General features: G+C 41.3%; 1 protein-coding gene, 1 long non-coding RNA gene and 1 other non-coding gene across 6 annotated transcripts; all 3 read left to right on the forward strand.

The window, feature by feature from the left end:
- Window positions 1-7,817: 7,817 nt before the first annotated feature.
- LOC132352784 (U6 spliceosomal RNA) lies at window positions 7,818-7,924 on the forward strand. The gene has a single exon (XR_009498867.1). It is a non-coding gene; the product is annotated as a U6 spliceosomal RNA (small nuclear RNA).
- A 16,191-nt stretch (window positions 7,925-24,115) lies between these two features.
- Window positions 24,116-112,692, forward strand: LOC132352204 (zinc finger MYM-type protein 2). Of its 3 annotated transcripts, none has more exons than XM_059902482.1 (26): window positions 24,116-24,222; window positions 25,159-25,227; window positions 50,189-50,690; window positions 50,952-51,045; window positions 55,743-56,028; window positions 57,365-57,530; window positions 58,623-58,835; window positions 71,422-71,493; window positions 76,184-76,334; window positions 76,800-76,915; window positions 80,261-80,377; window positions 82,168-82,318; window positions 84,594-84,766; window positions 91,633-91,798; window positions 92,450-92,484; window positions 97,632-97,761; window positions 98,711-98,826; window positions 99,435-99,603; window positions 100,834-100,959; window positions 101,771-101,865; window positions 103,121-103,289; window positions 104,177-104,328; window positions 109,353-109,467; window positions 110,086-110,337; window positions 110,629-110,749; window positions 112,029-112,692. In XM_059902482.1, exons 3-26 carry the CDS (start codon window positions 50,199-50,201, stop codon window positions 112,219-112,221), a joined length of 3,870 nt encoding a protein of 1,289 aa, XP_059758465.1. In that variant the 5' UTR covers window positions 24,116-24,222; window positions 25,159-25,227; window positions 50,189-50,198; the 3' UTR covers window positions 112,222-112,692. The 3 variants fall into 3 exon arrangements, with proteins under 3 accessions (XP_059758465.1, XP_059758463.1, XP_059758464.1); XM_059902481.1 differs by lacking the exon at window positions 24,116-24,222 and adding an exon at window positions 24,255-24,395; XM_059902480.1 differs by lacking the exon at window positions 24,116-24,222 and adding an exon at window positions 24,254-24,395 and having other exon boundaries at window positions 50,189-51,045.
- Window positions 112,693-125,976: 13,284 nt separating this feature from the next.
- LOC132352343 (uncharacterized) lies at window positions 125,977-135,767 on the forward strand. Of its 2 annotated transcripts, none has more exons than XR_009498682.1 (5): window positions 125,977-126,510; window positions 126,607-126,758; window positions 126,851-127,027; window positions 133,381-133,522; window positions 133,920-135,767. It is a non-coding gene; the product is annotated as an uncharacterized LOC132352343 (long non-coding RNA). The 2 variants fall into 2 exon arrangements; XR_009498681.1 differs by lacking the exon at window positions 133,920-135,767 and adding an exon at window positions 133,690-133,759.
- The last annotated feature ends 4,539 nt before the right edge of the window (window positions 135,768-140,306 follow it).

The raw sequence follows: 140,306 nt of genomic DNA on the forward strand, positions 1-140,306 counted from the left end.
CCCACATGCCGTGGAGCAACTAAACCTGTGTACCACAACTACTGAGTCTGTGCTCTAGAGCCCGAGAGCCACAACTACTGAGCCTGAAAGCCACAACTACTGAGCCCACGTGCCACAACTACTGAAGCCCGCATGCCTAGAGCCCATGCTCCGCAACAAGAGATGCCACTGCAATGAGAAGCCCACACACTGCAATGAAGAGTAGTCCCCGGTCACCGCAACTAGAGAGAGCCCGTGTGCAGCAACGAAGACCCAACACAGCCAAAAAAAAAAAAGAAAAAGAAAAAAAAGAAAACATAGCAGCATTATTCACAATAGCCAAGAGATGGAGGCAACACAAAGGTCCACCAGTGGATGACTGGATAAACAAAATGTTGTACTGTATATACATACAATGAAATATCATTCAGCCTTAAAAAAAGGAAATCTTGTCACATGTTACAATATGGATGACTTGAGGACATTATGCTCAGTGAAATAAGCAAGTCACAAAAGACAAATACTATATGATTCCACTTATATGAGGTACCTAGAATAGTCACAATGTTAGGAACAGAAAGTAGAATCATGGTTGTCAGTGAGTTTGGAGAGAGGGAAAAAGAAAATTGTTCAATAGATACAGTTTCAGTTTTGCAAGATGAAAAAGTTCTAGAGATTTGTTGCAGAAAATGTGCATATAGTTAACACTATTGTAGCATACATTTTTTAAATGGTTATGATGGTGTTTCTTAACCACATAAAATAAAAAATAATAATAAAAGAAAAAAAGAATCCAACTTCATTCTTTTTCATGTTGACATCCAGTTTTGACATCATCATTTATTGATAAGGTGGTCCTTTTCCCATTGAATAGTCTTGGCGCCCTTCTTGAAAGTCATTCGAAACTGAATCCAGCAGTATATTAAAAGGATTATAGGGAATTCCCTGGCAGCCCAGTGGTTAGGACTCTGCACTTTCACTGCTTAGGGCATGAGTTCAGGGAACAAAGATCCCGTATGTTGCGCTGTGTAGCCAAAAAAAAAAAAAAAGGATTATACAGGATGAGCAAGTGGGATTTATTCCTGGAATGCAAGGAAGTTCCAATATACAAAAACTGATCAATGTAATATACTCTATTAACAGAATGAAGGGAAAAAAGAAAAAAACACATGATAATCTCAAATGATGCCAAAAAAGCATGTGGCAAAATTAGCAGCTTTTCATGACAAAAACACAAAATACACTAAGAATAGAAGGAAACTATCTCAAAATAATAAAGTCCATATATGAAAAATCAACAACTCAATGGTGAAAAATTTAAAGCTTTTCCCCTAAGAACAAAAATAAGATGAGGATTCAGTTTCCTCCACTTTTATTCAGCATAGCGTTGGAGGCAAGAATAAGAAAAAAAAGGCATCCAGACTGGAAAAGAAGTAAAACAATCTTTGTTCATAGATAACACAATTTTATATGAAATAAGCCCTAAAGATTCCATGGGGGGAAAAAAACAACTGTTAAGGCTAATTCAGTAAAATTTCAAGATACAAAATCAACACACAAAAATCAATTGCATTTCTAAACATTAAAAATGAGCAGGGAATTCCCCGGCAGTCCAGTGGCTAGGACTCCATGCTTCCATTGCAACTGGTTTGATCCCTGGTTGGGAACTAAGATCCTCACACCAGCATGACCAAAAAAAAGAAAAAAAGGAACAATCTGAAAAAGAAATTAAGAAATCAATTTCATTTATAAGATCATAAAAAATAATAAAATACTTAGGAATAAATTTAACCAAGGAGGTAAAAGACATTTTCACTGAAAACTACACAACATTGCTGAAAAAATTTAAAAAGACACAAACAAATGGAAAGATGTTTTCATCTTCCAGTCTTCAGCAAATGGTGGTGGCAAAACCAGATATTCACATGCAAAAGAATGAAGTTGGATCCTTACCTAATACCATATACGAAGTTTGACTCAAAGAGGATCAAAGACTTAAATGTAAGAGATAAAATTATAAATCTGTTAGAAAAAAAACATAGGGCTAAATATTTATGACCTTGAATTTGGCAATGATTTCTTGTACATGATACCAAAGGCACAGGCAACAAAAGAAAACATAGACAAATCAAACTTCATAAAAAAGTAAGCTTTTGCACATCAAAGGACTCTATCAACAGAGTAAAAAGGCAACCCACAGAGTGGGAGAAAATATTTGCAAATCACATATTTGATAAGGGATTATAATCTGCAATATATAGAGAACTCCTAAAATTCAACAACAGGGAAACAGTCGAATTAAAAAATGGGCAAAGGACTTGAATAGACATTTCTACAAAGAAGATGTACAAATGGCCAACAAGCACATGAAAAATGCTCAACAACACTAACTATGAGGGAAATGCACATGAAAACCACATGAGATACCACCTTTCACATCTATTAAGAAAACTAGAGGAAATTCCCTGGCGATCCAGTGGTTAGGACTCTGCGCTTCCACTGAAGGGGGCAGGGGTTCAATCCCTGGGGGTTGGGGGGGTGGGAAATAAGATCCCACAAGCCACGCGATGCAGCAAAAAAGAAAAAGAAAAAAAAATTACAAATATGTGGAAATTAAACACCACACTCTTGGGACTTCCCTGGTGGTGCAGTGGTTGAGAGTCCGCCTGCCAATTCAGGGGACATGGGTTCGAGCCCTGGTCCGGGAAGATCCCACATGCAGCGGAGCAACTAAGCCCGTGCGTCACAACTACTGAGCCTGCGCTCTAGAGCCTGCGAGCCACAACTACTGAAGCCCACGTGCCACAACTACTGAAGCCCGTGTGCCTAGAGCCTGTGCTCCGCAACAAGAGAAGCCACCACAGTGAGAAGTTCATGCACCACAACGAAGAGTAGCCCCTGCTTGCTGCAACTAGAGAAAGCCCGCACGCAGCAACGAAGAACCAATGCAGCCAAAAATAAATAAATAAATTTATAAAAAACAAACAAACAAAAAACACCACACTCTTAAAGGGTCAAAGGGTCACAGAAGGACTCACAAGGGAAATTAGAATATACACTGAGACAAATAAAAATAAAGACACAACACACCAAAACTTATAGAATACAGCAAAAGCAGTGATAAGAGGAAACCTTATAGCCCTAAATGCCTATAGTAAAAACGAACAGAGGTCTGAAATCACTAACCTAATTATATGCCATAAGTAACTAGAAAAAGAAGACCAAACGAACCCCAAACTTAGCAGAAGGAAGGACATAGCAAAGATTAGAGAAGAGATCAATGAAATAGAGAATAGAAAAACAACAGGGAAATCAAAAAACCCAAAAGTTGGTTCCTTGAAAAGATCAACAAACTTGACAAATGGTTAGATAATTTACTAAACAAAAAAGAGAGAAGACATGGGACTTCCCTGGTGGTCTAGTGGTTAAGACACCATACTTCTAATGCAGGGCATGTGGTGGGTTCGATCCCTGGTCGGGGAACTAAGTTTGGGGAACTAAGATCCCATGTGCGTCAAGGTGCAGCCAAATAAATAAATAAACAAATAAATCTCCTTCAATAAGATTTTTTTTTAAATGGAGAAGATAAACTACTAAAATCAGAGATGGAAATGGGGACATTACTATTGATTTTAAGAAATTAAAAAGAATTTGGGCTTCCCTGGTGGTACAGTGGTTGAGAATCTGCCTGCTAATGCAGGGGACACGGGTTCGAGCCCTGGTCTGGGAAAATCCCACGTGCCACGGAGCAGCTGGGCCCGTGAGCCACAATTACTGAGCCTGCGCATCTGGAGCCTGTGCCCCGCAACGAGAGAGGCCACGATGGTGAGAGGCCCGCGCACCACGATGAAGAGTGGCCCCCACTTGCCACAACTAGAGAAAGCCCTCGCACAGAAACGAAGACCCAACACAACCAAAAATAAAATTAATTAATTAATTAATTAAAAAAAAAAAGAATTATAAGAGTATCATACAAACAATTGTACACCAACAAGGTGGATAACCTAGATGAAATGAATAAATTCCTAGAAATACACAATCTATGACAACTGAATCATGAAGAAATAGAAAATCTGATTAGATCTCCTAATAGAGTGATTGACTCAGTAATCAAAAACCTTGCAATAAAAAAAAGCCCAGGACCAGATGTCTTTACTGGTGATTTCCACCAAACATTTTTTTTAATATATTTATTTTATTAATTTATTTGTTTGCTTGTTTATTTATTTATTTTTTGGCTGCGTTGGGTCTTCGTTGCTGTGCGCGGGTTTTCTCTAGTTGCGGCGAGTGGGGGCTACTCTTCATTGAGGTGCACGGGCTTCTCCTTGCGGTGGCTTCTCTTGTTGTGGAGCACAGGCTCTAGGCGCGTGAGCTTCAGTAGTTGTGTCACGTGGGCTTCAGTAGTTGTGGCTCGCGGGCTCTAGAGCACAGGCTCAGTAGTTGTGGTACATGGACTTAGTTGTTCCGCTGCATGTGGGATCTTCCCGGACCAGGGCTCGAACCCATGTCCCCTGCACTGGCAGGCAGATTCTTAACCACTGAGCCACCAGGTAAGCCCCTCCACCAAACATTTAAAGAAGAAATAACATCGATCCTTATCAAACCCTTCCAAAAAATTGAAGAGAAGGAAACACTTCTTAATTCATTCTATGAGGCTACCATAATCTGATATCAAAGCCAGACAAGGACACTACAAGAAAAGAAAACTAAAGTTCAATATTCTTTATGAACATTGATGCAAAAATACTCAATACTAGCAAACTGAATTCGGATTTAAAGTTTTTAAAATTTTAAAATCAAAAGAATGAAGAGAAAAAAGCACTCCATCATCTCAATTGATGCAGAAAAAGCACTTGACAAAATTCAAGATCTCTTTATGATAAAAATAGTTGACAAGGACACTTCCCTGTTGGTCCAGTGGTTAAGACTCTGCGCTCCCAATGCAGGGGGCCCGGGTTCAATCCGTGGTCAGGGAACTAGATCCTGCATGCCGCAACTAAAAGAGGCCACATTCCTCAACAAAGATCACACATGCAGCAACTAAGACCTGGTGCAGCCAAAAAAGAAAAAATGTTGATAAACTAGGAGTAGAAGGAAACTACCTCAACATAATAAAAGTCATTCATGAAAACCCCACAGCTAAATGGGGTTTTAACCCATCATACTCAAAACTTTTCCTCTCAAATCAGGAACAAGGCTTACAGACCGATTCAGGAAAGTAGTAGGACACAAAATCACACAAAAAAATCAGTTACTTTTCTATACACTAATAATAAGCAAACAAAAAAGGAAATTAAGAAACATAATTCCATTCACAAGAGCATCAAAGACAAATACAATGCTAAGGAAATAGGAATTAACTTAACCAAGGAGATGAAAGACATACAATGAAAACTACATAATATTGCTGTGAGAAATTAAAGCAGACCCAAATAAATGGAAACATATCCTGTGTTCATTGGAAGACAATATTGTTAATGACAATATCACCCAAAGTGGTCTACAGGCTCGATGCAATCTCCATCAAAATCCCAACAATGATTTTGCAGAAATAGAAAATCCATCCTGGGACCTCCCTGGCAGTCCAGTGGTTAAGATGCTACACTTCCATTGCAGCGGGTACAGGTTCGACCCCTGGTGGGGGAACTAAGATCCTGCATGCCACGTGGCCAAAAAAAAAAAAAAAAAAAGGAAAAGAAAAAGAAAATCCATCCTAAAATTCATATGGAATCTCCAGGGATCCCAAAGCCAAAGTCATCTTGAAAAAGAAGAAAGCTGGAGGACTCACAGCTCCTAATTTCAAAACTTACTGTAAACTATAGTAATTAAAGCAGTGTGGTACTGGCTTAAAGACAGACCTATAAACAGTGGAATAAATAGCCCAGAAATAAGCCCTCCCCAGTGCTGTCAAGTGATTTACAGGGGTGCCAAGACCACCCCAGTAATATTTTAACAAAATTTTTATGACAAAATTCTTCCAAAATTGATTTTAGTGGTGAGGGAAGCCAGCATCCGATGCTAGTTCCCCATCTTAACAGAAACACAGGTATGATTTATTGTCTTTTTCTAGCTCCTTTGCATCAAGAAAGCAGCAAGTTCAACTGCAGGCAATTTCTGATCACCCAAATGCTGATCTCTGCAACGCAAATTATTTTTGTCCATTTTGAGACACTCCTGGTTAACAAGATGCTAGCTTACTTCATTTCCTCAGGGGTTGTAGTATCTCCCCACAGTAGTTAGAGAGGATATCAGAGGAGGGAATGACATCTCAGCTGTCAAGTGAAATCCCTTCTACATCAAGTTTCTTACCCCTGGGACCAAAGTCATGCTGCTTCCAGCCTAGCCATAAATAATGGCTGCTAGCGTGAGGTTTTCCTCATCAACTCTCTGGGCCAGAGTCGCTGATCAGTAAACTGCTGCAATTTTCCTAATGTAGGATACAGAGGAACGACCTAGGAAGGGTTATCAAGTAGTATACAAGTCTAGATGGTTTGTTCTAGAGTTCCTTTTCATTGAAATAAAAAATGACTATTAGCAACACCAATTAGCTATGTGAACGGCAAGGGTTTTAACCTCTCTGTAACCCTTTTCAGCTTCTATGTCACTAATCAAAATACATTATGAGGAGGGTTTCAAAAGAGTCTTTAAAATTCTAAGCATGATTTGTACTTGTTAGATGGAATGAGGGCCTCTCTAGCCAGCAAGAATAAAGTTTTTGAAAATCTGTGTCTCTTCTACGCCTTTTAATTAATTCTCAAAGTCCAACGTGTAAAGGATATAACATAGAAGAACTTCTCTGTAATGCTATTTTCTAAAGAGTAAACTTTATCACGAAGACGGTGTGTTTCAGATTTTTCCAGAATTAATGGATTGTGTCATATGTAATTTTTCCCATAAAATAACCTCATTGCACCGATCTTAGAACATTTAGTGGTTTTGGTACATATAATATTTTATTCTTGTCTGCTCATTTAATCATGGATTGTCCTATTTAGAGCCTTATTTTTGCAGATAAGGGATTTTCTAAGTCAAGAAAAGGCATGCAATTTTTTCAAAAGAAGAGAAAGAACTTAAAAGCATTGATGAGTAGTCAGTCAAGTAAGAGAGGTTTACAGTTTCTTACCTAGTATCTACTAATTGCTATAATTCTCAGATTTACTAGGAAAGGTTTTTTTTTTGGCTGAGCAGCATATAGGATCTTAGTTCCCCAGCCAGGGATCGAACCCTCGCCCCCAGCAGTAGAAGCCTGGAGTCCTAACCACCTGGGAAGTCTCGGAAACCATTCTTTTAATGGTTTTAATTCTTTTAATTCTCTGAAACCACTCTTTTAATTAATAAATTTATTTATTTATTTTGGCCGCACCGGGTCTTGGTTGCGGCATGCGTACTCTTAGTTGTGGCGTGCGGGATCTAGTTCCCCAACCAGGGATGAAACCTGGCTCCTTGCATTGGGAGCTCGAGGTTTTACCCACCGGATCACCAGGGAAGTCGCCCCTGAAACCATTCTTTTGACATGCATCTTAACTATCCAGGGCCAGTATCCTGTTTTCTCCCTCCTGAATCCCCTCAGGGCACACCTTGGGATGGGCGTGGGGATGCCATCCCTGAGGGCTTTATGACCCCAACATCCTTTGTTTACTGATAGGACATATTTTGTCCACATGACCCAAGTTAATATTCCGCTTTGACAAAAGAAAAAATGCATTTGGATTAGCTTTAAAAAGTTTTCTCATAAATATTTGATTTAGTACATAAAACCTAATACATATCTGAATTTTTGAAAATTAGTCTATATCTGTTTCTGTAGATTAGAGTCCTAAAGTTAGAATGAGCGATCATTGCTCATTTCAGCAGCACATGTACTAAAATTGGAACGGTACAGAGACGATTAGCATGGCCCCCGTGCAAGGATGACATGCAAATTTGTGAAGCGTTCCATATTTTTTTTAATTTTCAAAAAAAATTTTAGAAAAGAATGAGATCATAGTATATGCAAATTTTAACTCTAACAGATATTTGTATTCATCTACCAGTTTGTATTCCAACTATTAGTACATGAGTGTAACTCTTTTTCTCATACTTCATCAGCACTGGTTGTTAACAGTTTTTATTGTTATTTAAGAAGCAAAAAATTGTTAAGAAGTTAACAATTGTAAGATTTTTGTTTCAGGATGCCTACTGCAGCTAAATTTGTGATTGTAAAAAAACTGAAAATACCCTAAGCAGTAATTAATATACAAATAATTACAAATTAGGGAATATACTTTTTGCAGAATATCTACTATTAGCCATGAAGGAGGTGGAACTACAGGGTATTTCTCCCTAACTTCCGCAGTTCACATCCCGTGTGCCAGGACAATACTAAGTTCTTCACGTATATCAAAGCTTCCAACTCTCATTACAACCCCATGTGGTCAGTACTATCATCACACCTAACTTGTGTTTAAAACAAAATTCAGGGCTTCCCTGGTGGCGCAGTGGTTGAGAATCTGCCTGCTAATGCAGGGGACACGGGTTCGAGCCCTGGTCTGGGAAGATCCCACATGCCACGGAGTGGCTGGGCCCGTGAGCCACAACTGCTGAGCCTGCGCGTCTGGAGCCTGTGCCCCGCAACGGGAGGGGCCGCGATAGTGAAAGGCCCGCGCACCGCGATGAAGAGCGGTCCCCGCACCGCGATGAAGAGTGGCCCCCGCTTGCCGCAACTGGAGAAAGCCCTCGCACGAACCGAAGACCCAACACAGCCAAAAATAAATAAATAAATAAATAAATTAATTAAAAAAAAAAAAAAAAAAAAACAAAAAACAAAATTCAACTAAGTTTGGAGAGCTAATTGGCTTTACTCAAAGATTCATGAAGCGGGCAGCATCCCTTCTAGCAGATAGAAGGGCCCTCCAAGGAGCTGTACAGAATGGAAGGTTTTTATAAGCTGGAGGGTGGGGCAAGGAAGTCATTAGCAAAAGAAAAGAAAGGGTTATTTGGGGCCAGGACATCATTTTTTGGGATAAAGGACTGGGCAAGGGTTTTGTCATGCAGACTGCCTCTCCTTCCTCTTGGTTGGGGGCAGGGGGAGGGGTGGGGGTGAGGATGGGATTACTTCATTGGTGCCAACCAGAAAATTCCAAACTGTCTGGTTAAGATTACATTTCTGGGGAAGGTTGAAACTGTAATTAGATTAGGCGTTAAATCTAGGCTTTAGCACAAGTGATGCCATTTTGGGCCTATGGATTTTTCCTTTAACATTACAAATGAGGGAACCAAGGCAGTACCACATAGCAATACTGTAGACTACTAAGCAGCAATCAAAAAGGATTAGGTGGGGGGCTTCCCTGGTGGCGCAGTGGTTAAGAACCCGCCTGCCAATGCAGGATGACACGGGTTCGAGCCCTGGTCCGGGAAGATCTCACATGCCGCGGAGCAACTAAGCCCGTGCGCCGCAACCACTGAGCCTGCGCTCTAGAGCCCGCGAGCCACAATTACTGAGCCCACGTGCCACAGCTACTGAAGCCAGCCTGCCTAGAGCCCTTGCTCCCAACAAAAGAATCCACCACAATGAGAAGCCCGAGCACTGCAAGGAAGAGTAGACCCCGCCGCAACTAGAGAGAAAAGCACGTACAAGGACCCAATGCAGCCAAAAATAAATAGATAAATAAATTTATATATTAAAAAAAGGATTAGGTGGACCTACTTGTACTGATCTGGAACATGTCTGTACCATATCATTAACTGAAAAAGCCAATGTGAGAGTGATAAATAATACGATTCCATTTTATATTTTAAGAGTATAAATGTTTATGTAAACATACCTGTGTAAGCATAGAATCAAATACAGAATATTATTATATTAATAATTTGGACTTGAAAGATTTGTGAAGAGGGTTCCGATTGATGTCTTAATGTCTAATTTACCTAATTTTAAAGGAAAGAAAGAAAAAACAGGAGGAAGGAAAAGAAAGAAGTAAAATAAAGAAGTGAAATAGGGTTCATCCTAGGGACCTCCCTGGCGGTCGAGTGGTTAAGACTCCACACTTCCAATGCAGGGGGCGCGGGTTCGATCCCTGGTGGATCCCACATGCTTCGTGCTCAAAAAAAAAAAAAAAAAAAAAGTGTTCATCCTTAATGGTAAGCCAAAATTGGGTGCCACCATGATTAAGCAGCTTTTTTCTTCCACGCAGTGATGGAGAGAAGAAAATTATTAACCTACTCAGAATTTGGAAGCGATTCAAAGCAAACATGTCCCCTTAGTTTATTTAAACAAAGTCATTAAGTTTTCTCCAACTGTCTGATTATTACACGATCTGATATTTGCTACATTACACACTGGTCACTACCACACCAGCTTCCTCCCCATTCCCCACTTGCAATACTAACTGGCCTCCAGATTTTTTTCTGAAAACAACAAAAGATTTTGTTTCTTAAGCCAATTAGTTCCAAATAACTCTTACATCTTCACTTAGCTTTCCTGATGTTTCTGTAAGAGAGGCCCACTGGACTATATTGCAGATGGCTTGGGGCCATTTACTTGGTTTCAATTCAGTTTCTCTAGGTAGAACCAGACATTTTGTCAGTGCATTTGGGGATTAAAATGCATATTTCCCCAGAGACATGCTATAACCTATTCCCACTTTAAACTCTAGGACATGCCCTATATTAGGAAAATTTTTATGAACTATATAATAGAATTAAATTAGTAAGTATATGTTCTGCATCTATAGCTACAACGCGCATGGGAATACAAAGATAAATAACCTATCATTCCTGCCCCCCAAGAGAACAGGGGGAAGACCTGTAGACAACAAATATTTCCACCTACATTACAGTATTTTCTTCGCTGTAGCAAAGTTCTGCGGAAGAGGAGGGGAAAAGGGTAGGGGAAACTCGACCAAGGGAGTAATGTTTCAGCTGGACCTTCAAACAACAGTCTTTAAACTTTTGCTCACATACTTTCTAGAAAGATTTTGATGAACTATAAACCCTTTTACACATATAAAGTGACATCTAACATAATTTCTGTGTAGTGCAAATATGTCCATTAAAAATACAAATCTTAAGTCAGTTTTATTAATGTGTTCAATGGCATCTAAATACTGTATTGTCAGGCTTCCCTGGTGGCGCAGCGGTTAAGAATCCGCCTGCCAATGCAGGGGACATGTGTTAAAGCCCTGGTCCAGGAAGATCCCACATGCCGCGGAGCAACTAAGCCCGTGCGCCACAACTACTGAAGCCTGTGCTCCCTAGAGTCCGCGAGCCACAACTACTGAAGTCTGCGTGTTCTAGAGCCCATGCTCCGCAACAAGAGAAGCCACCGCAATGAGAAGCCCACGCACCGCAATGAAGAGTAGCCCCTGCTCGCCTCAACTAGAGAAAGCCCGCGCACAGCAACGGAGACCCAACGCAGCCAAAATAAATAAATAAATAAATAAATAAATAAATAAAAATTTAAAAAGTACATGAACAAGAAATTCTTCAGTAGTAGGAAATTTTACATGATTCATTTTTCTCACTTGAACTTCATTTCCTTTCTACTTCCCCCATAGAATTTTATCCTAGTGTAATATATATTTGTTCTTGAAAGTCTGCTGGCGACCATCCTATGATATTACTCTGCAACAAAAATATGTAAATAAGTTTTAATTGAAAAACTTCTAGGCCCATAAAGCTAAGTGTTAGACACTTTTTAACCAATGAAATATGAATTACATTGCTAACTTTGATTAAACCGACACAATGTACTATGCACTTCAACTAATAATGTATAAAAAGTAGAATTTTATAGAAACTCTTACTTAAGGTACTTTTTAATTCCCTTTTTGATTTCCTCGTTGACCCACTGGCTTTTTTTAGTCGCACGTTGTTTAGTCTCCATGTAATGATTTTCTCCTCATTTCTTTTTCTGTGGCTGACTTCCCGCTTCATGTCGTTGTGGTCAGGGAAGATGCTCGGCCACAGGGAAGATGGCGCCAAGGACCAGGCAGCGCACGACCCAGCAGCCAGGGGCGGGGGCCCGCGGCTCTGTAGGTGCCTGGAGCTCTCACAGACGGGGTGCTGTTCAGGCCCCTAAGACCAGGACGATGCAGAGCAAGAAAGCTGACCCCGGGAGCCTGCTTCTGGTCCCTCCCGTCCTCTGCTTCCCCCGCCAGCATTAAACTCACAGCATCCAGGGCAGAGGGGATCCACCGTGGCCACCAAGCCGGGAAGAAGGGACAGGTGTCAGCAGGGGACAGAGGGTCCTGTGGTCCACGATAGGTGGTGTGGGAGGCCTGCGAGACACCCAGGAGGAGGATCATTCCTCCCAGCGATCCCTGTGAAAAGGGGCGGCAAGAAGCATCGCTCGGGCCTGCAGTCTGATCCCGAACGAAGTCTTTCGGTACGAGACGAAGTTTCTAGCGCTTCGTTAAGTCCCTGGGCTGACCTACAGCAGAACTCTGCCCACACCTCCGCACCGGCTCCAGAGGACGGCCAGCCCCCGGACCGCCTGGCAGGATCCTGGAGCCGCGGAAAGGCCTTCTACTCTCTACCCTCCTGCGGGGAAGGCGGACCCAGAAGACCGTCCTGAGGGCGCTCCCAGCGCAGCAGGCCCAGGGGCCGCAGCTCCGGGGGCAGGACTGGGTGGGCAGTGACCTAGCGCCGGGCAGGGGGCGTGAGGGAGAGGGTCGAGGGCTCAACATGCAGGCCGAGGTCGGGGGCTGGCACCGTCCATCCCCCTCACCTGAGATCCAGCCGCTCACCGTGGGTCGGCCCCCGGCCCGGGCCCCCGGAGGCTCTGCAGCCACCGCCCACCGGCCGGCCCCCCCACCGGCCCCCGCGGAGCTCGTGCCCCCAACCCCGGCCCCGGCCGGCCCCCGCCTCCCTCCCCGGCCGCGGCCCGGACCCCGGGCCTCCCAGACGGGCTCCCGCCCCGCGGCGCGCGCCGGCCGGGGGTCTCTAGAGCCCGAGCCCCCTCTCCCGAGCCCGGCCTCCCGCCCTCCACCGGCACGTTTCCGAAACGGCCCGAGGCTGCACACTCACCTCGGGCCCCGCTGCTGCAGCCGGTCCGCGCCCGGGACGCAGGCTGCGGGACGCGAGCTCCCCGGGGCCGGCCTCGTCCGCGGCTTCGCGCTCCCGCACCTGCACGGCGGCCGCCGCTCTGCCCTCGGGCTGCGCAGCCTGCCTCCCGCTTCTCACATCGCGTCTGCTGGCTGCCCCTCGGCCCCCTCCTCCGCCGGCGGGGGGACGTCCGGCGGGGCCTGCGGCGGGGGCTGCGCCTTGCAGGCGGGGGCCCGTGTGTCCTAGGGGGGGACTGGGAGCCCTGCCCCACTGGCCACCCAAAGAGCCGCGCCACGCCCGTCAGGTCCCGCCGCCCCAGGTCTTTTTCCGGGACACCTGGGCAGCTGGGCGACGATAGATACACAGATAGATAGTTAGATAGATACCTGGGCAGCTGGGTGATCCTGTATATACACCTGGGCAGCTGGGCGACTCCAGGGCAGCTCGGTTAACTGAAAAACACATAAAACAAGAACAAAATGAAAGAAAAAAACGCTTCAAGTTTATTTCTAGTATTATAAAGAACTATTATGGTATTATATGAAAATAATTAAATTAGAAAAACAGAACTTGGACAGCTTTGAAATTAGTTACAAATAACAGTCATTTATTTGTATTCAGAAGCATTAATGTATTCCTAACAGCTGTTTTTCCAAGTTTGTGGAAAAAGAAAGTAAAAAGCACTCTAAGTAGAACGCTCAATAACGTTTTACTTACAAAAGTTTGGACTATATTTCTTTCAAAAATCCAGTCAATTCAAATTAGGATTACTTTCTTGTTCTCCTATCAGCTGCTCTTCTTGATAGATAGCTTTTTGTGTGTGTGAATCTTCTCATCTTTTCTTGAACAAAATTGATCAGATTTGCTAACACTTTAATATCAGAAAGTCTTTGCGTCTAAACTTTAAACTAGCGTCTAAGTCTTTTTTTTTTTTTTTTTGTTGGCCACGCAGCGCGGCTTGTAGGATCAGCAGTGGCAGCCTGGAGTCCTAACCACTGGACTGCCAGGGAAGTCCCTCCTACGTCTTAGAAGTAACTTTCAGTGTGCATTTGCACCCCGCACCTTTCTATCTCAGTGTAACCTACTGACCGCTCTACCTCCCTGCTGAGGCCAGCAGCACCAATTCTTGCCCAGACCACAAATCAGCTTCCCAAATTCTGCTCTTGCTGCCCTCGAGCCATCCTCCACAAAGTGGCCAGGGTTATCTGCTTAACATTCACATCATACTGTATAACTTTTTCACTTAAAAACCCTCTTTATGGCTTCTCCAGGCACGAAAAGAAAATTCAGACTCCTCAGCACAGCCTACAAAACCCTCCTTGAACTGCTCTTGCTGGGCACTGCCTGCTCAGGAGGTGTCACTGTTTCCCTTGGTCCACTACGCTCCACCCTGCTCATCTCCACTTCTTAGGATGGGTTTAATTCTTGCTTTTCCGGCAGTCTAGAACAATATTCCCCTTGCTATTCTAATGGCTGCTCCTAGGGCAGATATCAATTTAAATGTTACTTGCTCAGAAAGGTTTCCCACGATCAGTAGCACGGGTCTCCACTGATATTCCCTGTTAAGAAGCTCTGTTTAATTCCTTCCGAGCACTCAACTGTAATTATTTTATTCATGTTCATTTTCGTTCATTTTAGTGTTTGTCAGATCTTTCTAATCGAGTGTAGACTATACTCTCTATGAGGCTAGGGATTATATCTGTCTTATTCATTGTTCTATCCCTTGCACTTATCATAGTATCTGGCATCACTCAGTTAACATTTGTGGAAGGAATGAACATCAAAGATCTGAGGGACTTCCCTCGTGGCTCAGTGGATAATAAGAGTCCACACTCCCAATGCAGGGGGACGAGGTTCAATCCCTGGTCAGGGAACTAGATCCCACACACATGCTACAACTAAGAGTTCTCATGCCACAACTAAGGAGCCTGCGTGCCACAACTAAGACCCGGTGCAACCAAATAATAAATTAATTAATTTTTAAAAATCTTAAAAGTTCCACACAATGCTATAACAATGACTAATTTTTGTTACTACCACTAAGCGTTAGGGTTTTTTTTTTTCATTTTATTGAAGTATAGTTGATTTACAATGTTGTGTTAATTTCTGCTGTATAGCAAAGTGACTCAGTTACACATATATTCTTTTTCATATTCTTTTCCATTATGGTTTATCACAAGATATTGAATATAGTTCCTGTGCTATACAGTACCAGTAAGCATTAGCTGATAAAACTTTTGTCTTATCATGCTTGATGACTCTAACCCTGATTACAATTCTTATTTATTACATTTAAAAAATGACAATTGAATTCAAAATTACTTTCTTATCGACATAGATATGGTGTCTCAAAAGCATTTCCCACAACCGTTTTATATCACATCACACATAAAAAATAAGCATGTCTTTTTTTTTTCTTTTTTTTTTTAATTTCTCTACCTGTCATGAGTATGCAGTCATTCCGGGTCCCACTTTTCCATGGATAGATCCTTGGACATGATTTCTGTTTTAGGGTAGAAGGAAGCCAAAGCGCAAGTCTTCTGTAGCTACATATTAGTCTCCACCGTATGCATCTCATCTTAAAATCTTTTTACCTATCTGACAACAACAAAACAGAGATGATGATCCTATTCTCAATGACGATTTTTTTTTAAACAGGTTTTTTTTCTCAATTTATTTATTTTTATTTTTGGCTGCCTTGGGTCTTCGTTGCTGCTTGCGGGCTTTCTGTAGTTGTGGTGCAGGGGCTTCTCATTGTGGTGCCTTCTCTTGTTGCGGAGCATGGGCTCTAGGCATGCAGGCTTCAGTAGTTGTGGCACATGGGTTCAGTAGTTGTGGCTCATGGGCTCTAGAGAGCAGGCTCATTAGTTGTGGCATGCCGGCTTAGTAGTTGTGGCTCGCGGGCTCTAGAGCACAGGCTCAGTAGTTGTGGCGCATGGGCTTAGTTACTCCATGGCATGTGGGATCTTCCCCGACCAGGGCTCGAACCCGTGTCGCCTGCATTGGCAGGCAGATTCTTAACACTGTGCCACTAGGGAAGTCCTCAATGATGATTTTATTCTTCTAGATATCACCAGTTCTTTACTGAATCTCTTCTTCACTTCTAACAAGACATTTTTTATTGGTGATATAAATATTTGAAGACATTCTGTGGAAAAATATTGATACATCAAAATGTTAACAATGTAAAATAGCAAGGAGAGACCACTACACACCTATTAAGTGGTGAGACTGCAAAACACTGACAGCACCAAATGCTGATGAAGATGTGGACACCAGGAACTCTCATCATTACCAGTGGAAATGCAAAAGTTCACTTTGATCCATGGTATTTATCCAAATGAGTTGAAAATATGTCCACACAAAAACCTGAACATGGATGTTTACAGGAGCTTTATTCATAACTGCCAAAAACTTGGACGCAACCAAGATGCCCTTCTGTGGGTGAATGGATAAATAAACTGTGGCGCATCCAGACAATGGAATATTACTCAGCGCTAAAAAGAAATGAGCTGTCAAGCCAGAAAAGCCATGGAGGAATGTTAAATGCTTACTGGTTAGTGGAGAAAGTCAATCTGAAAAGGCTGTTTACCCAGCCTTTGGAATCATAGTATGATTCCAACTATATGACATTTTGGAAAATATAAAACTATAGACCTTCTCACTAAAGGTCAGGGATTGGCACAAGTTACAGGGATGGAGTTCCATAGGTGGAACACAGAGGATTTTTAGGGCAGGAAACCATTCTTACGATGGTATAATGTTGGGTACATGCTATCATGCGTTTGTTAAAACTCACAGAATGTACAACACCAAGAGTGAACCCTAGTGTAACCTATGGACTTGGAGTGAGTATGTTGTGTCAATGTGGGTTCATCCACATTGACACAACAAATGCACCACTTTGGTGGACATTGTTGACAGTGGGGTGGGCTGTGCATGTGTAGGGGCAGTGGGTACATGGGAACTCTGTACTTTCTGCTCAATTTTGCCATGAACCTAAAACTGCTAAAAAAAAAAAAAAAGGTCTGTTGAAAAAAAATGTTACCAATAGCCATCCTTGGGTTAAGAATTACAGGTAATTTTCTTTTTCTTTTGCACTTTTTGCACAGGTTTTCCAAGTTTTGTTGTTGTTACTGTTTGTTTTTTGCTTTTGTCACTGACTGAATTTATTAACTATGGAAGTAGGAAAAATATTTTAAAAAGTAAGTATGCTAAATTCAAAACTGTTAGACTTGCTTAATTTTAGGTTTTAATCTCTTAGAGAATAATAGCTACCTAGTACAGAAACTCAAAAAAAAAAAAGAAAGTTGATAATATAAGGAACCCTTAAATGGGCAAAAATTAAGCTTTAAATCATTATTTTCAGCTTATGATTTTATAAAAATCATAGAATTTAATTACTGGAGAGGACCTCCATAATCACTGAATATAATTTTCTTTTTAAAAATTTGCTTCTGGTTGCAGTCAGGACCGCTAAAGCTTAGAAGGCACTTGGGTGGGCAATGCTGCCTGGGAGATAAAATGAGAAACATGGTGGGTCCTTGTACTCAAGTGTGAAACAGGTAAGGTGGAGCGAAGAGCATTCTTTCTTAAGAATATAGTGGTATGGGACTTCCTTGGCAGTCCAGTGGTTAAGACTTCGTGCATCCGATGCAGAGGGTGCAGGTTCGATCTCTGGTTGGGAAACAAAGATCCTGCAAGCAGCGTGGTGTGGCCAAAAAAAAAAAAAAAAAAAAGAATATATATATATATATATATATATATATATATATATATATATATATATACACACATATATATGTATATATACACACATATATAGTGGTAAACATTGGATTATTTAATAATAAAAAAGCCACAGGAACTGAGAGGAAGGCAACCTTCATAATAAGTTAGGAAAGTGAGAGGGGCTGGAGGACACACTGGGATCCTGAGGGATGAGAAGACTGTGAAGATAAAAGTGGACTTTACTTCAAGAGCATATTATGCACAATTCCCTTATTTTATTGAAGGAGAAACTGAGGCTCCGGAAGGTCCAGGGTCACAGAGCTGATGAATGTCAGTTCTGTGTTCTCTTCCAGATCATTACAATGCTTGTCCAGAGACTTGCTCATCAGCTGCATTTCAGTCTCATCAAATGTAAAGCATTTGTTTTAGGAAGGAATAAGTATTTCATATATTAGGAAGAATGGCAATTTAAATCTCTATTTTTTAAAAAATGAGTTTTTCAACCTATAGTTCATTCCAGACTACTCTCAGTATTCAGTATCATCTTGTGTTTTCACTTCTGTTTTAGAATCTTAATTTATCCATGATTTGCTTTCTCTAGAATAATGTTTTTCAAACCATGGTTTGTAAGCCATGTAGTCAATTTGGTGGGCTGGAACCACTGTTCATTAAAAAACAAACAAATAAACAAAAAACAAAACAAAAAACAGTATAGACTAGATTTAAATAGATTAGAATAGAAAATATTAAAATCCATCTAAGGTAGTAAATGAAACAATTATATGAAACTTTTGATTCAGATATGTAATTATGTATGAAGGTGGGTTTGTACTATGTCTCCATGTATAATATATATCCTAGTGATTGTCATGATCAAAAAATTTCATAACCCCTAGCCACAGCAATCAGACAAGAAAAAGAGATAAAAGGAATACAAATTGCAAAGGAATAAGTAAAACTGTCACTGTTTGCAGATGACATGATACTGTACATAGAAAATCCTAAAGATGCCACCAGAAAACTGAGAGAGCTCATCAAATGAATTTGGTAAAGTTGCAGGATACAAAATTAATATATAGAAATCTGTTGCATTTCTATACACTAACAATGAACTATCAGGAAGAGAAGTTAAGAAAACAATCAAAACAATCTTGAGAAAGAAGAACAGAGCTGGAGGAATTATGCTTCCTTACTTCAGACTATACTACAAAGCTACAGTAATCAAAACAGTATGGTGCTGGCACAAAAACAGATGCATAGATCAATGGAACAGAATAGAGAGCTCAGAAATAAACCTACACACTTATGAACAATTAATCTATGACAAAGAGACAGGAATAAACAATAGAGAAAAGACAGTCTGTTCAATAAGTGTTGCTGGGAAAACTGGACAGTTACATGTAAAGAATGAAATTAAAACACTTTCTCATACTATGCACAAAAATAAACTCAAAATGGATTAAAGACCTAACTGTAAGACTAGAAACCATAAAACTCCTGGAAAAAACATGGTCAGAAAAGTCTTTGACATAAATGATAGCAATAGTCTTTTGAATCTGTCTCCTAAGGCAAAGGAAACAAAAGCAAATACAAACAAATGGGACCTAATTAAACTTAAAAGCTTTTGCACAGCAAAGGAAACCATCAATAAAATGAAAAACCTACTGAATGGGAGAAAATATTTGCAAATGATATGACTGATAAGGGGTTATTATCCAAAATATATAGACAGCTCATACAGCTCAATATTAAAAAAACAAACAACCTGACAAAAAAAAAGTGGGTAGAAAAGTGGGGGAGGCATAAATTGGAAGATTGGGATTGACATATACACACTACTATATAGAAAATAGGTAACAAATAAGGACCTACTGTATAGCACAGGGAACTCTACTCAACACTCTGTAATGACCTAAATGGGAAAAGAATCTAAAAAAGAATGTATATATGCATATGTATAACTGATTCACTTTGTTGTACAGCAGAAACTGATGCAACATTGTGAATGAACTGTACTCCAATAAAAATTAATTTAAAAAAAGTGGGCAGAAGATCTGAATAGACATTTTTCCAAAGAAGACTTACAGGTGGCCAACAGGCACACAAAAAGATGCTTAACGTTGCTAATCATTAGACAAATGCAAATCAAAACCACAATGTGATATCACTTCACACCTGCCAGAATGGCTACCAATCACATGGAGAAAAGGGAACACTTGTACACTGTTGGTGGGAATGTAAACTGGTGCAGCCACTGTGGAAAACAGCATGGAGGTTCTTCAAAAAATTAACATATGCCTAAAATCACCCAGCTCGTTGTGGGTAAAGCAAGTTCAAACTTGGGCAGCCTGCCTCCTAAGCTGTTATATTGCATCTCAATTACTGGTGAGCTCTTGGTTTCCAAAAATACAATTGTACCTAACACTTATTTGTATTGAGGTATAATTGACATATATTATATTAATTTCAAGTATACAACATAATGACTTGATATATGTATATATTGTGACATGATCACCAAAGTAACTCTAGCTAACATCTATGACCACACAGTTACAATTTTTTTTCTTCTGATGAGGAATTTTTTTATTTTAAAAAAATATTTAGGGCTTCCCTGGTGGCGCAGTGGTTGAGAATCTGCCTGCCAATGCAGGGGACACGGGTTCGAGCCCTGGTCTGGGAAGATCCCACATGCCACAGAGCAACTGGGCCCGTGAGCCACAATGGCTGAGCCTGCGCGTCTGGAGCCTGTGCTCCGCAACAAGAGAGGCCGCGATGGTGAGAGGCCCGCGCACCGCAATGAAGAGTGGTCCCCACTTGCCGCAACTAGAGAAAGCCCTCGCGCAGAAACGAAGACTCAACACAGTCATAAATAAATAAATAAATAAATAAAAGAAAGTGAATTTCTAAAAAAAAAAAAAAAAAAAAAAGAACCAGTACATTCCATTTATTAAAAAAAAAAAAAAAAAATTATTTATTAATTTGGCTGCTCCAGGTCTTCGTTGTGGCATGCGGGATCTTTCGTTATGGCATGCGAGTTCTTAGTTGTGGCATGTGGGACCTAGTTCCCTGAACAGGGATCGAACCTGGGCCCCCTGCCTTGGGATAATGGAGTCTTAGCCACTGGACCACCAGGGAAGTCCTGTGATGAGAACTTTTAAGATCTACTCTCTTAGCAACTTCTAATATTTGTATATTGCTTTCATAGGAGTTATTTGGTCCTTACAACACTGCAATACTATATATTATAAATGGCCAAACTGAGCCTTAGAAGATAACTTGCTCAAGGGTTTGAGTGGCCAAACAAGTATTTGAAATGCAAGTCCTCTGCTCAAGTCTTCATGTTGCCTTCCTGCAAAGCTTAGTATGCTTTTGTGGTTAGTACAGAATAACTCCACACACACACATACACACACACACAATTTTAGTAACAGCCTTATCAAGTTATAATTCCATACCATACAATTCATCCACTTAAAGTGAACAATTCCATGGTTTTTAATATACTCAGAGCTGTCCAATCATCATTCCAATCAATTTGCTCCAAAAAGACACTCCATACACTTTTTTGGAATGTGTCTGGCTTACTTCCTTTAGCATCATGTCATCAAGGTTCACCCATGTGGTGGCCTGTGTCAGAACTTCATTCCTTGTTACTGCTGAATAATATTCCATTGTATGGATCTACCACATTTTGTTTATGCATTCATCAGTTAATGGACATTTGGGTTGTTTCTACCTTTTGGAAATTATGAATAGTTCTGTTGTGAACATTCAAATAATTATTGTTATAAGTACTTTTCTATAAAATTAAGTGTAGTTTTTCTTTAAATTATGACACAAAACCTTTTCTTCCCCCAGCTTTCAACTCTCAGCTAAAATTCTCCCTGATATCATGTAGGTAACCCAGTGAACATTTTCATGCACAAATGGATTTGAATGAATACAAAATGTGACTAATATATACTACAGTAATTATTAGTCTTGTTAATTAATTATAAAACATCAATAATTTCATAATTAGTAGCAGTATAGAGCTTCCTTAAATTGAACAGCACGCAGCAATCCAATTTATCACTGAAGTCTATGACAGAGCTTATTTGGAAGTACCTCTACTTAAGCCTTCTAACTAACTATAAATTCAATGAAGAGAAGTTAACTGCAACGGTACATGGCGACAGAAAGGGGATGGTACTGTAAGTTTTCACGGAGTGATTAGCGTTGCCCTGCATTTGGTAATAGGGGACATTTCTGTTGTGAAGATACTGACATCAAGAATGTCAATGTAGGACAGTACTGTGTAATACACAGAGTCTTACAAGGTTATTTTGTTTTATCAAAAATTGAAAAATTTTATAATTAAGAAATAAAATGCAGAAAAATAAATGATGCCATTTTGAGAAAGTGGGTTTAAATACATATTGGACATCCTCCAATTATTTAAATAAAGAGCAGTATATTTATTGCATTTAGCCATAGGTGTGAGGACTACTTGATTGTTTTATTCGTAATGAATCTCACTTTCTACTAGACTATGCTAAGTGGCGTCTCTATAAAGTCGGTCTTTACTGAGACCTTCATGGATGATTATAACTTCATTAAAAAGTTCATGTTGACTTACTTCACTCTGTATGACAGACTCTAGGTCCATTCACCTCGCTACAAATAGCTCAATTTCGTTTCTTTTTATGGCTGAGTAATAGTCCATTGTATATACGTGCCACATCTTCTTTAACCATTCATCTGTCGATGGACACTTAGGTTGCTTCTATGTCCTGGCTATTGTAGAGTGCTGCGATGGAACACTGTGGTGGGAGGCTGCTGCATAGCACAGGGAGATCAGCTCGGTGCTTTGAGACCACCTAGAGGGGTGGGATAAGGAGGGTGGGAGGGAGACGCAAGAGGGAGGGGTTATGGGGATATATGTATGCATATAGCTGATTCACTTTGTTGTACAGCAGAAACTAACACACCATTGTAAAGCATTATACTCCAATAAAGATGTTAAAAAAAAAAGTTCATGTTGTTTACCATCGTGTTGAACTTTAAAGTGTAACAACACCCGTCTATTTACTAGTAGGCAATCCTGAAATTTGGGTCCACTTTATGCATCCATTTACTCCCCAACAGCGTCGGCTGCAGTCCCACCGACGGCCGCCAGGGCGGCCTCCCCGCTCGCCTCCTACGTGGAACCTCGGGACCCGCACAGCCCGTGACGTGCGCCCGGGACATAGGTGTAGACGGCGAACAAAAGCCGAGTCCCGCCGCCCAGGTGGCACTTTGGTCGGAACTCGCCCGGCCCGACCGGGCCCAGCCCGGCCAGCACCTGCGTTCCCTCCCGCCACGGGGTCGACCCGTCCGCCTCGGGGCCGACGAGGGCAGAGGCCCAGGGGCCGGGACGCGGCGGCCCCGCCGGGGGCGGCCCAGCCCTTCCGACAGGCAGGCGCCCGGCTCGTGGACCCGCAGCCGCCTCCATCTTGGCCAGCGGAGGCGGGAGCGGCGTCTGGCCCGGGCCCCGTCGCGCCGGCCGGGGCCAGGTGCGGAGCCGGCAGCGGGCGCCGTCCCGGCGGCCGGGCGGCGGGGCCCAGCCCGGGCTTCCCGGGACGAGTCGGAGTTGCCCCCAGTTCCCCCCGCGGCCCCGACAAGATGGAGGACGTAGTCTCCTCCCGCAGCCATGACGGGAGCGAGGGACGCCTCCCCACGGGGCTGAGGCGAGGGGAAGCGCTTCCAGCCTTCGGAGCGCGCGGGCCCCCCTGCTGCCGGCCTCCCGGCCCCCGGCTCCCGCCCGCGTCGCCGCAGCCCCTGCCCGCTCGGCCCTCACGGGGCTCCCAGACACTGGACAGGGAGGGCGCGGGGGCATCGAGGCCGCGGTGCTCCTCGGGCGGCGTCGCTCGCGGCCGCTGCAGGGTCAGGCGGCCCGGCTCAGGCCCTCGGGCCGCCCGGCCCCGATAGCTCTCGGCCCCCAGGGGCCGGGCCGAGCCGAGGCGGGTGCGGCGATCACAAGAGTCAGCGGCCCGACCCTGACGGGCCGGGCCGGAGTGGGGGCGGGGAAGGGGGGGGTGGAATGGAGGTGCAGGGGTGTGGCCTGCGCCTGAAGGACAGGGCGTCGGACCACCCCCTCGAGGGGGGTCCTGAAGGAAGGCGGACGCAGCCAATGGGCGTGCCCGAGGCCCCTGGCCCGCCCTCCCCGGCAGCCAGTGAGGGCGTGGGGGGCGGGGCTTGCCGGGCCGGGCCGCGCCGCCGCGGCCACAGCCTCCGCCTCCTCACAGCGCTAAAGCCGGGACTGGACCGAGCGGAGTTGCGCGTGTTGCCGAAGGGGGGGGGGGGGCCGGGGGCGGGGAGGTTCGTTCCGCGGAGCCGCAGCCAGAACCGGGTGAGGCTTGTCCCCGCCGAGTCTCCAGCCCAGGGCCGCCGACAGTGGGGGTGGCCGGGAGCGGCGCAGCCTCCGGAGGCGGAGGCGGAGGCGGAGGCGCCGGGAGGCGGAGATGGGTGAGGGCGGCCTCCGGAGCCTCCCACCGACCCGGGACAAGCGCCCCGCGGCGCGGCCGCCGTCGCCGCTACCGCGTCGGGGCCTCGGGCTGCCGGCGGCTCCGCTGATGTCCCAGGCGCCTTGGCGGGCGGCCCGCGGGCTGCGGGAGTGCGGGCACGGCCGCGAGGGCCGGGTGAGGCGGCCGCCGGCGGCGGGGGTCGCTCGGGGCCGCCCGGGGCGGGGGCCGGCGGCGGGGGTCGCGGGGGGGTGGGGGTGGGGCGGGGTGGGGGAGGGGCGCCTCCGTGGGTGATCGGGGCCGCGCTCGCACCCTCTCGGCGGCGGCGCGAGGTCCCCAAGTTTGGCGGCGAGGGCCGCGGGCCCCCCGCGCCGGTCCCCTCCTCTGCCGCCCCGGCCCCGGCGCGCGCGCGGCTCTGCTCCGCACGTATTGTTTGGCCGGGTCTCTAATGGCGGACGGGGAGGCAGCGCTGCCGGTCGCCGACTGCGGGGGGGCAAGTCTCGGGCCCGGGGCAGGAGCTCGGGGCAAATGCGGGGGGTTTCCGCCCCGCGGTGACGCGAGCCGCCCCCCGCCCCTGAGTGGATGCGGGCGCGATGGGGACGGCGCTGGGTGGGCCGATTCGGGGGATAGGATTCCCCGCTGGCGTCGAGGCTGCGCTCGCCCTTCCCCCTCCCCCTCCCGGAGCAGGCCTGCTGCCCTCCGCCTCCTCCCTCCAGGGTTTGCCTTTCACGTGGGTTTTGGTCCCAAATAAAAATTTTACGCCGTTTCGCTCTACTTTACGTAGGAGGGGGTTGTTGGTCACGGGCTGGGGAGCAATAATCGAAGGTCCGAACCTCCTTGACCTCTTATTCCCTTCTCTGTCTCCTCCTGGTGGAAGGGGCTTGGTTCTCCCACCTGGTTAGGTGTTCTTGATCCATTTTTCATTTTTCCTCTTACCCAGGACCAGGAGTTGCCTTCATCTCTACCTGGTGCATCTCTGGCAGAACGTGAGGAGGAAAACACCCCCATTGTGAGTCTTTTGCCCCTCATTTGAGGCTCTTGAGGACGTTGTCAGGTTGTAGGGCCGGAGCGTCTCCGTTGTTTTGAGGGGGAGGAGCTTTCCCCTGGGTGGCAGCTGCCCCCGGGGCGCAGCCTGGGTAATGGCTGGTGAGGCAGCTGGGAGTGGGCGCTGCTGTTTGCACCGCTGCAGACATCTCTCCTGCTGCAATACCAACCTCAGCAACCAGACGACGGGCTCCTGCAGCTGCTCACGTTACCCGGGAGGAGGGGTGGGGGAAGGAGGGCATATTGCTGGCGCCCTCTAGAGTTCCAGGGCGGGAAGTGAAGTTGTTGCGCTTCTGATGCTCGGTGTGCAACCATCTTTAACACTTTCTCTTCCTTTACAATGGAGAATTGATTGAAGGGGTTGGAGGAACAGAAAGACGGATTTCACTCTGTGTGTACGACGTAAAACACAAATTTTGACTCTTGGGGTTCATGAGTTGGTAGATGTCTTTGATGTGTTTGCTTAGGAAAGGGCATGAGGTCCACTCCTCCAGTTCTCTTAGTTTACCAGCTAGTGTGCTGGTGAGACCAGTCCGCTGCTCTGGTTACTCTTAGTCCCCCATATTTTGTGATGCTTAGTCTTCAACTTAGTCTTCAAGTTGTTCTTGAACGTGTTATCTGAGGGTTATCGTTTATTGCTTTCAATTTGTTGGTTTTAAGATAGTCTTGGAATGTGCGAGACACTAAGGTAAACATAACGAGTCATTTTCCGTCAATTGAAATTAGTTACAAAATATCAGTGAATTTTAGCATTCTAGACAAATTGTATCTCTGGAGCCTCCTGACAATTGGTATTGTAACTTGCACATCTCTGTCAGAGGTGAGTCATGAGTATAGTAGCTCGTGCTTAAATATTAAGTCCCAAATGGGTCAAAAAATAATTGATGATGAACATACTGATTGCATACTGATTGTGAAGGATGATGTGAGGATGGCAACTTGTATGAAACGAACACTACTTTAGGCAGGTGCCGGGCACTTTCATGTATTATTTCCTTTACTCTTGGCAAATAGCCTGCAGGGTAATAAAAATAGCATGCATTGAGCCCTTATTGTATGCCAGCACAATAGTAAGCTAAGTTTTTTTAAAAAGTTAACTATGAGAACTTTCAAATTTATGAGTGAGAATAGTATATTGAACCTCTTTGTACCTATCATTTACAGTCTATAATTATCAACACATGTCCAGACTAATTTTTAACATGTATTAAGTAATTTAATCCTCATGAAAACCTAATGTTTTTATTCCTAATTCGTAGAAGAGGAAACAGAGGCATAGGCAAATACCCAGGTAGTAGTATTTGGTAAAGCAAGGATTTGAACTTAACCAGTTTGATTACAGGCCTAAGTTCAGCAACTGTGTTGTCCTATTTTATTTTTAAGTTTTTTATTTATTTTATTTTATTTTTTGGCCACGAAGGGGCGGGGGGTGGAATGTGGGATCTTAGTTCCCCCACCAGGGGTTGAACCCACGCCCCCTGCATTGGCAGCTTGGAGTCCTAACCACTGGACTGCCAGGGAAGTCCATGTGTTGTCCTGTCCTATACTGTTTTAAAGTATATAATATGCTTGTTTTACAAATTTAGAAATTGAAACTGAAAAAAATTGAAGGTTACAATTTTCTGAGCGTATATTGTTTTCATGGAGAACAGTGGGTAAACAAATACAAAATGTTTGACTCTTACTGAGTACCTTTTAAAAAAATAGTAGTACCACAGTTATCAATTAGATTATTTGACTGCCTTAAAACTAACAGGGTCTGTTTGAATCAGAAATAATATATTCTCTTTTTTCAGTGTGTCTGTGCAATTTAGTATCTATAATTGTTTCCTAAATACTGTAACTTTAATGACTCTAACTTCTGTAATGAGTTTAAAGCTCTTTTCAGGCATTAGATCATTCAGATATAGTGGATCAAGGATTAGATCTTTCAACTAGATGGGCATTGCTTATTTTATCACCCCATATTTTCACAAAAGATTTACCTTTCTGAAAGTTTTTCCTTTGTTCTTATTTGTGATGTTGATGGGGGAAGGTCGATTGGTTGGTTAAGTAAACATTCGGAGATGAGGACATACAAAATGTATAATCAGGACTTTCCTGTAATGTCAACACATGTATACTAATGAAAACCATGGTTCTTTCTAATACAGTTGATCCTTGAACTACATGGGTTTGAATTGTTGGTCCACTTATACCTGGATTTTTTTCAATAGTACTACACTATCTGTAGGCAGTTGGATCTGTGGATATGGAGGAACTCAGTAAAAGGAAGGACCATCTATAAGTTATACATGGATTTTCTTCTCCCTTCCTTCCTTCCTTCCTTCCTTCCTTCCTCCCTTCCTCCCTTCCTCCCTCCCTCCCTCCCTCCCTCCCTCCTTCCTTCCTCTTTTCGTGCATGAGGGATCAAACCTGTGCCCCCTGCAGTGGAAGCTTGGAGTCCTAACTACTGGACCGCCAGGGAATTCCCTATACATGGATTTTCAACTGCTACCCCCTGACCCCCCCAGTTTTTGAAGGGATGTAGTTCTTGTTTTCCTTAATGATTTAGCTCAGAATTAAAAATTCTTTTACTTAAAAACACCAACTAATGGTGCTTTAATGTGCCAGACAATAAGATGAAGATAAGCTGACAATTTTAAATTGACATTGATTAAATCAAAGTTCTTTATTATACTTAAATTTATTGCACACTTAATGTGAGTTAGGTGCTTTTAGATGTACTTAAAAGTATTTTGACATTTAAAAATACTTCACATATTTATGGTACCTTTCTTTAATGCATCCTTAATAGTATGTATTCCTCCCATTGTCCTTTTTAAACAGTTGAGGGAAAGAGAGAGTGGTCTCTGCTTTTCCATGTTCTGCTTATATAATCTCATGGGCTGGAGTTTTGTTTTGTTTTGTTTTTAAGTATTTATTTATTTATTTATGGCTGTGTTGGGTCTAAGTTTCTGTGCGAGGGCTTTCTCCAGTTGTGGCAAGCGGGGGCCACTCTTCATCGCGGTGCGCGGGCCTCTCACCATCGCGGCCTCTCTTGTTGCGGAGCACAGGCTCTAGACGCGCAGGCTCAGTAATTGTGGCTCACGGGCCCAGCTGCTCCGCGGCACGTGGGATCTTCCCAGACCAGGGCTCGAACCCGTGTCCTCTGCATTGGCAGGCAGATTCTCAACCACTGCGCCACCAGGGAAGCCCTGGGCTGGAGTTTTGTACCTCATGTGGTGGGACATCTCTGAATCACTCAGATGTCACACAGATGCTGACAATGAATGTTTCAGACTTTTGTGTGGATATGGAGCTTGACATACCATCTTTGTACAACAGTGTTCATATCCTTAAAAGTTTTATTGTATGTTGCCCTTGTTTGAGGTACAAAAGTGCCTAAACAATGCATTTGAGACAAAATGAAATCTTCACCTTTAGTCAGATGCTGTGTTATTACTGTGATGGAAAGAATGTGTATGAATGCCGGAGCTCTATCTTTGTTGTCAAAAGGTGTGGTATAATTAGAAATTTTATATCTTTTTCTAGGCATTCATGTCTGTGTGCCCCATTAACAATATTATTCACACATGTATTATTTTACTGAATAACGCTTACTATAAGAGGACTTCGGCATATTCAACTTGCATGTGTTTTTTTTAGGCAATGCAAGATGAGCTTAAACCCAAGTGCTTTCTCCGGTTGGATTATCTAACAGTATTTTATGTAGGGCATTTTAAGTTAGGAAACAAGTACACAGAGAGATTGTGTTGATTCCATGCATTTTCCATTTTTTCATTTCAGTTGGTTAATTTATTTCTGTTCCTGTCAGAGCATAGAATTGGGATTTTAGAATTGAACAGGACTTTTAAGCTAATGAAATCTCAGAGTTTTTATGGACAACTGCAATATGGAAGAACCATAAAGTTGTCACTGAGAAAAGTTGCTTTTAGATAAATCAGAAATTTTGAACTATGGGGCTCTGGGTAACAACTGTAGTTTTTTATTTTTTATTTTGGTTGTTTACCAGCAAGAAAATTGTTTTACATAGTTGGAATTGCAAATTTTTATATCTGTAATCTGTTTTTTAAACAAGTCACTTTTGTAATCTTAGGTTTCTGTTATTAAAATAGTAATGAGAAGAGAATTATGAAGGCCAGCACTAAACACTTAGTAACAAGATAAGTTGGTCATCTTGAAGTGTTAAAAGTTGGATTACAACACATTTGAGCATATCTGTTGTTTTATTGCATATTTTAAAATGTATTAATTTTTTTGGATCAAGTTTTGCACAACACTTGAAGCACTTTGTAACTGCAGAATAAATTTTTGTGAACTATTGAAAAGTCTAGAGTTAAAATGTGTAGAGAGGTTTGCTAAACTGCTTGCTCACATGACTAGTTTGGGATTTGTTCTTAGTTCTATTTTATTTTTAACTTCATAGCAGTCCATTGAAAATTACAAGTAATAAAATTTAAGAAGAATTTGGGGTCTTTAATTTGAAAGAAGGATATGACTGTTGGGGGTTTTATTTTTACTGATTTGATCAATGTCCCATAAGTGTTAATGTTTACTACATCAAGAAATGATTTAAGAGTAAACTTTGGATATTAGGATAAATATTTGATAGTCCTGGCTTTAAAAAAAAAAAACCAAACTTTCACATATTTGTGTTATTAATGTGATCTTGTTTTTATCTTTCTTCAAGAGTTACCAAATTATTGTTAGAGAATTTCAGCCATTCTCTTTAATATCAATAGGCTGCCAAGGGTCAGATTTCTCTTCTCCAGAGGGTTCTAGATATTTTTCTCTCTATGTTCCTAGTGAATTTGAAGGGCAGATTTGTTTTTGTGAATTTAAAGTATTTTATCCTTAAATTATTAAATATTTTAGTGTGATTCTGATATTAAATTGTGATTTAAGATAAATTTTCTAGGAATAGGATTAATTGTTGCAACCTCATTAAAATTTTTGGGAAGGATCTGTTATAGTTCTTGCAATAAACATTTTTTTTTCTAACTATACATTTTGATTGGATAAGAAAAATACTTAGGACTTCCCTGGCGGTCTAGTGGTTAAGACTCCGTGCTTCAACTGCAGGGGCCGTGGGTATGATTCCTGATGGGGGTAAGATCCCGCATGCTGCGCAGCACGGCCAAAAAAAGAAAAATACTTTTTAAGTAAATATTTTAAGTAAAATTGTGATGCGCAGTTAGAGGTTTCAGACAGAAGAAAGTTTATAAAATATGACTAATACAATGAAACAAATTATTCAGTTGTTTTACTTTATAGCAATGCCATGTATATGTTACTTTTTCTGTAGTAGCCTAGATTCCTTTATTAATTGTAAGAATTTAATCTGAAATTATGGTTTTGTAACTTAAAAACATTAAAGAAACTTTGTAATACTGGAACAGTTTCATAATCATTCGTTTCAAAGAGGTATATCTTTTGCCTAGGAAGAGTGGTGTTTCTTGGACTATTGAGCTGGACTAGACTGAGAATAGTTCAGGGTAATCAGGGCACTGTGGAAATCACTTATTCAACAAATTGGGTATCGTATACCATCTATTATATATCAAGTAGTCATAAAAGATGTGTTCTGTTAATGTTGGCTAGCAGTTTCTTTGGTGCTAGTGCTCATTTGGGGTGACCCCAATGATTATCAGATTAGTGAATTTTGTTTCCAGTTCTGTGGAAGTAAAGAAATATTAGAGTGGAAGTAAAAATTTAGATTAAATGAAATTTTTATCTTGTCTTTTTGTTTTAGATTTCTATTGGTATTTTTTTCTTTGAAGCTTGTTTTATTTTAATTATTTTAGTTTATTTTGATTATTTCTGGCCCTCACATGGTATCTGAATTCTCGTATGTTCATGTTTGTATGTTTGTCTTTTTCCTTAAATTATTTTTTTTAAATAATTAATTAATTAATTTCTGGCTGCGCTGGGTCCTCGTTGCTGCATGCAGATTTTCTATAGTTGGGATGAGTGGGGGCTACTCTTCACTGCAGAGCACGGGCTGTAGGCGCATGGGCTTCAGTAGTTGTGTCACGCGGGCTCAGTAGTTGTGGCTCCCGGGCTTAGTTCCTCCGCTGGACCAGGATTGAACCCGTGTCCCCTACATTGGCAGGCGATTCTTAACCACTGCACCACCAGGGAAGTCCTGTTTGTTTGTTTTGAAGTAATGAAAAATTTGCTCTTGTTTTAATTAGTTATATAAATTTGTCGCTTTAAAATTAAACTTGTTTTAGCTTTACAACTTTCATTACTATGAATATTGTCTCACTTTCTATGTTTATTTTTGTATGTCTGTTTTAATACTGTGAAGTCCTGTTTCCAGGAAGTCATTACATTCTATATCTGTAAACAGTTTTAGTTGCTCATCAAAGCTTGTGTTGAAGTTGGTCTTTTTCTTCCATGACACAAGCTCCTGACTGCCACTATTCCTTGTTGTCTTCATTTGTATAATCACGTTTTCCATCCTTGATGTCCTTGCCCAGCTGTTTTCATCCTATCTTCCTCTTGGACTTAAGTGTTCATTTGCCTTTCCTAACTTTCTTTTGCATTAAAAAAAAAAAAAATTACCACACAGTATCTGGAAAAGCATCCTATGTTGTAAGTCTGATTTTGCTGTATTTATATGAGGCGTATCCAGATTTTATTAAACTTTTGAATTTGGTGAGATCATGGAAAAAATTTGCTGAAAGTTATCAAATTTCACTTAAAATAAATTTTATTTTATATAAATTATTCCTCAGTGAAACCGTTAAAAACCATTTTTGCTCCACCATTTACCAATTTGTGGTCTCTGGTAAGTCATTTAACCTCTAAGCCTTAATTTACTCATACGACAAGTAAGTATAGTACTGTCTGCTTTCTTGAGATTGCTGTGAGGTCGGTTAAAAATAATACAGAGTATGTGATTGGCCAATAGTAGGTGCTCAGTTAACAGCAGCTACAGTTCTTCCCTATTTATATAGAGCAAACATCATGAATTTGTTGCCACCACTGGGACGGTAAACTCAGTGAATGCTCATGCGATAGAAGGAATTACGTTCCTGTTCACAGCCTTCTCTCTCTGACGGCGCCTTCATTAGTCTTTTAAGTGTGCTAACATGCTGTCTCCTCCAGAATCTCTGCACCTTTCCCAAACTTCCTTTTCCTGTACTTTTCCAAAGAAACTCACTGATTTGCACTCTCAACACCATACCAAATCTGCTGTTTTGAGGTCACTAGTGACTTAATTTTCAAATCTTAGGTGCCTCTTTTTTTTGTCTTAATTCTGTAAGATTTGAAATTTATTATATTCCTTGAAACTGTTGACTTCTGGGACTTTGAACTTAACATTATCTTATACTTCTGATGATCTCCTTCACGTCCCCTCATTAGATTCAAATATAGAGACCTTTATGTATCCTTATTTCCTAAGGTACTTAGCCCTCTCCTGTTTTGTTTTGTACTTTGACCTTAGTCCATTTTGTTAGAAAGTGGGAGTTATATTTACAAGGCACGTTCATCCTGTTTCTTTCTCCAGTCTACAGCCAGATTAATTTTCCCTAAAGCCCAGTCTGATCACATCACTCACTTTCCAAAATCTTCAGGGATTCTTGCTGGCATGTGAAACAAAATAACAAACTTATAAACTAAGCCTGGGCTTTAAAACCCTTAAAAAGAAGAAATCAATTAGGAAATGCATAATATGTGATTTTTTTTAAGGTAGATTCTCAGTGTTCAGATTATGGAGACAGTCATGTAAATGAATAACTGTAAGCAATGAAGCATAATCGGTGACCTACAGAAATGAGTAGTTGTATGCATATCAGAAAAGACAGTTCTTAATATTTTGGTTATAAAGATAAAATGTGCCCTTACAATCAAATAATAAAGAAGTATGTGACATAGAAAGTGTAAGTTCCCCCATAATCCCATGATGATTTTTTCCTGCTCATCATACTAATAATTTTGCATATATATTGTTATCAACAGTCAACATTTTTGATAATTGCTTCCCTGTCCTTATGTTGCCAAAGTCTTCAGCTGATTAATGTTTGAATTCTACTGATCAGTGTATTAGAGCAGGTCACAAATCTCAGTTCTATATGATAGAGGGTAATGTGGTAGCATTAGTTCAGCAGAAGCTTAATGAGCAAGGTGGGAAGAGCGGTGCTGAAACTGAGCCTGCCCTGAAGGGCGGGGTCAGATCAGGCAGGAGTCTTATATAGGAAGTAGACTGGAAAGCCACGGAAGAAGCAATTGATGTAGTCTGATTTAATTTTTAAAAAGATCTTTAGATAGTTTGGGGAATATAGTAGGTGACGTCAGTAATCCAGCAGAAAAATGGTGATGAATTTCTAGGGCTAGAGGAGTGTCAGAAGAGATGGTTAAAAGTGGACAGTTTCAAGATTTATTTTGGAAGTAGGATAGGAATTGGGGATGGCATGGCTGTAGGTGAAGAAAGGAGAAGAAATAAAGGCCTCCAGACTTCTGGTATGAGTAGCTAGACGCATAACATCCCCAAATGGCAGAGACTGGAGGAGGGGCAGATAAAGAGTGAAAGAGCATGCTTGAATAACTAGATGTAGGGAGTAGGCAGTTTGGGGCTTTGAAACATCTTGATTGAGATAAATTAAGGACTCTGGGACATTGAGGTATTATTTAAAATCATGGGAGTGGATGAGATCCCCAAAGAAAGTTAAAATTACTTGAAAGTACATTGCAGTTAAAGTTTGGTCCTATGGGAAAGAAGAGATTATTCCTTACCCCAGAAATTCTGTGCCCTAGAGCTAACCTGAATCAATTAATTAATTAATTAATTTACTAGATCAACAGGGATTTTTGTTTAGACGCTGTCATAGCCCTTGAATGGATTTTTAGTATGTTAATTAAATGATTCCTGTCAGCTTCTAAAGCCAGAGTAGCATTGTTGTGGATCTCTGATAAAGATATGTTATAAAATGATTTCATGGCTAGATGGTAAGCAGCATGAGGTCATAATCTGTGTTCATCTATCACTGACCCCTGTCCCCTTTGCTCACTCCCCAGAGGTTAGTGGTAGCATCAGTTTAGTGTGTATTACTATAAATCCTTTTTGTGCATATACTAACATGTACCTGTAAGAGTAATAAAGTAAATTTATACGTGCGTTTTAAAAACATGTATATGTATCTTTCTGCAACTTGCTTTTTCACTTAGTGGTATGTCTTAGACATTTTTCTGAGTTAGTACGTAAAGGTCTTTTTAAACTGTTGTGTGATACACTTCATGACATGGATTTAACAGTTTAGCTATTCTGTTGGTAGACATTTAGTCTATTTGGAATTTTTTGTTATATATAAAATGCTGCATGAAATATACGTGTAGTAGTTTCTTTGGGTTCATGTGTGTTTTCTCTGGGGGAGATTCTGGAGAATAGGAATTACTGAGTCAGTATGTGCGTATTACATGTTTTTATAGGTACTGCCTAATTGCCTTCCACTGGACCACAGTACTGACTACCCTTTCTACTAGTTTCTCCACATTCTTGACAACACTGGATGTTCTCAAATAGTTAAAGTTTTGTCAATTTAATTTATGTTCTTTCTAAAGTATGGATATCAGTTCTTGTTATATCGATTGCAAGTATATTATATATACACATTATATATTATATATAACATATAATATATATATTTTGTATATTTTTATACCTTATTTATGGTGCTTCTTTGCTATGTAAACATTTTATAATGTAATGGGAAAAATCCATTTCACTATTGCAAGAAATAGGAACAATTATAATGAATATGCAAGACTTTTATGAAGGAAATTGTAAAATAATACAGTAGGACATACGAGAAAACCAGAATGGACAGATTTACATATATCTGGATGGGAAGACTTCAATAATGTAAAAATAATAATACTTTTGTCTTCAAATATCTCTAAATTCAATGAAATCCTAACTAAATACCAGAATAGATACATATGGTACCAAATTTAAAAGGTAAAAAGGGTAGAAAGGTAAAAAAGGTAAAAAAAAAAAGGAAGACTCCCCCCGCTCCATCCACATGGTTCTCTTCCTTAGAAGCAAACCACTGTTGTCGTTTTCTTGGCCGTTTATCTAGAGTTATTCTGTGCATGTGTGTGCGTGCTCACGGTGTTTATCCGTTGTTAGGTGCCTTGCTTGCATTTATTTTATGGGAGAGGTGGTTCCATGTTAGTGTGGAAGTATGTTGAGAGCTGCCTCAGTTGTTTCCAAGGCTGCCTAATATTTCACTGTTTGTCTTTATTGTCATTCATTTTATCAGTTGTCTATTGAGAGACATTTAGGGTGTTTCAGTCTTTTAACTTTACAATGAATGTCCTTCTACATTTTGTTCTTTAAAACATGAGATGATATATCTGTAGGAAGAATGTCTAGAAGTGGGATTGCTTGGTCAAAGAAATATTTTTTTGAGTTGCTGTCAGTAGAAGTTGTACCAGTTTACACTGATTTACACTATGAGGGTACACAGTTAAACCTTTTGATTTTTGTCAGTGTGTTAGGAGAAAATTGGTGGCCCTTTAGAGTTTTAACTTGGATTTCTCTTAAATATTTCATATATTTAAGAGACATCTGTATTTTCTTTTCTTGTGAACTCTGTTCACTTTTTTTTGGTCCTTTAGTCTCACTGGTTGTTGGTTCATCTCATTGATTGTAGGACTTCTTTGTCTTCATTTTTTTAGGATATGAGTTGCAAATATTTCCTTTGTAGTTAATCATTGTTGTATGTTTGGTATTTTTTCCCCCCATAGAGGTGTCTTCTATTTTTTTTTTTTCAGAAAAAAATCTGGTAAAATGTATTAACATAAAATTTACCGTTTTTACCTTTCTTTTTTTTTTTTAAAGGTAGAATAAGAGACTCTTTTTTTTTTAATTAATTAATTTATTTATGGCTGTGTTGGGTCTTCGTTTCTGTGCGAGGGCTTTCTCTAGTTGCGGCAAGCGGGGGCCACTCCTCATCGCAGTGCGCAGACCTCTCACTATTGCGGCCTCTCCTGTTGCGGAGCACAGGCTCCAGACGCGCAGGCTCAGTAATTGTGGCTCACGGGCCCAGTCGCCCCGCGGCATATGGGATCTTCCCAGACCAGGGCTCGAACCCGTGTCCCCTGCATTGGCAGGCAGACTCTCAACCACTGCGCCACCAGGGAAGCCCCGTTTTTACCTTTTTTAAATGTATAGTTCAGTGGTATTAAGTATATTCATAAGTGTTTTTTAAAAATCACCACTGTTAATTTCCAGAGCCTTTTCATCATTCCCAAACAGAAGCGCCATACTCATTAAACATAATGCCCGGTGCCTCTTTACCACAGCTCCTAGTGACCTCTCTTCTACCTCTGTCTCTATGAAATTGCCTATTGTAGGTACCTTAAATAAGTAGAATCTTTAAATGTTTGCCATTTTGTGCCTGGCTTATTTCACCTAGCATGTTTTCAAGGTTCATCTATGTTGTGGCATATATCAGAATTTCTTTCCTTTTTAGGACTGAATAATATTCCATTGTATGCCTACATTTTGTTTATCCATTCATTTGTTGATGGACCCTTGGGCTCATTCTACCTTTTGGTCATTGCGAATAAGACTGCTGTGAACATTGGTATGCAAGTATCCATTTGAGTCCCGGCTTTCAGTCCTTTTGTATATATGTATATAAATAAATCTAGACGTGGAATTGACTGCTCACATGTTAATTCTACATATAACTAACTTTTGTATGTCTCTCCAGGACTTGTTATTTTCCTTTTTAAAAAAATAACATCCAGGGCCTCCCTGATGGCACAGTGGTTAAGAATCTGCCTGCCAGTGCAGGGGACATGGGTTCGAGACCTGGTCCAGGAGATCCCACATGCCGTGGAGCAGCTAAGCCCGTGCGCCACAACTCCTGAGCCTGCACTCTAGAGCCCACGTGCCACAACTACTGAGCCCACGTGCCACAACTACTGAAACCGGTGCACCTAGAGCCCATACTCCGCAACAAGAGAAGCCACCACAAGGAGAAGCCCACGCACCGCAACGAAGAGTAGCACCCGCTTGCCGCAACTAGAGAAAGCCTGCACACAGCAGCAAAGACCCAACACAGCCAATAAATAAATAAATAAATAAATTTATTAAAACAAAACAAAACATTCAGGGACTTCCTGGTGGTCCAGTGGTTAAGACTTCATGCTTCCACCATAGGGGGTATGGGTTTGATCCCTTGTCGAGGAACTAAGATCACACATGCCGCATGGCACAGCCAAATTAAAACAAACAAAAAATCTATCTTCATTGCTGTGAAGTGGTATCTCATTTTGGTTTTTTTTTTAATTTTTACTTTTAACTCTGGTAAAAAAAAAAAAAAACACATACCATAAAATTTATCATCTTGGCCATTTTTAAGTTGTATAGATCAGTAGTGCTAAGTATATTCACATTATTGTGCAGCAGATCTCCAGAACTTTTTCATCTTGAAAAGCCGAAACTCTATAATGATTAAACAATTCCCCGTTTACTCCTTAGCACCATCCTACTTTCTATTTGTATGATTTTTGACTTCTTGAGATACATTATATCATTTATGTGTGATCATACAGTGTTTATCTTTTTTCACTTAGCATAGTGATCTCAAGGTACATCCTTGCTGTAGCATATAACAGGATTTCCTTTCTTTTTAATGCTGAATAATATTCCATTGTACGTATATACCACATTTTGTTTATACATTCATCTGCTCGTGGAACTTTTGGTTGCATCTACCTTTTGGCTATTATGAATAATGCTGCTGTGAACATAAACATGCAAGTATCTCTAAGAGATCTTGATTTTAGTTATTTTGGATATAGTATACCCAGAGTGGGATTGCTGAATCTTATGGTAATTCAATTTTTAATTTCTTGAGTAACCTCCATGCTGTTTTCTATAGCTGCTGCACCTTTTTACATTCCCATCAGCAGTGCACAAGGGATCAAGTTTCTTCAACCAACCAACCAACCAACCAACCAACCAGTTTCTCTTCAATAATACGTGTTACTTTTTGTTTGTTTGTTTTGATAGTAGGCATCCTAATGGATGTGACATGTTTCCTGGTTTTGATTTGCATTTCCCTAATGACAGATGATGTTGAGCATAGCATCATTGGGAAGAATTTGAGAAGGATCAGTGTTAATTCTTCTTTAAGTGTTTGGTAGAATTCACCTGTGAACCCCTCTGGTCCTGATTTCTTTGTTGGGAGATTTTTGATTACTGATTCAATCTCTGTGCATGTTATAATTCTATTCAGAATTTGTATTTCTTCTTGAGTCAGTTTTGGTAGTTTGTATTAGGAATTTGTCCATTTTGTCTTGGTTATCCAGTTTGTTGGCATGTAATTGCTCATAATGTTCTCTTACTCATTTCTGTAAAATCAGTAGTGCTATCTTATTTTCATTTCTGATTGTTTTTTTAACTTTTTTATTTTTGGTCTGCTATTCACATATCAATTGCTTTCTTTCTTTTTGTTTTTTTTGGCCGCACTGCATGGCTTGTGGGATCTTAGTTCCCTGACCAGTGAAAGTGCCAAGTCCTAACCACTGGACCCCCAGGGAATTCTGTTTGTTTCTGGTTTTAATAATTTGAGATTTTGTTTCCTTGTCAGTCTAGCTAAAGATTTGTTAATTTTTTCAAGGAACCACTTATTTTTTTCTCTATTTTTCTGCTTTCTGTTTTGTTTATCTGTGTACTCATCTTTATTACTGCATTCTTTCTGCTACCTTTAGTTTGCTCTTTTTCTGGTTTCTTAAGGTGTAAAGTTTGTTTATTGATTTGAGATCTTTTTAATGTAGGCATTAATAGCAATAAGTTTTCTGCTGAGCACAGCTTTCATTGCATCCCTTAAGTTTTGATATGTTGTGTTTTTGTTTTTTGTTTCAAAGTATTTCTTCACTTTCCCTAGTGATTTCTTCTTTGGCCCATTGGTTGTTTAAGTGTGTGAATTTCTACCTATTTTGTGATTTTTCATTTGTGCTTCTGTTATTTCTCGTTCCATTCCATTGTGATTAGAAAAGATACTGTATCATTTTGATCCTTTTACATTTTTTTAAAAAAATAAGTTATTTTTAAATTTTATTTGTTTGGCTGTGTTGGGTCTTTGTTGCTGCGCACTGGCTTTCTCTAGTTGCGTTGAGCAGGGGCTACTCTTCATTGTGGTGCGCGGGCTTCTCATTGCGGTGGCCTCTCTTGTTGCAGAGTACGGGCTCTAGGTGCGCAGGCTTCAGTAGTTGCAGCATGCGGGCTCAGTAGTTGTGGCACGTGGGCCCTAGAGCGAGTGGGCTTCAGTAGTTGTGGCGCACGGGCCTAGTTGCTCTGTGGCACGTGGGGTCTTCCTGGACCAGGGCTCGAACCCGTGTCCCCTGCATTGGCAGATGGATTCTTAACCACTGTGCCACCAGAGAAGTCCCTCATTAACATATATTGATAATTATTGTTTTATGCATTTGCCTTTTAGATCATAGGGAAAAAAGTAGTTATAAACTGAAAGTACATTAATACTGGCTTTCTATTGATTTTCTATATTTACTTTATATATATATTTATATATTCATTTGTGTTCTTTATTTCTTACGGTTTCAATTTACTCTCTAGTGTGTTTTTATTTTTGCCTGAAGGATTCCCTTTAGCATTTCATGTTGGGTAGGTCTGCTGGTAATAAATTCCCCTTTGTTTATCTGGAAATGTCTTAATTTCTCCTTAATTTTGGAGGAGTTTTTTTGTTGGATATAGAATTCTTGGTTGACAGATTGTTTTGTTGTTGTTCACCTTTTTAAATGTCATGCCATAGCTTTTGGCTTCCATGGTTTTGGATGAGAAATATACTGATGATCCAAATCTTTTTGAGAATCCATTGCATATGATGAGTCACTTCTCTCTTAGTTTCAAAATTCTCTTTTACTGTCGGGTCCACAATTTGATTATTACCTGTTTTGGTGTGGCTATCTTTGAGCTTATCTGGCTTGAAGTTTGTTCTCTTAGTTTCAAAATTCTCTTTTACTGTCGGGTCCACAGTTTGATTATTACCTGTCTTGGTGTGGCTATCTTTGAGCTTATCTGGCTTGAAGTTTGTTGAGCTTCTTGGGTGTGTATATTCATCTTCATCATATTTGGGAAGTTTACAGCCATTGTGTCTTCAAATATATTTTTTGTCCTTTTTTTTCTCTTTTTATGTTACATGTGTTGGTGCACATGGTGGTGTTTCACAGATCCCTCAGGCTCTGTTCATTTTTCTTCATTCTTTTTTTCCTTCTCCTCAGACTGGATAATTTTAATTTTTCTGCCTTTCAGTTTACTGATTTTTTCTTCTGCTTGCTCAGATCTGCTATTGATCCCCTCCAGTGAGTTTTTCATTTCTGCTATTATATTTTTCATCTCCAGAATTTCTGTTTGGCTACTTTTTTTTTTTTTAATTGAAGTATAGTTGATTTACAATGTTGTGTTAGTTTCAGGTATATACAGCAAAGTGATTCAGTTATACATATATATATTCTTTTTCATATTCTTCTCCATTATAGGTTATTACAAGATATTGAGTAGAGTTCCCTGTGCTGTACAGTGGGTCCTTATTTATCTATTTTATGTATAAAAGTAGTGTGTATTTATTATAAAAGTAGTGTTTATCTATTTTATATATAAAAGTAGCATGTATCTGTTAATCTGAAACTCCTAATTTATCCCCCTCCCCCATTTCCCTTTTGGTAACCATAAGTTTATTTTCTCTGTCTATGCGTCTGTTTCTGTTTTGTAAATAAGTTCATTTGTATCATTTTTTTAGATTCCACAAGTAAGTGATACCAAGTGATATTTGTTTTTCTCTGTTTGACTTCCCTCACTTAGTATGATAATCTCTGGGTCCATCCATGTTGTTACAAATGGCATTATTTCATTCTTTCTTCTCGCTGAGTAATATTCCATTGCACATATGTACCACATCTTCTTTATCCATTCACCTGTCGATGGACACTTAGGTTGCTTCCATGTTTTGGCTATTGTAAATAGTGCTGCTATGAACATTGAGGTGCACGTATCTTTTTGACTTAGAGTTTTATCTTTTCCAGATGTGTGCCCAGGAGTGGTATTGCTGGATCATATGGTAGTTCTGTTTTTAGTTTTCTAAGGAACCTCCATACTGTTCTTCACAGTGGCTGCACCAATCTACATTCCCACCAACAGTGCAGGAGGGTTCACTTTTGTCCACACCCTCTTCAGCTGTTTGGTTACTTTTTTTTTTTTTTGGCCATGCCACATGGCTTGCGGGATCTCAGTTCCCCAACCAGGGATTGAACCCGTGCCCGCTGCATTGGAAGTGCGGAATCTTTTTTTTTTTTTTAAATATAAATTTATTTATTTATTTATGGCTGTGTTGGGTCTTCGTTGTGGTGTGCAGGCTTCTCATTGTGGTGGCTTCTCTTGTGGATCATGGGCTCTAGGCACGTGGGCTTCAGTAGCTGTGGCACGTGGGCTCAGTAGTTGTGGCTCATGGGCTCTAGAGCACAGGCTCAGTAGTTGTGGTGCACAGGCTTAGTTGCTCCGCGGCATGTGGGATCTTCCCGGACCAGGGCTCGAACCCGTGTCCTTTGCATTGGCAGGCGGATTCTCAACCACTGCGCCACCAGGGAAGCCCTGGAAGCATGGAATCTTAACCAGTGACTGCTAGGCAAGTCCCTGTTTGGTTACTTTTTATGATTTGTATCTGTTTGTTTATGTTTTCATTTTGTCCATACCTTGTTTTTGGATTTCCTTTAATTCTTTGTCCATGCTCTCTGTTAGCGCATTGAGCATATTTAAGGTAGTTGATTTAATGTTTTTTTTTTAAAATATGTATTTATTTATTTGGCTGTGTGAGGTCTTAATTGCAGCATGTGGGCTCTTTTAGTTGTGGCGTACGGGATCTAGTTCCCTGACCAGGGATCGAACTCGGGCCCCCTTCATTGGGAGCGCAGAGTCTTAGCCACTGGGCCACCAGGGAAGTCCTGATTTAGTGTTTTTGGCTAGTTACTCCAGTATTTGGGATTCCTCAGGGATGGTTTCTAATTCTTTTATTCCTGTGAATAGGGTGTACTTTTCTGTTTCTTTGTGTGTTTATACCATTCTGAGAGTATTATAGCTCTGGGTATCTGATTCTCCCATTCTCCTTAGATTGCTGATATTTCCTTGGGGATGGAGCTGTTTATTTTTGACTTTTTAAACATTTTTTTGCAGAGTGTGAATTTCCTGTTGCTTGTGTCCTTGAAGTTACTGTTGCATCACCCCTGTGGTGAGCTAGTGACCTGACAAGAAGTTTACATAAATGTCTGGAAGAAAAGAAAAAGAACGTTATACAGGGTTGTGTTTCATTTAATCTGAGAGATGCTACTGGGAATGCTTCTGCTGCCCAGAGGGCTGAGACCAAGAGGAGCCCAAGCCACAATCCCAGATTTTGTTGGAAGTCCCTGACCGCCAGTCCTGTGTTCAGCCAGACCCCGGAGGACTGCAGGTGCTGTCCCCTTGGCCGAGCGGGGTTAGAGGAATGGGGGATGCTCGCCCACTTAACAGTGAGCAGCAGCCTCTTCGTCACACACTCCCCTGGTGCTTAGTGTCCAGTCAGGTGCAGAGATCCAAGAGGTTGCTTCCAATCCCTCTGTCCAGCTCATTAGTTACTTGGGTAAAGGGACCCATACCCAGAACTTCTGACGCTGCCATTTTGGGTGACATCTGTCTTCATCTGTTTTTAAGGACCTGTGAGGACCTGTTGCCTTATTCTTCTAAAAATTATGTTGATCAGGATACTTCCTACTTTATGACAAGTGAATGTTGACTATAAGTTTAACTTCATTTGTTATCCGGTCATTTCAAAACTTTCTTTACTGTGGGTTTTTGAGGTGTGCTGAGTTGGTTACAATGAGTCATGCTCCTTTGCTTTCCCTCTTCCAAAGTTTTGGTGCTGTTGAATTATCCCTTGTTCTCCTTGTTCTTGTGGGTTTGTCTTTTTTTTTTTAAATCTCCTTATTTAGTTGGTCTTTTGATGGAAGCAAAATTTTATCTCTGTCTCCAGTTGACCATCCAATTAATTTAATATTAATTTCTACATATTAAGTTTATACCCATCACTTGACTAAATGACAGGCATACCGTGTTTCATTGCACTTCTCAGATATTGCATTTTATTACAAATTGAAAGTTTTTTGTTAAAAATTGAAGGTGTATTGAGCAAGTCTATCGGTGTCATTTTTCTAACAGCATTTTAAAATTAAGGTATGTACTTGTGTTTGACATAATGCTGTTGCACACTTAATAGACAACAGTATAGTGTAAACATAACTTTTATATGCACTGGGAAACCAAAAAATGCATGTGACTCACTTTACTGCGATATTTGCTTTCTTGTGGTGGTCTGGAACTGAACCCACAGTATCTCTGAGGTATGTCTGTATCACACTGTAGTAGTTTTTTGTTTTTGTTTTTTAATTTAAATTTATTTATTTATTTATTCTTTTTTTGGCTGTGTTGGGTCTTCGTTTCTGTGCGAGGGCTTTCTCTAGTTGCGGCAAGCGGGCGCCACTCTTCATCGCGGTGTGCGGGCCTTTCACTGTCGCGGCCTCTCTTGTTGCGGGGCACAGGCTCCAGACGCGCAGGCTCAGTAGTTGTGGCTCACGGGCCTAGTTGCTCCACGGCATGTGGGATCTTCCCAGACCAGGGCTCGAACCCGTGTCCCCTGCATTGGCAGGCAGATTCTCAACCACTGCGCCACCAGGGAAGCCCACTGTAGTAGTTTTTCAGGTAAATTTTTTGAGTCTTTTGAGGTAAAGGCTAATACAATTTGCATATAATGATAATTTTCCTTATTACAAATTGTTATATCTTCCTTTTTCATATTATTACATTGGACGGTACTTCCAGAGCAGTGCTGTGTAGTAATAATAAAGAATATCCTTACCTTAACCTTGACTTTAATGGTAGTATTTTAATATTTCCCATTAAGCTGGATGATATCTTTTGGTTTGATAAATATATTTATAAATCCATCTTTCCCATTTTATTAAGAAATTTTATTCTTTTCTTTCTTTTTTTTGTGGCCATGCTCTGTGGCTTGCGGGATCTTAGTTCCCTTACCAGGGATTGAACCTGGGCCACCGCAGTGAAAGTGCCAAGTCCTAACCACTGGACTACCAGGGAATTCCCAAGAAATTTTATTCTTAAAATTTTTAATTTGTCATACTGCCTCAGAACTATTACAAGTGTCATTAACACATGTTGAATAATACCCTTTCCTCTAGAGTAGAGAATAATTCACCTTAGCTTTCTTTGTACCTCTTACGGTACCTAGAAAGCTCTGGGGCTTATTAATGAGAAAGTGATGAATGTTTTTCTTGAATCACTTTGAAATGCTTTCTTTGTGATTTTCTTTGAAAGTTCATAAGCTTTTCTCAGCAACTACTGATACTTTATTGTTATGAATGTCAACATTTTATTTTTTAACTACCTTTTCTTTGTTTTTTCATGAGAACATCAAGCATTATGTTGATTCTCACTGAATCAAAATATTATAAAGCTGAAAGCATTTATAATTTATGGTGATTGTCTCAGTCCATTTGGGCTAGTGTAACAAAAGTACCATAGACAACAAACATTCATTTCTCAGAGTTCTGGAGACTGGCAAGTCCATGATCAAGGCTCCTGCAGATCAGGTTGTCTGGTGAGGGCTTGTTCCTGGTTCATAGACAGGCTGCCATCTTGCTGTGTCCTCACATGGTGGCGGGGGAAAGCAGCTCTCTTGGTGTGTTTTACAAAATGGTCACTAATCCCACTCATGAGGGCTCCACCTTCCTGACTTAATCACCGCTCAGAGGCCCCACCTCCTACTACCATCTCGTTGGAGGCCAGGATTTCATCATGAATTTGAGTGGAGACACAAGCATTCGGTCCATAACAATGATGGAGTATCACAAGGAAGCTTAAAAATGAATTAGAAACTTACTGAAATCTTGAGGTATAGGCAAAAACTGCCTGGTAGTTATTAGGAGTTAACTGTGTTAATTGATTTTCACATTCAGTTATTTATCTCTTTAAATTCTAAGAAGAACCCTGGGAACTATTTTTATATCCTTTTATTCTAGGGAAAGTTGAAGCCCAGAGAAGTGAAGTTATTTGCTTGACGTTAAATAGCTAATTAGAATTGACTTAATGTGGAAAAGTGGCTAAAAGGAATAGATTTTATTTGGATAAGGTAGAAATGATCAACTTCAATCAGATTCTTTTCTTTATAGGACTAAATGAGTGTTTGGTAGTTGAAGCATATTCTCAGTGACATATAGAAGTGACCAAATTTATTTATAGTCTAGGATTTGAAAATAACTGTTATGGTTGAGTAATTATTCTGCTTGGGAAGTGGATTACTGCAGAGAACTGTGTAGTAAAGAAAGTCTTATTCTCTGCTCCACGGTTATCTTGTGAGGAGAATGAATGGATACCTTACAGCCACCAGAGGGCACTGTGGATTCAGTTGTGGCTTAAGCTCCAGAAATTGTTGTTTTCTGTTTTAGGTATGCTAAAACATAGACAAGATCGAGAAAACTCGTGCTTTAAAAGTGTTTGCATTCCATAACCTCAGTAGATCTACGCCACATTCCTCTGAAAATTGTTATTGTTGATGAGGATACTTCCTATCTTCTGGCAAATGAATGTTAACTACAAATTCAGCTCCATTTGTGTTTAAAAAGCTCGGCTCAGTGCTCTGTGTCAACCTAGGTGGGTGGGATGGCGGTGGGGGTGGGAGGGACATACATACAGCTGATTCACTTCGTTGTGCAGCAGAAACTAATGTAACATTGTAAAGCAATTATACTCCAATTAAAAAAAAAAATCTCATTTTAGCTTGGCACTTTGGGCTTCATATTTCTTTCTTTTGATACCTGTGTATTTTGAATATTGATTTGGTTACTGTTTTATTGAATGGCTGTGTCCCTTTTTTAATTAATAAGAGCTGTGCTACATTATTTTATTGTTTAATACTTAATCACATATAACATAGTAGTTATGAATATTCAAATCCTGACCTCTCCCACTTCCTGGCTGTGGTTTTGGACAGCTTACTTTTTTTTTTTTTTTAATAAATTTATTTATTTTTGGCTGCGTTGGGTCTTCGTTGCTGCACGTGGTCTTTCTCTAGTTGCGGCAAGCGGGGGCTGCTCTTCGTTGCGGTGCACAGGCTTCTCACTGCAGTGGCTTCTCTTGTTGCGGAGCATGGGCTCTAGGCGCTTGGGCTTCAGTAGTTGTGGCACACGGGCTCAGTAGTTGTGGCTCGTGGGCTCTAGAGTCCAGGCTCAGTAGTTGTGGTGCACGGGCTTAGCTGGTCTGCGGCATGTGGGATCTTCCCGGACCAGGGCTCGAACCCGTGTCCCCTGCATTGGCAGGCGGATTTTTAACCACTGTGCCACCAGGGAAGTCCCTTGGGCAGCTTACTTTTTTTTTTTTTAATTTTAACAATTTCATGTATCTTTATTTATTTTATTTATTTATGGCTGTGTTGGGTCTTCGTTTCTGTGCAAGGGCTTTCTCTAGTTGCAGCAAGTGGGGGCCACTCTTCATTGTGGTGCGTGGGCCTCTCATTATCGCGGCCTCTCTTGTTGCGGAGCACAGGCTTCAGACACGCAGGCTCAGTAATTGTGGCTCACGGGCCTAGTTGCTCCGCGGCATGTGGGATCTTCCCAGACCAGGGCTCGAACCCGTGTCCCCTGCATTAGCAGGCAGATTCTCAACCACTGCGCCACCAGGGAAGCCCCTTGGGCAGCTTACTTTTGAGGACTGGATTTTTTAAAAAAAATCTGTATAAGGGAGATAATGATTTTACTTCATAGTGTTGGTTTAATGTTTAACCATCATGAATATCTGGCTCATAATAAGCATTAAATAAATGTTAACTATTACTGGATGAATGTACTTGTATTTTAAGAGAACCTAATTGAATTAGTTATAAAGATTTTGAATCAAATGTTATTCAGCTTATTTCAACCTTTAAAACTTTCTGTAATGGTAATGTTAAAAATTTTTTCATGTTTACTTAAAATTAACTGAAGGCCTTATATGAAGGTTTCCCCCAGCATATTGCTATGGTTTTACCATAAAGAGGTCTTTCTTACTGAGGAGCTGTGTTCGGGTGATGTAGTATATATTTTAGTATTTGAAAGTGTATTTAAAGTGTCTTAGAGTATGGAATGGTAATTTGTAGCTCTTTGGGTAAGGCAGATAGTCACCCCTTAAGTTTTTAAATGGAATTATCCATTTTCTTTAAAGCAGATATAAATGTGTCTTTTCCCGTTTTCCAATATTAGCATGTCTTCCATCCTGACACACACAGCTTTGGTTTAAGAGGAATGAAGAGGGTTTTAGAATCAAGCTTGATTCATAGTGCTTGAATCCTGATGTTGTCTTGGAACCTTGGGCATTTTTAATTAATGTATCTGAGCTAGTGTTTTTTTCTTAATTGAGGTGTAGTTGATTTATGATATTATAAAAGTTTCAGGTGTACAACCTAGTGATTCACAGTTTTTTGGGGTATTTTTGGTTTTTTTGGCCACGCTGCGTGGCTTGTGGGATTTTAGTCCCTTGACCAGGGATTGAATCCAGACCTTAGCAGTGAAAGCCCAGAATCCTAACCACTAGACCACCAGGGAACTCTCAAATTCATGATTTCTGACGGCGGGGATGTTTATCTGTTTTGTTTATTGATTTTTCTCAAGTGTCTAAGACAGTGTCTTGTGGATATTGGGTGCTCCGTAAATCTTTGTTGAATGCAGTTAATTACTTGTTGCCTTTGGTATGTTCTGTGCTTGTCTTTATGTCTCATCTCATCCTGTTCTTCCCCACCCACCTTGTTCCAGCCACGTTGGCCTTTATTCTGTTGCTTGAATTTTCCAGCCTCACTCCCTTTAGGCTTTTGCAGGAACTGCCCTTACTTCAGTTTTCCCACAGTTAGATCTTTCTCATCATTCCAGATCTCAGCATAAATGTCACCTGCTCGAAGAGGTCTTTTCTGACTCCAAAGTAGAGTAGTTTTCTCTTCATTCTGTTATTATCACTTTTTTTTTTTAAATTTAAGTTTAGCTTTAAAAAATAAGTGAGAAATCATGCTCAAAAATTAAGAAACTGCAACAAAATATACAGTGAATAATTTCTCCATCCCTGTCAGCCGTCTGTCAAAGTGATAATTATTTATCTTAGTGTTGTCCTCATCCTTCCAGAGGCTTTTATAGCAATGTAAGCAAAGGGCAATATGTATGAAGCAGTAAGTGTTCTTAAGCCCATTTGTTTTGAGACTGGGCTGAGTGGCCTTATAAGAGAGAGGATTACCGAAGAGCTAAGAGTTGGCCTTGGGGCCCTTAAACCAGTCTTAATGCCTGTACAGCTGGTGTCTCCTCACCTTCTCTGAGGCTGCAGTGAATAAACCACTTCACACTCGTATCTGTCCGTCTGCAAATTGACCTGCAGTCTATACTCACCCTTCATTTCCCCTTCTAGTTGGTTTTTTCCTTGTTTAGTCTCTGCGATTAAGGTGATCCATGTTCAGGACTAGTTCTACTACCACCTGTGCCCATGACCTCATCCCGTCTGTGTGCTCAATAACTTATTTTCTTTCTTTTCTGGCTTTTTTTTTTTTACTGTTAACTGCCTGCTGTCTCTTTGGTTTTAGCACAGCTCTGCATATCTAATTGGTGCTCAGAACTATGAGTTAACTGTGGCAGAGTCGTGAAGAGTTTGGATTGTTGAGTTATAAAGGCCTGGGAATGAATTCTAGCTGTGTGACTTGGGCTAGTCAGCATCTCTAAGCCACAAAACGGGACAGATATTGTAACCATATCAAGGGTTGCTTTGAAGATGTAACCAAGGAGTGGATGATATTTTCCTAAGGCTGTTGTAACAAGTCGCCACAGACTCGGTGGCTTAAAACAGACCTTTTTTCCTTTAACAGTTCTAGAGGTCACAAGTCAGAAGTCAGTGGCCCTGGGCTCAAACCAGGGTGTCAGCAGGGCCATACTCGCTCAGGAGGCTCTGGGGGAGGGCTCACTCCCTGCTTCAAGTTCTGGTGCTGCCGACATTCCTTGGCTACATCACTTTCATCTCCTCCAGGCACCTCTGTGGTTACGTTGCCTGGAATCTCCTTCCACCTCTGTTGATGAGGCCACTTAAGATGCAGGTAGGGCCTGCCCAGGTAATCTCATTTTTAAGTTCTTAACCATAATCATCTCTGCAAAGACCCCCTTTCCATCCAAGGTAACATTTACAGCTTCCAAGGATTAGTATCTGATTTCTTTGGGGCCGTTATTCAGCCTGATACATGGATATAAAGGACATGGCAGATGGGGATTTAAGGTTTCTAGATGGGGTCAAGAAAGATTTCAGATTCTCAGAAGGATTTAATCATACAGCTGTGGGAGCCAGGGAATATGAGAACAGTAGATTAAAAAAAAAAAGATAAGGGAAATTAGGGATTAAACCATGTCATTTTATTTAATTAATACAGTAGATAAATGGGATAAATATAGAGAAGAGATTTTCATGATCAGATTTTAGTTATTTTTTTGTTCACATGTGTGTAGAAGGATTTATCTGTGTTTTCAGTGTTAAAATTTATAGGGTAAGCAGTGGTGGAAAGGAGGTGGTAGACATGGGAACATACTGCATATTCTTACTGAAAATTCGATAATTACCTTTCTTTTTATATTGCAAGAAGTTCACATGTAAACTTTATGAAATGATTAGTGAATGAGAGAAGATCACAGAATGCATATAAAATTTTTCCTGGATATTAGATAAGAATGATTTTCATTTAGAGTAAGAAAGAAAGTAAAAGTACCTTTAAGAAATTTTTTGAATTAGAGTAACATCAAAAACCATATAGTGACATTTGTAAAATTTTTTTTTCCCATCTCCTTAACAGGTTCTTTGGCATGGACACAGGTTCATCGGGAGGAGTAGAAGTGGCTGATCAGACTCCTGTTTTGCTGGGGAGGACGGCCATGGCAGCTAGCCTCACGGACGCAGGACATTCATTTAGTGGGCCGCCTAACCCTTTAGTGAACAGAGCTAGTAAATTCCAGAACTCAGCAGTGGAAGACGATGATGATGTTGTGTTTATCGAGCCTGTACAGCCTCCTCCGCCTTCTGCTCCAGTGGTGGCCGATCAAAGAGCCGTGACATTTACGTCATCGAAAAATGAAGAGCTACAAGGAAATGACTCCAAAATTCTTCCTTCCTCAAAAGAATTGGCTTCTCAGAAGGGAAGTGTAAGTGAGACAATTGTCATCGATGATGAAGAGGACATGGAAACAAATCAAGGGCAAGAGAAAAATTCCTCCAATTTTATTGAACGGAGACCACCCGAGTCTAAAAACAGAACCAATGATGTGGATTTCTCCACTTCCAGTTTTTCAAGAAGTAAGGTAAATGCAGGAATGGGTAATAGTGGTATCACCACAGAACCAGACTCTGAAATTCAGATTGCTAATGTTACGACCTTAGAAACAGGTGTCAGCTCTGTGAGTGATGGCCAATTAGAAAATACTGACGGGCGAGATATGAACCTAATGATCACACACGTAACATCACTGCAGAATACCAGCTTGGGAGATGTCTCTAACGGACTGCAGTCGAGTAACTTTGGTGTTAATTTGCAAACATACACCCCGTCTTTAACTTCACAGACCAAGACTGCAGTAGGACCTTTTAATCCTGGTAGAATGAATGTGGCAGGAGACGTATTTCAGAACGGAGAGTCTGCAGCTCATCACAATCCTGGTAAGCCTGGAGGGGGCTTCTGCCCCGTGGAAGGGATTTTGCACTGGTGGATTCTTTTTTTTATTGTAGTAATTGGTGCTACTTTGGTTAGTTTATTCATGTAAGATACATTAATTCTATTGCCTTTTAAGTTTGAAATTTTAACTAATAAGAGATGTAAAACCGTGTATATAGTATTTCTCTGTAGATTATTAGAAAATCAGATAAATTAATGTCTAAAGGAAGTAAAACAAAATACTCTATATTTACTACCACTAAAGTCTAATAATTTGGCATCTTATTTGTCACATACTGACTTTATGCTAGTGTATTTTTTTTTTAAATTCATTTATTTTTGGCTGCATTGTGTCTTCGCTGCTGCGCGCGGGCCCTCTCCAGTTGCAGCACGCGGGGGCCACTCTTTGGTGCGGCGTGCGGGCCTCTCATTGTGGTGGCTTCTCTTGTTGTGGAGCACGGGCTCTAGGCACAAGGGCTTCAGTATTTGTGGCGTGCAGGAGCAGTAGTTGTGGCGCACGGGCTTAGTTGCTCTGCAGCATGTGGGATCCTCCTGGACCAGGGCTCAAACCTGTGTCCCTTGCATTGGCAGGCGGACTCTCAACCACTGCGCCACCAGGGAAGCCCTATGCTAGTGTATTTTGAATAGTATTGTTTTAATGTGTAAAAAGAGAACAGAAAGATAAATAGCACGTGTAAGGAGCAATATGTTGTATAATTGCATTTAGATTTGTTTTTACTTTCCCTGTGTTTAATTTTGACTGCCTGTCTGATTTTAATTTTTACTTATTAGCACTTTGTTATTTTTTCTTATATTTAAAGATTGGTATATTTCTTGACTACTTGAAAACATTTTCTGCAGGCAGCTTTGCTCTGTGGAAGCTGTGAGAAGAGCTCTGTGGCTTTTCCTGACTGTGTCTGTGTCCGCCCCAGGCCTCTGTATGGCCTGCCTGTCTCTCACGTACCTTCTCTCTGTCCTTCTCAGGCTTCATCGTTTCAGGCTCATTAGCAACTTTATCAACCTAGGATTGTGGAGAATAATAAGGAATGACTGAAACCAAGGCCATGTAGAATGTTCTGTGAAATGCTAGTTGTTTTCCTTTCATACTTATTATTCTTTTGGTTATGAGAGTAATGTCTAATTATTGAAGAATGTTTGGAAAATCCATAATAAAAAATGATGAAGAAAGGTTACCACTGTTGTTAATGCTTTGAGTGGTTGTCTTTCAGTGTTTTTCCTTTGTATTTCTTAACTTGGTTGAAGTGCAGTTCTTCATAATTTTGCTTCCTGTTTCCCCCCATTTAATATTACTCTGTATTTTCTCATACCATTAAAATTATTTATACACAGAAGTTTTAACGACTGCACAATGGATTTGGTTATACCATTCCCATATTTGGTTTTTACATTGTTTCCCTTTTTTGCTCTTGTCGGTCTATGATAAACTTTTTTTTTTTTCAAATTTCTGATTATTTCTTAGAGTATATTCCTAGAAGTGAAGTTACTGGGCCAAAGACTATCACTACTCCCATCCCTCCAAAGATTTATGGTTATAAAAATTTTCTGCTTTATAGTGATTTTGAAAGAAATATGTTTCTTATTACTCAGTTTTGAAAATTCCTAATGTCTTCCAAGATCCTTTCCCCCTGTATGTATTTATATATATCTGTTGGTAGGTCATTGTATGCGTATGTGTGTATGTGACGTTGTATGAACATTTTCAAGTTGTGGAAATATATTGTCATACGGCCTTCCGGAAAGTTTTTACCAATTTATACTGCTATCAGCAGTGTATTAGAGGGTCTTTCCTTCTAGCTCACATAAAAGTTTAAGACATGATAATAGTCAAATTAGTTTCAAAATAGCTATTTTGTCTTTCTTATAAATATATTAAAAATATAAGCATATGAAAAAGAACATAACATTCAGTCTTACTGTTGAGAATGGTACATTTAATTCTAACCTGAGATTGCAATATAGGTATAGCTTTGCAAACTTTCCCTTTCTCCTGCTCCTTTAAATACCTAACAATAATCTTGAACTTTTGGCCATATCAAGAGTATATGGTTGATTTTGTTAATTCTCTATTTAGTTCACTTCCAGTTTTTACTATTTAAATAACTCTTAAGAATATTCTTATTCATGTATCTCGGGATACGTAGTACCTGAGGACTATTGCTGGGTCAAAGCATATTTATAATAAGAATTGTGTTCCTGTTCACACAAACTCTTAACACAGGGAATGTAAAGTACGCATCAGAAAACCAGACAGATACACCTCTTGCTCCTGAGTTTATGGATTAGCTCTTGTGTGTTTGTGCTGTCTTTGTTTGTCATAGAGAATTATAACATCTTGGCTGTTTATACTGGCTCTCAGACTAATGGTGACTTGGGCAAATTGATCTCTATCCCTTAATGTCCATTGTATAAAATAGAGAATGATTAAGTCTCTTCCATTCCTAAAAGTATTTTGATGTTGGAGGAGGTGAAAATTTGAAAGTAGGGGAATGTAAGAACTGAAGCATAGATAAAAGGAGCCATTGCATTACTTATACAGGGCCTAGCACGAAATTGAAAAAAATTGCCATTTTTCAAAATCAAGTTAATAGATAGATGCCTTTAGGTTTAACTAGGTTCCTTTTTAAGAATATATATATATATATTTATTTATTTATTCTGGCTCTGCTGGGTGTTAGTTGCGGCACTCGGTATATTTAGTTGCGGCATGCGGACTCTTAGCTGTGGCATGCATGTGGGATCTAGTTCCCCGACCAGGGATCGAACCCAGGCCCCCTGCATTGGGAGCAGGGTGTCTTACCCACTGGATCAGCAGGGAAGTCCCTAACTAGGTTCCTTTAAGTATATATTCAAATGACAAGCCTGCAGGGTTGAAAATCCTGAGGAGCTACTATTTATGTTGCAAAAGCTATTACTTCTAACATGTATTCAAATATAATTTTTCTTTTAATTATTTGTTTATTATTTTTGGCTGCATTGGGTCTTCGTTGCTGCGCAGGGGCTTTTCTCTAGTTGCAGTGAGCGGGGGCTACTCTTCATTGCGGTGAGCGGACTTCTCGTTACGGTGGCTTCTCTTGTTGCAGAGCACAGGCTCTAGGTACACGGGCTTCAGTAGTTACGGCATGCGGGCTCAGTAGTTGTGGCTCGCAGGCTCAGTGGTTGTGGCGCACGGGCTTAGTTGCTCTGCGGCATGTGGGATCTTCCCGGACCAGGGATCGAACCCATGTCCCCTGGGTTGGCAGGTGGATTTTTAACCACTGTGCCACCAGGGACGTCCTCAAATATAATTTTTGATTGAAGGCCCTTCATAATATGGAATTGCCAGTTGCTTCAGTGATTTGCTTTCTTCATGTTCCTTAGTATTTTTACCTCTTTATTAAAACAGGTCAGTTACCCTGATGATAGCAGGATAACAGGATTCCAGAAGTCACTCTGTTTACTCTGTGTATAAAACATATATTTATTTGGAGAGGTTGTGGAGTATAGTAAAATTTGAATAGCAGTATATGTAGCCCCTTGAAACCACTAGGTTGATGGACTGGGTCAGAACCAGGAAATTGCCCTCTTCAAGGTTTTGGTAGTAAAGAAATTTCCTCATACTCTGGATATATTTATACATTGTTTCTCATATGGAAGGGCATCTTTTTTGTATGGAAATACAAATTTCAGAAGAAACTAGAAAGGAAAAATATTGCAAGAGACCAAAGTAGTAGAAATTATAATAGAAGTGGTAGCATGAAAAGTTTCAAAATGAAAAAACATTATGGTGTATTGGTATTGTAGTGCGAGTCTGTGTAACAGTAAGTAGTATGGTGAGCTGGAGACGTCCTGCTAAGTCCCAAAGAAGCTTACTAAGAAAGGGAGGAGGAATAACTCAGCACCCTGGCGGTCGGTTCCCCAGGCCTTAATGCTGTGCCATTGAAGCTGTGCTGCTGGCAGCGGTAGAGCAACGGGGTGTCGCATCAGTCACTAGACGTTGGCTTAACATCACCACTTCTGTGTAACACTCTAATTTCTTTGATATTATGTGGTATACTTAGAAGCCATGGAATGAAACATGTATATGGAAAAGCTGTTCTTAGAAAGATTTTTTTTTTTTTTAATTTTTTGGCTGCACCACGTGGCATGTGGGGATCTTAGTTTTCCTACCAGGGATCGAACCTGAACCCCTTGCATTGGAAGTGTGGAGCCTTAACCGCTGGACCACCAGGGACGTCCCTAGAAAGATGTTTTGAATATAGTCATTTGTAAACTTTATCCGAGCTGTATTGTATTTGTCAAAGGTTCTGGTTGGTAAAGATTTTATTACATATTTATGTTGATGTATGTGTTCCTCGCTTAAAGTAATATTTTGTAAATTCTTCCTGTTTAGTAACTAATGGCAAATATTTTTTAGTGCTGCCTATGTGCCAGTCACTGTGGTTTATAAACCATGTACTATCTCATTTAAAGTTACCGTTTCCAGTTTAGAGAAGAGTTAGGCACAGGGTTAGTAACTTCCCAGTCTAGTAGGTAATGGAGCCTGAATGTCAGCCATCAATTCTGACTCCAAAGTTTGTGCCCTTGACTGCTCTGCTATACTGCGCCTTATCGATGTCTGAAACTTGGAGAGAATGGGAAGTTAAAACTGTGTCTCTGATACAAATTTCAGTGTATGTGTTTTTGTTCTGTTTTGTTTTTTTAGATTCTTGGATCTCCCAGTCAGCATCCTTTCCCCGAAATCAGAAACAGCCAGGGGTGGATTCTTTATCACCAGTGGCCTCGCTTCCTAAACAGATCTTCCAGCCTTCTGCCCAACAGCAACCCACTAAACCAGTTAAAGTCACTTGTGCAAACTGCAAAAAGCCTTTACAGAAGGGACAGACAGCGTATCAGCGAAAAGGATCAGCTCACCTCTTCTGTTCTACCACCTGCCTCTCTTCCTTCTCTCACAAGCCTGCTCCAAAGAAACTTTGTGTTATGTGTAAAAAGTAAGGTTTACCTTCCAGCATATTTCCTTATTAAGGTTGAATATTGGTGGTATAAAATTTGAGAAAAACTGTTTTAGAGGTGAATTACTATGTTTTAAAAATTTGTAAGCTTGTTTGAATATTAAAGCCAAACTCAAATTTGTAATGGCTTTGGAGTGTTCTCTATCAAGCTGAAGTGGCTTAGGATTAAAAGCCTTCCTATTTGGATAGGCTTTGGGGTTGATTTAGTTACTAGGCCCTTATAATTAATTTTATCTGTAATCTCCATTGGATTTCTTGAATTCGTAAAAATACATACATGCGTATTTACATTATTAATTATAAGAATTTAGTTCTAGCCAGACAAAATTGTTAAGCAATTTATGTATGACTAGTTTTGTATTAAAATAGGTCAAAATTTGGACTACCTTCATGTTAAGATTATTAAAAATTGGCAAATCTTTGGATATTATATGCATTTATTTATGTTTATCTTGAACGTTAAGTCATTTTAATACTCACTTCTCAAGACTCAGGTACCTTTTTTTTTTGACAGCCTTGGAGTGACAGGATCCTCTCCTGCCATTTTTAGGTCTGCTCTCACTAGTTAAAAATGAGCTGAATATAGTATGTTGTGTGCAGGGTTAAACACGTGGATTTTCTGTACCATCTCTTGAAGCAGCCCAAGTTTGTAAAGATATTTTTAGATCTTAGAACTGGAAAAGGCTGAGTGCTCTGTATAGGTTTAGTAAATTCAAATATTGGAACAATTGTTATACAGTTTTTTGGTTGCTTTACAGTAGTAGACTTGCATACAGCAATATAAGGCCTGGAACTTCAGAATTAAAGGAAAACTTCAAAGGTCATCAATATTGTCATTTCCTAACATTTCTAATTGTAGTTGAAAGCTGTATAGAATGGTAGGTGGGGTTATTTTGGGTTATGGGATGTATTTAAGTTCACTTATCCTCTCTAGAAGGATGCCATATTCCTGTGACCTAGGTACCTCATGCTTTCTACTTACCCACGAGAGGGAAATTGCATAGGTATCGTAAATTTATACCTCAGTAAATTAGGCCTTGACATTAAACTCCATGTAAATAACAACAGCTTTTTTTTTTTTTTTTTTTTTTAAGTGGTTCCAATATCTGAAAGCCTTGTTAAGGAGCTTGAAAATAAATTGAGTAGTGGCTAGGGTTTAATAGTATTGCTTCTCAATCTTCTGTGTTCATATTTTATTGCCAAGAGTTTTTAAATAGTAAAAGTGAGTTAATGAATCTAAAACTGGGTTTCAGTCTATGGAAATTAAAAATGTCAGTTATTACTCTTTGACTTTGCTGCTCCTCGTATTTTTCAGGGATATAACTACAATGAAAGGAACCATTGTTGCTCAAGTGGATTCGAGCGAATCCTTCCAGGAATTCTGTAGTACATCTTGTCTGTCTCTTTATGAAGACAAACAGAATCCTACTAAAGGAGCTCTGAATAAATCAAGATGTACAATTTGTGGTAAACTAACAGAGGTTTGTATTTTTGTGCTTTATCACTTAGTCCTAACTAATGGGAATATTTTTGACTTTTAGCTGTTTTGACATAATCTTTCATCAGTATGTATTTCCTTAAAAGTGAGGGTATATAAAATCTATCTTATAAATATCCCATTATGTAATCCCATTCTCCCATAGGGAGAATGATTTACAAAAAAATTGAAATATCACATCAATTGACTTTTTTCCTGAGGTTGGGAACCCTCACAGAAAAAACCATAGTGTTTATTTACTTATTTATTTATTTATTTATTTATGACTGTGTTGAGTCTTCGTTTCTGTGCGAGGGCTTTCTCTAGTTGCGGCCAGCGGGGGCCACTCTTCATCGCGGTGCACGGGCCTCTCACCATCGCGGCCTCTCTTGTTGCGGAGCACAGGCTCCAGACGCGCAGGCTCAGTAATTGTGGCTCACGGGCCCAGTTGCTCCGTGGCATGTGGGATCTTCCCAGACCAGGGCTCGAACCCGTGTCCCCTGCATTGGCAGGCAGATTCTCAACCACTGCGCCACCAGGGAAGCCCAACCATAGTGTTTAAATAGGCTGACTGCACATGAGAGACAACAAACAATCTTGCTTAAGAAGTGGAACAAGCGGAGGGGATGTTTTTGAGGACTTCGTTAAAAACATATTACGGTTTTTGCATTTGATGAAAAAAAGAAATCTGTGTATACGTACTTCATTTGAATTTTTTATAATGTTAGTCCTCTCCTCCCTGTTGTACAGCAGTGTACTTATACTTAAATAATTTCCTTTGGGATTTGTCTAAAGATTTCCAATCTGTTTGGAAGTTTTATACTAACACTGCCCAAACTGGGTTGTTTCCTGTCACTTTTAGATACCTCTAGAGAAGTTTGTGCGATGACACTGGTGGTCCTCCCTGCCTTGCACCTTATATATGTGTGTATAAAAGAAGTTTAAAGGAGAATGAAATGTACTTTGTCTTGCGTTTTCCCTAAACAAGCCTTACACAGAAAAACTGAGGCATTTTCTTTCTATTGGAGCACCTTGTTACTTAGCTACATGTCATATATTAATTTGTTTTTTAAAATTTTGCTTGTTTTTCTTTTAGATTCGCCATGAAGTTAGCTTTAAAAATATGACTCATAAGCTGTGCAGTGACCACTGCTTTAATAGATACAGAATGGCCAATGGTCTAATAATGAATTGCTGTGAGCAGTGTGGGGAGTACCTGCCCAGCAAAGGTGCTGGAAACAATGTCCTGGTTATCGATGGTCAGCAGAAGAGATTTTGCTGCCAGAGTTGTGTCAGTGAGTACAAGCAGGTAATTCATGATCTGATCAGAATCAACCGTTGTTTTGAATGTGCTTTTAAATTGCTATAATATTTCCACTCTAACAGCATTAATTAACCAGATTTATCTTGAAGTCTCATTTAATTCCATTACTGTCTTAACATCTTAGAGATAACCAATCTCAGGTGAATACTGAAATACATGTAGGTTATTGGAAATAAGCTTGTGATTTTACATAGAAAGGTAAATGCTTACCAAAGTGATTCCTTTTTTGGGTGGTGGAGAGGGGTCGTAAATATGGTTTTTCAAATTGTTGATGCTTAGCTTAGGAATGATTATTTTATTTCCATTTGATTGTTAATTTAAAATTTAAGGTCTTTGACTTAGTTTATTTTTTAATATATACCTGTGGTTTCAAAAGTCAGAGCAGTCTAGCTCCCATTTCTTTCTTCTCTTGGTTCCTACTTATCCTTTATACATATCAGTTTTTAATTCTTACTATTTTGTTTTCTCTTCTTTCTGAAAAATTAAGGAAATAATGTATTCTTAGTTTCTCTTTTATGTGTACAAAAGGCAGCATACTGTATGTACTGTACTGTACCCTCCATTTGTATCTTGGAATCATTCCCTGTCAGTATATTCCTTATTCTTCCTTATTCCTTTTATGGCTGAGTTAAATTTTCAGGAATTCTGTGAGCCAGTTGTTAAAACGCCCATTATTAAAAGTTAAGTTATAGAAACTTACAGATAAATTATATTAGTCTGTTAGGGCTGCTGTAACAAAATACTGAAGGGCTCAGACAGCCAGGAATTTATTTTCTCACAGTTCTGGAGGCTTAAAATCTAAGATCGAGGTGCCTTTCTGGGGTGGTTTTTGGTGAGGCCACTCCTCCAGGCTTGTAGGTAACCTCCTTCTTGCTGTGTCCTCACGTGGTCTTTCGTTTGTGCTCAGAAGGAGAGAGTGTCCTGGTCCGTCTTCTTGGACCTAACCTGTAGGACTTCATTCAACCCTAACCGCCCCCCTTAAAGGCCCTATCCCAAATACAGTCTTGTTGCGGTTAGGGCTTCAAGATACTCCTTTGAGGTGGGGGGAGACACAATATTGAAGACAAAGAAAATAAATACTTAAAACGTACCACTTCCTAATTATTTGATTACATTTCAGTATTACCTGTGCTCTTGAGGTTATTTACATTATTTGTGAGATGGAAATATTATACATAATGGTGTGCTTCTGTGTATCTCTTCCCAATTACATGTTTAGTTTCATGTTGGTGGCCTGAAATTAGCCACGGTGGGGAGAGTCTCATGGTAGATGCTACAATAAATATGATGCTTGCTTTCACCTCCCGAGAGCTAGTGGTTAACCATATACAAGACAGCACTGGGCTGACTTGTTTATTTGATCACTTTGCTGTTGGTGGTGTTTGGGTTATTTCCAGTGTTTTGTTGCTGCAGATGACAGATGATGAGTAACCTGTACAGGCACAGCCCAGAGGTCTTGTGGGTTCAGTTCCAGACCAGTGCAGTAGAGCGAGTGTCGCAGTAGAGCGAGTCATGTGAATTTTTTGGTTTCTCAGTGCACATAAGTTATGTTTACTATTAAGTGTGCAATAGCACTGTGTCTAAAAAATTGTACACACCTTAATTTAAAAAAATATTAACCATCATCTGAGCCTCAGTGAATCATAGTAGTAGCATTCCAAGATCACTGATTATACCAAGAGATCACCGTAACAAATACAGTAATAATGAAAAAGTTTGAAATGTCGCAAGAATTACCAAAATATGGCACAGAGACATGAGATGAGCAGATGCTGTTGGGAAAACGGCGCTGATGAAGTTGCTCGACACGGGGTCGCCACAGACCTCCTACAACGAGGTCTGCCTGTATATGCTTGACTCCTTGGAGATGTGGTTTCAGGGTGGATTCTTAGAAGCAAGACTGCTCAGCCAGAGGTACATGCACATGTTAGTTTGTTAGATACTGTTAAATTCCCTCTGTTAGAGTTGGACCAGTTTGCATTCCTTTCAGCAGTGTATGTGGAAGTGCTTGTTTCTCCGTAGGCTCTCCAGCAGGGACTTTTATTCTGTTTGGTAAGAACAGTATGTTTAGTAAAATTTGTATTTCTTTTATTAGGAATACTGATGAGCAGCTTTTCATATTTCAGAGCTCATTGTCTTTCCTTTTCTGTGAACTGTTTGTTTACCTCTTATACCCATTTTTCTGTTTGGGCTTTGGTTTGTCTCAGTCTTTCCCCCATTAAGTCAAACTTTTAATGAGCAAAATGCATCGGTAATTTGTTCGTGAAACAATTATTTAGCAACTATTATGTTGCAGGTACTGTGCTAATTGCTTGAAATAGTCTGATGGGAAGTACAGTAGACAGTTCCTGCTTTCATGGGATTTGCATTGCGCTGGTGTAATTCAGGTTTGTTAACATAAGGAAGGTTTTGTGGTGATTGAAAGGATCAGACTAATTATAATCTCCAGAGCTCAATGTGGTGTTTGATGTTGGTGATGTCATTGCATTAGTTATCTTCCGATACCTAGGTGTGGTAAGAGCTAGCTGCCCTGGGTTAAAGTCGTGGCCCAGCACTCATCCTCTGTGTCCTGGGCAGTGGCTTAAATCCCCCACCTGCCCCCCCACCCTGCCTTTTTTCATCACGTGTCTTGCCTGATGGTATTTCCTACAATTTTTTAAAAATTTATTTATTTTTGCCTGCGTTCAGTCTTTGTTGCTGCGTGCGGGCTTTCTCTAGTTGCGGCGAGCCGGGGCTTCTCTTGTTGTGGAGCACAGGCTCTAGGCACGCGGGCTTCAGTAGTTGTGGTTCATGGGCTTAGTTGCTCCACGGCATGTGGGATCTTCCCAGACCAGGGCTCGAACCTGTGTTCCCTGCGTTGGCAGGTGGATTCTTAACCACTGCGCCACCAGGGAAGCCCCCTACAATTTTTTTTTTGATTAATTTATTTTATTTATTTTATTTATGGCTGTGTTGGGTCTTCGTTGCTGCACGCGGGAGCTACTCTTCCTTGCGGTGCGCGGGCTTCTCATTGCGGTGGCTTCTCTTTGCTGCAGAGCACAGGCTCTAGAGCGCAGCCTCAGCAGTTGTGGCGCACGGGCTCAGTAGTCGTGGCTCGCAGGCTCTAGAGCGCAGGCTCAGCAGTTGTGGCGCACGGGCTTAGTTGCTCCGTGGCACGTGGGATCTTCCCGGAACAGGGCTCAAACCTGTGTACCCTGCACTGGCAGGCGGATTCTTAACCACTGCGCCCCCAGGGAAGCCCCCTACAATTTTTAATGAGTGGAAATGGTAAGTACCTTTTTCTTTTCCCAGTGGGAATGCCTTTGGTGTTTCCTCATTAAATTAGATGCCAACTTCAGGGTTGGCAAATATATTTTATCATATTAAAGAAGTATCCATGGATTTGCTTCATTAAATGTTTTATCAGAAATGAGAATCGAGTTTTGAAGGTCTTTTCAGTGTCTGTGGCAGTGATTGTATGATCCCCCCGCCACCTTTATTTTTTATTTATTTATTTTTTTGGCTGCGGCATGTGGGATCTTCGTTGAGGCATGTGGGATATTTCGTTGCAGCGCGTGGGCTTCTCTTCTAGTTGTGGCGTGCACGTTTTTCTCTCTCTAGTTGTGCCGTGTGGGTTCCAGAGCGCATGGGCTCTCTCGTTTGCAGCACGTGGGCTCTCTCGTTGAGGAATGCAAGCTCAGTAGTTGTGGCACGGGGGCTTAGTTGCCCCGCGGCATGTGGGATCTTAGTTCCCCCACCAGGGATAGAACTCGTGTCCCCTGCATTGGAAGGCAGATTCTTTACCACTGGACCCCCAGGGAAGTCCCTCCCCACCCCTTTAAATCTATTAATATGTGAATTATTTTAATGGATTTCCTAATTCATCTAAACATTCTTACATTATTGGAATAAACCATACCAGATCATTATTGTATTTTAAATTTTATTTCTAATTGGTAATATTTAGTACTTTTCCGTTGGTATTCATAAGTGAGATTGGTCTTGAATTTCCTTTTTTTGGTGCAGTCTTTAAGATATCAGTGTTATATTTGCTTTATAAAAATGCTCAGAGGAAAATTCATATCCTTATATGCTTAAATGAGTAAAAATGAAAATAAATGAATTAACTATTAAACTCAAAGTTGTAAAAAGAAAATAAATTAAAGCAAAAGACAAAAATAAAAGTAGAAATTAATGAATTAGGATATAAAAATAGTACTAAAATAATTCAAAATGCTGCTTCTATAGGAAATCAACTCTTTGAAAAACTAGACAAACCGATTGTCAATCAGGAACAGAGGTTTAAAAATGCACAGATTCACAAAGATAAGAAATGACAAGTTGGACTTACCCATCAAAACAGAGAAAATTGAAGAAAATCAACAAGGGACTACTTTGTACAACCCTATATAGAAATGTTGAAAATCTAGATCAAGTGAGTAATTTTCTATCAAAATATAATTTCCCTAAATTGACTCCAGAGCAGATAGAATAAGGCAGAGAAATTTCCGTAGAAGAAATAGAGATAGTTATCAAAGAACTACCCCACAAAAAGAAATAGGCTCAGATGGTTTTACAGGGAAATTCCATCAGATTTGAACTAGGTAACCTTAATGTTATTTAAACCATTCCAAAGCATTAAAAAGGATGAAAACTACTCATGTTAAAAAAAAAATTTTGGTAAGTGTATATAATATAATATAATATTCCTAATTTTAAACATTTTTAACTATACAATTGAGTGGCATTAATTATAGTCATAATTTGTGCAGTCATCACCTCTATTTCCAGAACTTTTTCATGACCCAAACAGAAACTCTGTGACAATGAAGCCAATAACTCCTCATCTTCCCCCTCACCCCTGACCCTGGTAATCTCTGATCTACTTTCTGTCTATGAATTTGCTGATTCTAGGTATTTCATATAAGTGAAGTCATACAATATCTGTCCTTTTTGTCTGGTTTATTCACTTAACATAATGTCTTGAGTTTCAGCCATGTTGTAGCATTGTTTTTTATGGCTGAATAATATTCATTGTATGCATATACATTTTGCTTATTCATTTATTTGATGATGGACATTGGGGTTGTTTCCATCTTTTGACTATTGTGAATCATACTGCAATGAACATTAGCATATAAGTATCAGTTTGAGGTCTGTTTTTCAGTTCTTGTGGGTGTATACCTAGGGGTGGAATTGTTGGGTCATAGGGTAATTCTATGTTTAGCTTTTTGAAGAATGGTTAAACTGTTTTCCACAACAACTGTATCAGTTTAAATTCCTACCAGCAATACATGAGGGTTCCATTTGCTGTCCATCTTTGCCAACACTTGTTATTTTCCATTAAAAAAAATTTTTTTTTTTATTATAGACATCACAGTAGGAGTGGAGTGGTATATATCTTTGTGGTTTTGACTTGCATTTCCCTAATGACTAATGATGTTGAGTATGTTTTCATGTGCTTTTTGGCCATTTGTATGTCTTCCTTGGAGGAGTATCTATAGAAGTCATATATAGTTTTTTTTAAATGTTTGTTTATTTATTTGGCTGTGTCAGGTCTTTAGTTGCGGCACGTGGGCTCTTAGTTGCGGCATGCAGCATCTTTTCCCTGACCAGGGATCAAACCCAGGCCCCCTGCATTGGGAGCACAGAGTCTTAACCACTGGACCACCAGGGGAGTCCCTCATTTTACTTTCTTGATAATGGCATTTGCAGAAAACTTTTTAATTTTAATGAAGGCCAATTTACCTCCTTTTCTTTTGTTGATTGTGTTTTTGGCGCCATATCTAAGAATTTGTTACCAAATCAGAGGTCAAGGTGGTTTATCCCTATGCTTTCTTCTAAGAGTTTTATGATTTTAACTCATATTTAGGTCTTTGGTCCATTTTGAATAAATTTTGTTGATGATATGAGGCAGGCATCCAACTTCATTCTCTTGTGTGTGGAAATCCAGTTGTCCCAGCACCATCTGTTATTGGACTTGTGTGGTTTTTTTTGTTGTTGTTTTTAATTGTTTTACTTTTTCATTTATTTATTTAGTTTTTTGGCTGTGTCATGTGGCATGTGGGATCTTAGTTCCCTGACCAGGAATCGAACCCGCATCCTCTGCAGTGGAGGCTTGGAGACTTAACCACTGGGCTGCCAGGGAAGTCCCTGTTAATTGGACTTGTGATATTTGTCAAATATTAATTGGCCATAGATGAGTAGGTTTATTTCTGATAACCATCTTTGTAGGAAGTTTTGAAATCAGGAAATGAGTCTTCCAACTTTGTTCTTCTGTTTGGATACTCTAACCCCATTCTAGTTTTGTATGACTTTTCCATTTCTGCAGAAAAGGCTTTTAGAATTTTGATAGTGATTATATTGATTCTGTAGATCACTTTGGGTAGTACTGACATTTCTGCAATGTCAAAGCTTCCTATGTATGAACATGGGATGTTTTCTCATTTACTTAGGTCTTTATTAGCTCTAGTAGCTTTATTGTTGATCCCTTGGGGTTTTCTTTTTTTTCCTTTTTTTTACAAATTTTTTAATTTATTTTTATTTTTGGTTGCGTTGGGTCTTCGTTGCTGCTCGCGGGCTTTCTCTAGTTGTGGCGAGCGGGGGCTACTCTTTGTTGTGGTGCGCAGGCTTCTCATTGCAGTGGCTTCTCTTGTTGCAGAGCTCATGCTCTAGGTGCGTGGGCTTCAGTGGTTATGGCACGTGGGCTCTGTAGTTGTGGCTCTCGGGCTCTAGACGCAGGCTCAGTAGTTGTGGCACACAGGCTTAGTTGCTCTGTGGCATGTGGGATCTTCCCGGACCAGGGCTCGACCCCGTGTCCCACTGCATTGGCAGGTGGATTCTTAACCACTGTGCCACCAGGGAAGTCCCTGGGTTTTCTTTATATAGAGTCAGTTCATCTCCAGTAGTGATAGTTTTCCTTCTTCCTTTCCAATTTGGATGTCTTTTATTTCCTTTTCTAACTTGTTCTGGCTAGAACTTTCACTATCATGTTGAATAGAAATGGCAAAAGTAGGCATCCTTTTCTTGTTCCTGACCTTAGAGGGAAAGATTTGTGTCTTTCTTCTTTGAGTATGCTGTTAGCTATGGGATGTTCATATATGGCATTTGTTATGTTGAGATGGTTTTCTATTCCTAGTTTGTTGATTGTCTTTTATCATAAAAGGGTGTTGAATTTTGTTAAACTTTTTCTTCATCATTTGAGATTATCATGTGGTTTTTACCTTCATTCTATTCATGTGGTATATTACATTGATTATTTTACATTTGCATTACTGGGATAAACTCCACTTGGTTATGGTGTGTAATACTTTTAATATGCTGCTGAATTTGCCTTACTGATATTTTCCTTTGGATTTTTGTATGTATATCTGTAAGAGATATTTGTCTGTAATGTCTGTCTGTCTTTGGATTCAGGGCAATGGTGGCCTAATGGAATAGGAGTGGGAGGTGTCCACCCTGTTCTGACCTGGGGAGAGTTTGAGAAGAATCTGTGTTAGCTCCTCTTTGAATATTTGGCGGAATGTCCCAGTGAAGTCATTTGATCCTGGCTTTACTTTGCTGCAACGCTTTTGATGACTGATTCAGTCTCTTTACTTCTTACTGGTCTGTTGATATTTTCTGTTTCTTCCTGAGTCATTTTTGGTGGTTTGCCTTTTTTTTTTTAAACAGAAACCACTCCAGGTATTTATGTATTCATTTAATTTATTTTTTTACCTTTGGCTGCGTTGGGTCCCTGTTGGTGGCGTGTGGGCTTCTCACTGCAGTGGCCTCTCCCACTGCGGAGCATGGGCTCCAGGCACGTGGGCTTCAGTAGCTGTGGCGCGTGGGCCCAGCTGCTCTGTGGCATGTGGGATCCTCCCAGACCAGGGCTCGAACCTGAGTCACCTGCATTGGCAGGTGGACCCCCAACCACTGCACCACCAGGGAAGCCCCTGGTTTGCATTTTTAAGGGATTTCTGTTTCATCTAGGTTATCCAGTTGTTGGTGTATAAGTATTCATAGCATTTTCTCGCAGTCCTTTCTTTTTCTTTTTTTCGCAGTCCTTTCTTAGGGAAATATTTGTAGTATTGTCCCTACTTTCGTTTCTCTGTTTTGTTCTTTGCGTCTTTTTTCTTAGTCTAACTAAAGGTGTGTTGACTTTTTTGATCTCTCCATTGGCCAGCTTTTTGTTTCAGTGATTATATTTTCATACTTTTTATTTCTCTGCACTCTATTATTTCCTTTCTTCTGCTGGCTTGGGTTTAGCTTTCTCTCTTTTTCTGTCTCTTTAAGGTGTAAGTCGTGTTATCGAGTTAGGTCTTCTTTCCAAAACCAGGCGTTTGCAGTTATAGTTCTTCCTCGGGGCACTGTTTACACTGCACCCTGTCCCTTCTGGTGTAGCTTGCTTTTGCCTTGACTCATCTGTTACGTACTGAAACATTTCCCGTGTCATTTCTTCTTTGACCCATTGGTTAAGAGTGTGTAGGTTTTATATCCCTGTATTTGTAAATTTTCTGGGTTTTTTGTTATTCATTTTTTATTTCATTCTGTTATGATTGGAAAAGATACTCTGCGATTTCAATCTTTATACATTTATTGGGACTTTTTTGTAGCCGAACATATGGTCTTTCCTGGAGAGTGTTTCATGTGCACTTGGGGAGAACATAGTGGCTTGTAGTGTTATTCAGATCCTGTACGTAAGTGCCAAAATCCCGTGTGGCTGGTCTGTCCATTATTGAAATGGGTGTATGTATTGAGTTCTACAGCTGTTACTGTAGAATTGCCTGTTTTTCCCTTCACTTCTGTCAATGGTCGCTTAATATATTTTGGGTCTCTGATATTTGGTGAAAAAGTTTATAATTGTTTTATCTTCTTGATGAATTTACCCTTTTTCCAGTATGGTTTTGTTTTGTTTTGTTCCTTGTATTAGTTTTTTGACTTAAAGTTTATTTTGATGTTAAAATTTTTTTAGAAATTTGTGGTGTATTGTGGGGATTCTTGTGGTTTATCCATTCTAGGGTTCTTTCAGCTTCTTCTCCCTGCCGGTTTATGTCTTTTGCCTAATCTGCGATGTTTTCAGACGTTTTTCGAGTACTCGTTCAACCCCACCCTCTTTCCTCTCCCTCCGGGACTCGAGTGATGTGGCTATTATATTACTACAGTTACGGTCCTGCAGGCCCCTGAGGCTCTTCTTCTTTATGTTCATCTCCAAGGCTGTGTTATTTCTGATATTCAGATTGGATGATTTCTCTTTCCCCCTTCCATGGTCCTGTCCTCTGTCTTTTCCATTCTGCTCTTGGTCCCATCCATTGGGGTTTTTTTGGTGGTGGTTATTTATTTATTTTACTAATACTTAATTTTGTTTAGAACAGTTTCAGTATTACAAAAACACTGATCAGATAATACAGAGTTCTCATGGTATAGCCCCTCCCCACACCGTTTCCCTCTGTATTGACACCTTAAATTGGTATGATAATTTGTTACAATTAGTGAGCTCATATTGAAATATTATTAGTATGTAAAGTCCATAGTTTATGTAAAAATTAAGAAAATCTGAATAATGTCCATTTCCTGTTCCAGGATCCCATCCAGGATGCCACATCATATTCAGCAGTTGTGTCACCTTAGGCTCCTCTTGGCTGTGACATTTTCTCAGACTTTTCTTGTTTTTGAAGAGCTTGACAGTTTTTAGGAGTCAAGTGTATTGCAAGAGGCCCTTCTGCTTTCATCTCTAGACAGACGGCGCTCTGGGTTTAGGAGGGAGATGACAGAGGTGTTGGCCTTTTGCACTTTCGCAGTTTTCATCACATAACAAGGGTACATGTCTCAACATGACTTATGACTGTTGACGTTGATGTAGATCACCTCGCTCAAGTGGTGTCAGGATTCTCCACCGGAAAGCCCCCCGCCACCCCACCGTTCCTTGTTTAATGTTTGGAAGAAAGTCACTCTCTTTTAAGGTGGAGTATATAGTTACTTGGAATTTTTCTGCATTGGACTTTTGCCCCTGTGTTCAGTCCTGCAGTTTCCATTTGGACCTTCTATTTCTTTGATGAGAATTTCTATTTTTTCATGGTTGTGTTTTTTTTCCTTGTTGAAGCATTTTTATCATGGCTGCTTTAAAATCTTTGGCGCATAATCCTAGGGTATCTGTGCTTTCAGTGTGAGCATCTTTTGACTGTCTCCTTCTGTGGCTCTGGCTCCCTCCCCTCTGGGCTCCAGGAGGGCCTGCTACTGCGCTCCCTGCAGCCCCACTGGCACCAGGATGATGTTCCTCCAGAGGATACAGAAAGTATTCTTCATAATATCAGTAAATAAAGCTTATTTCAAAGTAGTGTTTCATCTTTTTTTTTAGTTGTCATAGTTTTTATATTTCTCATACTATATGTTCATAATTTTAAGTAAATAAGAGGGAATCTGTGTGTATGTTGTTACTGATAAAGGGACATAATCAGACACGTTTGGAGAGCACTGCAGTGATGCTCTAGTGAATGTCTTCTTTTTCTGAAGCCTGGGAACTAAAACTGTACAGTGATTTTTTGGTCCCTGCTCCCGCACTCCTCCACCCCAACCTTTTGTCTCTAACATCTGAGTTGGCTGCCCTTGTTGTTTATGCCTGTCCCTGTAGCCCAGTTAGTGTCTGGAGTATACAGATACAGGTGGTTAATCATCTAGATCCCAGCAGTGGGGACTGTCTAGTGCTCAACACTTGTCTTTCAGTATTTTTCATTTTCTTAAAAAAATTTTTTATTTAAAAAAATTTTAATTTTTATTGAAATATAGTTGATTTACAGTGTTGTGTTAGTTTCATGTGCACAACAAAGTAACTTGGTTATACATAAACATAAATCTGTATATTCTTTTCTTATATTCTCTTCCACTGTAGATTATTACAAGCTGTTGAGTGTAGTTCCCTATGCTGTACAGTGGGTCTTTGTTGGTTATCTACTTTACATATAATGGTGTGTGCATATTTTAATCTCAAGCTTCTAATTTATCCCTGCCCCCCCTCCCGCCCCTGTTTTCCCCTTTGGTAACCATGAGTTCTGTATCTGTGAGTCTATTTCTGTTTTGTAAATAAGTTCATTTGTATCATTTTTTTTTTTAGATTCCACATATAAGGGATGTCATATGATATTTGTCTTTCTGTCTGACTTACTTCACTTAGTATGATAATCTCTATCTAGGTCCATCCATGTTGTTGCAAATGGCATTTTTCCATTCTTTTTTATGGCTGAGTAATATTCCATTGTATATATACCACATCTTCTTTATCCATTCCTCTGTCAGTGGACATTTAGGTTACTTCCATGTCTTGGCTATTGTAAATAGTGCATCAGTGAACATTGGAGTGCATGTATCTTTTCAAATTATGGTTTTCTTCAGATAGATGCCCAGGAGTAGGATTGCTGGATCATATGGTAGCTCTATTTTTAGTTTTCTAAAGAACCTCCATACTGTTCTCCATAATGGCTGCACCAAATACATTCCCACCCACAGTGTAGGAAGGTTCCCTTTTCTCCACACCCTCTCCAGCATTTACTGTTTGTAGGTTTCTTGGTGATGGCCATGCTGACTGGCCAGAGGTGACACCTCACTGTAGTTTTGATTTGCATTTCTCTAATGATTAGTGATGTTGAGCATCTTTTCATGTGCCTCTTAGCCATCTGTATGTCTTCTTTGGAGAAATATCTATTTAGACCTTCTGCCCATTTTTGACTTTTTTTTTTTTGATATTGATCTGCATGAGCTGTTTGTATATTTTGGAGATTAATCCTTTGTCGGTTGCATCATTTCCAAATATTTTCTCCCATTCTGTAGGCTGTCTTTTTGTGTTGTTTATGGTTTCCTTTGCTGTGCAAAACTTTTAAGTTTAATTCAATCCCATTTGTTTATTTTTGTTTTTATTTCCATTACTCTAGGAGACTATTTTCCATTTTCTTGCATAGTATTTTGACTTTTAAGGAAAGCAGGATGCTTTCTGCAAAGAGTAAGGGTATAAATTTCTATGTGCTGGAAGCTGTTACATGTGCTTTAAAAACAGTTTCCAAAACAACCTATTTGCAGCTGATGAAAATTGTAACTGTGTAATTTCCAAATCAGTTTTGTTTGGTTTGTTTGTTTGTTTTGGCCGCACTGCAAGGCTTGTGGGATCTTAGTTCCCTGATCAGGGATTGAACCCAGGGCCACGTCAGTGAAAGCTCCGAGTCCTAACCACTGGACCGCCAGGGAACTGCCGAGATACCATTTTATGTATTATTAATAGATTTTACTGAATACATTTAGAATACATTGCAATCTAAGAGAAATATGTGATTTTTTTTTTGCAAGGTCTACTTAGAGGTGAGTCAAATCTAAGGGTCTGTTTTTAATTCTTTATCTAGTTACTAGTATTTTTCTATAGGATAATTAAAGTTATGATATATAATAATTATTCTGTAAGCTGGTCAGTGGCACTGTAGGACAGATAGGCATTTTTAAAAGTTGGATCGAGGTTGTAAGTCACAAAACAGGTAATTAAGAATCAACTTTTACAGATTGCTTGTTGACCTTTCGATCTAGCAGCCTTTCTTTATGTCTTTTTATAAAGCCTTTTAAAATCTTTTTTTAGGTAGGTAGCCATCCAGGCTTTCTGAAGGAGGTTCGCGATCACATGCAGGACTCTTTCTTCATGCAGCCCGAGGTAAGCGGGACGTGGCTGGGCTTAAGGCCTCGGCATGACATGCTCTGCTACTGCCTTTATTGTGTGTCTGAAAAATTGTGTACATTTTGAAGTGTATTAACATTTATGAACTTAAAATATGTCAGATGATGATTATTTTCTTACTTTATCTCAAGACCGACGAACTTTCTCATTTCACTAAATTTTACATGTGTTTTCTTGTGATGCACTCATTTGCTTTTAGGTATTTATGTTATTAAAAATTATTTTAAGATATAGATTTTTAATGCACAGTCCTTGACCTCAGTGGGCATTTTTTTAAAAAAATAAATTTATTTGTTTATTTATTTACTTCTGTCTGTGTTGGGTCTTTGTTGCTGCGCACGGGCTTTCTCTAGTTGTGGCGAAGGGGGGCTACTCTTAGTTGTGGTGCGCGGGCTTCTCATTGTGGTGGCTTCTCTTCGTTGCAGAGCGTGGGCTCTAGGGTGTGCGGGCTTCAGTAGTTGTGGTACGCGGGCTCAGTAGTTGTGGCTCGCAGGCTCTAGAGCGCAGGCTCAGTAGTTGTGGCACACAGGCTTAGTTGCTCCGCAGCATGTGGGATCTTCCTGGACCAGGGCTCGAACCCGTGTCCCCTGCATTGGCAGGCGATTCTTAACCACTGTGTCACTAGGGAAACCCCCAGTGGGCATTTAAATATAGGATATGAGTCCTTCTCTTGTGACTACCTGAAAGAGGGGGGGAAAAAACCCTTTCTTTCAAAAAATGTTTCCAAATCTATATTCCCATTAAGCCACATGAATAAATTAGGACTTGAATAATAAGTGTATATAATTAAGAATAATTATAATTGTAGTACAGTGATCAAAGTAAGGAATTTTATATTGATATAATACCACTGATTAACCTATAGACCTTATTCAAATTCTGTTCATTAATGTCTGTTATAGCAAATTGGGGAAAAAAATTGTATTGCATCCAATCAGGATCATAAGCCATTATTTAAAAACAAGTTTTTTTCAGTTTCTCCCTCTGTTCTTCTGAGACCCTAATTCCAGGTGTATTAGATTTCCTGCTCCTGTCCCATGGTCACGGTGGCTCTATTATTTATTGAGGTTTTTAAAGTCTTGTTTTCCTTCTGGCTTCATTTTAGAGACTTTGTAATGTGTCTTCAGTTTTACTAATCTTTTCTAATCAACTGTTAGTTCCATGTGGTGTATTTTTTGTCTTGGACTTTATTTGTTATCTCTAGAGGTTACATCTGGGTCTTTTTTATGTCCTCTATTCCTGGCCTCATTGTGTTCATATTTTTCCTCCATGGGTTTCTTGAGTATATCAGCGTATTTATCATAGTAGCTCTTTTAACATCTTTGCCTACTATTTTCCTATCTGTCCTTTCCATATAAAATTTCTATATAATGAGTTATACAGTTGACTGAGAGTCAACTTGAGTGAATAAAAGAAGTATAAGGTTTACTTGAATTTATCTCTTAATCTTCACTTAGTATAAAAATTAGTATAATATCATGTCATTGTTGAAGTTTTATCACTATCCCCCTCTCCACAGGGTTCTTCACTATTTTTATGCATTGGACTCCCTTGGTAACATGGTTAGACGGTTTCTCAGAATGCTTTTAAATGCATAAAATAAAATATCTTTGATTACAACTAGAACCAATTATTCCAAATATAGTTATCAAAATATTTAAAAATTTTTGAAATGTGATATATATATACACTGTATTAATGCATTAAGTAATAAGGTATAGTGGTTATTAACTATAATGTTTTTTGAAGTAATGTTGGACATCAATGATATATTGAGCCGCCTGCCAGTATAAGATAAAAAGTTGGGGATTTTTGTTTTAGCAGGTTCTGCTAAAACTAATGTGGTTTATTACCTCTAATCAGAATGAAAAGAAAGCTACGTTTAGGTTAGATGTTAATGAATATAAAGATAATAATTTTTCCATGCGATGTCATGGACTAAGTTAGTTTTCAGTTGTATCTGTGTGTGGCCAGGAAGTCAGTTCTCTGCAGCCACACTTGTGCCCATTTCCTAGATTAGATTTGCAGTAACAAGTCCATCAAGGCTTTATCTCTTGAGCACCTACCCTTGCCGTCCGTCCACTTGCTTGGTTAAAAATGTAGTAAATGAGATGTTTTACTTACAACTAAAAGGAGAAATTAGGGAGAAGTTTTAGAATCATGTGATGGTTAATTTTGATATTCATGTGGAGCTGGTTAACATGAAAATGTAAGGCACCTTTTTTCAATGACTAGACTGAAAATGAGCCAATTTGCCGCAAACTCCCCATTATTTTTTCGTTTTACCTCACCAGTGTTGTTTCGATCACATCTACCTCATACTTTTTTTTAACTGAATTTATAATTTATTTCCCCCCATGCCTGAATGGGGAATATAATAATTGTGAATTTGTTCCACTTAATTTTGTTCCTTAAATCACTCAATGCATATTTATAGGGTGCATGAAATTTAAATATGATTACGTTGTTTACATAGGAAGCAGAGAAAACATGGCATGACAGCATATGTCTTTTTTGCTAATACTCTCCCGTTAGATGGGCCTTTTTGTTGTTGAAGTAGTGGCAACTGTGAAAGTGGCTGTTAAAGTGTTTTCAGTGTTAATGATTCTGTTTTTCTCAGTTTCATACAAAACTATTTCTCAGTGGGGACCAGTTGCTTAGCTTCTTGTTTATTTGACCCAGGTCAACTGGTCTACTTTTTATGGGTACGTCTTAAGACTTACTAATTACTTAACCATTCTGGCAGTAAAATCATTGTCAACTTGAAGGATATTTCTAATAAGTTAAAAAATCTAGTGTGAGATTGGAATGGATGATTGGACCTCATTTATATCTGTAAAAGAATTCTTCATAGATGCTGCCCTGTGGAGGTCTCACATCCACCTGCTGGATGCTGCTTTATTTTTCTCTCTGTAACTCTGTGATACAATGGCAGGTGTCCTGATATTTTTAGTGTTCCTCATTTGTACTGTGGTGCCAGATTCTAAACATTCTTTTATTTTTCTTTGTTTTATTGATGTGTTTTCCTTGATACTTCTTCTGATATAAATAAAATTTAAACTATTAGGCCCCAGGAAAACATGTTGTCCTTCCAAACAAAACAACAGCCTTCTCCTCTATTGTCCTGAACATTGGGAGAGTCATAATCAGACTTAATAGGTTTGCAGTTATTCTTTTTTCCGTGTTAGTATCCTTTTGCTATTGATAAGTTTTTCTTTTTGGTTTTTCTTTTTTTTTGAGCCTATCAGAGCTTGAAGAATGAGTTGGTTTCCACTTTGAAAAGTAAAACTTACGGCTTCCTTTGGGTGATGTTTAAGTAAATAAGGAACCACTAGGAATAGAACACGCATTCCTGGCATGGAAATAGCTGTGTTTTCTCATGACTTTTATATTAATTGTATGCTGAGAAGATTTTTTCTTTTTTCTTTTTTTGGTGTTGATGTTAAGTTGTTTTTGGCTAATGTTTTTACCTTCAATTTCTTATTTTATTTTCTCAAATCCTGTGGCATTTGTGAAATTTATCCATGCAGTTTACTCATTTTTTTGTTATTTTTGGCCTGATTGTCGTCTTCCCTGACATCTATTATTCATCCATCCATGGAACGTTGAGCACTTCTTATGTCATCATATTGTACTAGGTGGTGTTGGGTGCGAAGATGCGTGAAGTAATCTAAACATCATGTGGAAAGACGGATGCTCAAGTCCCTTCTATAAAATGACCTTGCGTCTACGAATGCGGAGGACTGACTGTACGATTACTTTGCATCGTGACATGTGATATTTGATTTAACTGATTATGACAGTTCTGTTACAGTTCAGAAAAGAAATCAAATACAAGTTGCACTTAAAGGCTTGCTTTTACTTTTGTTTGATTTCTAATTGTGACTATCAAGTTAATTTTTAAATACAAACACACCAGTTCCTCTGATTTGTATTTTTGTAAGACTGTCCATATTTCAGTGATACTGCTTTTGTCTAGTAATTTCCAAGCTGCACCTCCTTTGGCCTTTCCTCCTTTGGTCTTACCTCATTCTCTGAATTACATCAGGGTTGGCAATATTCACCTTTGACACGATTGACTTTATTATTACCTATTGACTAATTATTAACTTTAATAACCAAAAATCATTTTGAATGAAGTTTTTTTAAATTAAAAAAATGTTAAAGTTTTAATATTTTATTTTGGTTGAACGAGGTTTTAAATGTAGTAGAAAGGTGTTAAATCAGTTTTAAGAGAAGTGTCAGAGTGCTTGGGACAGTAGCAGCTCAGCTCTGAAGGAGGGTAGCTGTTTGATTATTAGGACTTACATTTTGTAGGTTCATTTAATTTCTTCTGTTGCATGACAAGGAGGTGTGTCATCATTGTGAACAGAAAACACCGTGCCTTTCTTACATCTTCAGTTTCTACTTACTTATATGTAAGGATTCTATTTAATTAATAGGGAAAAGCACTATTTTTGAAGGAGACTTAGCTTAGATCATAGCTTTGTTTGACCCTAATCTAGCTGCATTGCAGTTAACACTTTGCATCAGATGGAGACTTCTGACCCACTAAGCCTGATTAGCGGTGAACAGAATTGTTTTGCACAGAGAAAAAGTATAATGAAAAGTAAAATATTTTGTTCTAGTTAAATTTTTAATTTTCTTTTTATGTTTCAAATTTTAGAAATATGGAAAACTGACCACTTGTACTGGCTGCCGAACGCAGTGCAGGTTCTTCGACATGACTCAGTGTATAGGTCCTAATGGGTACATGGAGCCGTATTGTTCAACTGCTTGCATGAACAGTCACAAGACAAGATATGCAAAACCACAAAGTAAGTCTCAGGTATTTGGGAAGTTAAAAACCTTTAGTAACGTTAATAATTTCTTAATTGCTCTTTCTCCTCTGACTTTCTTTTTATGCTCACTTTTAACTGCATAATTGGTTTATTTTTATTATCACACTAAACTTTCTTAGTGCAAACTTTGATGGTTTTGGTCATTTAATTTTTAAATTATTGGTGAAGTTCTGTCCATGTCTGTGTTCCTAACTAAAATTGTTTTTCCATCCAAACATTATCTAAAACTGAGATTGTTTCATGTATCTGTGTATGTTTTAGAGATAGTATCAGAGTCTTCTTTTATGACAGTATTTTTTTAAGGTGTAAATAATCTCAGAAATTAATAAAATAATATTTATATAAAGTTTCATTAAACTATTCTCAGAGGTCAATTAAGATTTTTTTTTTTTTAAACTGATTATTTTATAAAAAATCAGATATGTACTTTTTCTCTCCTAGGTTTGGGAATTATTTGCCATTTTTGTAAGCGAAACTCTTTACCTCAGTATCAAGCCACAATGCCTGATGGAAAACTGTATAACTTTTGCAATTCCAATTGTGTGGCTAAATTCCAGGTTTGTTATTTACTTTGCCTAATGCTTCCAATAAAATACACAAAGAAAATAAGCGGTGTAATATACTTCATCTTTATTCAGTGTGCTGATTTTTACATATTTTGTTGAGGGTCAAATTGGAGGGTAGAGATTCTGGAGTCACAGCAGAGGTAGCTTCACCAGCTCGCTGCTTAGCACAGATGCTCGAAATCGACTTCTTAATTGTTACTTATGATACAGACTTGGAAGGAAAGTAAATTTTAGCTATCAACCTTTAAAACAAAAGGGTAAGTGGTCTAGCCAGCAAAATCGAGTTTATTCGGGAGTAGCGAAGGAGGCGGCACCACAGGCAAGTCTGGAGACTGAAGGAGGGGAGGAAAGGGGGGAGGTGGGTGAGGTTTGAGCCCGGGGTAGCTGGAGGAGGGCGAGCGTCCCGGGCGGGGCCGCTCACCGCTGGGTCGCCGCTGGGTCGCCGGGCAAGCAGGCAGCCCTCCTCCTGCTGGTCTGAAGTTAGCCGCCCAGCTTCCTGGCCCCATTTTGAATGAGGTTTTTCTTGATTCATTTTCACATAGTGTCATTGAGCTCAGTGCCTGCCGTGCAGTTGTTTCTTAGCAGATGGTTTGAGTAGCATCTGACTTTTCGGGTTCTGTTTTATGTTAAGTGGATGGAGGATGTAGGTACACTTACCCCGGAAGTGACAAGCGTGCACGTTTTCTTCACGTATTAGAAATTTGCTGTGGGACTGGAGATTGGACTTGTCCTGGTCAGCCTTCGTTTCATTCAAGATCAGCTTCAGGGAGACATTTTTCATTTCGGTCAGTGTAAAGAAGAGCTCTCTGACACAGTTGTCAGAGCTGGTGTATGGATAGTCTCAGAATAGGACTGCTGGGTGTGTTCAGATGTAAGCTGGTTGACCAGTAAGGTGGAGTAGTTGGGGATTCAGCATGAGCTAAGTGGTTTACCTGATGTGTGTGAAATTTCAGGGTAGAATGAGTTCATTCATCCAACAGTTCTACTGTGTTGCAGGTACTGTGCTCTAGTTAATTGATTTAAACTGAAAATGCAGTCTCTTAACTACCTTAAATTGAGGTAGTTTGAATTCAGCCAGGGGAATGTTGTTTTTGTTAATAGTTATACCTTGCCTGAGCTTAGGTAATTAACCACATTCAAGATTAAACTTTTCTTTTGGAAGTTGGGATTGTGGCCACGGATACATCCTGAGAGTGGTAAACATTGCTTTCGACTTGTTGGTTCTTCTCAAAATAGAAATTAAGGGCTAAGGATTAATTGTGGGAGAGGAGGACAGTGTCTTTGCTGTTTGTCAGATTTTTAACTTTCTTCCCTTTTGATGTTGGGTAAACTGAAATGTTAATTGAAAATGTTTTAACTACTTTTTTCATTTAATTGAAACTTGTATTGCCCATCATTTGATAAGAACATTTGTGTATGTACCTTGTATATTTTAAAGAAACAGTTTAGACTCTTACTTTGGAGGAATGCATCCAAGATAAGCCTGTAGGGCAGCCTCACCACTCTGTGACTGCACAAAAGTACAAAGTTGACGAAGAGAAAAGCAGCATTTTTTCTTTATCTTAAAGCAAACCGTAGATCTTGAACTTTTATGTCTTCCTTAGATGTTTTTCCATTTCATAGTAAGATAATAGGATAACATTTCATTTGTTTTGAAAGGATAATTAACTTTAATGGACTTCAGTTTTTTGGAAACGCTAAGGGTATTGTTGCTGGGTTTTATTTTTTTAAATAATTCATTCACCTGGTAGTTACGGTCTTAAATATGCGTGTTTTCTTTCTTTTCACAAATTCTAATTGTGTTGTGTGATGTATGTAGAAGTTATAAAATGATAAAGGTTTTTTCTCCTTCCATTGCTGCCTTGAAAAATTTTGTATTAACTATTTCATACATTCAACAGATTATATGTAATATGGATTAAAGAGTGATAATTAAATATCAGCATACTCATTACTCAGGTTAGAACAGATTCCTCCCCCCCTCCGCCGGACACGCTGCCTGGCTTGTGGGGATCTTAGTTCCCCGACCAGGGATTGAACCCAGGCCATCGGCAGTGAAAGTGCGAGTCCTAACCACTGGATCACCAGGGAAGTCCCAGAACAAAACTGTTAAAGCACATGTATGCTTATATCTTTTTCTACTCTGTGAATCATTTTAACTCTTAAAAATGTAATAAAACTAAAATTTCTGGCATCAATACCAGTCTGTAAAGCTTACCCCTCCAACTTTGTATAAAAAAAAAATCAATTAAAAGGAAGTATAAAAAGGCTGTTTTCACGGATGGACTTGGAATGAAAATGATGGCAATAATGCAACAAATCATTAGTAAATTAGCTACTAGAGGCAGAACCAGGAGCTAGGTTCTTTTGTGTTTAGTTACTAGTTCAGGACTTGGTGAACTGACCTCGCTATTATTTGCTTGTATTTTCTTTTTTTTTTTTTTTTTTTTTTTTCACACACACACACACTGTATTTTATTTTTACAAGAGATAAATCGACTGACACCAAGCATTGTACATGGATGACCACAACAAAAGCAACAATGATTGCAATTACCAAACATGAAACACACTCATACTATGTCATAGTATTGACATTCAGTCCAGTAATCCTCCACTGTAACAGCTCCTTTACTTTGCAGTGAAAATTGATTTGTATATTCTTTGCCTCTGAGTCCTTGTGGAATTTTTTTTTTTTTTTTAAATTCAGACAGAAAGTCACAAAAATTATACTCATCCTCATCAGTTCACTCAGTCCCATGTAATTAATTTTTTTTTTCATCTTGATCTTTTGTTAGCACTTTTATGAGTTCATCAGTTTTTCATTAGAGTTCTGAAAATGCTTATTCATTCAGTTCAGCAGTACAGTCCGTTACCAGAAACCTGTACTTGTCAGTCTTTTCCATGTATTTCTTGAAGATGAAACCCTTTTATAGGAACATATTTGCAAAATCATCAGAGTACACCCAGAACTGTCTGTAAATGACAAAAGACTTAAAAATGACCACGGTTATTTTTGCTGAATTGGGCGATTGCTTGTATTTTCTTAAAGAAAAAATCATAATTGAACTTTATGATTTTTTTTCCTTTTCCGTATTATTTTAAATAATTAGTAGTAATCATGTGGTAGAAAATGAACTTCAATTTCGTAAAACTAACTTAGCATACTAGTATTTTTAAAGACAGAATTCAGAAATGTAATTTTATACGTTGAGGAAATAAGTATTTAAGAAGGATACGTACTATTTTCTGGACGTCGTTGATATTTGATGGTCGTCACAAAAAAAAACTTCTAAAATCCACCTCAGACTCGGTGTGTTTTGTGCTTTGTTTTAGGCTCTCAGCATGCAGTCATCTCCCAACGGCCAGTTTGTAGCTCCAAGTGATATTCAGTTGAAGTGCAACTATTGCAAAAATTCCTTTTGTTCAAAGCCAGAAATCCTGGAATGGGAGGCAAGTCCTATTTTGTTAATGTATGTTACCTAGTGCTAAAATGAAAGTCTGGTATAGTAACTATGACATTTCCATTTGAGAACCTATTTCTTAGTGGATAAGGATTAGTTTTTCAGATTTTGTGGTGATTGGATTATTTGCTTTTTTTATGTGGGAGTAGCACCAAGAAAGGATCTGTTTCTTTTTAGGTCAAACAAAAAATTATTGAAGTCATATCCACAATATATTATGTTCATAGTAGTGTACAGAATGTCATTTTAGCCACATACCTGGGGTGTCTTTTGTTTCTGCAGTGTTGTTCCCATCTCTTTCCCCACCCCCCATCTTTATAAGTATTGTCTGTGAACTGTAGTATCTTACATTGCCTTACGTTTACCATGATTTACTTTGCCACATCTTTTTGCCATAGCAAAAACTCTGAGCATTAATGTTTGGTTCAGTAAGGGGGCAGTAATGAATGGATGGGTGGATGGGGGTGGGAGGAGGATGGGACAGGGGGGCCCTGGCTGGATGCTGCTCCTTGAGCAGTGTTCACCTTCGGCCATTCTTTCTTTCTTTCCATGTTTTTAAGGGCATGGAGTATGTAATAAATGGTGTACAAGATGTAGTGCTAACAACAGCTGCTCTTGAGCCAAACTTAATAGTGGCTCTTGGCAAGTCCCGCAGTATCTGAGTCTTAGGCAGAAGGTGATCCCCAGAACTGGACTACATGATTTCTAAAGTACTTGGGAAATCTGAAATTTTATTATTTAGTCCCTAGAAAATTTTTTAGTTTTGTTATTGTGTTTGGTACTGTCTCAAGAGCATTTAAACCAGTCATTCTTTGAGACTGTTGTCAGCACCCAGTGATGAGTTTTCGTGACTGTTACGGTCTTTAAATCACAGCAGGAAGGATGTTGAAGGCCCTGAAAAAAACAGAAACAAAGTTAAATCATTTACCTACTTAATGTTGTAATCCTTAGTGATACATTTCCTATAGGCCACAGACACCCAGTTTAACTAATTCACTGCTATATTTAGACGTAGCTCCACAAAATTCAATACCATTAACTACCCTAAAATTACTCAGTGAAAGAATAAAAGTATAAGTATTACTAAGACAAGATGGCAGTCTGGTGTTGCTAACAGAACTGGAGAAATGGGAAAAGAAAAGCTGCCGCCCTTTCCTGGTCGGCTGGATATTTGAGAAGTAGCTCTGGCTCTTGTGGATTTGGGGCCAGGAGAAATAACTAAATAATTACTAACCTTGCTCTATTCAAGGGAATCAACTCAGTCTCACACTTGGCCGCACACTGTGTGATGACCCCCAGTGGAATACTTTACCCATAGTAGGTCTGTCACTATTAAGCTGTGGTAGGAATGCGATCGAGTCTGCTTGACTGTACTCAACAAAGAATATTTCTTTTTGAGTGAAAATGATATGATTGTCATAGTTCTTATCTTTTTGTAGCTTATCCATGTTGTATCTTCCATTGTTTTCGTCCCATTTCTCCAGTCCTGTTAGCAACACCAGACTGCCATCTTGTCTTAGTGATACTTATACTTTTATTCTTTCACTGAGTAATTTTAGGGTAGTTAATGGTATTGAATTTTGTGGAGCTATGTCTAAATATAGCAGTGAATTAGTTAAACTGGGTGTCTGTGGCCTATAGGAAATGTATCGCTAAGGATTATAACATTAAGTAGGTAAATGATTTAACTTTGTTTCTGTAAAAGTGGCTTGTGTATTTCTTAAACTTGTTCTTGAGGTGGATGTCATATACTTACCAAGGTTCCCATTGTGCATTTAGAACAAAGTGCATCAATTCTGCAGCAAAACTTGTTCAGATGACTATAAGAAGCTGCACTGCATAGTTACATATTGCGAATACTGTCAAGAGGAGAAGACTCTTCACGAAACAGTGAATTTCTCTGGAGTTAAGAGACCTTTCTGTAGTGAAGGCAAGTGCATATACAGTGTTGTTCATAACTTTCATTAATATTTAATGTTAATTTTTTGCCAAAATATTTTCAAAATATATAACTACATATGTTCAGAGTAGTGGTACAATTTTAGTATAGCTGAACAAAAAAGTTGAGTTCGCTTTTCTACTGTTATTTTATATATATTTATAGACCTCTGGGCCTCAGGGTTTTTTATCTCTAAGAATTTGGTAACATGTTTTTCCATTACAAGGAAGTTTTGAGAATAAACTAAAAGCATTATCATACCACGTTATTTCTAAACAGACAAATTGTGATATGAAAGTTGATTTTCCAAGTGGATTAGAATTATTTTCCATTGGCTTCATTCCCTGTCCGTTTACTGCCCAGTCTACAAAGCTATTCAGTATACCAGAAGGAACATCACACGAGGCATTACTACAGTCAGAAAAGACTTTTAGGTTTTCAATTTGGGATGCCAGGGAGACACTGGCTTTTGTAACAGTACATTCAGGAATTCTCTTTCCTCTCATTTATACTTTTTGCTGCTCTGGTGCCAGGCGGCAGATTAGAAAAATGAAGTTTGTTTCTCATTCCGATTCTCCAGAGATAGGAGCCAGGATTGTAGCTAAGGGTTTTGGGCTTTTTCTATTTTTACTTTTCCCCAAACGTCCTGTTCTGCTCTGTGGCTTTCACTCTCTGTTCTTTCTTTGGCCCCAGGCACTGGACTGCCAGCTTTCCTACCTGCTGTCCTCATCAATTATTTTCCAGGTTTTTTTTTTTTTTTTTTTTTTTTCCCTTCTCTCTGGATCCACTTTTTCTGTCGATTTCTACCGCTAGTTAGAGGCAAGAAAAAGGTTGGAAAATCCTAAAAGCAGTAGGGAATTGCAGCAATATCAAAAGATTATTAGTCCATTCAACAAGTGCCTCCGTTTATACATTAAACATTTCACACTTGAGGTCATGTCTGCAAGAGGGTACTGCTTACAGCAGGCATTCCTGTTCATGTAGGCTCAGTCCCCCAGATGAAAAGTAACCACGTTTACTGTTAAGATGGCAGCTATAATGAAAAGTGACATAATGTTTCATTAAAGAGATTGATTCTGAATTTAATTGAACTCTTTTACCTGAATTTTTGTGCAGTGACAGTCTCAGTGATTCACAAATTGGGGTGCATTAGTGTTGAGGGCTAGCACACATGTCAGGCACCTTGCATCATTTGGATTATATGGATTTAACTCACATGAAAAACAAGTTGCAACAAAAAGATAGTTGACATTAAAGAACGTAATTTTCAATTGGAAGGACTTTCTGGGCAATAAAAGGTTAAAAAGGACGTGTATTTTTTTCCTGTTTAATAATATATTTTGTGCTTTCTCTAACTGCACCTAGTTCTCTGCTGGAACCTGTCAGAAATAACAAAACATGTAATAATACCTGGTACTACCATCAAAACCTAGTTAGAAAGATAAAGCTAATAAAGGTAAAATATTAAACATGTTTTAAGATATAGTTCAAAGTAACAGAAAAGAAGCCATAAGGACAGTTCATAAGTAATTGCCAAGTAAATTACATAGGAAACAATTGCAGTCCCTATTAAAGGATGGGTAGTGTTTTGGTAGCTACACGAGTGGAAGGTCATTCTTAAGTGCACAGCATAAAGATTATTTAATCCTTATAGACATATCATAGGGAATAAGTAAGATTTAAATGTAAGGACCGTTAAAATAATGCATTTATATAGTACGTAAAGGAAGTGTTTTGATTAAAGAATAGAATAACAAAATGCTGTTTTTGGACAGGTCATTAAACCAGTTTTACTTCCCTGAAGGTCCTTTAGGGTGACAGAGATGGGTAAGGCTAGAGAATTTAGCTAAAATGCCTGCTTAGCTGAATGTATCTTTAAGTTTGCTCAGTGCCTCTCAGCAGTCTCCACTTTTCATTTCTCTAAAATGCCCATTTGTGGTGTGTTTGTGATACTTAAGCAGGATTATATTGGATTATATTTACACAGAGCAGGTACAACAGTTCTGAAGCGTGACTAGATTTGAAAGTCTTAGAACATGAATTATTTGAACCCACACCATATCTAATGTAATACTCCATGTTCTGTTCCAGTTTTCACAGGCTGGTGTTGATCACAGTAGATTTCACAGTTTTGATCAGGAGAGAAAGAGGACTGTATATGTGAATTTATAAACACTTTCTAAAGCCAGTGCTCTGTTTGCCTGTAAACTCTTTCTTACCTCAAAAATGAGTTTTTGTTTTAATACTAAAACCTTATATTTCTCAGGCTGCAAACTGTTGTACAAACAGGATTTTGCAAGGCGTTTAGGATTGAGGTGTGTGACTTGCAACTACTGCTCTCAGCTGTGTAAGAAGGGGGCGACGAAGGAGCTGGACGGCGTGGTGAGGGACTTCTGCAGCGAGGACTGCTGCCGGCGGTTCCAAGACTGGTACTACAAGGCAAGTACCGCCGGCCCCCTGGGCCCCCAAACTAGGATGTATCTGTATTTTCAGCAGTGTAGTTTAACAAAATGGATTATTTATCTAAAATTTGTGTCTTTATGTCACTAAATAGAAATGTTTTTTGATGAGTACTTTACCAATTATGAACATTGGCAGGTAATTGTTTTAGATACTTAGGATGTGTTTTTTTTTTTTTTTTTCTAAGTCCATAGTTCATAACAGGGTTCAATCTTTTTTTTCTTTTATACATTTATTATTTATTTATTTATCTATTTGGCTGCGTTGGGTCATCGTTGCTGCTCACGGGCTTTCTCTAGTTGCAGCGAGCAGGGGCTACTCTTCGTCACGGTGCACGGGCTTCTCATTGCGGTGGCTTCTCTTTTTTTTTTTTTTTTTTTTAAAGAAATTCACGTTCTTTTATTTATTTATTTATTTATTTATGACTGTGTTGGGTCTTCGTTTCTGTGCGAGGGCTTTCTCTAGTTGTGGCAAGTGGGGACCACTCTTCATCGCAGTGCGCGGGCCTCTCACTATCACGGCCTCTCTTGTTGCGGAGCACAGGCTCCAGACGCGCAGGCTCAGTAATTGTGGCTCACGGGCCCAGTTGCTCCGTGGCATGTGGGATCTTCCCAGACCAGGGCTCGAACCCGTGTCCCCTGCATTGGCAGGCAGATTCTCAACCACTGCGCCACCAGGGAAGCCCGCGGTGGCTTATCTTGTTGCGGAGCACGGGCTCTAGGCGTGCGGGCTTCAGTAGTTGTGGCACGTGAGCTCAGTAGCTGTGGCTCACGGGCCCACTTGCTCCGCGGCATGTGGGATCTTCCCGGACCAGGGCTCGAACCCGTGTCTCCTACATTGGCAGGCAGATTCCCAACTACTGCGCCACCAGGGAAGTCCCCAAACATCTTTTTAAATAAAGAGAGGAACAAGATACTTTCCAAGTTGTTGTAGGCTAAGATTTTGTTGCACTTTTAAAGTTACTTCACTATTTTACTGTTGTTTCTGACTACTTTAAGCCTTAGAATTAAGGTTCACATTTTAGAAACACACAGCACAAATACTGACACACGGGAGGCTGCATCCCTTTCCGTCTGAACCAGCACCTTGTTACAGACAGATGAGAAATCACTCAGGAAATGTTACTTTGATGGCTCTAAGCGCTCAGTTTCAGTTTAGCACACAAATATACCTTTTCCTCCACTGTTTAGGAGGTTTTATTTTTAAAAACTGGTTTTGGATGCAGGTATTTAGTGGGCACAGATGTGGAAACTCCATTTTGTTCTTACTGTCTGTCACCCTTTTCACCATTTGCTTTGCTGTTTGACACAGAGGTTGTTACTGTGTGATATTGAGGAACCCCTGTCATTAGTTTATCATACAAATTTCTGTCCAGTCGTGTAATTGTGAACTCAAAACTTCAATTCTTTCAAATAATCTTTCTTGGAGGATATTGTTTTTTGTTCACAGCACATGGGCTGTATTTCTGTTTGACTTCTTTCTTTGATTCTTCCTGTTCTCTTTTATATTACTTATAATTAAAAGAGAGAAATCTTTTGGTTTCCTTTTTTTTCTTTTTTGGGAAGCAAAGAAGTGTTCTTTGGCAAAAGACCAAATTATTCTAGATGGTGCCATTTGTTCCAGTTTCCTATTTAAAGGATAATTGTAGCTAATGTTTTTATAAGTTCAATGATGAAATTTCAATGAGGCAGAGCATTTCAGAAAGTTAAATAACTAGTGACAATTATCTGTTTATGTTTAATGTCAGTATTCTGTACGTTAAACATTTTTATTATTCCTTGTCTTACTTTAAACCCCACAAATCTTTGTATAATATATACAATAGTATTATTACAAACTGTACTAATCTGAGGAGTAAAGACACATGGTAGGAATTTGTAAAGCAAGCAACAGTGATGATTTTTAACGTAATCAATAGGATTACAACCTTCAAAATGAGGAAACAGTTGCCCTTCCTAATTAATTGGGCCCTGTGTAGAGGCAGCCAGTGCTGAGTCAGAGAATCCCTGTGTTCTGTGCTTTCTGCTCGAGCAGCTGTCTTTTCTGACGTTTCTCATGAGTCCCCTCATCCACTGCTACCATTACATGGTCATCTTGAAAATGTGTTAAATTGAGTCCCAACCAAATTATGGTTTTTTTCCTGACCTTCTTTCCCCTTCCACTTTTTCAATTTAAGAACTCAGAATTTTAGATTTTAGTTCATTAGAAACTGTGACCCATAATCTATAAAAAGTGCCTCATCAAGGAATGTTTACAACGAGAGCAGCCAGCCCAGCTGCTGCCGCCACAGAGGAGCACACGCCGTATTTACCTACAGTCTCAAGAGCTTTACATTTTTGTTTGTTTAAATTTAAGTATTTGATATTATATTTTTAAAATTTCCGCCTATGTTTGTTTAACTTGACAAGACATTTTGAATAATCTGTGTCTTCAGGCCTGTAAAATGGTTTGCTTTTGGATTTAAAATAGAGGTTAATTAAATACCTTCTCTTCAAAATTAGAATACAAAAGCCATTGAAATCATGCAACCAAAAAACGCTGAGAATAAAATTAATGTTTTTTTCTTCTCCCAGATAACTCTTTAGAAGGAAGTAGGTTTTACTTTTCCTCAAAGTTAATGTTTCCAGGCATAATGTGAAACCAGGAGGGAGGATAGTTCTTTTCATTTCTATAAGTTTAAATTGTTTGGAGAAAAAGGATTTAGTATTGTAATAGAATAAAAGCTAGTACAGTTTTTTAATACAGGCTTTTTTTTTTTTTTTTTTTTTTTTTTGCCTGCATTGGGTCTTCATTGCTGCACGCGGGCTTTCTCTAGTTGCGGCGAGCGGGGGCTACTCTTCGTTGCAGTGCGCAGGTTTCTCATTGCAGTGGCTTCTCTTGCGGAGCACGGGCTCTAGGCGCGTGGGCTTAAGTAGTTGTGGCATGTGGGCTCAGTCGTGGCTCGCGGGCTCAGTAGTTGTGGCTCACGGGCTCTAGAGTGCAGGCTCAGCAGTTGGGGTGCACGGGCTTAGCTGCTTTGTGGCATGTGGGATCTTCCCGGACCAGGGCTCGAACCCGTGTCCCCTGCCTTGGCAGGCAGATTCTTAACCACTGAGCCACCAGGGAAGCCCTAATACAGGCTTTGATTTGCCTTAAAAACCAGTAGTGAAGGGTGACAGTGTTAAATTCTTCAGTGCAAATGCCCCAACAGTCGAACAGCATGACTTTGGGCTGTAATCAAATTAATAATTACATTTTAATAAGCCTTATTCATAAAAGGATACCTGAATGAAAAATATTTTGGGGCTTCTATGTTTTTCTTTTTTGTCTATAAACTGCCAGAAATATTGATTTTAGAAAATCATTCATTGTTTTTGACATTAAGTTTCGAAAGGAAATAACTAATATTCTCGCTTTAAATGTACCTTTGGGTAACTGAAGAATTCTTATCACTTGAATGCTTTGCATAGTATCCAGTGCCCAATCTTTTATTACTGCATTCTTTTTTTAAATAAATGACTATAAAATCCCCTGTTTCATTTTGTTCATGGTTCCCCCTTGCAAAATTAGGTCTGCTTGGGGAAGTGGGCAACAAGAGGGTGGAAGGTTACAAGGATGTGTATACATCAACTCAAACTGTCCAAGACAGGTAAGGGGCTGTGTCAGTGTAGGTCCAATGACCTTTCCTCAGTTACTGCAGAGGAGGCTCCTGGATTAGCTGAGCGGTTTTATTATCAGGTTTTTGAATTGAGTTTAGTTAGTACCTGCCTATTAATTTAGATTGTTTGAATCAGTAACTGTTTTTTTTTTTTCCTCCTCAAAATAATACACAACCCTTGATTTTTCACAGACAGGAAAACCACGAAGTGTTTGTTAAACCAGAAACATGTGTCACACTTCAGTTCTTACGCTGTAGGAATGTTAAGCTTTCCTAAGAGTCCTGTCTCGTGAGTAGGAGGTAGTGGTGTCGGTGTCGGTGTCGGTAACGAATGATGGGCATTAATGAGATTTTCCATTTAGCGTGGTTTCAGACACTTTACCAGGAGTTTGTATGAGTGGCTGCAAAAGGAAAAAACAAGCCAAAAAACAAGAGGTTCACAACCTCTAAAATTTTGATTATGGTATTAAGCTTGAATTAGTATTGAGTTCTGTTATTATCCTTTTTCCTGAAAAAATACATACATATTTTGTTGCCATTTGCAAATTAGCACTAATCTTGCTCCTTTTTTTTTTTTTTTAAATGAAATCATCTAAATTTGTTTTGAACTTCCTGGAAGAAAGGAGCTTAAAGTGTTGTTAGGACAGAATTCCAAATGTCTATAATTATAAAATAATGAAGCGATTTTATTGTTCAGATTCTTTGGGTGGAATGTGCTTGGTTGTAGGCTCTAGGCCTATTAAATTATTGTGTAAGTGGAAATATTACCGTATACAAAGAGTCAGCACAGTACGTTGTATACAAATACAAATTGTATACAAATTCATTTGGGTTTTAGATGTTACGCTGAGAACCTTCTTGCAGCATTTTACATCTGTTAGGATTTTTATTTCTAGTTATTCATATTAACTCATTTGTTTTTCCATTGTCTTTGTAACTTGGTGCACTAAATAAAGCCTTGGTTTTGACTTGGACTGTCTGCTTTGAATCCTGCCTCTGCACTTTGGCATTTGGCCCTAAGAAGTCACTTACTGTATTGGGACTTTAGTTTCCCACCCTGTTGCGAGGCTTGTGGAATGGAGAGGGCAGCCTGGCCTTTGTTTTCAGGTCTCATCTTCACTTTTGCTGTGTTCTTGACTGTTTAGACTCAGTTCCTCCCGTGGTGCTTTGGCTTTTCTTTGAGTATAAAGTATAAAAAGGAAAAAATCCCGGAAACCTGGAGCACTTCAATGATTATTTTAAAGAACAGTCTTCGCTGGTGAGAGTTTTACGTAGGGACTTTTTTTATTATTGAGTAAACTAGGACCTGGTTGATAGTGAGTGCTAATATTATTGAGATTACCATGTTATATTACCAGCAGTATAACATTTAAACTCACAAGTTTTCGGACAAGAGATGCGATATTGGCATCACTTAATAGTCATAATTTATACTGCAAATCTTCATTGGTTTAACATTTATTCGGCAGGAGAAATCCCTGACCTGGAGAAATAAAGAGCCTGTGTTCTGACCCTGGGGTATGTCTGTGACATAAGACCTGTTTACCCACACAGCCCTGTGTTCATGTGCCAGCCAGGAATTTGTTGTAGTGTTGATTCATGGGACTCCTGTGGAGACATAAAGTGAGTGGTTTCCAAACCCAAAATATAAAAGTCTAGGTGATTAGAGCAGTGAGGGAAAGCTACAGCTGTGACTGTTACCAGCTACCAAGTACTTAATATTTACTGCTTTGTCAAAACTTCTAAGTTGGTGGCTAAACTAAAGGGCAATTTTTAAAATTACAGTAATTTATTTCTACTGTAAGTAGATAAAAAACTTAATTATGAAAGGTACTATATTTGAAATTGATTGTTATACCTTTTGGCCCCCTCATTGATCAAGATGTTAAGAAATAGTGAAAATGGGCAAAATCTAGGTAAAATGGAATCTCTCAAAAATCTGTCCCTAGATTAATTGGTTCACCATCATGAAGTATAACTTTTTATGTATGAATTTTAGTTGGTTTTATTTTGCATATTAAGTTGTAGACTAGTTAGGGCTGATTGTTTTCCTAGATGTAGTTCACATTTGTGATCTTAAAATATAATTGTTTTTTAATTAATTAAATACCGAGTGTTTTAAGACATGAACTTGAAGTTCTTGTTATTAAAACAGTATTGGGGCTTCCCTGGTGGCGCAGTGGTTAAGAATCCGCCTGCCAAGGCAGGGGACACGGGTTCGAGCCCTGGTCCGGGAAGATCCCACATGCTGCGGAGCAACTAAGCCCGTGCGCCACAACTACTGAGCCTGTGCTCTAGAGCCCGCGAGCCACAACTACTGAAGCCCGCGCACCTAGAGCCTGTGCTCCGCAAGAAGAGAAGCCACCACAACTAGAGAAAGCCCCTGTGCAACAACAAAGAACCAACGCAGCCAAAAATAAATTAAAAAAAAAAACAGTATTAAAGCCCTTCAAATTTATTATATTAAACTATTGAAACAAAACGTTTCAAATTAACATCCATGGTTTTCTCAGCATAAGAGCTGGTTTCAAAATTTTTCTGGTCTGTACAGTTGTATAAATGGGTCCATTATGAGCTCAGTTGAACCTGGGAAATCTGTTCATTAATCAGAGATTTTCAGTGTAGTGTGATTGTGGGAGACTTCGACCAGTATATCATTATGGCTCTCAAAATTATTTTGTAATATTAAAATACATTGTACCGGGACTTCCCTGGTGGTCCAGTGGTTAAGACTTTGCCTTCCAATCCAGGGAGTGCGGGTTCGATCCCTGGTCAGGGAGCTGAGATCCCACATACCTCGGGCCAAAAAACCAAAACAAAACAGAAGCAGTATTGTAACAAATTCAATAAAGACTTTAAAAATGGTCCATATCAAAAAAAAAAATTCTAAAAAAAAAATACATCGTACCAATTTGGTCTACCACTGTTCGGTTTTTTTTGGTTAGCCTATCTTTGTAATGCTGGTCTTTGACTTCTGGTAAGTATAGAAAGGGATTTTGACAATTAGGTAAATTGCTACTTTTTAAACTTTTGTGGATTTTACTGTATGTTTATGACTTATATTACAATTTTAATTTTTTCTTTATCAGACATAGTTTTATCACATTTGACAACAGTCACTGAAACATCTAGACATCTTGTAAAATACATGTCTGACTTTTTAAACCTTGTCGTGGGAGATGTCTGACACCTTCCTTTTGTCGTCAAGGCTGCAAGGTGTGACTGCTGTAAATCTCAAGGCACCCTGAGGGAGAGGGTGCAGTGGCGAGGGGAGATGAAGCATTTCTGCGACCAGCACTGCTTGTTGCGTTTCTACTGTCAGCAGAACGAGCCCAACATGACAACCCAGAAAGGACCTGAAAACTTACATTATGGTATGTGATCGTTGAGGGTAGTACCTTGAAAAACCTGTAAAGCAGTTTTTAGTTCCAGAGATCTGGATTCAAGGTAATGATAATAGACAGTTGATTTCAGAGATGGTTTAATAGCAACTTCCGTAGTTTCCCTGGGTGGAAGTGCCTTCAGTGATGTTTCTGTAGATGTACTGCTTTTTGTTTTATTCTCTTAAAAATTTAATGCTAGTTGAAAAAAATAGAGTCTACTTGGGGATAGAGAGAAGCTAAACAGAATTATAACAAAAATTGTAAAAAAGTTGATCTGCCTATCATGTGTCACTTGCAATTTTAAATGAAAACTATTTTCAGCAAATTGTATGTGCTGGGGGTAGGTAGGAGAAACAACGAAAACCCTTTAGACTTATTTAATAAATGAGTTAAATCTAAGAACATAGTATTGCTCCCAAAGCAGTGTATACTTTCTGAGGGGACAAAATGGGGAAAGAGTTAATTCCACTACTTAGCTCTGTATTTCAGCTCTCAAATCTCATATTCTTTACTTGAAAGAACTTAAAATATATTTTCTTCAGTAACTATTTTAAAAATCAGTAAAAATTAATGAGAAATATGGTTTTAGAAAATGCTGAAGAAAGTGATATTTGTCTTATTTTAAATTTGTTTTTTTTTTAGATCAGGGTTGTCAGACGTCCCGAACCAAAATGACAGTAAGTATTGCTTAAGTAAAGTGCTAAATACTGACTTTCATCATGTGGGGAGAAAAAGTAATTAGACCATTTTAATCTGATTGTAATAATAAAAGATTTTTTTACTTTCCTCTGTTGAGACAGTTGAAGCATTCATATTCTGCTAAATTACCCGATATAGAAACAGGTCCTTTTCTACCTGCTAAGGAATATAAAGGTGAATTAATTAATTGTGGCCCTTACCCACATTGGGCGAGATAGACATATAAATATTTGCGTTGAAGCGCTCATCCCAGCTGCATCTTTAGGGCAGTAGCAATGGTGCATTTGAAATGGTTGAGTGTATGCGGTCCTGGCAGCTGTGACAAAACTTCTGAACAGCTGAGTAGAAGGTTGCCAGTAGACGATGAAAAGTCGGAGGAATAATAATGTCCAGAGGCGTGCGTGTTTGGCCAGACTGTTCACTGGGGCCGAACTTGGAGGGACCTGAGGGGATCCTGGGAAGCGGGAGGCAGGCCGGGCTAGGCGGATGCCCCTCAGACAGGTCTGGAGATCTGTCCTGGGGGCCAGGCCCTGGGCGTTCATAAGCTTGAGGAGTTCTTCCATAATGCTTTCTCCTGGGGTTTTTTCTGTTTTCTTGTTTTTCTGTAGTGTTTTTCTTTCTCTTGGTGTAATACATCAGATTCTGCTTTTACATTAGCATTTCAAGGCTCTTGTGGGCTGAAAGGGGCCGTTTCTGTATAAAAGGAGCCTTGCACTGAACAGTGGGCCGGCCCTCTTGTGCCCGCCTGCAGGAGCCACCCTGATCCAGGGGCCTCTGTGGGAGCCATTTACCAGCATCATGGTGAGCCTCTGCGCTTGTGGTCCTGGGCAGGAGTTAACCAGCTCTGGCTACAGATTGGAATTACCTGGGGAGTTTTCAAAACCTTTCGAATACCTGGGCTCCAACTCAGAACTTAACATAGTTTTGAAAAGTTCTTTAGGTGATTTTAACATGTAACCACAGTTTAGGATCTCTGATGTAGATGAAAGATTGGTGTTTTTATATTATTCCATTCAGTGTTTGTTTTTGGTGGGATCTTAGTTCCCCCGCCCAGGGATCAAATGGAATGGAAGTGCAGAGTCCTAACCACTGTACCACCAGGGAATTCCCAGTTTTGGGTTTTGATGTTAATAGCTATTATTAGAATCCTAGACAAATAAGAGTGCTTTTTTTTCTTTGCTTTCCTCCCTTATCTGTTCTGCCCTTTACCTTGTGGTAATATATTTTTAAGTCAGATAACTCAGGAGTGTTCAGCTGAATTGTCAGATTCTAACCAGGCACTTGATCCATGCTGAGGAGTGTAAAGATGATCACTCCCTGTTTGGCACCTGCATGCAGCCGTAAGGCAACTCCCAACCTTTTTTCAAAGCTTTGACCAAGGCTTCAAGACACCCTTCCGCCCGCACAGAAGCAGGTACTCTTCTCCTGCAGCAGCACTGAGGCCGCCTCATGGGACGGATGGAAGGACGGGCCTTTGTAGCCATCACCTCCTGTCACGTAGAGCCCCTCCCACCTTCTCCTTGGATGAGAGCTCAGCTGTAGGGTTTGGGGCAAGTCACTTCACGCTTCTTTGTGGGACTTTCCCCTTATTTGTAATGTGGGCATGAAGACGGAACCTCCTCGGGGTCGTCACCAAGAGTACTAACCCACGGGGGCAGGGCGTGTGGTGTTGGAGACATAGGGCCTGCATCGGGGAAGCCACTTGAACCCTGACTTCAGAACTCTTCGCTCTGTCACCTCCACTGGGCTGTACAGCTTCTGAGCCTTAGTTTCCTCATCTGTAAAATGGGAGTGAGAAAACATCTACTACCCCTTGTGGTGCTGAGAGGGTTAAAGAATTCATTTCATGAGGTGTGTGACTTTGGTGCTTTGCATAGTGTCCTAGTCCGTTTGAGCTACTATATATTATATAACAGGATGCCATAAGCGAGGCAGCTTAAACAACAGAAGGTATTTCTCGGAGTTCTGGAGGCTGGAAGTCTGAGATCATGGCTCCAGCAGACCTGGTGTCTATTGAGGGCCTGCTTCCTGGTTCCCAGACGGCTGTCTTGTTGCGTGTCCTCACGTGGGAGAGGGGTTTTTTTTGGGTCTCTTCTGTGAGGGGCGCTGATCCAATTCACAAGGGCTCTGCTCTCATGACCGAATCACCACCTAAAGGCCACACCTTCACACGACATCCCCTTGGGGATTAGATCTGAGTGTGAATTTTAGGGGGACATAGACATGGTCTATAGCTTATGGTCCCTGGCCATATAGCAAATGCTCAAGAGGTGTGGTGGCTTTCGTCATTATAATTTTCATTATTTGGGATCCTTCTTCAGAATTCATTATCAGTAGGTATAGATCCTGCCTGTTGACCAACAGAAAAGTAAGAAGCATTATCAAGTGTCGGTTTTTACCAGGTGGCATAGTTTAGTCGATATAGTGCCCTGTCGGCAGAATGACGATTAACCTAGGATGTCTGTGACTTTGACCCCTGGTTCATAAGGGGGTTCTAGAGTATTTCCCAGTTCAGACCCAACTTACCCAGGTTTGGTATGTAGTAGATACTCAATAGCTGTTTGTTAACTGTTCCTCCCGCTTTACAGTTGAGAAAACTGAGGCCCAGGAGACCGAGTGACTTGCCTGATGTTGCACGGCGGTGACGTCAGACCAGCTCCGTGGCACAGGGTTGGAAATCCTGGTGAGCGTAGAATGAGCTCACACGGGACCAGCCCCCTTGGCCATGAGCATGACTTGAAACTCATGAGAGATCCACCGTATACCGTTTTTTATTAGTACCCTTTCATGTTTGTGAATTGGCCAGCTCTCTAAGATGTGTCTGTCACCCCTGAATCAGTGCCCACTAGCTGTTGAGGTCATGTGCAGACTGTGAGTGTCCAGGGGTGTGGGCCCCTGGGGCTGCTTGACCAGCTCCTCTCAGCTTATGCTTTAAGCAAGTGCCCTCTTCGCAGTCTGACAAGTGCCAGTTTTTCCTATTTTTGTGCTTTGTGTTGGTGATTTTGCTGCTGGGTTAAGCACCAGAAGGTGCTGTGTGTCTGACTGGGGGACCTGTGTGAGTTCAGTTTCGTGGATGAACGATATGGTTCATTTATAAAGAGGGATAAGAAATCCAACGTCTGTAGGGCTAAGGTAAACTCTAGTACGTGGGGGAGCTGTGGGAAAGATGGTATGGTGACTAAATTTGTGGATTCGTGAGCTTATGACTGATTACAACACAGCACAGTGACCAGCAGTGTGGTGAGACTGTCAGCTCACAGCCTGTCACCAGGATCAGGGAAAGGGTGGCCTCTTTGTGCCGCTGCTGGCCCACTCACATGTGAAAAAGGTGGGCCTTGCAGGCCCCGGTGGGTTCTGCAGGTCTGGGCTCTGCAGAGGGGGCTGCTGGCGCTTACAGGAAGATGCAGGAAGATGCAGGTTGGCTAGTTTTTGCAAGGTCATTGGTAAAACGAACGTACCGAATGCAAGTGATCTCGAAGCCCTGACTTGAATCCTTCTGAGACTCTGTGACCTTGCTCTTGGGCCAAGGCCAAGGGTGACCAAGTGCAACCCTCTGGTCCATAGAGCCCCAGACGACGAGCACTTAGAGGGGAACCTGGCCCGTGTGCCCATCCGTGGGGCGGGACAGAAAAAGTAGGGGTGGTGTCTGAAATATTCTGGGGTTGGTTTCGCAGCTGCATCATCCTAGACGTTGAACTCGGCCTCCAGAATGAAAACCTCGAGCTTTCGGGTTTTGATTGTCGGATGTTATCCATTGCGGTGGAGGACTCAGAAACCACCCCCAGCCGCTGAGTACCCCCTCCCCCTCCCCCACCCCCAGCCCCAGCAGGGCGCACTGGGCTTTCAAGGCCCAGTTGCAGCGAGGACCCCGGGGACGGGCCCCGCCCGGCGCAGCATCAGGAGGCCGCTCGGGAAATGAGTGGCGTTGGAAGATGTTTGACGAGACTGCGTGGAAAACGTCCGTCTTTGAAGGTGTTACAGAAAATAAAAAGAGGAGCGTTGAAAACATGGTGCGCATCGCACACAGATGAGTGGAGGCGGTTGTGGCAGAAAAGGTGGCCAAGCCCAGCGGGGAGACAGGACAAGGTGGCCGAGCAAAGCCGCAGAATCGCTGCTGGAAGACGACCCGAGACCCCCGGAATTGTGCCCTGACCGCGGCTGAGATACTGCCCTGGGGTCCTGCCGCGGGGTCGGGAGAGGCCCGGGCGAAGCGCCGGGAGACCACGCGGGCTTCGTTTCTGACGCGAGTCCCGCCGGGACGCGTGGGTTCCCCCACGCAGCGCAGCCCCGGGACCGGCGGCGCGAGGCGCCCTTGCTTTCCGGGACTCGGGCTCCGCCTGCTGCGCAGGCGTGCGGGGGGAGGGGCGGGGGCGGGGCGCCGTCCGGCACGTGCGGAGTGAGTTCCGTTACGGAGCGAGGGTTCCGTGTGCGCAGGAGCTGTGTGCACTTGGCACCCGAAGACCCGGAACTCTGAATTGTGTCGTTTTCCCCGTAGCGGTAGGTGGTGTGCACAGCACCTTCGTGTCGCCTCTTAGGCACGGAGCTGCAGCTTGCTTTACAGCGCGTGTGTGTGTTTCTGTGGTGTAAACGGTACTGTGGTGAACAGACTGAAACATCTGAGTGTATCGAGAGGAGACGGTCCTAAAATTGCAGTGGTTGGGGCAGAGGAAACACAAAGTTTGATAACATTTTTGGTAATAATTTTCATCATTTTTCTTTTCAAATTTAGCACCACGTATAAGCAGTTTATGCAGTAGAGAGAGCTAGAGTATCAGAAAGCCATAATAAGAGTCTAATTATTTTCAAAATTCAGGTTAACAACCTTGCTTTTTTACTTAAGAGTGAGACTTTTATGTTATTTTTAAAAGTATGCTGTGGTATCCTTCGAAAAACACAAATCTGTAGAATGAACGATTACTACTGCTTCGCCAATAGTTGGGATAGATTCATGTTGATCCTTCCAGATTAAGATTTTGGTAAACATAGTAGAAACAGCATAAATTGGTTATATTCTTCCACTTTTGTGTGTTCCCCCTGCTGGACCTAGAAGCCAGATATTATTAACAGCATAAAGTAATAAAAATTAGAGGCAGAAATAAAAATGTTTCTCTTTGCTTTTCTGTAGGGCTCAGCACCACCCCCTTCTCCAACCCCCAACAAGGAGATGAAGAACAAGGCAGTTCTGTGCAAACCTTTGACCATGACGAAGGCAACTTACTGCAAACCGCACATGCAGAGCAAGTCTTGTCAGACAGGTGACTTGCATCCTGACACTCGCTGAGTGAAATCCATGCTTTTCTCAAATAATGGGCTACAGAATAGATTTGTTGGGTCACTTTGTTACTTTCTGTTGATTTTGCTTATCTGGTTTTAGACATGCCTTCAGAATACAGCATGTCATTAAAAATCATTAATAAAGATCAATCTCTAACAAAGGCCTGCAAGTTACATCACCAGTGATAAAACGCTGTATCAAAAATTTCCTTGGGGGCCAAGACCCACTAAAGTTACAGTGCTCTTCTGAGAAAACCATCTCTTTGAGTGCGGTCTATAACCGTAACTATTTTGTTTCCTTGTCAGAATGAGTTGAAATCATTCAAATAGGTATTTTCATCAAATTTAAATGTTAGCTGTATTCTGATTGTTTGATTAAGTAAACATTTTTGTGGGGGTGTGAGAGTGTCTGGGACCATATAATACTTTAAAAGATGTTTTCTTTCTATTTTAAAAAAGTCTAGAGACTTCCCTGGAGGTCCAGTGGTTAAGACTCCGCTCTTCCAATGCAGGGGGCGCAGGTTCCATCCCTGGTCGGATCCCCACATGCCACGTGGCCAAAAAAAAAAAAAAGGTCTAAATTCTGCTTGTGCTGTCTATAACTTAGGACAGCTACTGCATTCAGTTTTGTTGTTTTTGGTTGGTTGGTTGGTTGGTTTTTGGCTACGCCGCGCGGCATGTGGGATCTTAGTTCCCTGACCAGAGGTGGAACCTGTGCCCCCTGCAGTGGAAGCGTGGAGTCTTAACCACCGGACTGCCAGGGAAGTCCCTGTTGTTTTTAACTTACCTAATTTTGTGAAAACTGAGAACTTCTTTTAAATGGGTACTGAGGCACTTAAATTTTTCTTTGTTATCAAATTACTTTGAGCAGCTGTGTTTAAGTGGTGGTCATGGTTGAGGTTGCTCCTTGAACACGTTCTGTCCCCCCAGATGGTGAGTGGAGGACGGAGTACGTCCCGGTGCCCATCCCGGTGCCCGTGTACGTGCCGGTGCCCATGCACATGTACAGCCAGAGCATCCCCGTGCCCATGACCGTTCCTGTGCCCGTAAGTCAGACTTTCAGCTCCCCTTCCTCCTGAGATCTCTCAGGTGCAGGCGGGGCAGCACTGGGGTGGCAGTGACCACTTCAGTGACGCTGGTGGGACAGAGGGTGGCGGCTTGGCTTTTCTTCAGCAGTACACTTGGGTCTGGTTGAGGCTTTGCCAGGGGTGCTCTGTGTGTAATCAGGTAAGTGCTCGTCCTTGAGAGTGAAGTTCAGCTGATGTCTGCACCTGCTTTACACATACTGTGTAAACATATTTGTGTTCATTTTAGAAAGAAAGATTTGTGAACCATAAGGTTTACAACTGATACATGGAATGGAGGCTCATATGAATGTCATCCCCTGCAGTGCTGGGGACACTGTGTCAGGACTTGGCTACTGTACTGTAGTCCCCTGGCGACAGAAATGCCTCAGAAATTACTTTAATTGTTACTTCAAAAAGTAGTTGCTTGTATTCGGGGCTTTCTTTGTGATACTTAACATACGTGTTCTTTCCAGAACTTTTAACCAACGCAGCATTATGAAGTAGATCATGTGTCAGAGCGATTTTCAGTTTGGAGAAATACCTTGTAGTGTTGCGTGAGCCTGACAGTCAGCCCTTTGCTTACTCAGGTGCCGGTCCCCGTGTTTCTGCCCGCCCCCTCGGCCAGCAGTGAGAAGGTCCCCACGGCAGCCCAGGAGCTCAAAAGCACCGTTTCTTCAGATGCCCTGGGCGCAGAGCTGCCGACAGTGGCCGGCGTGGCTGAGGATGAGGGCAAGGCAGAGGGCACCGACATCCACAGTGAGTCCCCCGCTGCTGGGGGGCGCGGTGGGGGGCGACATCGGGGTTGGGGGGCCGCTGTTAGAGCGAGGCCGGGCTGTCGCTGTGCTTCAGCCTGAGCGGGTGTGGGCAGGCGGCAGCAAAAGTGGATTTCGGGTTATGAGGCCCGCACTGTATCTAGCAGGTGCTGTCCGATGTTGAGCCCAGGAACTCGTACGGTCCCTGTTTTAATTGCTAACAGGATTTAACTTGTAAAATCGACTCTTAAGTTATTCTCGTTTCAGTGGACGAGCTCAGACACAAAACTAAGTTGTAGTAGGCTTTTATAATTCAAACTCTTATTTTATGATGGTTATCCCCAATGTTGTTTTATTGATTTATACTAAGAAAGTAAGTTGCATTATCTAAGCCAGCGTTTGTCCTAACTTCTGCTAGGGCAGTGCTTGGCAAACGGTGTAGCAGGACGTGTGTCTCTGGGAATGCTTCTCCGGCCTCAGCCCACCGGGGCCACCCTGAGCTTCCTGCTCCCTCTCACCCAGAGCACAGTGCGTCTCGTGGGTGACAGTGTTTGGGAAGCACTCTGTTAGGCAGTGTGAAATGAATTTAGTGGGTTGCAACCAGTGTTTTCTGGGGGGGTTTTTTGTTTTGTTTTTTTTTTAAAAAGAAAGAAACGGAAAAAATATGTCAGGATGAATCCCTCCTAGAAAGGGTATTGTTTTGTGAAACTTTTGTTTCCAGTGTGTATGCATGTGTCTCTGTTTCCCACCACTACCCTGAACTCAATAAAATGCCTTTCTCACTGGGTTGCAGTACAAACGTGTTTAAAGCAACCGATCAAAACGTTCGAAGCCAGTTGTGAATAAGCATATATTGAATGATGTGAAAACCTAGGTCACAATTCAAAAAGAATGTTGAAAATTACAGTTATCCATGCTCGTAAGTTTATTTTTGACAAGAGAGTGCTCTTAGAAACACTCTACAGAGTTGTTTTACTATTGAAGCATGCTTTTTAACTTTGTAGAGGGGCAGTCAAAACTTACAAGATTGAAAGTTTTTGTGTATTCATGATTATCTAATACAAAGTTTATAGTAGCTTACATTTCAAGGTAGCTGCATGCTTTTTCGTTTTGTACATATTAATATAAGGATTCCTATTTTGCATTTACAATTAAATGGCTTTTGTCAGATTATATGTAGGTATTGTTGCAGTTTTCTGTTTTGATTTCTGATGATATTATGGCTTGATTACAGGTGTAATTATTGAAACGGACATAATTGGTTCAGATCTCTTGAAGAACTCTGACCCAGAGACACAGTCCAACATGCCTGATGTACCATATGAACCACATTTGGACATTGAAATAGATTTCCCCAGAGGTAGTAAAAATGCTGTTTTGTTCTTTCAGTGCGAAGTGTGGTTCTGCACTTTAGTTACGGTGTCATAATCGTGGTTATGATCATTAACAATCTAATGTTCAGGTCATTGCCTGTACTGTTATTATTGGTCTTTTCTTTTTTATCCAGGTAAAACTCAGCAGTTAACTTCCAAAATGAAGCATATGTTGAATTGTAGGAACTTAAAAGGAATTTCCCAGAGCCTTAAAAAGAAACTTTCTTAAAACTAATTCATTATAGAAACTTTTACAGATATAGAAGTGTTGGTGTCTTTTTAAAAATTTAAATAAAATATCGATAGTATTTTTCTTAAAATCTTTTTGAAAATTAAGTTAACCTTCAAAGGGAAACAAATATTTTCAGGTCTTTTGTTGTAAAAGAAATGTGTTCTGTTTTTCATTGTTTATTTTCTGTATCGATGGCCAATAAGCGTATTGAATAGAATGTAAAGCCTTTTACATTGGAAAAGATTGAATAGATTGAAACAGATTTGTACTGAGACCATTTAGATCTTATAATTAAATTTCAGGTTTTAGTAATTTTTCTATCACACACTTCCACAAAATTCTGTGTTGATACGCACTGTACATGTGTTTTAAGAGTATGAACAGGCGTTATCAGAACTTATAGACCAGGTTAGGTAGAGAAAATGGTTTGCTCTCCACCCAGCACAGGCTGCCCTGTGCATGGTGCTTGTGCGCATTCAGTGGGTGGTCCTTCGTTGGCTGAGTTTATATAGCGTAAGTCTGTGCTATTAAGTTTGAAATGAAAGTTCTTCTGTTTCAATTGTCAGCTGCTGAGGAGCTTGATATGGAAAATGAGTTTTTATTACCACCTGTTTTTGGAGAAGAATATGAGGAACAGCCTAGACCTCGATCTAAAAAAAAGGTAATGAAACGTAACAGTATTCTTGCATTCATGTCCTGTCTCTGTGTAGTAGAGGGCAAGGGTACTTGAGCTTCAGTTGTGCCTGAGAATGTGGGAAGGTACTTTGTTTTCTGGAATTAAAAAGACTTAAGAGGTAAAGCTTTTATTACTTCATTTCTAGGTAATAAAAATATATCCTATTTAGTCATAGTTTCATAGAAGAAGAGTGGATATTATTGCAACTTTTTATTTTTAATTTTTATCTTGATAAAAGGTGGTGATTGATAAAAGGTTTACATATTTGCTAAAAAAGTAAATTCAATTATTAGACAACAACTGAGACTATTTTCTAGGGAGCTGTTTTTTCCATTGTTACTTTTGATGAGGTTGAGGTACACAGTTTGTTATATCTGGTCTCATTGTAGCATCCCAGCACATAGGAAGACGTGCTAGACAATTCAGTCATTCAGGGATCCCAAATCTAAATGTGCGAACAGATATCATTGTTCTGAACATTTTATTAACAACTTTCTGTATTTGTGATTTCCAACGTAAAGCAAGGTTTAAAAAAAAAAAGATGACTTTCACAAATTTCTCCAAAAAAGAAAGAAAGGAAAAATTGAAAAGGAGTGAGTACCTGCAGTAGAATGAAATTGGACTCTTACTTGACACCACACACAAAAATGAACTCAAAATGAGTCAAAAATCTAAATGTAAGAACTGAAATTCTAAAACTCAGAAGAAAACACAGGCCTAAATCTTCATTAACTTGGGTTAGACACTGTTTCTTAGATGTGACACCAAAAGCACAGGAAGAAAAGGAAAAAATAGATGAATCGGGTTATACCCAAATTTAAAATTTTTGTACAGCAAACAGTACCATCAAGAAAGTGGAAAGGAGTTGAGGAGTCATCTCCTATGAGGTGGAGTCTTCAAGAAGTTCTTCAGTTTCTCTCTTACATTAACATTTGGAATCCTTCTATTTCAGATTTTAATTGTTATTTATGTATTTTCTCATCATCAGTGACTCTCAACTCACAGCAGTAGTTAATATGATTTTGTTGTACCAAGTAGTTTATGCAGAAATACAGCATTCCTGGAGAGAGGTTTCAAGTAATGTCATAGGTAACTGTTCTCAGATCAGAAATTCCAGTCAGTTCTGATCATGTAAATATATTTCTTTGTAATGTGCATTTGTTGAGAGATGGCTTACATAAAGTCATGAAATATATAGGCTTAAGAAAAAGAAGATTTGACAGTGGTGTTTTACTACCAGGGAGCCAAGAGGAAGGCAGTGTCAGGGTACCAGTGTCATGACGACAGTTCTGACAACTCGGAATGCAGCTTCCCTTTCAAGTACACGTACGGGGTAAACGCCTGGAAACACTGGGTCAGAACGAGGCAGCTTGATGAAGATCTTCTGGTGTTAGATGAGCTAAAATCTCGTAAGTGTTCTGATTTTGTTTCCCCTATGTCCTATGTAAAATCAAGGTTTTTATTCATATTTTGGTAACTATTCTCCTGTGCATCCGTTTATGTGCATGAGCGAGCTTGCGCGCGCGTGCGCACACACACACACACACACACACAGAGACACACACACACGGGCACACACCGTGTTGCACAAATGAAGTCCTTACGGTAATGTCGGTTCATGGAGCTCTTGCTTGCTGGTCAGTACAACTCAAACAAACCTTCTGTTTCCTTACTGAAGTTGATGATTATGATGATTGTGGGTAAAGAAGAAAGTTTGCTCTAAGCAGATAGAGCCCTTTGCATCAGGCCAGACTCTTTACTGTGGATGGACCAGTCCATGGCACCACAAAGAGGGTAGGAAGTATGGCCTTATTAAGGTGCTAGAGTCAGACTGCCAGGGCTCCCTCACGTACTGGCATCTCAGTTCCCCAGCTCCAAAGGGGGGGGTAACAGTACCCACCTTGTAGGGTTGTCATGAGAATTACATTAGAAAATACACGTAAATTTAGAACATTCCTTCATCCACAGTAAAGGGTTAATGTTGACTGAAATTAGAATACCCATAGTATGTGAAAATCCAGAAGGTCCTCAAGTGAATCATTAATTACCATGAAGCTGCATGTACTGTACATTATAAAAAAATGTTTTTCCTTGAAAAAAAATAAATAAAATCAAGGTTTTTGTTATTAACTGCCTTTGATTTTAAAAAGCATGAATGTAGCTTAAAATATTTTACATTTAAATGTAGCTGTTATTTTACCTTTAAATTCTTACACAGAATAAAGTGATTTCAGAAAGTTTCTTAATCTTAAGACAGTAAATAATAATTATTATTTTAAATTTTATTTCTTTTTAGCTAAGTCAGTGAAGTTAAAAGAGGATCTACTCTGTCACACCACGGCTGAGCTTGACTATGGCTTGGCCCATTTTGTCAAAGAGATCCGAAGGCCAAATGGGGAGAATTATGCACCTGACAGCATCTATTATCTTTGCCTCGGGATTCAAGAGGTGAGTGATTTCATGGTTACTTTTGAATATAATGTTGTTAAGAAAGGTTGTTGTGGTAGGTTCTTGGAGAAAAAAATGTTTTGCTTCAAGAATATTACAGAACATCCGGGTTTATTGGCTTACCAAGAAAGGCAAAAGTAATTTATTCGAAAATACTGGGGTATTATAAAGGGTTTTCTTAGCTACTTTGTATACAGGGGTTTCTGCTATAATGTGCTATGTCCCTAAAAGTGAACTTCAGGTTCTCCAAAACTGTGTACCAAAACCAAAAAGAACTTAGGTGAAAAACAGAGTTAGTAACGGACCCCTCGAAGCTCATGCATCTTTTGTAACAGGACTAATGATGTGTCTGTTTGTTACCATGTGTATATATGATAAACAGGTTGCTTTCATCCCCACCTTACAATTGCGAATAAATGAATTAACATTCTGAGGCATGGTGTATATATGTATATATAGATCTGTGTTGATATACATGTAAACAGATAAATGACTTCTCTCTGCAAATAGGTCTGTTTCATCTCTGATCTGTTTCTAACTTGTTAAATAGTGTAAGTACTCATTAGTTCTTTGGAATCATCTTATAAAAGATTTCATTCTTTAGAGGTTTTAGGTAAACTTCAACCACATGTCTGTGAATCTTGAATGAATACATTTCCCATAATAAACATGAAGATCCACTTTAGATAATGACTTTTAGTTTTGAACAGATCGTACAGGTTTGAGCCCAGAGGTCAGAAAAGGTCCTAGCTTTACATCCTATGTATTTGTAAATATGGTAAATGATAGGAGGAAATATTCTTATGTAGAGTTTTGTTTATAGGCCTAAAATTAAATATTATGCTGCTAACAGGTAGTAGGTGCTGAAATAAATCACTGGAGAAAACTAGAATTGTCTTAATTTGTATTTCACTTTCCCTCTTCAGGATAGAAATTTGCCTAAGATTATCTAAGCAGTGGTGGGGAATAACACATCGCTCTAAATTACTGTGTATTCAGAGACCATCACATATTTTGCAGTAGCAAAATATTTACATATTAGAACTTCAAATACCATTAGAGGTTTGAAAGCTAAATGGATTGTAATATTAATGATTATAAATTATGTCTTCAAGTAGGTTCATTTTTTTCCAATTTTTTAATTGTGGTAAAATACATATAACAAAATTTACCATCTTAACTATTTTTAAATGTACAGTTCTGTGGTATAAAAGTACATTGATAATCTTGTGGAAACATCACCACCGTCCATCTTCATAACCCTCTTCATCTTGCAAAACTGAGACTTTGTCCCCATTAAATACTAACTCCTCATTCTCTACTCCCCCGCTGCCCCTGGCACCCACCCTTCTTCTTTCTGTTTCTGTGAGTTTGACTCTCCCAGGTACCACATGTAAGTGAAATCAGCATAATGTCCTGAAGTTCATCCATGTTGTAGCACACGTCAGAATTTCCTTTCTTTTTAAAATAGGTTCTTTATGTACTGAAAAATGTTTCCTCGAAATAAATTTTTACTATTGGAACAGTACTCTTAAAAATGGTCAAGATGGGGACTTCCCTGGGGATCCAGTGGTTGGGACTCCGTGCTTCCAGTGCAGGGGGCTCGGGTTCAATCCCTGGTCGGGGAACTAGGATCCCACATGCCGTGTGGCGCAGCCGAAAAGTTTATAAAAAAGAAAAAGAAAAAAAAAAGGTCAAGGTGGTAAATTTTATGTTCTGTGTATTTTTACCACAATTGGAAAACCAGTTGTTTTACTCTTCTCATCACTGGACAGATTTTCACAGGCTTGATTTACTTTTTGTAAGAGTGTATGGTATCTATAACCAGCTTTAAAAATAACCTTCAAACTCACTGTGGTGTTAAGATGTCTAAAAGATAGTTTCCAGAAATCATGCTGTTTGTTGGTACTTCAAGGATGCTTACAGAGGTAGAAGCTGTTCTGGAAGAATGTGCGTCTTTTTCTGTGTGATGCGTTTACTCATTCCGTCCCCGGCTGACAACAAAAGCAGCATGGCTTCCTCTCCAAGCCCTGTGGACTTGTGGGGCAGGTGGTGTGTTGAGAAGTGAGGGTGGGCCAGCCTCTTTCCTCCCTCACAGATGCAGTAGCTAATCCTGTCCTTCCGATGGTGTAAGGGGTGGTGGCTGTCGCCAGAAGGTCACATAATGTGGAAATGTCGGAGGAAGAAAGAAGGGGCTGCGTGAGCCCCACAGTCCCGGTCAGCCTTTCACACACTGGTTTACATCTGTGTGCGCGTCCTTCACACCACGTTTACCCAGAATGGGTGGTGGGCACCCGTTCCCCTGGGTCCTCCCACCCCATCGCGCTTGGCTAGATGTGCGTGCATCTCCGTTTCTTTATGAATGTGGCAAAAGACACGGAAGCTTTGTCCCCAAGTACAGGGAACCGTGTTACACGCTTTGGTGTCTTTCCTTCCCTCTGCTTCCCAGTCGTTGGTGTCAGCCCCTGAAGACGTCTGGGTCAGAGCTCAGTGAATTCAGTCAGTGATGAGCATTCCTTTTGTTTTATAAACAGTATGCACCCCCCTCTCCCCCGCCGCAAGGTCTTATGTAATTGTCCTGACGAGCTGGTGCTTTTATTTCTAATCTTCCTTCTGACTAGCGGGAGTAACGGTAGGTCAACTCAGATGATGGTGCTCTGGCCTAGTTGCTGGTTAGCATACACGTGGTTTATATTCTTCATCCTTTTACTTTCCACTTGCTGTGTCTCCAGGTATAAAGTAGGTGCCTTTTAGGCAGCATATTGTTGGGCCTTGTTTTTTATTTTTTATTTACCTTTTATTTTTTTTGGCTGCATTGGGTCTTCGTTGCGCTGCACGGGCTTCTCATTGCGGTGGCTCCTCTTGCTATGGAGCACGGCGCGTGGGCTCAGTAGTTGTGGCACACGGGCTCAGTAGTTGTGGCTTGTGGGCTGTAGAGCGCAGGCTCAGTAATTGTGGCGCACGGGCTTAGTGGCTCCGCGGCATGTGGGATCTTCCCGGACCAGGGCTCGCACCTGTGTCCCCTGCACTGGCAGACGGATTCTTAACCACTGCGTCACCAGGGAAGCCCCCGGCCTTGTTTTTCAAATTAAAAATATTTTTAATCCAGTCTGATAATATTTGTCTTGGTGTGTTTCGACCAACAAAATTTTTTATTTAAAGAACCGGCTGGTAAACATTTTACGCTCTGTAGGCCATACTCAATCTGTGGAAAGCAGCCTGGGCGCGTGCACTCTGTTTTAAGAAAACTTGGTTGTATTTGTAAATAGGCAGCGGGCCAGCCTTCAGGACTGTAGTGCAGACCCCGGTTTAGACCTTTTACATTTAATGTAATTAATCACTGGATTGAAAATCCTGCTTGTTTGTGCTTGTTATACAGTTGACCCCCCTTATCTACAGGGGATACTTCAGGATCCCCACTGGAGGGCTGAACCCTGTGTATACTACACTGGCCTCTACACACCTACTTGTGATACAGTTTTGATTTGTAAATTAGGCACAGTAAGAGATTAACAACAATAATTAATAACAGAATAGAATAATTATCATAATATGCTGTGATGAAAGTTATGTGAATGTGGTGTCTCTCTCTCTCTCTCTCAGAAACCTTATTGTACAAATTTAACACCTTTTCCATCTTAACTAAGCACTGACCACCCTCTGTGGCTGTAGCTTTTATAGTTTGAGGTGTGACAGCAAAACTAGTCTGAATTTTTTTCCTGCTTTACGACATCACAGATAGAAGATTCGTTCTTACCGTGGATCTCAGCAACCTCAGCATCCGATTTTTTTCTTTCCTGATTAAGTCCAGAACTGTCACCTTTTCACTCAAAGGAAGCACTGTGCGTCCTCTCTCTGGCATGTCCGAATTGCCAGCTTCACTCCTCCTGCTTTGGGGCCATAATTATGTAAAGTAAGGGTCACTTGAGCACAAGCCCTGCGACCCTGCAGTGGATCTGACAACCCAGATGGCCACCAGGTGGCTGATGGGCGGGATGCGCCGGACCAAGGGTGACTCACGTCCCTCCGGGCGGGATGACATGACATCGCGAGATTCCATCATGGATTCTCAGAATGGCCTGCAATTAAAATTTATGAATTGTTTATTTCTGTCATCTTTCATTCAATAGTTTTGGACTTTGGTTGACTGTGGGTAACTGAAACCACAGAAAGTGAAACTGTGGATGATGGGGGCACTGTATCTGTTCTTTGTGGGGTTTTTTTGTTTTTGTCTTTTTCTGCTTTCTTTTGAATTGTTTTTCTGTGATTACATTTATCTCCATCATTGGTTTATTATTTATGCCTGTTAAGTTATTTTTAGTGGGTTTGCAATGTGCATCTTCAGTTAATCATTATATACCTTCAAATCTTCTTGCCCTGTCTCACATGTGATAACCTCAAGCCCTGTAATCCCAGTTACCACCTCCCGTTCTTTGTGCTGTTGTCACACATTTTACTTGTACATTATTTTTACCCACTGGAGATGGACTTTGCAAACTTTGGTGTTTAAGTCATTCTTTAGCAACCCTCACTGTTAATGTTTGTCATAGTAAGTTATAAGATTCATAAATTTGCCCTAACTCAAGGAGAGTGGGGCATAGAGAGGAAACAAGGGGAAAAGCATCAAGCTCACAGGCTGCTGGGAGAGGCTTCACGCACAGAAACCCTCCCGCCCTGCCCTCACCCTTCGTGTCCGTGGACTGTGTGCTGAGCATTGGAGCCACGTGCGCTGTTTGTATCTGACGGGCTGAAGATGCTCATCCAGTTCTCACGTTCTGAGCTCTTGCCTGTGTCTTTCAGCTTTGAGTTTTTTAAGCAACAGATTAATTGGTAACTTATGTTTCTTTGATTTCCAGATATATAGATAAAGGCAATAATCTCTTATTAGTATGCTAATAAAGACAAAGATGTAAGACGTTTATTTTTTCCTTAGGAAATAGAGTGTAAGTGGTCTGTAATTAGCTCATGTAAATCTTATATAAATTTTAAATCCTTAAAGTTTTTTTTTTTTTTTTTTTTGGTAGTACTTGTATGGTAGTAATCGAAAAGACAACATATTTATTGATCCAGGATTCCAGACATTTGAGCAAGAAATGAATAAAATACTCCGAAGTTGGCAACCAAGCATACTTCCAGATGGTAATGCTCCTTTAAATAAAATGTTACCGACTTGCTGCTGGGATTTTCTGTGTTTATAGAAAGTGTACTAAAGATAATTAGGAAATAATTTAAATGAGAGAGTACTTATTCATGGACGCATCAGCTCGTCTTTTGTTGAATTAGAAATGAATGTGGTTGATAGCTAGTGTTTATGAAGAACTTTGTAATAAACGTGACTCACTTTCTCTGGAGTAAGAAACTGGATGTTCATTTCTTAAGCCCTCCAGTTGAGATTCTGATGTAAATTTCTCTTAGAAACCTCTGTTTTAGATGCATAAAGAAAACTTGTTTGAATGGAAATCAGCTATTTTTTTTCAGGATTTCTACAGATTTAAACTTCCCTTCTGACCATGGTCTGCTTGTCCTCTGGAAGACCAGGAGCAGACTCCAGGCCTGACCCCAGGGGTGCTAGTTGTGTAGTCTGTTGTGTTTCCTGGCTCTGTGTTGTTTCAGAGCAGCATAGGTGATTCTGAAATTCATTCCAGTTGATCTGGAGTGAATGGAGGATTGGAATAGGTTTGTTCTTGAGTTAACTTCTACCTGGTTACGTGAAAACTGTTTATTGTAATTCTTTAAAAATCTTTCTCTCTGTTTAAGGGTCGATATTTTCTCGAGTTGAAGAAGATTATCTCTGGAGGATAAAACAGCTAGGATCACACTCTCCAGTAGCTCTTCTGAATACCCTGTTCTACTTTAACACTAAGTATTTTGGCCTGAAAACAGTGGAACAGCACTTAAGGCTTTCCTTTGGCACTGTGTTTAGGCATTGGAAAAAAAACCCTTTAACAATGGAAAACAAAGCATGTCTTCGATACCAAGTGTCTTCCTTATGTGGAACAGATAACGAAGGTAGTGTAACAGGTTTTCATTTTGGCATTGTCTGTGGCAGGGACTGCCACTTCTTGCCTTACTAAAGACCACCTGGGTCACTTGTTAAGAACCTAAGGACTGTCGTTTTCATAAGATAAGACAACCTATGTTGTCTGAAAATTAGGAATTACCAGAAGCCACGGTTTAGAGCTCTGAAGTACACCTGGTCCCATTCTTTGGTGTAAGAGATACTGGGGGTGATCAGAGTGAATGGTGTCACCTTTGTTCAAGGTTGGTCTTAGAAAGTTTATGTAATTTTTATTTCTTAAGATAAAATTACTACTGGAAAAAGAAAACATGAAGATGATGAGCCAGTATTTGAACAAATTGAAAATACAGCCAATCCTTCTAGATGTCCTGTGAAAATGTTTGAATGCTACTTGTCTAAAAGGTAAGTGTTAATGACATTTGATTTTTTTTAAATGGTAGTAACAGTTAGTTGCTGTGAATGTATCACTACCAAGAGGTGACGTTTTTTTCCTTGGTCCTTTTTTTTAGATTTCTCTCTTTTCTCACTTATGACGTCCTTTCAGTTATAACGTTTTTAGTCCTGTTATTATAAAATACCCAGCTTATACTTCATGTTTTAAGCACATGTTAAGAAATCGCTCTCTACTAACGAAATGACTGCTGTTGTAGAGGGTCAGACAGTACATGTCTTAGGCTTTTTGGGCTGTGGTGTCTCTGTTGCAGCCAGCTCTGCTGTGGCGAGCAGAGAGCAGTCCTGCTGGGCCTGGGTCCCGGTGACGCCCTGGTGAGAAGGTGGAGAGAGGCGAGCCCTCAGTTGTGGAGGGAGATCCCTGAGGCGTCTGCAGGGCGCGGCGTCTTCTCAGGGCCCTGTGCGTTCCAGCTGCACCACTGCTTTCCCCCGCGGGTACCGACAGGCGTTTAAAATATTTTAAACCAGTGAAATTTTTAGAGACCACAAATTATTTTATGCTTGTTCATTATTTTAAGTATGCACTCTGTAATTTTTAAAAGGCAAGCATGAACTCAGAATGTATTTTCTTACGTAAACAGTTTTATAAATTGTTTTTATAAATTTTCTCCAGGTTAACTCTCAAGAACCATAAAAGCAGTAATGTCACCTATAGGATGATTATTTTTAATAATTAATATTTCTGACGATAGTTTTGGGTGGCCCTGCACCAGTATCTGGATCTTCCAATGGTAGTAACTATTTATTAGTTGGAAATTCCTATCTCAGTATTATCTTATTTTAAAAATTATTTCTCTTGTGTAACGTTGTTAAGTATTTTTATTTTATGTGCTACCATATTTCATCAATTCTAAGACACATTTCTCACATTTTATGCTGTCTCTGAAACTGGGATGCATGTTATAATTGATGCATCTTGAAATTATAATTGGCAGTGCTTTACTTGTTTAATGGCAATATTAAAATAATGATTAAAAATAATGTTTCTATCGATGGTGTCTTGGATTCAGTGAAATACAGAATTTAAATTATAGTGGGAAAATAATCTTTTATTGTAGAAATTAACTTTCAGAATATCTCAGTGATAGAATATTTAATGTAGGTAATTATGCATGTGGTCTGCCCAGGTAATGTGGTTAATGGTAGCAGAATTATTCTTGAAAGAAAAGAAGGAAGTTGTGAGGAATTTCGTGTACATACTGTGACATGGACTTTCTCCTTTCTCCTGAAGTCCACAGAATCTTAATCAGAGAATGGATGTTTTCTATTTGCAACCAGAACGCTCTAGCTCTGCAGACAGCCCTGTCTGGTACACGTCTGCTTCGCTGGACCGAAACACCTTGGAAAATATGCTCGTACGGGTTCTTTTAGTAAAAGATATTTATGATAAAGACAATTATGAACTGGACGAAGACACAGAGTAAAAAGGAACGTTTTAGAAGCAATCGGGAGAAAACAGCATTAGATAGTCATGCTGCTAGATCTTTACTATGGAAAACATTTCAAGTTTACTCCTTCTGTTTTGAGTTTTGTAGCAGTGTACCCACACTGGGTATTACCTTGTAAATAATCTGTGAGTGAAAGTTGCCATTATTCTATGTAGTGGTTTTAGGATACTTACAAATACATTCAAATTCTTTTTTTTATTATTATTTATTTGATTAGGTATGTTTGTAACTTTTTACATTACAAGATATGAATGAGAATGTGCCATGTATAATTTTTTCTTGTAGTAAGAAACACCCATATTGCACAACTCTGCTGTTGCAAAGCTTCCTGGAAAGGGGGCTCTTCTGCTGGGTTCTTGACAAGATGGTTGTGTGTGGGGAGCACCTACTAAAAGTTTAGAACTTGCGGTGTCTTTCAGAATTTTTAAAATAAATTGTAAACTAATAGGCTGGGTTTTTTGTTTTGTTTTTTGCGGGGGTTTTGTTTGTTTGTTTTATGCTTTAGTTACTGAAGCCTTACCAGGTTATGTAGAGAGATACCATCTTCTGTACCAAAAATAGACAAGAAAATGCTGTCGATACTGGTGTACTGTAATGTGAATCTATACTGGTGAACAGAACTTTTTGTTCCCCTTATTAAAACCTTAGTGTCCTTTTCTCATTTGTGGCTTTCTGCATCACCCCAAACAATAATAATTATGTATATATGCTTATATATATGTGTGTGTATATGTACATATGTGTATACACACACACATATATAAAGAACGATGTTGATAACATGATCATGGAGACATTTTCTTTGCAAAAACGATGAAAATATAAAATTCTGTTTTCTGTGTCAACACTAAGCATCCCAAATCCCCTTCATTTATAAGCGTTTGGTTTTCCTCTCCCCTCGAGGATACAGGTCACGCTTCCATCCCCGGGTGGTACTCCACAGTTTCACCAACTTGAGGAGGATTCTTGTGCCTGCCCTCAACTATGACTGATGCACACGCTGGGTATTTAAGAATGCCACTCCTGAGACTGTTGTTACGGAAAGTCGAGCTAGTTTAAGTAAGATAGCACCCGTTTCACTATGAGGGTTAGCAGGGCAGTGACTGACGGTTCAGACTGATGGATAAAGTGTATCTCGAAGGGAATTACGTTCGATGTTAGATTGTTTGGCTTTTACATTTTAATTACTTCTTACAGAAGATTGCATTAAAAAAACTTTGTACTTCTGCTTAGCGATTTATCCATTCAGACCTTTTCTTTTAGAACAAGAAGTTTACATAAAATCCTACCTTCTAAAGACCGAGAAAGTGCCAGCTGCAGTTATCATGAAGAAATCCTTTGGCTGACTTCATAGAGCTTGAGTGTGATCATGTAGTCTTGTTTCCAGTTCCTCAGTCACCACAGTGATGTTCGTTATTAAAACTGTTTGGGGGAAATTGGGCTATTTTCCACAGTGGTTAAGCAATGTCTACACATCCCCTAAATATTTCTCTCTTCCTTGGGATAAATGTTAGCATTCAGAAGAAATCTTCTCATTTATGATTTGGAAAATTTCACGAGTGTAATCAGCTGTATATTTAAGCAATAATTAACAAATATTTTTGGCATAAAAATTACTTTATAATGTTCTAACTTGTTTTATAAGTTTGAATAACGTTTCTGTCCCTTAATTGATTTTGTATTTCTGGATTTGATAATCAGACTGACAGTAGCAAATCTGATACACTTAAATAGGTATAGATTGCTTGTTGTCTGTTTAATGAAGTAGTTAACATATTTAAAATATATAATACAAAAAATTTCTCATCCTCACCTTTTTCCAGAACTACTGCTTTAAGCACTTTTCATATAAACGCATATTGTTGATTAAAGGTGATTAATCCTAACCATCTTTTATTCTTTGAACTGGTGCTATATTCCATCAAGAGCAATAAAGTTTTCCCCAAATGTCACTTAATGTATATTTTACCAAATACCCTACATTTCTGCTATGATCCCACTATTAATAGCACCTTGTCTTGTTATTTTCATTTCCTTTATTGTACATTTTGGCTTTTCTAAACAGAAGTGTCTACATAGTTTTGATATTGATATGATTAAGGATTTAGAGCTCTTGTCTTTGTCTTGATTGCAATCCAAGGATTGGTTAACTTGACTCTCAGGGGGGGAAAGAAAAAAATAATACTATTTTATGAGAATTGTTTGTTCTGTGAAACTTGCTTCATCTAGAATATGTTTCGTTAGTTCCTGGATCTCCTTAGTTTGTGTGGTCCTAGATGACTGCTGAGAAAAGGGTAGTGAAATGATAGTTTCTTTCTGCTTCTTAGTGATTTCTGATGACGGCATCCTGTAAATATAATATTGTTGCCTTTAGATGTCTGTTGGAGATGCTATATTTTTCTGTTCTGAAGATTTTGCCATTTAAAATGAATCAAATGAAAAAGTTTTTATCCATATTGAGAAAACTGAATTTCCCATGCAAAATTGAACACTTTGCCTTTTTTTTTTTTTTTTTAAGACTTTTAACTGTATTGGGTAATGTAAGATATTAAAGGACTTTTCTAGGCAAGAAGCTCAACTCTTCTTTTGGCCATAAAAATACTTTTTGTTTGAATAGTAGTTCATGTTTCTTTCTCTCCTACTGCGTGGAGTTGTTACCAGTGGATTGCACACGCTGAGGCAGGGAGAGGGGGCGTGTTGTGCTGTGCGTTCAGACTTCTGTCACTTTTCTGATGGGGTTTCCCTCTGTCCTGGGCGACTGTGCTTTGTGGTTGAGGTGGTTATGAGTGTACCGTGTTAAGGGTCACAGTAACGCAGAAGTGATAACATTGCACGGTTTTGGTCTGTACTACTCTAATATCGGTCCATTTAATCTGAGATCTTAAATGTCTTGCAGACTTAAATCACTATGAAAATTTACACTTTTATTTTGCCAGTTACTTCCAAAATGTATTGTGATACGCATATCACTTACGTTCTGAGTGGACACTGCCTGTAGGACCATCTCCTTACCCCCTCAAACAATGCAGTCATGAAAGTGTGCATGAAAATGTTTTTAAAGAATAAATTTCTTTAACTAAATTACAATACTGTTGAATTTTCCCCCTTAATAAGCCCCTTACTCATTTTTAGAGAAGTTCTTTGGGTTTTAGGTATTCCATTCTACTATGTTCTTAGGAATAGACCATTGTTAATGTTGTTTTCCTGTATTAAGTACTTTTTTTGTCGTTTCTGGGTATATCATGCTTGAAAATGATACCACTTAACAAAATCTTATAAATTTAGAAATTGATGACCAGAACAGGTTAATTGTGTCAGTCTGGATCTGAGAGTAGAAACACTTAAAATGCTGTCTCGATTTGTACTTTTTTTTTTCCTCTTTACTTAGAATCTAGGTACCCCAAAATACCTAGAGGGTATTTACTTAGAGGGGTACCCCAAATAAGTTGCTGTGATCCCCTGCCTTATAATGAACTGGACAAGAGAAAGTTGTTCTTAATATCTGGACATATAATGTTCTAATTAATTACTGAGTTAAACAATCCATGAATTTAGACCTTTTGAGAAAAAAGAACCAAAGAGAAACTAAGATTTAATCTGTAAATAAAGTATGTATTAGGAATAGAACCGGAGGGGGTCCACAGATCCTGTGGGTTTACCAACGGAGGTCATTGTATTGTTGGATAACTCCTCAGAGGTAAACTCAGCACATGAAAATTCACTATCCCAAAATCTAAACAACAAATCTTTGTTTCATATTTCCCCTGTGCTAAAGAGCTACTACCAACCATGGTAGTTAGGGAGGGAGAGAAAATAAAAGATTAAGACAGCAGTGTTCCAAAGGTTACAATTATGAGGGGAAACAAGATATACTTGTATGGTTATTTAACTCCTAGGGAACACGTAGGGAATGTATCCATAATAGTTTAAAACAGAGAAGATTGTGGACACTCAGAAATACCCTAAAAGGCTATTATGGTCTAGAGTAGTTTTCATAGAAGTAGCACTACCTGTGGTTTATTTAGATTCCTGTAACCTTGACATTGCTTATGGCTCTGTAAGAAATGGTCAGTGGAGCAATTTCTGGTTATTTTAATGGTTCCATTTTGGTGGCATCAGTCCTCACCTCTGGCTTTCAGACTAACTTGTAATAGCACCCAAAGGGGTCGCTAGAGCATGAGTTAGAGATAATACTGAAAAGTATGAAACCACATTGAATTAAGATAATTCAGCTTCTAGTTTATGTGATGTGGATGGAACATACGAGGTCCAATACATTATAGAAATTTAAAAGAACTTCAGCCACTGAGGATTTATTTCATAGCAATTGCTTTTGAAAAAAATAGAATCTCAAATTTTTTTAGGTCACCGGTGTGCTGCTCATAACCCTATGAGCAAGATGAAACGTTTCCATTTTGATTACGTATTTGTACTTCTAAACTGCCGTCAGCAGATGGCAATAGTGTACAGCACCAGGCTTCAGTGGCTTTTTTGTCTCTGTTTATACGACTGTAAGTATACTGTAGTCCCTTAGCAGAAATTCTTGGGGGTTTAGAATTCAGAATTTTCTTTTTCAAAAATATGTGTGCTTGTAGGTTACATAGGACCCTCAGTGGGCTCGGGGCAACACCCTGTAATCAGTATCTCCTCAGCAATAAATCAGGTATCGATAGTGACGGGGTGAGCGGTGTGCGGCCACAGAAAGCTTTGCATGGCTTAGCTCGGCTTTTGTCACAAGCACAAAAAGCTAGATTTTCAAACTTCTTGGATCTCAGACTTGCTGATGAGGAATTGCAGGCCTGTAATAAAACTAGTGGCAGATCTAGTATTTTCCTTCAATAAAACATCTAGTATTTTTTTTTCTCTTGTATAGCTTAGTTTGGGTAGAGTTAACTGAAGGCTTGCTGTAAAATTTGCCTGTTCAATTTTAAGGAAAATGCAAGGAATGCTTAGAACAGGCATAAAGATAATGGCAGTTGTAGAACCATAGAACCATTATTGAATGCTGAAACTTAAGAACACCTGCTTTCTTTTACTTTCCTTTTTGCCTCAGTATTTGTAGCATGACTGTTCTACATAAATGGGATAGGCCTTTCTGAGTGGCTGCTGTCGTGTCCTGGAGCCATTGTTTATTCATTCAACAAACACTCGAGTGATGGTTCCCTAAGCCAGGTACTGGGAGCACAGTGCCTCTCCTCAAAGACTTAGTCTAGTTGGAGAGAAGTGAAAGTGTGATGGAATGTCAGAATAAGATGGGGCCATGGGCGCCATTGAGCACAATCACTTGTACGGTGAAATAAATTAATACACAGGTCAAGTAACTTATCGAGCCCCTGCTCTTAGAGACTGCAGGCCAGGTCTCTGTACTGTGCCCTCTGCTTCCCGTCCTGCAGAGGGAGAGTGGGCGCCGACCGCCCGGGTAGGGCAGGGCCACGGTCACGGGCGCCATGCTGCAGGAGCAGGTGTTTCACCAGAAGGTAAGGTCGCGGCCTGGGGCAAGTGTGCTTCCCTGCTCTGTCCCGAGCACCTGGAGAAGCTCCCAGCATACGCTAGGTGGTCATAAATGTTTGTTGAGTGAATTATTGATTGTAAGTACCTTAAGGTTCAAGCACCTTGAAAGTGAACCATGGGGAGCGTGACCCACGATCCGTGAAATAGTGCCTGCTTTTTGGTTCGCCTTTGGCGCTGGTCTCCTGGATTCTTTGTGTGTGTCTGTCCAATTTGCCCTGTGTTCGCTGGTGCTGCTTAAGCTCCTGTAACCTTCCGTTTATGACGGCCGAGGGGGTTGGGATGTAGGTCTTGATGATTCGTAGTAGTGATCAAAATAGAAACACTTAAAAATCACTTGTGAAGTTTGTTAAAACTGCAAATTTCTGGGACTTCCCTGGTGGTCCAGTGGTTAAGAAGCAGCCTTCCAATGCAGGGGACACGGGTTCGAGCCCTGGTCCGGGAAGATCCCACGTGCTGCGGAGCAACTAAGCCCATGCGCCACAGCTACTGAGCCTGCGCTCTAGAGCCTTCGAGCCACAGCTACTGAAGCCCGTCCGCCTAGAGCCCGTGCTCCACAAGAGAAGCCACCGCAATGAGAAGCCCGTGCACCGCAATGAAGAGCAGCCCCCGCTCGCTGCAACTAGAGAAAGCCTGCGCGCAGCAATGAAGACACAACGCAGCCAAACATAAATAAATAAATAAATTTATTTTAAAACATCTGCCACAAACATTTTTTTAAAAAAATGAAATAGAATTGAACGGAATAGAACTTAATACTGGCGTTTTTCTCATGAAAATTGTTCTGTACTTGTGTACTGAAATATGCTTTTCGGTCAGAGTTTGAAAGACCCCCTGCAGGAAACTCACTGAGAGAAGCCACACATCCGTGGAAGGACTCGCTGTTAATGGGAGCCTTCTGTTTTGTTTTCAGTCCCGCTTTCTTGGTTTCACCTGCATCGAGCTGTAGCGAATTGTGAACAGACAAGCTTTTCGTTTCGCCGTAACTAAGTGGCCGCCCGGCTCATTTGAGATGGACATTTTGTCTGCCTGTTCCCATAAGTTTGAGGCTTTTTTTTCTTCCAGGGTGGCTGTGGGGATGAGATGAATAGTTGCTGGAGTGCTTTCTGTGGGAAAGCCCACGAGGTATTGTTGAGACGGTCTCCAAGTAAAGCTCGGTAAGTGGTGCAGCTGTGAGCCCAATTCAGGTCTTCCCCGGGCCTGAGTCTCCTTCACCCCTCTGCTGTCCACTTGCTGTTCTGGTCTACGCCGGCTATCCAGGAACTGCTTCCACTGATAGAAGGAATGTTTCGTAAGCATCTACCAAGACTGGAGTGAAGGCCGAGCTGCAGCACAATTCTGGAAGGTAGGCAGATGGACTTGGGGGCCACGAACAGCCGCCCCCGGAGCAGGTGCCCTGCCTGCCCCTCACCTGCTGCTCTGTCCACCCACTGTTTCTCCTCGATTATTTTCAGACCTTTTCCTCTCTCCTCAGTCTAACACTTTCCCCCATACTGAAGCTCAGGGGTCAGCAAACTCATGTAAAGGACCAGAGAGTCAATATTTTAGGCAACATGAAGCATGGTATGTGGGCACTTGCAAGAGAAAGCAAATTTCCACAGATTTTTTACTGACCAAATTCGAAATATAATAATTGAGTACAACATTTCCTAATACACAGCTACAATGAGGAGGACGGAAGGTTTCACTGTCATCAAAATTGATGGCAAATGTTCCCCTCTTAGCTTTTATGTATTTCACCTTTGAAAACGCGTTTTCAAACGTAAGTGCGGCCACATTGCTCTCAGTCTGTGAGCACAGGGTTTTAATTAAGCACGTTTCTCACTTGGGAGGCGTTTGTACAACTTCCTAGATTTTGATACTTGATGTTTGCCTCTCAGCAAGTCATTATGTTGCAGATTCATCACTTCCAACTGAAGATTAGAGGGAATCTCCTCAGTTGCAAAAGGTAAATAAAATTTGAAATACGGAATTTTCCTTTACAATTGCAATGGTCTTTGAAAAACACTGCTGGATCTGTCATCTGAGCTTGGAAAATATACCTGCTCTACGTGGGTGGGAAACGTGTGTGGGAACCGAGATGTTGCTGCTTTCACTTGGGACAGCCTGAGAAGTGACGTTACTTGGGATTCAGGCAGCGTTCGTTGCTGGAAGTAACTGCGGTGTGTTTTGTGTACAAGCACTGCTTTGGAGAACACTTTGTTTTGATGTGGTGGGTTTGCACTGGTAAGAAATAAATACGTGCCATGGGGGCGCAGGGCGGTACACTCAGTGCTCGTCAGTTTAGGTTGACTTTATTCGGGAACTTCTTCAAGCCTGCAACAACAGCTGATTTCCCGTGACAGTGGGTGGGTGCCGCTCCGCCTGTTCAGCCCGGGGGACGCCTGGCCGTGGACCGCGTGTGGCCTCTGACCCAACACCAGGGGCTCGCCCTGACACCTCTGGCTCAGTGTTCACCTCAGGGCCCGCTGGTGAGCGGATAACCCGCTGAACACTTCCATTTCAACGAAGGCGGCTTCTACTCCACGCGCGTTTTTGCACCGTTACTCACCTCTTCCCAGATGCCGCTTTCAGGTTTTCCTGAGTGAGTGTTGCGTCAGCTTGTTTGAAGATATTCTTGTCTGTAGTTGTCACCTATAGACAAATCATGGAGGCCAGTCTTCAGGCCCTTCAGACTTGGCATTGACTTCTTGGAGAGACAGCTGAGCAATTTGGGTAAAAAATCTTTTCACTCTTCAAGAGCTGAGGAAAAGCACTTGAAGACATTTGCCTCATATTTCAATTTTTGACTCTTCAACTCTGAGCTACTCTTTTGCCAAAAGGCTGCGCTTGTTTTCTCTGGATACATTTCTTTGGCTGCTGCAGTCAGATGATTTGATTTGATCCATAAATGTGCACCTGGCTGACAGATGAGCCACTTGGAAACTTACTTTGGTTGCAGCCTCATTCGGATGTTTATGTTTTGTGAGGAAATCCTGCTGGAATGAGGTATTCCATCTTGCGTTTTCTAGCTTTCTGACCGTCGCTCTCCCGTAAGTTGGAAACACTGGGATGGAGCCCCAGTCTAGTCGTGTTGTGCATATTGCATTCCTTCAGCACAGCTGGGGGTCTTTGCAAAAGCAGCACAACAAACGCCCTGTAATTCAATAACAGTAATGCAGCATGACATTTGGAGAACATTTTGTTTCAACGTGGTGGGTGTGCACTGGTAAAAAAATAAATAAATATGTGACCCGGGGGCACGGGCAATACACCCAGCACGCGAAGCACTGCCTGCCCGCTGCTGGGAGAGGCCGGACCACCCTGTGCATCTAAGCTGCCCTGGATGATGCGCAGCTGCAAAGGCATGGATGGCTGTGTTCCCATAAGACTTCAGTTGTGGACACTGAAATTTAAATTTATGTCGCGAAATATTTTAAATTAATTTCCGAACCATTAAAAAACGTAAAAAAGTCATCGTTGGCTAGTGTGCTGCGCAGAAACAGGCGGCGGGTGAGGTGTGCTGAGTCGCTTGGCCTGCCTCTTCCTTCAGTGGAAAACACGAGCGGTGTCCCAGCCGGCAGAAGGCTCCGTGGGTCCCCGTCACGTTCACCTACAGCGCGTGGGCCTCCTGCCAGCCTGCGCTCCCTTGGAGGGCTTGTCTTTCAAAATCCTCTGAAATTCCCCGCACACTGTGGCAGAATTCCTCAGAGTTGTCTGTCCTCGTGGTCCTTAACTCCTGTTTTCTCTTAAATGTTGAGAAGTTTTCTGTCCATCATCCCACTAGGCGAGCTCACCGTGTCACCAGGACCCGTGGAGACGCTGAGGCCTCGTGTTACTAGCCGGTCAGCAGCTGCAGGTCACTGCCTCTTTCTGAAATGCTTTTTAAAACTTAGTTTCCCGTATTCTACGTTCTCCTGATTCTTCTACTTCGTATAACGCCTCTTCTTGGTATTTTGATAATATCCCCCTTGTCCTCTGACCTCTAAAAGCTGGGGCGTCTGTTCTATTAACTGAGCCCTTTGGGCTCTCGTGTGGGCTTAGTGGCTCTCAGTGCCGTCGATACACTATGGACTTCATCACACGTGTGAAAATAAACATATCCAAACTGAGGAATAAAGGGAAGAAGGCTCTATTTTGCTGTAGTACTTTAGCTGCATTAACTCAGTTGACACAATCGCCGTGAAAGCCAGGCTTTTACGATCTGTAAAAGGCCAGATAGTAACCATTTTAGGCTTTGTGGGCCCCTTAGCAGTTTTGTCTCATGTTCTTCTTTGAGTTTTTTCAACCTTTTAAAAATGTAAAAATCATTCTCAGCTCACAGGCCATGCAGACACAGGCTGTGGGCCAGATCTGGGCTGTGGGTTGTGTGCTGGCCTCACTAGGAGCCATTGTAGGGTAGTTGTATTATCCCTATTTTGCAGATGGAGAAACTGAGGTACAAAGAGGCTGAGTAACTTGCCCAAGCTCACCAGCTAGGAGGTGATGGAACTAGGGTTCCCATGGGTGGCTCCAGACACCACGTGTTCAGTCACTACACTAGTGTCTAGAAGGCTAAATACATCCAACAAAGAGCTAATGATTTACGCCCCAGCATCCCAGGAATTGGATTAAGCAGATACCCTGAAGATAGGGTGTAGTAGATGGTTTAAAAGTTTGTAAAAGAAGCCGTTTAGCCCTTTCCAAAATCCTCTGCCCCAGCAATGCAGCGTTCCCCACGCCCATGGGGTCTGGAGGCTCAGGGGAGGGTGAGGCCAAGGGCCGCAGACGCCAGGCGGGACTGACAGGAGGGCTGGTGGGAGACCCAGCCTAGCGCCCAGGAAGCTGGAGATCTGGGGCACCCCCAACCCCGGGAAACAGACAAGCCCAGGACAGGAGGCAGAGACCCCACAGTCTGCTCCCCACGGTGAGCCTTCCTTGAGTCTGGCAGGAGCCCCTGCTCATGTCCACAGCCTCCTGTCAGGTGTCTTCTCGTTCTGGAGAAAGGACAGACACTTCCAACTGGAAAGATGGACATCCAAATAAAAGGAAGGTGCAAGAAAAAACTACCGTGGAGGAAGCAGAAGAAAACTTTTAAAAAGTTTAAAAGTGATATTCGAGGGAAGATAAACACAGGAAGCAGTCAGAAGCTATGGAAAAGGAATGTTAGATTAAAAATGCGATGGAGGGACTTCCCTGGTGGTGCAGTGGTTAAGAATCCACCTGCCAATGCAGGGGACACGGGTTCGAGCCCTGGTCTGGGAAGATCCCACGTGCCGTGGAGCAACTAAGCCCGTGCGGCACAACTACTGAGCCTGCGCTCTAGAGCCCACGAGCCACAACTACTGAGCCTGTGCTCTAGAGTCCATGAGCCACAGCTACTGAAGCCCGCACGCCTAGAGCCCGTGCTCCGCTACAAGAGAAGCCACCGCAATGAGAAGCCCGTGCACGGCAACGAAGAGTAGCCCCCGCTCGCCACAACTAGAGAAAGCCCGCACGCAGCAACGAAGACCCAACACAGCCAAAAATAAATAAATAAGAATTTAAAATATATACGATGGAAATAACGCAGTAGAAAGACTGGATAACAAGGTTGGGAAGATTTACATAAAGGCGAGCAAGAAGATGAGAAAGAGCAAAGTATGAGAGAGAAAAGAAAATTTGAGTTTTCGGCCTAGGAGGTCCAACGTGAAACAACCAGAACTTCCAGAAAGAACAGAAAATGCAGGGGAGGAAGATGGAACAGGGCCCAGGGCGCACAGAGTGACTAAAGACTTCTGTGACCCAAGACACATCGTTGGGAAATTTAAAAAGTCTGCATGTGAAGAAAAGATTCTAAAGGGAAGGATTAAAAAAACAAAACATCACATACAAAAGATCAGGAGTCAGAATGTCATCAGGCTTTTTAGCAGCAGTGCTGGGAGAGAGAAAATGATGGCACAGTGCCTTTAAAATTGTGACAAAAGTGATTTCCAGTTTGGAATTCGGTAGCTTGCCAGACTACCAGGATGTGTTCAGATATGCAATTCTCAGAAAGTTTACCTTTTGGATACATTTGTCAAAAAGCAACTCAATTTCCCCCAAAATGAGGTGACCAAGGAGGAGAGGGAAGATGTGGGTCCAGGAACAGGATGGGCGGGAGGTGACGGGTCGGGACCAGGGTGCGTCTCTCCCGGCCCTGCCTTGTGGTGCTGGAGCTGGACCCGCCCAAGTCTCCTTTGTGATGTCACAGTGTCAGGTCTCGCTGGAGGGCACTGGAGGGCCTGGAGAGAGTAAGGGGCTGGCTTCTCTTGGGTTTCAGGCGTCGGTTTTCTCTTTTCCAGGCAAGACGGCCAGGTTTCACTGAAACCTCAGCACTGGCACATCACCCACCTTTTCTGCCACCAGGAGGTCACAAGCACAGGTCTCTGCCCCGGGGGGAGGGTGCTCTCTCCCCATCCCAGAGACAGCAGCTGCTCCCTAGCCCCGAAGTTTCCACACTTAGAGTTGTCAATTCCCTAATTACTAGTTAATAATTGTGTTAAATTTTCTCTGTTCATATTACTGGTGTGCTGTCTCCTGGCTGGACCCTGACTGCACACACGGTACTATAAACACTGAAACGTATTTTGCCAAAATGTGGGATGTGGTTGTGTTGGGACAGTGGTGTAGGGAGACGTTTCTGGGTGGGTACACGAAGGGTGTGTGTAGAAGCGGGGCCAGTCTTCTGTGGTGGGGAGTCAGGAGATGACATTACACATTTTAAAACTCAAGAAAATGCACTGCAAGTATGTTTAGAAATACGGTTGTAATGACCAGAAGAAAGAGCTAAGTGATATGGAAGTTCTTGCCTTTGGGCAACAGGACAGGAATCACGAGTGTGACAGGAGACGGCTAGGTCTTGCTATTTGCCCTTGGTACTGCTTTGTTTTTAAATCATATAAATGCACTACTGAAAAAAATTAAATTAATTCACAATAACCCAAAGGTGGAAACAACCCAAATGTCTATCAATAGATGATGGATAAACAATGTTGTGTGTAGATACAATGAGATATTATTTAACCTTGAAAGGGATGGAAATTCTGATACATGCTACAACATGGATGAACCTTAAAAACATTATGCGAGGTGAAATAAGCCAGACACAGAAGGAAAAGACTTATGATTCCATTTATATGAAGTACCTAGAACAGGGAAACTCATTGAGACAAAGGAGAATGGTGGGTGCCAGGGGCTGAGGGGAGGGAGAATAGGGAATTAGTATTTCATGGGTACAGGGTCTCAGCTTGGGAAGATGGAAGAGTTCCGGAGCTGGATGGTGGTGGTGACTGCACGTCAGTGTGGATGTACTTAATGCCGCTGAACCACACACTGAAAAGTGGTTACAGTGGAAAGTTCCATGTATATTTTATAAGAATGAGAAAATTTGATAAAAATTGGTGCATTAAAAATATGAGTCTCAGAGAAAGAGCATTAATTCATGTCCGCGACTTGAAACGGGAACGTCTGTGAGGAGCTTGAGCCTTAGCCTGAGCGTGAATTTTAATTTGCTTTTTTCTGTGCCAGCGTCAATGTCCCCCTTCCTCACCTGGGCCGCCGCCTCGCTTCCTTATCTGGGTCGTGATTTCGCCCCAGCGACGAACCAGGTGTGTTGGGAGCTGCACTTGGGTCCCAGCACCGCCCCCCCTACCAGGGCGTACGTGGACGCCCTGGAGGTGGGACAGCGGTCCTCGCGGGGTCCCCGCGGTCACACAGGACAGACGGCGGATGGACAGACGGACGGGGAGGGGGAGGTGCGGGGGCGTGGGGCGAGCCTGCGGTCGGGTACCTGTGTCCTGTGGGTGGGGGGGAGGTGGGGCGCCCGTTTCTCCCGCGGGTCCGCCGACCCCCGACCAAGCGCTGTGCTCGGAGCCCCGGGGCCGAGGCTCCAACAAGCGCGACCCGGTCGTTCCGGGAGAGTCGCCGTCGGGGACGCACCGAGAGGCCTTGTGGGGGTAGGGGGTGCGCCGAGGGCGGGGCTGCCTCTGCACCGACGGGCGGGCGCGGGGTGCGCGGGGTCCGTGGGATGCACGGGGCCCCCGGGATGCGCGGGGTCCCCGAGGCGCCGAGCCCGGGTGCGGCCGGGAGCGGCCCCAGCGCAGACAGGCTCCGCAGTGGGGGCCGCGGGCGGGCGGGCTGAGCGCGCTGCTGGAGCCGTTTCCGAATAATCTTTTTAAACATTTGCTCGCTCGTTACTCTAACAGAGATGCTGACCCGGGAGTGGTGGCGGGTGGAGAGGCTTGGAGGAAGGACCAGCCTCTCTGAAGGCCGCCGGGGAGGCCTCGGGTTCGCACCCAGTCGGCGGACAGAGGGTCCCTTGGGGCCTTCCCTGGAGGCGGCGGGGCAGCCTTCCCGGGGGCCTGGCCTCCTCCCCAGACGGCCCAGGACAACGTGTCTTCTCCCCACACCTGCTGCTCCTTCTGCAGAGTCCGTCTTTCTCCGCCTGGTTCCGTTCTGGTCATGTTTTGTGCCCGTGGACGGGCCCCGGGACCACCGGACACCCCGACCGCCGGCCACGTGCCCGGGTCCAGAGGTGGGGCTGGCCTTGCAGTAGGGCTTGGCGCACGGTGGGCGCTGAAGGGTGACTCTTGTTATTATTATTACAGGAAGTTGATAGCTTACAACATTCTTCAGTTGAGAAGCTGCAGGAGAAAAACTATGCCCTTTCCCCAGAACTTGAAAGGAAAAAAAAATCTATACTGTGTTGTTCCGGAGCCTGTCTGGGTACACTTGAGCTTGTTCCTCTGTGTGAAAAACAGTATGTTTTGACTTAAGCTGGTGAGTAGTTAAGCAGCTTCATGCCGCCACATCTTGAAAGCCTTGTGTGTATTGGTTGGGCGCATTCACGATTTTGTTCCCCACTGTGTGTGCAAGAAGGAACGAGGTTTTCTCTTTGGCAACGTGGGATGGATTCCTGTGCGTGACATTTCCAGTGACACGGGGGAGCATCAGCCCAGAAAGAAACGGGTTTATTTTGTAACTGAAATCTCAACTCTGTGGTAGATTCCAGAAGCCCTCAAATCTAGGTGAGTTTTGCTCAAAGACTGTGAAAAGCAAACCTTCTGAAATAAGAGGTAGTTGTTTAAATCCCCGTTTGTCTTTCTTCTTCTCCCCCTAGTCTGGTGATGTGGACCAGAAGCTTCTCCATCCTATTGAATTGAATCTCTGCGATAATCATGTGGTCAAGCTTTCAGTCAACACAACAGAGCCACGGCTACACAGTGACACTGTGATGAGGGGCTGATGGACCACATTTTGGTGACCTGCAGGGAACCGGGAGCAGGAAGCAAAAAAGGTTCTAAAGAGCTTTTTTAATCAGACATAGTAGAAAGTAATTAATTACATTTTGGAGTGAGGGTTTTTAAATAATCGCTTTCTGGACAATTCTCATTCTTTTTGATAAATATTCTGCTTTAGATTTAAAAAATATTTTGGGTCATATTATTTTGTAAAAGCAGTAAAGAATATTAAATTGTTATAATAAAGGGGAAACATTTTAATACAACAAATAATCTGAAACTTCACCCTCTTGGCATATCAATATTGCCTCCATCTGTCCTTATCCATATGTTCATGTAATTTGTATATAAATACAATTACATTTATATTCTACCTTTGCATTGATAGATCATAAGCATTTTTAATGTAGTTCCCCTGAGCATTTTTTTTTTTAAAGAAAGATACACAGTTCTTTCTTTTCTTTTCTTTTCTTTTAATTAATTAATTTATTTATTTATTTTTGGCTGTGTTGGGTCTTCGTTTCTGTGCAAGGGCTTTCTCTAGTTGCGGCAAGTGGGGGCCACTCCTCATTGCGGTGCACGGGCCTCTCACTATCGTGGCCTCTCGTTGCGGAGCACAGGCTCCAGACGCGCAGGCTCAGTAGTTGTGGCTCACGGGCCCAGTTGCTCCGCGGCATGTGGGATCTTCCCAGACCAGGGCTCGAACCCGTGTGCCCTGCATTGGCAGGCAGATTCTCAACCACTGCGCCACCAGGGAAGCCCAGCATTTTTGATTATATAAAATATTTCTGTAGTTTACCGTGACCTCTTAAAAATGTTTTTTAGCATAACGTCATTGGGAATAGGCTGCCGTTGTGCTTTACTCATTACTGCTGTTTTCTTAAGATTAACTTTATATTTATTAAGACCCACCTATGAGGACTTCCCTGGTGGTCCAGTGGCTAAGACCCTGCACAATGCAGGGGGCCTGGTTTCCATCCCCGGTCCGGGAACTAGACCCCGCGTGCCGCAGTGAAGGCCCCGTGTGCCGCAACTAAGACCCAGTGCAACCAAAATAAATAAATAAATATTAAAAAACAAACAAGCAAACAACCTACAGCCCACCACCTGTTAAAAAAAAAAAAAGGAAAAAGAACCACTTGTGAAATACATGTCTGTGCCTGTCTGTGAAGTGACTTAAAAGGTACCAAAAAAACAAAAAACAAAACCCAACCCCCAAACACAAAGGATCTTATCTCTAGGAATGGTAGAAACAACGTCGTTTCTTCATTCACGCTTCTTCATTTGATCAGTATTGATCGGGCATCAACAATGGACAAGGCAATGCGGGAGAAGCGTGTTACAGAGCAGTCAGGGAGCGTCAGGGCCAGCAAGGGCACCTCCGCCCTTGGGTGTCACGTGATCCACGGGATGGGAGGGCCACAAGATCAGGGCCATGGTGCAAGGAGGCTAAAGGAGCTGTTGCCCACGTCGGTGATGTGGGGAGATGTCTGGAGGGACTGGATTTTAAATTGGGGTCGATGAGTGGGTCGGGAAAGACAGGAGACATTCTACTCTTAGCGACTAACGGAAGCAGTTACTGAAGCAGGACCCGCTAGCCGTGTTAGGAGATTGGTGGGTGAGTGGGGGGGTCCCCTTGGTTCAGGTGCGGAGTCCACGTGGGGAAACGGTCCCCAAAGCCAGTAACAGCTGGAGCTGGACCGCGGGACCTCGAAGCTTTATTTAAATGGGACCCACAGATGGTTTTTAAATAGGTGAGTGACTTCAAAATGGAGCTTTAAAATATTAATCTGAGTGGTTTTGTTCAGGATGGGCTGAACCGGGCCCAATCTGCAGGCAGAGAACACAGTGCCATGGCCAGGGGGCAGGTGGTAGGAGTAAATGTGAGAGTTGCGAGGCAGGGGAGCTGGGGCTGAAGAGCGGACAGGAGGTGGGATTGAAGGGCAGGGGAGCTGGGGGTCCTTCTCAGGATTTGAAGGAAGGCCGTCGGGAGCGGCGCGCGGCCCGGGCAGGCCTTGCACCCAGCTTTGGCTGTGCACTGTTGGGGTGCAGGTGGGACCCTGAAGACCACGGGCACCTGCTCGATGACAGACTAGGAATGGACGGGATCTCAGGAGAAGCCTCAAGGGAAGAGAGCAGAGGACAGGGGCTCTGGGAATGACCACATTGAAGGAGAAGAGAGAGAAGAACAGATGGCGGGGCACGTCCAGGAGCTAGGCAGGCGGCGCTGAAGAGGGTCCCGGGCGTCAGATGCACTGGGGCCAACAGGGATGGTGAGTTAAGAAGACAGATCAGGAGCTTGGGAAGGGGAGGCCGCCCCCATCCGAGGACTTTGCTGGTGAAGGGAGTGGAGATCAGAGCCCAGCCTCCCTTTGGAGGCCGCCCTGGAAGCAGGCGCTGCAGCTGTCAGAGGGCGATGTGTTCCCACTCACAGTCGTTCTAGAAGGCTCTGTGAGGGCAGACTCAGCCCACCGGCCCTTTCGCACCCACACCGTCTCGTCGTGAGCTTACGCCTGGCCTCTGATGCGGCGAGGGTTCCTCTCCTTAGGTGAGGGAGCTTCCGTCCGCGGGAGGTGAAGTGTCCTCATCACAAGACCGTCTGGGAGCAGGTTTAACGGATCGGTAGACTGGAAGGTTTACCCCGACTGAAGAGAATTTAACAGGATCTGAGTTAAAAAGAAAACAAGACTCAAATGTCAACATCGAAGCCAAGAGAGAAAGGCAGGGAGCGGGGCGTTTAGTCTCCACGGCTGGTGGGTGTTACTGCCGGGGTCTGTCTGCCTCTGCAGATTGGAGCAATTTCCTCTCCCTGCACCCTCATCCCCACACCAGCCGGCCTCGGGCAACCTAATCCAAATGCCACATGCCAAGCCTACTGACAGATTCAAAGGATTTCAGGGCTGGAGGGGCCCCTCGAGGTGACTGTCAGATGAGAGCCAGGGACTGACTGGCAAAGCTGCTGCCTGCAGGCCAGGTCCTGCCCCGGCCTTTGGGGTGGTTTCCTGGTGTGCGGGAACACCAGGGGCTCACAGAGTCTGGCTGCTCTCGAGCAGCAACAGCAGAACTGAGTAGTTGCACCAGAGACCGTCTGGCTTGAAAAATCTAAAATATTTGCTACCCAGCTCTTTACAGAAAATGTGAGGAACCCTGGCTGATACGGCTGTGCTGCCTAGCTAGCTGTGCTGCTGTCGTGAGCGGACGGGCCTTTCTCTTGCAACCTGGGCGAATTGTGATGCTTTAGAAAAGAACCAGGGATAATTTTTAGAAGTCAGAGTTTTCCATTAAGTGGCCTGGCCGGATTCCAGAGAGTTTCTATTCACTGACGGTAGAGCAGGACCGGGCACATATCGTGAACACAACCCTCAGACCTCACTTTTGTTTCTGCTCAATCCCTTGTCCTTTGAACCAGCACAATAAAAGTGCTTCAATAAGCAGGGTCAAGTAGGATGGACCAGAGAGAAATGTGAAAACGAGATTACGGCTGTGATTAGAGGCCGAATGCCCTCAGTCACACAGCATGAACTGAGACCACCTTTATTATAAACAGCTGCCTGGCTGGTAGAGAATAGATGGCAACTGCATTTTAAACTGTTTTGTTCAAGTGAATGAAGCATAGTCATTTTGGAAAACAGGGAAGCAAAGTTTTAAAAGAGCTGAAAAGGTTTTCAAATGCTCATATTTTTTATGTTCCTGAGGGACTTTGGTCACTTTAGTTCCTACATGGGATGTGAAGTGGCCCCACATCAGGGGGCCTCTGATCTCCCCTCCCTTCACCAGCAAAGTCCTCAGACGGGGGCGGCCTCCCCTTCCCAATCTCCTGGTCTGTGTTCTTCTACTAGTATAGAAGCGTCAGGTCTTTTGGTTTTGGACTGATGTGTAAATGAGAATCAGTTAACTTGGGAAGTGCGTCCACCAAGCCGTCCAGAGTTAGCTGGACATCCTCTCCTTAGGTGAGGAGACTTCTGTCCACGAGAACTGCTGGTCTCTTTGGGAAGCAGGGGGGCAGTCTCAATGGAGTTTATGTCTTTTGACCCAGCAATTCGACTTCCAAGAATGTGTCCTAAAGAAACAGTGATGTGGAAAAGATTTATGTACCACACGCACTATTTAAAATAGCCAAAAATCGGAAGTAATTTAAATGTCCAACAGTTGGATTCTGCTTAAACAAATTGTCATACATTTATATGGTGGAATGTCATGAAGCCTTTAAAATTATGATTTAGAAGAAAATGTATTAACCTGGAGAAATGTTCATAGTATATTAGGAAAAAATGTCAGAATAAATATGATCACTTGGAAAATATCTCAAAGAAAATAAATCAAAACGTTAGCGAAGTTTATCTCTGGGGGTGGGATTTTAAGTGTCCTGTGCATTTTTCTTCATGCTTTGGTGTTTGTACTTTCAGTATCATGTGTCTTGGTGTAGATATTTTTTCCTTTGACTTGAGATCTATTGGGCTTTTTTGAGTCTATGGATAGGATCTTCGATTAATCCTGGCAAATTCTCAGCTGTAATCTTTTCAAATATTGTCTCTGCTCCTTCTCCGTTTCCTGTCCTCTGGTTACTGATTAGACATACCCTGGACCCTCTCTCTCTGTCCTCACGTCCTTGAACCTCTTTTTCATTCTTCCCATTTCTGTGGCTCTCCCTGCAGCATTCTAATCATTCCTTCAACTGTATCTTTAGTGTTTCTTCATCTGTGTGTTCAATCTATCCACTGAGTCTTAAATTTCAAATATCATTATTATTTTTTAAAATTTCTAGAACTTCTATTTGGTCATTAGTTACAATTTCTTGTTCTCTGCACATATTTTTAGTCTTGCCTTTAATTCTTTAGACATAGTAAACATAGTTCAATTACATTCTGTCTGATAATTCCAAAATCTAAAGTCCTTGTAGGTCTATTTCTGCTATCTGTTGTTTCTGTTTTTTCTCAATCACGGAGCCTCATTTCTTTTCCTTTTTTAAAAAAAAAAAATTATTTTTAAATTTTTTGGCCGAGTGGCTTGTGGGATCTTAGTTCCCGGACCAGGGATCAAACTCGCACCCTCAGCTGTGAAAGCGCCAAGTCCTAACCACTGGACCGCCAGGGAATTTCCTGGAGGCTCATTTCTTTTGTGCCTGTATGAGTTTTATCTGTGAGCTCTGTAAGAGTAAATTAAAAAATGAATTTTTCTGGTTGCTGAAAGGGAAAGAGAGTATTACTTCTCCAGTTGCTACTCACTGGAAAATCATTTGTGGGTTTCTTAGAGATGAAAGATAAAGAAAAATTCCTCCAGAGAGGAAGTGCAGGGGTTTTTTTCCCCCCATTTGGAGATGCCTTAAATCCAGCTCTCAGTGTGAAGGGACTTTATTGAACTAGGAGTGTGAGTTTAGGCTGCAAATCTGCAGTGAGAACTAGCGATGGTTGTAAGTACCTGGGGCAGGATACCCCGTCCACTGGGCACCAAGGTTTAAAGCAGCAACGTTTCTTGCAGTCTTTGGAGCAGGGGAGGGACTTCTAATTCTTTTCCTCTAATTTTTTTTTTAGAACATAAACACTGCTTTTTTTTTTTTAATTTAATTTATTTATTTTTGGCTGCGTTGGGTCTTCGTTGCTGTGCATGGGCTTTCTCTAGTTGTGGTGAGCGGGGGGCTACTCTTCATTGTGATGCGCGGGCTTCTCATTGCGGTGGCTTCGCTTGTTGCGGAGCACGGGCTCTAGGCGCGCGGGCTTCAGTAGTTGTGGCACGCGGGCTCAGTAGTTGTGGCTTGCGGGCTCTAGAGCACAGGCTCAGTAGTTGTGGCGCACGGGCTTAGTTGCTCCGCGGCATGTGGGATCTTCTCGGACCAGGGCTCGAACCTGTGTCCCCTGCATTGGCAGGCGGATTCTTAACCACTGCGCTACCAGGGAAGCCCCCTCTTCTTCTAATTTTTAAGCTGAGTGTGCGGTCCTCTGGGTGCCAGGCTTTGGGTGTCTGTGAGACTTCTCGGATGGACGTTACCCTTAACCCTAGTTCCTCGTATGAGGTCATGGATACTGAGGCTCAGATTAATCCTTGACCCCTTTCTTCCTCTCTGTTTTGCACCGTGAATCTGACAGGACATCACAGTGGCTCTGTCTTTAGTTATGTCTGGAGTCTGACCTCTTCTCATGACCCCCTTCCGCTGTCCCTTCTGGCCTCCCCTCCAGCCTGACCACTGGCACTGCCGCTGAGCATTTCCTCGGCCATTTCTCTCCCCCGATCCTGCGTTCGGCTGTGGACTCGCCGCAGCCGTCGGGGGTTGGCACGTGTGGCACCGGCAGAGGCTGAGACACGTGCTGGCCTGTGTCCGCCGCTCCCGCAGCCTTGAGCATGGTCCTCCTGTCGGCAGACGCCCTGCGTCAGCCAACGGCCAGCCACTGTCAACCTTCCTGCCACCCTGCAGGTGACCGCGGTCCCAACGAACACCGACAGCACAGCCCGGCCCGGCCCAGCCGAAGCCCGCAGCATAGAAACGAAACCGTGTTTCCTGCAGATGCCACAGCCTGTTAGGCAACGGAAAACGGAGACACACAGGTTCCTGAAAGGTAACTTGGGATTTTCCTTTTCCACTGAATTAACTGCCAAAGATATAATCAAGTAACTAACCCCTAAAAACAGCATGTAAAGAAATCTGAGATCTCTTTGTGTATATTTCATGATTCCTCTATTTTCAATAAAAATATTTATCTTCCGTGTTTATTTATTTGCCAAGAACTAGGCAGCTTTACCTGAAGCCCTCCTACTCCGTTGGTGGATTTCCCCCTCTATTATTTTCCTCTATGGCCATTTCCTTAAGAAGTTAAATGTGCACTCACCCCACGACCCAGTGGTCAGATTCTCAGAACTGAAATGTGTCTCCATGAAGACTTGTGCACAAATGTTCATATCAGCCCCAAACAGCAAACCGTTTGTGATGGTTAACTGTACGTGTCAACTTGACAGGCCACGCACGGGGTGCCCAGGTATCTGGCCAAACGTGATCGCGGGTGTGTCTGGGAAGGTGTTTCTGGATGAGATGAACAATGGAGATGCAAGCCTCCTGAGGGTGGGCCCCATCCAAGCAGCTGAAGGCCTGACCACAATAAAAAGGCTGACCCCCCCCATGAAGAAGAGAGAATTCTCCTGCCCGACGGCTCTGCACTGGGACATTGTGTTTTTCCTGCCTTTAGTCTCGGACGGAATCATTGGCTCCTCTTGGGTCTCAAACCTACTGGCCTTTGGACTGGAGTTTACGCAACGGGCTCCCGGGGCCCCCAGCCTGTCGACCGCAGACCTCGGGGGTCATCAGCCTCTACAGCCATGGGAGGCAGTTCCTCAGCATACACCCCCATGCCCCCCAGAGGGTTCACTAACGGGAGAATGGACGAATCCTGGAATTCTCAGCAATAAAAAGGCATAAACTACTGAGACAGCAACAACAGACATGAATCTTGAGAGCCCTGTGTGGAGTGAAAAAGACACAGATGAGTTCATACTGTGTTTCCATTTGTGAAATTCCAGAGAAGACGGATCTGTGACGCTGGAAGGCAGCCTGGCGGTGCTGGTGAAGGGGAGGTGACCTGAGGAGACGTGATGGGCACGGCCCCAGTGGCGGTGGCACTTTGGCGCACGCAGGGCAAACGCGAATTCTGTCTCAGTAGAGCTGGTTTTACAGAAAGAATCAGCCGGCCTGGTGGGGAGTGACCTTCTCTGAAACCATGTCCTTCGCTGCCCCAGCCTGTGTCAGAGGACGTTTAGACAGTCGAGCAGAAACCAAGTTGGGCGCAGCCCATCGGAAGCACAGGGGGCCGGGGCGGGGGTGTCCCTCCTGCTGCTGTCCCTTCCAGGCGGGGATGCTGGCCCTGCCCATCCCCCTGCCACTCCCTCACCCCGTGGGGGGCCTGACGAGGCAGAGGCTGGGCTGGAACAGAACGTGGGGTGTCCCTGGCCCTCGGGCCTCCAGCCGGCCTCACCCTCAGTCTCACGATGCCTGGATGTCTGGGCCGAGCCGGCTCCCACATTCAACACGATCCGGAGGCCACGGATCACTTCTCACCAGGGAAAGCTTCCCAAGACCCAGCTTAGAGGGCACGAAGAGCAAACTGAAGTCTCACGAGGCCTGGAACACAGGTGAACGGGGAAGAACTGTTTCAACTTTAGCTGGATTTGCCCAACGGGTCGGTTCCAAATGTGTGCGAGGATTCTCGGCAGCTGTTCTGCATCTCATCCGAACCAGCCCCCTCTGGCTAGTAGAGGCGGTCCTAGGAGATCTGGTCGTGCCGCCCACGCTGGGTGGTGACTTTGCTGCTGCAGTTAAAGAATCAGTTTCTTAACCACGCCTTCAGCCATGTTAACACCACTCCCCAGATTTGAGAACTCATTAAAAGAGAAACGCTTGATCATAGAAGCAATAACCAGAAGTTTGTCCAATGTACTGAGAATTCATTTTAAACGGAAATGTGTTTTCTTGCTGAGGACTTTGGGGGGTGCCTCGGGGTGTGAAGGAGCCAGTGCCCAGCTGACGTACACGATGTTCCCTGCGGGCTCAGAGCACCCCTCTCGGTGCTGGAGAGAAGGTGCTCTGTGACCTGGGGCGGGTGACTTGGCGTCTCTGTGCCTCAGCTTTTGCCCATGAGAAGGAGGTGGCGATGGGAGCCTCCCACACACACACACAGGCTGCTGCAAAGGACGAGGGCAGAGAACACACCAGCTGTGAGGGGCATGATTCATATTTTGCTTTTGGTCTAATTTGCAGCTTTTGCCTTTGACGACACTATTTGCCTTGTGTGGTTGTTGTGAGGATTAAATGAGATGGTTTATGTAAACTGTCTGATAAGTTCAATAAATCAAAGTTATTTATTTTGGAAGTTTATAGCTAAGTATGTAATTGTAAAAATTATTAATGTTGGATGATCCCTTTAAACCTAAAGTTATGTGTTATTTGCCTGTTTTCATTTGGATGCAGCCGTTTCACGTGTTCTCTGGGTGTCGATCTCAGCACAACCCCATGAAGTGAAAACCCTGACCCCAGGCAGCCACTAATCTGCCTTCTGTCAGTGTCAGTGTCACATCTTGTATATCGGATATTTAATATGTCCGTAATCTTTAGGAGAATCTGGCATATTAGGGAGTCTGACAAAATAGGTTTGTAATTTCTATGTAAAGTGTATAATCAAGTGTAGACTTGTAATTTTTTTTAACATCTTTATTGGCGTATAGTTGCTTTATAGTGTTGGGTTAGTTTCTGCTGTATAACAAAGTGAATCAGCCATACGTATACATACATCCCCATATCCCCTCCCTCTTGCGTCTCCCTCCCTCCCTCCCTATCCCACCCCTCTAGGTGGTCACAAAGCACCGAGCTGATCTCCCTGTGCTGTGCTGCTGCTTCCCACTAGCTATCTATTTTACATTTGGTAGTGTATATATGTCCATGCCACTCTCTCACTTCGTCCCAGCTTACCCTTCCCCCTCCCTGTGTCCTCAAGTCCAACCTCTACGTCTGCGTCTTTATTCCTGTCCTGCCCCTAGGTTCTTCAGAACCTTTTTTTTTTTTTAGATTCCATATATATGTGTTAGCATACGGTATTTGTTTTTCTCTTTCTGACTTACTTCACTCTGTGTGACGGACTCTAGGTCCATCCACCTCACTACAAATAACTCAATTTCGTTTCTTTTTATGGCTGATAGACTTGTAATTTTTTTTTAATTAATTTATTTATTTATTTATTTATGGCTGTGTTGGGTCTTCGTTTCTGTGCGAGGGCTTTCTCTAGTTGCGGCGAGCGGGGCCCACTCTTCATCGCGGTGCGCGGGCCTCTCACCATCGCGGCCTCTTTTGTTGTGGAGCACAGGCTCCAGACGCGCAGGCTCAGTAATTGTGGCTCACGGGCCTAGTTGCTCCGCGGCATGTGGGATCTTCCCAGACCAGGGCTCGAACCCATGTCCCCTGCATTGGCAGGCAGACTCTCAACCACTGTGCCACCAGGGAAGCCCCAGACTTGTAATTTTTAAGTTAATTCAATGTAAAACTTAAAACTTTTTGCATAGGTGTGTGTATATATATATATATATATATATATATATATATATATATATATATATATATATATATATTAATCGTGGTAAAAATACACAACATAAAATTTACTATCTTGGCCATTTTTAAGCAGCATTAAGTCACGTTGTTGTGCAACCATTGCTGCCATCATCTGCAGAACTTTGCCATCTTGCAAAACTGGAACTCTTCCCAGATAACAACTCTACACCCTCTCCCCTAGCCCGACACCTGCCCTCCTTTCTGCCTCTGTGAATCCGGCTCCTCTAGGGACCTCGGGACCTCATGCAAGTGGAGTCACACAGCGCTTGTCCTTTGTGACTGGCTTATTTTACTGAACATAATGTCCTCAAGGTTCATGCATGTTTAGCAGGTGTCAGGATTCCCTTCCTCTTTGGGGCTGAATAATATTCCATGGTATGGAATAAACCCTTCCATTTCTATGGTATAAACCCTTCTGTTTTAAAACAAAGGTAAAAGGTAGGAATGCATAGATACAAGAAAACGTTGGCAGCCCGTGGATAATTTTAATTCATTTACCCGGAGGATTGGTGTGGCGCTTCCGTGGGTCAGGGTCTACACAGAGCATTTTCTGTCCAGTCTGGTCTACTCCCCGCTACTTTATTTCCATTTTTCGGATGAGAAAACATCAATAAAGGCAGAGAGGTGAAACCACTCCCCCGAAGTCACGGGGCTGGAAAGGAGCGGTGCTGAGCGCAGACCCTCTCCTGTGACCGAGGCCGACCCTGGGCTGGGCTGGACCTGCCCACCTTGCAGGGTGGCTGCGCGGGGGGATAGGGGACCTTCCGAGTTACAGGAGTTACAGGACGCGTGATGGCACCACTGAGCCTGCGCGGAACCCCTGACTTCCTGGCCCTAGAAGCCGACCACTTCGGGGTCACTTTGGGCCTGGCTGAGCTGGGCCTGCAGCCTGGCGGCCTGGGGTCGCCTTCCCTGACGGGGCCCGCCGAGCGCGCACCTGGACACCTGCGCGTGGCCCTAGTCCCCTCGGCTGCGGAGAGTCCTCTCCCACCCTTCCCTCCCCCCGCCCCGTGCGCTTGGTCGTCCCCGGGAATGCCTGGCGGGGGCGGGGCGATGGGTGCCACCTCCCCTCTGAGCGCCGCTCGTGTGTCCGTGGCGACGGGTCGGGACGCCCCCTGGAGCCCCGTGCGTGCAGCTCAGGCCTGGCACCGCCGGTGACGCGGGCCGAGCCCCTTCCCAAAACTGTCCATGGGGACAGCTTTGGCACCCATGGTCACAACCAGTGAACAGTATGGGAACTTCTCGCAAATTCGTGCCTGGTGGTGTTGCATTTTGAATCTGGGTTTCTTTCGAGCCTTCGAAGCATCTGAGCTGGTCTTGGTGTTGTTATGCTGTGTCCTGCATCCATCCAGAAGTGGGTTTGCGAGGCGGGGGCAGTGTGAGTGGGAATATTGCATTTCTGATTAAGAACTTGCCGTCAGACACATACAGGTATCGCCCTGTGTCATAAAAGCAGAGCTACAACTACACAATTATGTGTAATTATACACAGAAGAGTCTTCCCCAAGAACCGTAAACTCCAGCCTTGCTGGGGGAAAGATCTCTTGCTCTTTAGACAGAGCTTAGCAGCTTTGTGGATGGAGGAGGACTTCCAGGGACAGACAAGAAGGTTGACATTTACAGTATGACTTCTTCCCGAGAACTCACAGCAAGGGGCAGCAATGCCACAAGAATCCTTGAAGACACTTTTCTAAGTTGGTTAAGCACATGTGAAAAGACAGAAGAGCTACTGCAGTAATTCCTCGAGCTTCTTTTGTAGGGAAGAAGGTTTTGCTCCTTATCATATCTAAAATATAATATAAATAATTGTTACTTTGAAAACCTGCTCAGGAATTCTATTAATAAAAACAATGAGCCCTGCTCAGCCATAAAAAAGAACGAAATTTTGCCATCTGCAACAACATGAAGGGCCTTGGAGGGCATCATTCTGAGTGAAGTAAGTCAGAGAAAGGTAAATACTGTGTTTTCACTAAAATGTGGAATCTAAAAAATACAACAAACTAGTGACTATAACAAAAAAGGAACAGATTCACAGATGGAGAACAAACTAGTAGTTACCTGTGTGGAGGTACAAACTACTATGTATGAAATAAATAAGCACAGGGGATACAGCCAATAGTCTCTAATAACTATAAATGGAGTATGACTTTTAAAAATTGTGAATCACTTTGTTGTACACCTGAAACTTACATAATATTGACATCAACTGTACCTCAAAAAAAAAGTTTTAAAAAGTTAAAAAAAGAAAAAATTAAGCCACTACAGAACTAGTGATTTAAATTTAAGGCCAGTTTTAATTACTTATCTGGTAAAATGCTTATTTTCAGTTACAATTTAATCTATGAAAGATACTGTTATAGCACAAAAAGTTTTAGTAAGAGTTTTGTAAATATTATGACCTAAGTTACCATTTACATATATGGTACTAGGAACAGTTCACTGTTTTAGAGTTATTTAAATTCCTAACTGACCATAAAAAGTCTTGCTATGGCATTCCATAATGCAAAGGGGAAAAAAAATCTTTTGGGCAGTAAGAAATCTTAGAGTGAATAAACTGAAGCTTTGCAGTGTAATATGGAATTAGGAAGAGAAATACATTTTCTGACTTTAATGTACAATGTCTACATGTTATTCGAAAAAGTTATTCCGAGAATACCCTGAGCCCTCTGAAGGCGGGGGTTGGGTGGCAGGATCTTTACAAAAGATTCACCCTTTGAAATCATGCAATACTCTGTATAAGAGTTTAGTTTTGGTGGAGATCCAAAATTGATCCATAAATCAGTGTTACAAATATCAGAAGAAAAAGTTCAAAAGAAAGCATTTTAGAAAAAGCACTTTATTCAGTAACACTAAAGAATTAAAGAAAGTGTTAATAGAAGGAAAAAAAAAAGCCTAAACAGAAAAGAGACCTAAATCTCACCAGGTTAATTTTTTTAAAGGATGTTTGAATTGTCTTCATAGTTCTTATTCTAGGTGTTCTCGTACAAGAAATCTATGATCTAGCCACTTATTTAAAGATCAAAGAAGCTGGGATATATCGGAAATAGTCTGGCTTGCTCTTTTCCCCTTTCTCTTTTCTTTTTAAACTTAAGGTATCTTTTCTGTTAATTTCATGGGGAAAAACAACTCAGTAAAAGTTTAAAAAAGGGAAAGTGAGTGATGATATATGAAGTGTTTTAGGATTTTAAAAAATGGATTTGGGGACTGAGAATGTAGTAATACTTGACATTTTGTAACCACTATAGATTGTG

Source organism: Balaenoptera ricei, chromosome 18, assembly GCF_028023285.1.
Source record: "Balaenoptera ricei isolate mBalRic1 chromosome 18, mBalRic1.hap2, whole genome shotgun sequence".
NCBI classification, from domain to species: Eukaryota; Metazoa; Chordata; class Mammalia; order Artiodactyla; family Balaenopteridae; genus Balaenoptera; species Balaenoptera ricei.

Excerpts from the sequence above, each read along its gene's own strand:
- LOC132352204 (XM_059902480.1), top strand. The coding sequence starts at position 50,199 with ATGGACACAGGTTCATCGGGAGGAGTAGAAGTGGCTGATCAGACTCCT. Across the intron at positions 103,290-104,176 it reads GTTAGATGAGCTAAAATCTC|CTAAGTCAGTGAAGTTAAAA; the intron begins GTAAGTGTTCTG and ends ATTTCTTTTTAG. Across the intron at positions 110,338-110,628 it reads ATGTGGAACAGATAACGAAG|ATAAAATTACTACTGGAAAA; the intron begins GTAGTGTAACAG and ends TTATTTCTTAAG.